General features: G+C 40.9%; 3 protein-coding genes and 1 long non-coding RNA gene across 17 annotated transcripts; 2 read left to right on the forward strand and 2 right to left on the reverse strand.

Annotated features, from left to right (window-relative positions):
* Positions 1-11,576: 11,576 nt before the first annotated feature.
* On the reverse strand, positions 11,577-20,951 carry LOC136290715 (uncharacterized). Its single transcript, XR_010721328.1, has 3 exons — positions 20,850-20,951; positions 16,787-16,870; positions 11,577-11,716 (listed from the first exon to the last, which is right to left on the reverse strand). It is a non-coding gene; the product is annotated as an uncharacterized lncRNA (long non-coding RNA).
* Positions 20,952-21,300: 349 nt separating this feature from the next.
* On the forward strand, positions 21,301-49,984 carry OTUD4 (OTU deubiquitinase 4). 8 transcript variants are annotated; one of them, XM_066186548.1, is made up of 23 exons: positions 21,301-21,455; positions 24,582-25,072; positions 26,630-26,713; positions 29,573-29,623; positions 29,935-29,981; positions 31,756-31,828; positions 32,298-32,379; positions 32,611-32,755; positions 34,665-34,722; positions 35,108-35,225; positions 35,452-35,516; positions 37,211-37,311; positions 38,567-38,691; positions 38,808-38,988; positions 39,555-39,720; positions 40,538-40,655; positions 42,291-42,346; positions 42,894-43,052; positions 43,554-43,692; positions 44,708-44,787; positions 44,863-44,977; positions 45,667-45,707; positions 47,340-49,984. In XM_066186548.1, the coding sequence occupies exons 2-23, from the start codon at positions 24,908-24,910 to the stop codon at positions 48,564-48,566; spliced, it is 3,396 nt and encodes a 1,131-aa protein (XP_066042645.1). In that variant the 5' UTR covers positions 21,301-21,455; positions 24,582-24,907; the 3' UTR covers positions 48,567-49,984. The 8 variants fall into 8 exon arrangements, with proteins under 8 accessions (XP_066042645.1, XP_066042642.1, XP_066042646.1 ...); XM_066186545.1 differs by having other exon boundaries at positions 44,708-44,977; XM_066186549.1 differs by having other exon boundaries at positions 42,894-42,977; positions 44,708-44,977.
* Positions 49,985-51,662: 1,678 nt separating this feature from the next.
* ABCE1 (ATP binding cassette subfamily E member 1) lies at positions 51,663-68,528 on the reverse strand. Its single transcript, XM_066186554.1, has 18 exons — positions 68,358-68,528; positions 62,148-62,315; positions 61,751-61,836; positions 61,168-61,265; positions 60,660-60,777; positions 58,936-59,073; positions 58,719-58,788; positions 57,578-57,674; positions 56,492-56,581; positions 55,778-55,899; positions 54,893-55,114; positions 54,421-54,480; positions 54,278-54,336; positions 53,991-54,101; positions 53,758-53,900; positions 53,539-53,661; positions 52,452-52,563; positions 51,663-52,193 (listed from the first exon to the last, which is right to left on the reverse strand). The coding sequence occupies exons 2-18, from the start codon at positions 62,248-62,250 to the stop codon at positions 52,146-52,148; spliced, it is 1,800 nt and encodes a 599-aa protein (XP_066042651.1). The 5' UTR covers positions 62,251-62,315; positions 68,358-68,528; the 3' UTR covers positions 51,663-52,145.
* On the forward strand, positions 68,163-101,282 carry ANAPC10 (anaphase promoting complex subunit 10). 7 transcript variants are annotated; one of them, XM_066186556.1, is made up of 5 exons: positions 68,163-68,280; positions 74,965-75,081; positions 76,378-76,468; positions 77,233-77,353; positions 100,896-101,282. In XM_066186556.1, the coding sequence occupies exons 1-5, from the start codon at positions 68,241-68,243 to the stop codon at positions 101,121-101,123; spliced, it is 597 nt and encodes a 198-aa protein (XP_066042653.1). In that variant the 5' UTR covers positions 68,163-68,240; the 3' UTR covers positions 101,124-101,282. The 7 variants fall into 7 exon arrangements, with proteins under 7 accessions (XP_066042653.1, XP_066042652.1, XP_066042658.1 ...); XM_066186555.1 differs by having other exon boundaries at positions 68,170-68,280; positions 100,893-101,282; XM_066186561.1 differs by lacking the exon at positions 68,163-68,280 and adding an exon at positions 68,603-68,782 and having other exon boundaries at positions 100,893-101,282.
* The last annotated feature ends 42,058 nt before the right edge of the window (positions 101,283-143,340 follow it).

Genomic DNA, 143,340 nt, shown 5'->3' on the forward strand with positions numbered 1-143,340 from the left:
GACTGCAAACTCCTTATTCAGTCTCTGTTTAATCTTCCACAACACTTTTTGTTTAAATTTGTGGGTGACTCATAGCAGTGGCTTCAGCCAAGCTTAGCACAGACAGACTTTGTGCGTGCCCACACAAATACTGATGAGTCTGTTCCCACTGTTGGCTTGTAGGATTCCCACTATCACTGTCTTGAGCTTTTTGGAGGAGAGATTATTCTTTGCATAGGCCTCTGCCGACGTGTCTCATATTCTGGCGTTGGAAGTAGTTGGAGACAAAAGTCTCTATATGTTCATTTTCATTTATGACCTAATATTGCAGATGACTTTTTACATTAACTCAGTTGAAACATTTGTCCTGTGAATTATGCTTTTACAGGCCTCTGCATAATATTCTTTTATTTACAGTGCCTTTTAAAATAAATTTATGTTGCAACAACATTCTCAAAATAACAATCTATTCACATGCTGTTGCTCATTGTTCCACACAGTTAGGGGACTTTTGTGACTTCCCTCCTTATCAGAGTTGTGCTCCAGAACTCCCCAGCCCCACTGCCCTTCTCTGGGCTCCTCCAGCACCTCAGTGACTTTCTTTAGTGAGGGGCCCAGAACGGGACACAGCCCTCAGGTGTGGCCTCCCCAGGGCCCAGCACAGGGGGACAATCCCTGCCCTGCTCCTGCTGCCACGCTATTGCTGACCCAGGCCAGGATGGCACTGGCCTTCTTGGCCACCTGGGCACTGCTGGCTCGTGGTCAGGGGCTGTTGAGAACCCCCAGGCCCTTTTTTGCCAGGAAGATTTCCAGCCTGTATCTTAAAAAGCCCGTTTGACCATTATATGATACAGAAAGGATTCTACTCCAGCTCAATTTTTTTTGTGATGGATCCTTCTCTTCCAGTGAAACAGTTTTAAGCCACATCCATTGAGTCATCTGGCCTGTTTCCTGGCTGCTCTAATGCCTATGTCAAGCCTGAGGGAGGCTGTGGAAATGCACAGTTTGGGGCAGAGTAGAATCTTTCCTTTTGGCACCATCCCTGAGGTTAGGTTAGTGCTAGTGATCCCGGCAGCACACTTGAGGATTCTGGTGGCCTATTATTAAGTGCACCAGCAGTAGTGAAGTGTAACAGGGTTTAGCTGTGCTTGAAGTTTCACAGCAGTTCAGCAGAGTGCTCTGAAACACTCTTGTATATTTAAAGGTCTAAGAGCCGACCAGTTCTTAATCCTGCCTTTTGAGTCTTTAAATATGCAAGACTATGTCATATACTAAGGTACCATGGGAAAGCATATACAGTTTAGGATTGGGATAGGGTTGAATTAACGAAATTTGACATCAAAATTGAGATGGGGAGTTGGCTATATTGGAATACCATCCTAAGAACTTTTGCATTAATTTTGATGCAAACCCTGTGCATTTTTACTGGCTTTCTATTGCATTGAGCTTCATCTGATAACAGGATACTTCTAGCTCAAGATCTGCCTCAGTGAAAAGCAGACTTGTTGAGCTTGTGTTCAGGGAATGAATTGAAGTCAGGTGTTTTCCTGAAGAAACTTGGTGGTGACAGCTCTGATGTCAAGTTACACATTTCAGGACTTTTTCTTGGCATTTATACAAGCAGACTAGGGCTTTCCTTGTCTGTAAGGAGACTACTATTACCTGTAGTGGACTTGGAGAGCTGAAGATTTTCCTCTGTTTAGATGCGAGATCTAAGGTAGATAAATTCTGAATTGGTAAACCTTTATTTCTGATCCTCACTTAACTTTTTTTTAAAAAGAAGGCATTTGTTTCTCAGACTTCACATAAGACTACTACAATTATCTCTGTATTTACAAAGTCTCATTTTTTAAATCCAAGTCATTCTAGTTAACCTTTAGTTAAAACTCTTCCTTAAAAATCCTACCCTTTGATTTCATAACCAAATCAGGCTGATGTAATCCTTTTTTTTTTTTTTTTTGTGCACAGCTGAAGACTCCTCTACCAAGAGATGCATTTTACAATTGACCAGCTAATTAAGATCTTTGACTGTACGGTGTCAACAGGTCAGCCTAGACCTCAGGGCAGCAAATATGACTCATTTCTCTTCTGATTATATCATACTTTTTCCTGTTTTCAGATCTATTTCTACAACAATCTCACTGACAAATTGATTAAAATTTGGGGGAACTCGGTATTACGTAAGTAAGTTTAAATACTACATAATGTACCATATTTTACAGGCAGTGACAGTCAGAGAAGTATCTGGAAAATCTGCTTAGTTCCTCCCATTTATTGTAATCTATAACACAGAGCCAACTTGTAAAATGAGAGGTGGAAGATACTGCTGCCCAGGGATGGAGATATTTCTTCTGTTCCTATTCTGCTTTAACCCATCAAACACCAGGATAATACTACAATTTAGATGCCTTTCACTGCCAGCTATGTTCACTGTTAGTAACCAAAGTGGTTAATAATTATCCAGTTATTTTCCTAGATATTTTTGAAATATATTATCTTACAGATACTTCAATGTATCCATTTATCTAAACTTCTGATGAAATTTGGCAGCTTCCAAGTTCAAGCATCCTTTAAGCTTCTGAGAAGGCTGGAAGAAGTTCACAATACTGTTTGCTGCTAATGCTGTAACATGAAATAAGTTCTGGGCTTCACATCAGCCGTGATGTCTCATCACAACAATGGGGCCTAGTGAAAGAAGAAAGAAGTCGTTTCAAATAATATTTGGGTTCACATGATCCGAATGGCTACCAGATGGGGCTCTGAGCTGCCTGGGGATCTGCCTGGGGGGGGTGGGAGTTGCCCATGCACGCTGCAGAGGGATGAATGGGCTCTCTGTGTCCCCACTGCCCCGAGTGGGAAATCCGGCTGATCACATCTGGTGAGAGCCCCGAGCTGCGCCACTGGAGTAGACATCAATAGGGAACCCATGGGCAGAGGGGCTGACAGCGCTTCCTAAGCTGTCAAGTTATTCCTTAACTGTCCCTTTTGCATGATTTATTAATTCTCTGACATTAGGCAGCAAGCTTTGCAGCTGGAGAGAGGAGAACATTTTCAGTAGCTGCATGGATTTTGGTGCTGTTGTCTTCAAAAATCCTTTCTCAGTCAGAAGTAGAGTTACAACAAAGGGAAACATGAAATGAAAGAAATGACTGGAATCTACATATTTAAGTTTCCAATTATCAGAATATATCATATTAATAGAAAAGCACACCAGATTACTTATCTGTAATACAGGGAATTTTAACAGTACCTACAATATTTGTATTTTTGGTGTATCTGGTTTAGCTGTGTATCATACAGCTAAAATTACAGCTAATTTTCTGATATTTGAAACATTTGTTCTCAAAGATGGCAAATGGATGTTTACCAGTAGTGAACTTAAGAATCAACCACAAATTTATTACATTAGGCTAAATAAAAATCTATAAAACATTCTCTCTACAATTCATACATTAGTCATGAATCTCAAAGAACTGGAAAAAGTAGAACTCAAAGATAATATGCACTCACAGCTTTAATGTGTGTGAAACTAGATGTTCTAATAAGCTACTTCAGTTGGAAATTAAATCCACTTCTGTATTATTGCACAATTTGAAAAAAAATTGAAATTGGAAATGTGATCATTTCTAGCTTGTAGAACAGTATGCAGTGGGTTGTTTGGTTGTTGTGAAATATCTCATTAGGTGCTTGCTATTTTGCTTCTTAGAACGTATCTTCTTGTATTTTCATAATAGTGGCATTGGGTCAAGAAGTCCATATTGGACAGAGAAAACATGGTGGGATGATTTGCAATGGTCCTTAGGTGCCCTAAAGAGGTGGTTGAGAAAACTGTGTTTCTCTTTCTGATGAGTTTTAATTTTCTTATGGTGAATACCACTGCATGATTGAACTGGACACTGTATCCCTTGTGTCCTGGCCCAGTGGACTCCATGTGCGTAAGCAGGATACAGCTGGTTCCCTATCAGGAAAAGAGACATCTTGTAGCACTCTGTGACTGAAATGGAAGATGAATAGGGAAAACCTGCCTGGGTAACTGTATTCCACTGAGCTGAACCTCATTTCTCTCCCAGCTGTCCCACAGTTTTGCTCTGCACTGATAACAAGTAACCATGATTAAGCCCAGAAGTAGCAGCCTTTTAACATTAACTGTGAAGACACTTCACGTGTAAATACTGATTTATCCTGAGTACGGTGTTCACTGAAACATGAACACAAAAGTGTCTGACTCTTGTGGTCTGTTGAACCCAAATGAAACAAGAAAGCACTTAAGTCATGCAAGATGCTGAGGTTTCCAATCTGATTTTCAAATGAAACCATTTAGATTTACTTCAGAAACTAATTTAATCTGGATTCTTACAGGGAAAAAAAAAAAAAAAAAAGCTGACCTGATTTTTATGCTTGAAAGAACTTCTCCTCTTTGTATAGCACCAGAATTCCAACAACTTATCTTCTTTTTTGGACTGTCTTTTACTATATTGCATAAGAGGCAGTAAGCAGTCTCCTGAACAGACAAATAACTCCAGGTTGCATGGCAGATACTGCAGTGTCAGATACTCCTAAGGAAGCACATTCTCATCACATAGTTCTTGCAAGTCATTCACCAGTTTATTAAGCATTGACTCAAAAATTTCAAACCAAGGAGAAAAAAAAATCCCTTTCAAGGATTGCTGCAGACAATTCAGCTTTGAGAGAGGAAATGAGGCATGGCAGTGAATACTGCAGCAGGAGTGAAGGGTACAAAGGCAGCCTGACCGGTGTCTCTGAACACTCTACTTCTACCCCTTTACTGTTTTCTTTACAGTAAAAAGTTTTATTTCTATTTTGTATTCAGTTCACCCTTCTTGGGCCTGATTTTTTTAGTGAAACTAAAAAAAAATCTACGAAACAAGTGCTTTTTGTAAAAGATGTGGAAACATCATCCCTTTTCAACAAAGAGGTTTTATGTGTTTTCCTTACCTGCTGCACTACGGGGAAACAAACTTCCATTCACTTTGTCAAAATTGTAATCATCTGTACTCTTGTTTTACTGTGCCCATTGCTGCAATTATAGAAATTTCACATTCCCTGCGTATATTGTAGTCAAAAAATGCATATATATACCTCTGAATATTTTGCAGGCTGAGAGAGAGGAAAAATTACTCAGTGGCTTGTCAGTGTAGGAGCTGATATTTTCACTTGGTGTTGCACTGCATAGAATAAAACTGACTTGTTCTAGAATTTATAGAAATATGTCTAAACAGGCAAAGACTAGACAAAAACACTGAGAAAAAAACCACTTGGACAACTGGAATTAATAGGAGGAACCAAATATATTTTCTCTCATTCCATCTCATACTATGGAGTGGAAATGTTTATTTTGTTGGCTGATGTTTATCCACTAAAAATAGCAACAGACAGAAATTTTATAAGATGTGATATCTTTGTATGAAGGTTGAGAGTGAGCTGAATAAATCAATGACTAATATAGTGATGAGGGACATAATGGCTTATTTCTACCCATACTTGACATCATGCATTAATTTTGTAGAATTATTCAGGTCTTGAAATAGGGCAGAGGAACAATCTCGATGCCTCTCAAAGGAAATGGTGAGGAGACAGCTAGGAGAAAGAGAGCTAATAGAAACAGAACATAAAAAATGTTTATGAAATGTGTCAAGGCAAGCATTGTGGGCTGCAATTAGTAAATCTAGAAGGAACATCCATATCCCAAAAGTTAAAGTTTAAAATGTTCTGTGATGGAAGTGATAGAAGAAAGACATCCAGTTAAGCATAAGAGAGGAAGACAAAATGTCTTTTGCAATGAGTGCAGTTCAAATTTTAGTAAGTGTTGGGGGTTGGGTTTGTTCCTTCTTTCTCTGGGGAATTTTTTCCCCACGGGTTGCCAAGGGGACCGGGTGTTGGATACTTGAGAGTGCTTGGCTGAAACAAAGAGGTGGACAAAAGGTGGAAGGGGGAGATAACGCAGGTAAAAGACACAGCTTGAGGCAGCTGCGTGCTTTTCTGCTTCCGGCGTTCGGGAGACGCGTGTCGGCCGCTCCTCGAGGATCTCAGCCGCCGCAAAGCACGCCGAGGAGAAGCTGGGCGCTTTCTGCCTCGCCTTCGAGCTTCTTCGGCGCTGCTCCTCTTGCTGCAGCGTGACCCTGCACCCCCTGCGCTGCCGGGACATCCTGCCCCTGCCTGCCGGGACACCCTGCCATCCCAGCTACCAGCCCGGGACTTTTCCACTGTTCCAGCTTGGTGCTCTGAGGATCCTGCAGGGACACCGAAACCAAACTGCCCTGGGTTTTGTGAAACAAAGCCCTCAAGGTTCTTGGTACTGTTGTCGTTTGTCATTAATGCTGTAGTTGTTTGGTGGGGGGGAAGTTTTTTTTTTTTTTGTGTTTGTTTGCTTTGTATTACATACTAGTAAAGAACTGCTATTCCTATTTCCCAAATCTTTGCCAAAGAGCCTCTGATTGTAATTTTACCTAGCAGATACCTGTCTTCCTAAACCAAGACAGTAAGCAAATGAGAATTTCTACACATAGGATTATAGGATGATGCTGGAAAAGGCCTCTAAGATCATTGAGTCCCACTGTTAAGCCAGCACTGCCAAGCTCCACCACTAAACCATGACCCTAAGTGGCACAGCCATATGTTTCTTGAACACTTCCAGGGACACTTCCCTCAGCAGCCTGTTCCACTGCCTGGAACCACTGCCACTACCCTTCTGGGGAAGAAATTTTTCCCAATGTCCAATCTCAGCCTCCTCTGGCACAACCTAAGGCTGTCTTGTCGCTTGTTACTTGGGAGAAGAGGCCAACTCCTACCCGGCTCCAAACTCCTCTCAGGCACTTGTGATGTAATGAAAAAGTCATCCCTGAGCCTCCTTTTCTCCAGGCTAAACATCCTCAGCTCCCTCAGCTGCTCCTCATCAGACCTGTGCTCCAGACCCTTCACCAGCTCTCCTGCCCTTCTCTGGACTCCCTCCAGCCCCTCAGTGTCTTTCTCACAGTCAGTGGCCCAGCCTCCACTAATGCCACTGGTTGGTGCTTCATTCCCAGAGATACCCACAGGGACAGATGGCAGGCAATCCTCCAGGAGCTAGGGTACCTCCTAGGCTGAATCCAAACTGGGAATTTTCTGTTAGCACAGCCCAGCTGGGCAAGGCCTGAGGCTGGTGCAGACCTCAGCACAGATATGACAAGCTGCTGCAGCTTCCAGCAGGAGCCACCTGGGAAGAACTCTCCACAGAGCCGCATATGTGGCCCACAGATCAGGCCAGCAACTCCCCCAGTTCACCTGCACACACAGGGACAGCCCAGGCTGTCCTGCAAGGGGACACCGGGAACCTGAGTGCCACGGAGGAGTCGAGGTGGGCTGAGAGCCGGGTGAGCTGTTGTGAGAATGGGGACATCAGTGACAGGATGGGGGAGCCTGAGGGGCCATCACTACCCCTGGAGCTAAATGAGTCGAATCTGAGGTGTAACTACTGCTTACACAAGGGGTTGCCTGTGTACACGGGGGCACACACACATAAGTCTAGTTTGGGATTTGTGATGACAGGTGGCTTGGCTAAGGGGGAAGATCCCAGTGTTAGGACCATATTTGGAAGAGGAATGGTTTTCAAGTTTCCTTTGCAATCCTTGATATATTTTTAGTTCAAAAATTTTTATGAAAATTGACTTCTCTAACTGATGTTATGAGTACAGAGCCAAAACACTGAAATGAGAAAACTTAATTTCTACTTAAATGAGAAATTTATAGTTATCCATAGAAACACTGCTCCCACAGACACACACACTGCCACCACAAAAAGGGAATCTGGTCTGTTATGTTCTGCTCCTAGTACTGCACTCAGCAAAACACATAGAAACACGTGTCATTTTAAGCACATGCTTAACCCATTCCTGAATCGGAGCCTAAAATGTTCCCAGTATTCCACCCAGCCCAGTACAATGACTGGATTAGGTGCATGAGGAGAACAGCATAAGGGAATGTGCCTGTTCTATGGGACACACTATTTATTTTAGACTTTCTACACACACTGGATTCTTCCTTGTCCATTCCTGCTTCATTAATATTAATAAAGGCCTGTGTATTCAAGACATTTGTAATACTGAATTACATTACTCAGTGGTTCTAATGATGTTATTTCTTGAGTTCCAAATTGACTCCCAGCTGTACTTAAATTACCAGGTATAAATAAGAATATGATTCATCATTTACAGAAAGCACATTACATAAGTCAGTTACACAGTTGCACAACTGAGCACACAGACTGTCTGCACTGAAGGTACAAATAGGAATAGGAATGGAAACAGAAGATTTTCTATCCTTAGTTTGAAATCAAACTTAGACTACTATACCAATCATGTGAGCTCTGGCTGAAATAAGAAGAGAAAACATTCATCACATGTTTTAGATGTTTCAAACTAATAATAGTCTGGGACTGGTTTTCAAAGAAAGACGTAGCTGTGCTTAGGAAGTGTGTGAATCCCAAGTACAACTGCTGCGAAGAAAAGCTTTGTTTCTTTGATTCTGTCGGATTCCTCATGAGAAAAATTTCCTCCATCTGTAGTCCATATAATGGTTTTGCAATTCTAATGAAAAGTGTTAGCTACAGGGAAATCATACAGCATCCAAACTCTGCTACATTCAGCAGTGTGCTGTGGCCTACAGATGTGCTCCAATAATAGTAAGTGAGCTCATCCTTAGTGTGGAAGATTATTCATTAGGGAGAGAATAATGTAAGTGATATGATCATTACATCACCTTTTCCTGTACATTATTCTCAGTACGGCTGACAGGGACTACATTTCTCAGTCTAAAGTTACATTATTTTCAAATTTTGCAGAGTCTAGATAGAAGTGATGTTTGAAAGTATATGGAAAGATTTATTGGATAGTAAAGAAGGGCTAGTGCTGCAGGGCTGGATTGCTTGTTCATTATTTCTCTTTTCTTCATATAAAATAGTTATTCCATAGTGTTGCATCCCATATCTATCAACAGTAGCTATTGTAATTTGTAAAGTATTTTTAGAAAATTTTTAGGAAAAAGGTTTTTAAATCTATATAATCACAGAATCAGGGCTTTTAGTTGAAATAAAGGGCCAATCTGATCAGTGTGTAAATGAGGACTTAATTTTAAACTCAAAAGTGCCAGAAATTACAGTCTCAAGGAAAATTATGTTCAGATTACAGCAATATCATATTTTGATGAGGATGGAGTCAGTGAAGAAATATGAAGAGATTTTTCAGCTTTTTCTGTGCTTTTGATAAAAACAGTTTATATAGCTATAGTCAAGGATGAGGAGAGAACCACATTCATTATGACTGAGATGAAATTTATCATGCTAGTGTGTTTACTGATACCACTGCGTAAAGAAGGGTAATAAGGTAAACCAAGAGCAGAAGCCTTCCTAGTTCTCAAATTATGCATACTTTGGTCTTATTTTTCTAAAACGGACTGTTGTTCCACAAAGTTCTCCGCAGCTGCCATCAGAATGAGAATTACTATCAAAAGTTTGTGAAAAGCTTAGCCTAGCCTATATTAGTACTGACATGCACATTTGTGTGTCATGGCCTGGTTTTTCAAGTTTCCACTAAATAAGGACATTGAGAGGACTTAGAATGCTCCTGTGCAAATCTTAGCGAGCATTTCTAGAACTGAACTGATGTAGCAAAACCCCACCAGTTTCAAAATGCAAACAGTCATCCTATTTGTGCAGCAGACATTCTTCAGACAACTAATAAAGTTTTTAAGAGGAACCCATTCTCTCCATTTAGTGTATTTGATTGAACATTGAGGTGAGAAACAGGAACAGATTTTTCATTCAGTTCCGCTGCTTTCCCTGGTGAGGACCTCTTTGCATAACCACTTGCCACTGTCAGCGTTCACAGAACAGAAATATTGTTGGCCCAAACACAGGAGAGTGCAACTGGTCCAAGTATCTTGTGTAAGGAAAACAGCACAAAATATTTACCCTGGTTTTGGCTTCTTTGCCATGGTATCTACCTCGTGCACTTGTTGCACTCACAAGGATTTCCTGCTGTTGTGTGCATCAAGCTGGTTTACTGCAGGTGTTTCTGCTTCTCTACTAGATTGTTTTTCCTGCCCAAACAGTTACCAAGCAATGCAGTTACCACCACACAGTGTAAGTGCTACAACACCAAGAGACGAGTCTCCCAAATGCAATTAAATTAAATTCTGGAAACCTGCTCACAGAGAGAAAACACCTTTTTTTTTTTTTTTTTTTTTTTTTTTTTTTTTTTTTTTTTTTTTTTTTTTTTTTTTTCTCATTCCTCTCATTCCCTGATGTGAATGGAATAGAAAATGTTTTCTCTTTTTTAAAACTTGGGTATTTAATACTTGGTAACTATGATTTATAAATTGTCTTTAAATGGAAGATTTTCCTGATAGAAAGCATTTAAAGTTTATTACAGTGTACAATCAGTAACAAACAGTCTGACTGCAAAGGGCTCACTTCCATAGAAAAATGGAACAAAATAGCAGTAGGTGTTGCCTATATAACCAGAAGGCTTTGCCATCACCTCTCAGAAAACCTGTTAGATATGCACTCCCATATAAAGAATGACTGTTTAAAAATTGTTTGCTGTGAGCAGGAGCAGCAGCTCCTGGATGCCACAGCTGCTGTGTCATGAGCAGCGTGGTTGGTGGCTGAGGGCTGCTGTGGTATGGGAAGAGCACCCAGAGCAAGGGTTATGTTTTGCCAGCTTACAAACTTGTGGCAACTTTGCTTGGAAAACGTTGTGGTGTGGATGAGGCCTGAGGAGATGAGGCTCTCCGGTTCCAAGGCCACTTCTCACACGGGCAGAGCTAAGTGCTTCCAGCCCCTTTCCTCATCCCTGATCACTTCCACGCCTGTGCCCACGCCCTGTTTGTTCTATTGCCATTGTCTGTGGAGCTGAATAATAAACCAGGGCAGAGAGCTGATCCAACACTAAAAGCTATCCTCCTCCCCTCCCCTTTTTTTTCTATTTTTGAGGACATACTGTTGAGAGAAACATCCACAGAATCAAGAGCTGCAAAGCTAGGAACCAGATCCTTATAACATCACTAAGAAGGCCAAAGGAAATTAGATACCTAATTAAATCTGTGAATCTGACCTTATATGACCTCTTTAGAATTGTGAGAATCCAGCTCTTCAGATTCTGGCAGGTTCTTCAGATTCTTCCCTGGCACCCTAAAACTCAGTTAATCTTCTTTTTCATTTAGTTCATAAATGGTATTTTAATCTGTTGTTTTCTAGATGCTGAAGTTACATTTCATAAATGCTTCACTAATTTAATTTCAGTGGCTGCTGAAAAATGTACTAAAATATTGACTTAAGTCCTAGCTGAGGGATATGCAAATGCAACTGTATTCCAAAGATATTTGCATTAAAGATCTAATTGAATTAACTGTTCACACAGCTTCTACAGTCAGCTTGTCACGGCCTCCTTTCAAGGTTGACTACATCCATTTTTGATAGAGAGATTGGAAAGGTTTTCTCCCTTCTCTTGGGATTAAAGATAGGGATGAGCACTAATTAGCCACCTGCACCCACAGCACAGTGCTACAGCTTGTTTACCTTACAGAATCTGCTGCACCCCTGGGGAAAAAATCGGCGTGGTGGGTTTTTTCTTCTCAACATTTCAAGTTCAGTTTTTTCAAGAGACGTTTCACAGTTTGCACAATGTTGGCACAATTACTAGGAGGAGCAAGAGTCCCCGTTTCTCACACTGCTACTCGGATTCTGTAGAAGAAATAAGAAATACTGGGGTTATTTCTTATCTTTTTAATTTTGTTGTCCATCAAGTGAGTCACACGTTTGCTGTTAGCTGCAGCACTTTGCTCTCCTTAACACATAAAATGAGACTTTGAAAATAAAAGTAACATTTAGCAATCACAAGAGACTTACTCATGTTGGCATGATGTAGAGTCCACTAAATAGGCAAATAAAGTATAAGAAAAAACCAAAATAGAAATAAATAAAACTTCTTCCCAAATCCTTTAATGTAGTGATGCTTAAGTAGCTTTTTTATTTTATTTTTTTTAATTGAATGAAGCACTCTTTAAGACTAGCAGCTGAAAGAGTTGCAATTTAAACCACAGTCTGATTATTTTTTACTATTTTTTCTTACCTTGGTATTTTCTGGCTAGGAATGGTAAAAAAAAAGTGTTCTGCTTTGTTTGTCTTTTATAAGTTCTGACTTAGTAGCAGGCAAGTACTACTTATGGGCCTGATGTAAAAGCCCAGTGAAGTCAACTGGAATGTTTCCAATGACTTAATTAGAGTTTGGATTGGGTCTGAACTGCAGCAATTTACTCAACTCTGGAGCATAAATTACAGACATAAAAAACAAATTATTTGTGTGTTGCAGGATTACTGACAGCAAAATGTATGATGTCAGAAAAATAATAGGCAGAGATAGCCTGCACAAGTTGGAAAAGCTTAAAATACAGCCAAAGATAGGGGAATACTCTTTGGCAGGAATAGAGACAGTCTCAGTTCCAGTGCCAGTGGAGGAAAGTTGAGTAATTTGACAGACAATTATGTGATTAATCTAGCAGGAGAAGACACTATCTGTCTCCTTCAGTCACCACTCTGCTGCCTGAGCACTGGACTAACATCTGGGTGAGATGATGGTCTGCTGGTCAGCAGGAAGGGCTCTGAGTCTGTAACCCCTGGAAACCCCTTTGGAAATGTTAAAGATTCCAGTGGCCAAGACTCAGAGCAGAAGTGAACAGTACCAGCCAAACCCATCAGCTGAGTTTGTTGCTAGAGTAAATAAGGTAATGTTGAAGAGAATGGAATGTGAACGTTACTGAACAAGAAGTCAAGCAGTCTCCCCCTGAAACAGAACATTTTGTTGTACAGAAATATCTCCCAGTTATTGTACTTCTGAAATTCCATACTGCATGTCTTGGTGAGTTAGGAATGATACAATGAGCTAGGCAGGGACCTGTTTCAGTCAAAACTTACATAATTTCCCCTTGTTTGAAAACCTTGGGATGCCAACATCTTGCCTGAGCTGCCCCAGAAAAACTAACTAAAATATTTGTTACAAGGGGGTTATTTGGTTGAACCACCTTTTCTCAGGTAAGTGTTTTATTTCAGCACACAAGAACCTAATCAGTGAAGAGTAATTCTACTTTGGAAAAAGATTTATTATTTTGGAGTAAACTGATTTTTTGTTCTGGAAAAGCCGATCCAAGTGGGAATTGTTATCCTGGAATAGCTGATTATGCAACAGCTATGTCAATCCATCTTGGAGGATAGATCTTTGTCTTCCCTTTATTAGCAAATCAGGAAAGATTTTTATTTAGAGAAGCATTTACATAAAACAAGTTATATTTTAAGAAAGTGAAAAGAAATATGAAGAAATACGGGCAAAATACCTTTACATCAGTAGCTAATACTACATTGCAAGCCACATGAGTGAAAGACACATAATTTGTTTTAAAAGTTGGTGTGCAAAATAAAATGTTTTTTTTTCAAAAGACACAAAGATGCAAGCTCAACTTTAAACTGAGGTATACTTTTTCAGTTTATGGGTTTTGTCTTACATAAATTTATATGCAAAATTTATTTGTGCAGTAGCATTTTCTCTCTTGCTTTTAAGTAATGTTTTGCTTTTAGAAGTCATCTCCCTCTCCCAAATGCAAACACACACCCGCCCCCCCCACCCCGTGAATAAGTAAGAAAAAAGTTTTAGCATTCTCTTTCTATTCAACTTTCTCCATATTTTGTCTCCATTTGTTTTCAGAGTTGAAAATAGAGGATGGACAGAGAGAAAAAACAGATAAATTGGACAGCCAAAACAAAAATAAAAGTCAAGTTTTTTTTTTTTTTTTTTGTTATTACACCAGGTGACATGGTAACAAACACAGATAAGGTACTGAACAAACAAATCTTTCCTCAGATCACACCTGTGCCTTAAAGGATGGTCATTTTCTACCACTCTATCTGCCTAATAATAGATTCTCCTCACAAACCCTTCCTCACTTACTGCCTCAAATTGTCCTGGTCATCATAACACTTTCCAAACTGGAACAGAAAGAATGAGAAAGGGAAAAGCATAGAGAGAAGAAAGCCTTTGAATAATAGTTGGAAAGAAAAATTTTGAGTAACTGGAAATATTTGTCTTTTTAAATCACTATACAAGAAAAAGATGCTTTTCTGAGAGAATTCTTCCCCTTTGTTTTTATACTGGCAGAAACTTTTCTTGAACAGCATCTGTTTTCTGCTGGGCTGATCAATACAGCATCACCTCACACACTCCTGCTTTGGTCCAGCAAAACGTGCTCAGCTTTTCCTATGTATACTCTGTGTGAATTACTGTCAACAGATAATAAATTATTTGACGCAAAGAGTTTGTTTAGCATTATTAAAACAATCTTGGTAGCATTCCCAGGCAGGACTTTTATCCTAATTTTCCCACATAAGAATGGCAATTAGACAGTATGAAAAGTGACTTCCAGTTCCCAAAGTTTCGTTTCATTTGGGAGCCAATATGATTTAGTGGCTAGACGAGTTTAAAAGACGAGGAGCCAGATGAGTTTGACATTTTCAGGGAGGTTGATCAGTTCACTGAATCACCTTGGGCTACTCACTTAACTGTTATGTTCTTTAGTGAAACCATGTGTAACACGGGGTGAAAACACCCCCACATCCCCCCCAAAGTACCCCACCTCATTGAGAAACAGATGCTTACATCTGGTTCTGTTCTCTAAAGCAAATAAATTACAAAAACAACAAAAAAAAGAGCAAGACAAATATGGCACGAGAACGAGATATTCCTTTAGCAACCTTACAAGTCAAACTGAGACAGAGCTGCAGTGAAAGCCTTCTCAACTGCAGTGCTGCATATCCTTGAGTTAAAAGCCAGCACAAAATACACTCTTGATGTCTGCTTGATTATTAAATGCTTACTTTGAAACTAGAAGGCAAATTTCAGACTTCACTTATATAGCTGCAGCCTCACTAACTTCGGAAAAAACAGTGGAAAGTCCATGGAGTAGCATCCTGTGAAGTCTGAGCTCTGTGATCACAAAGGAAACTTTTAAATCAAGGAACGGCATTGCATTCTTTGTTGACACATGTGCTTGCCTGAAAGCACTGTGCATTTCTATGGAACTTTATCAAAGAGAAAACAGTTCTCATGGCCATTGTTCAAATCTGGACACCAGCTCAGACTGTCTTGTGAAAAACAGCAACACCACTGTTACCATATAAAGCTGTAGAGCAAATGGAAAAATTAATGTGGCAGTGAAGGCAAAAGAATAGAGATCAGGAACCCACCCAGGCTTCATTTCCAGATGTATCAGACACTTCCTGCATGATCATGTACATATCATCAAATTTTGTTGTTCCAGTTTCCTCATCTACAAAATGGATAGGGGAAGCTCTTGTTCAAGAAGGTCTGTGCTTTGAGACTGAGATGAAAAAGGCTTAAAAAAGTCTGCAGTTGAAGAAGAATTGCACATTGTTAACTATGGCAGCTTTACTTACTTGTTTTCCCTTTCAGTTAATGCATTATTCAGTTAATTTGGCTTATCACTGAAAGCATTCTGCAGTCAAGGCATACACAGTTCAAATACTCCAAAGTGTCATAATCAGCTGAATTAACACTAACTCTTACACAAAATGCACGTGAATGTTGCATGAAAACATGCAGAAGGCCTGCATCCCACTGAAATGCAACACAGCATGTGGGAAATCCATACTTCCAAAGAGCATTACTTGCAGTCACCGAGAAAACCTAGGAACACGGTGGTATTTTCAGCAAAGTAGTGTGCTATCAGTGGCTCTCCTTTGCATAATCTTAACCACAAGCAGATACTGCAATTCTGTCCCCGCACAAATCAACAGTAGGACTTGACCTTGTCACAGCGCAGGGAGCCACTAATGCATACAAAGAGCTTCTCGTGGCATCAAGCCAACGAAACAGTGCATTTCTGTGCCTGTACTCAGCTGGCAGAGGCAGAATAAACGGGAGAACAACCCGATAATCCCCTGCTGCTTTATTCACACCTCAGAGTTGTTGCAGTACAATGCCTGGGGACAGACTGAGCTCAGAGAAATGGACGTGATTTAGCCCTGTGTTCTGGAGCCGGGCTGCAGCCTTCATTTTCAGTCAAAAATCTCTTCTTCTGTTGTGGTGTGGTTTGGGTTTGTTTTGTCGGGTTTTTTGGGGGCGGGGAGGAAGATTGTGTTTGGAGGTTTTTTGTTGGAGTCGGACAGCATGCATGGAGCGCACTGCCCGTGTTCCTCTACGGAAACACCAGTCCCAAGTCCCGGCTGTGCTCTCACCTCGCACTTGGACACGTCAGAAAACCCAGCGCTCAGTATGCCCGGGGAGCTACCGGCATCTAACGACCAAAAGCCGAACTACAACCTCATCGGCCAGAGGAAAACCACTGCCCCCAAACGCCACGGATGTGCGCTTCTTCTGGGGCTCAGAACAGCACAGGCAACAGAAGGCTAGAGCTGGAATGCCAAAATACAGAAAAACCTCTTATTTCTCAGCAAGATTGGCTCCTACAAAGTCCATCTCTTTTTATTTTTTCTATTTACCACTAGAACGCTATTAGTAACACGACCTGTCCTGACTTCACTAATGACTATAATTTCATGTGCTTGCACTTACTTTAAACAAAGTTGATGGTGCTACGAATTGCTGCTCCTTCCAACACACTTTAAAGAATAAATATTCTGCAGCAATATCAGAGATTTATATATCTGAAAGGTATTTTTTCCTGCCTTGTTAAAAGACAGGCTCCTCCAATCACAAACAGCCTCTTTACACACGAAGAAAAGTACCTGGTTTCTGGAAGATTCCGATTTTGTGCCTGATTTAAATGTAAGGCAAAAAAAAGGTTCTTCCCTGGTAGCTTCCCTGGGTCTCTAAAATAAAATAATAAAAATAAAATCAATCAGTTAAATCAATCAATGAAATTAAAATCTAATTTCAAACATGTTTGCTTTGCAAAGCAAAATAATAATATTAATTCTACAGAAGTAGCATCATTAAGCAGTATGGACTTTTTGTTCAAGCGGCTGAAGGATTAATCTTGGTTTGCTGAAGTGTGGAACCAGTTTCTGACAAGGGTCTTTTTCTGCAAACGAGGTGGCAGTATTTCCTTCATTTCTGCTTATTCTACCAGCTCATTTAAACGGGTTACCTCAGCTGATTTTTTATTTCATTATTTCCATTTCCATCCATTTTTATTTCCAAATAAAAAAGAGGTGGAGATTACAGGATGATCTCTACTAGTTCTACACACTAGAATGAGACTGAGTGGTCAAACCAGTCACATTCTCTCCCTGCAAGCATACTTCCATTGTTTCAATAAAACTTTCTTCAATGCAAAACATATTTAGAAAATCTCCTTAAGAAAAAGGATCAAATACATATACAGTAATCTTATTCAACTAAAAGCAGCTATAAAGAGGGTTTTTGTTCCTCATTATTTTTTTTTTTTCAATTCCCGTATTTATCCACTAGGAGTTTGGCATGAACCACAAGTAAAAGTGTAATAACCACCTAGGGGGAAAAAAAAAAAGGAAGAAAGAAATTAAACAGTCCTCATCTTCTCAACTAATGAAATGTACGTACAAATTAAGATGTTATGTTAAAGTCTGAAATGTCTCAGATGTATGCAACTGTACCACATCCTCTTTGCTAGCAAAAAGAAATGGTAAATTATGCATGAAGACCATAATCAGCACATTTTAATGGTTACCAAACAGTGAAAAATCAGTCTTTAAGACACAATACAACTGTAATTTAATATAAATAATCATTTAAATCAAACTTTTCTGTTCACTGGCTTAAGACCAATTTTCATTGGTTTTCATTAGACTGATTTAAAGCACTCCTCCACAGTGTTACTGTTTACTCATTCCAAGCTCCAGGAAATATTTTTTCTGCAAACACTGCTGCCAGACTCCTGGCTTTTTCTAGCTGCAGTCACACAGTTACTTCTGTAAACAGGATTATGGCCCTGGTTCCCTTGGACGTGTGGGAAGCTCCTGGCAGCCTCTCGCAGGAGCCACCCCTGTGGGCCTCCTCTGCCAAAACCTTGCCACACGAACCCTACACAAAGCTCAGGCAGCATAAAGAAACTGTGAAAAGAGTATTTTTTTTAGTACAATGTAACTACCCGTTCACACTACCTGAAGTGATAGCCCCCAATCCACAGCCAATTACTCATGTTTTATCTTTATGCCGCTAAACCCTTAGGTCTTTTAAATGGATATGGTTCTGCCATCTTCCTTCTGTGCTTGGAGTACAACCATTCACGAGTTCTGAAAGCTTTTAAAGGCCTCCATTTACCGCAAATACCTTCCTGCCTCAACTCTCAGCAGTTCTTGACTTTACAAATCTTCAGACCAACACCTTCAAGACAGTTTATGAAGCGTTCCTCAAAGGTGGAAGCGACAGCTTCTACCACAACATGCTTTGTCATTTGTGTTATACCGAATGGGAACCATTTGTCTTAAAAAACTATCCGACCACGGAAAATATTCTTCCCCAAATTAGAGGCTGCAATGGGATTTCCTGCCCAAGTTCTGAAGATACACCTTCCACAGCAGCATAAAAAATACTTCTGATAAAACTAAGTGTGACCATCGTGTCACCCTTTCATCCTGTCTTTTTCATTCTATGTGGGACAGTGTTAATCAGTTGCTCCCACAGGAATTCATTCCACAAACTCAAACCAGCCCTTCTTTTGCTTGCTCTGTTGTGCTGAGGTATTAATCTGCTGCCTGTGCCATCAGCCCACCATTTTTCAGGTGCTGCCCACCTGGATGTTGAACACTTTGAGTCCAATGTGGCATTAAATCTTTTAAAATTCTAGCCTTGACCAAAGCTCTCCAGAAGGCAAAATATTACATGATTACTAAATTTTTGAGGAATAATTATTTCAAAGTCAAGCAGAGTGCGTTTTTGTAGTTCCCTGAGCGGTACTGAAGGAATGCAGACCCTGGGAGTGCACAATCTTTGGCTGATGCATAAAGCACAAAGATGCAGTCAGCTATAAATAGCATGCAGGAATAATGCAACCATTACTATAGCCTGCTATAACTGCACCTCTGTTCTGTATGAGGGACATGAAATCCAGGCCTAGTCCTCATCAGCAGAATTAAACCCAGGTCTGTCCACACACAGACATCCATAAATAAAATGGTATCATGGAGGAATTAAAGGCTGTTGAGATTCAGTTCAGAAGGGGTTGGGAAAACTCAAACTTTAGCATTCTTTGTCTTTCAGGCTGGGATTTGACAGAACACAAATCTCATCATGGACTGCTAAGCAAACAGGCAACTTAAAATATTTTTCTCTAACCAGATCACCCTCTTTATTTTTTTTTTAACTGTGTTCCCTTAAGCATCAGGCTTTATCACCACTATTAATATTCATGCTAGCTAGCTTGAAGGATTTATTTATTTATGCCCCCTAAACTCTTTGGCTTGATCACGTGTTTGAGCGCTGATCAGAGAATCACAGAATCGTGGAATGGTTTGGGTTGAAAGTGACCTTGAAGAATCCACCTAGTTCCAACACCTCTGCCATGAGGTCCTGGTTTTGGCTGGGAGAGAGTTCATTTTTTTCTTTTTAAGTAGTTGGTACAGTGCTCTGTTTTGGATACAGTATGAGAGAAGTACTGTGATGTTTTGGTTGTTGCTAAGTACTGCTTACCCTTAGTCAAGGACTTTTCAGTGTCTCATGCTCTGCCAGTGAGGAAGTGCACAAAAAGTTGGGAGGGAGCATGGCCAGGACAGCTGACTCAGAGAATGGTTTGGGTTGGAAAGGGTTCTAGTTCCAACACCTCTGGCACAGGCAGGGTCACCTTCCACTAGATCAGCTTGCTCAGAGTCCCATCAAACATGACCTTGAACAATTCCAGGGATGGGGCATCCACAACTTCTCTGGGGAACTTGTGCCAGTGCCTCATCACCCTCGGAGTAAAGAATTTCTTCCTAGTGTCTAATATAAACCTACCCTCTTTCAGTTTAAATTCATGTCCTCTTGTTCTACTACTACAGGCCCTTGTAAAAAAAATCCCTCAGTGGCTCTCTTACAGCCCCTTTTAGGTACTGAATGGCTGCAGTAAGGTCTCCCCAGAACCTTCTCCAGGCTGAAAAAAGCCAATCCTCTCAGCCTGTCTTCATGGGAAAGGTGCTCCAAGCCGCTGAGCGTGTCCATGGCCCTACTCTGGACCCCCTCCAACAGCTCCACACCCTTTTAACGTTGGGGACCCCAGAGGTGGATGCAGCACTGCAGGTGGGTTCTCACCAGAGCAGAGCAGAAGGGCAGAACTCCCTCCCTTGCCCTGCCGGCCACGCTGCTTTTGAGTTCCCAGCCTGAGCAAGCTTTTTAGTCAGGGGAAAAAAAAAATCAAATTTGAATTTGCTACACACTTGCTTACTCCTCTCACAACCTTCCCACTACTGCTTTACAAACATTTCACGTACTTCTTCATGTCTGCTAGAGCTTGAAGAGCAATGGAATATGAGAGTACACTCTTTGTATATGGTTATATTTCAGAAATACACTTAATTACTGCGGCTGCACGCACATACCGAGGGCACAGTCCAGCAGCTTCTCCTTCCGGCAGCACAACTTGCTGTGGGATGTCCCCTAAAACCTGTGTGGCTGTGGGGTGTCCCCCCCAATGTGTGTGGCTGTGGGGTGATCCCCCCAACCTGTGTGGCCGTGGGGTGTCCCTTAAAACCTGTGTGGCTGTGGGATGTCCCCTCCAGCTTGCGTGGCTGTGGGGTGTCCCTTCCAACCTGTGCGGCTGTGGCGTGATCCCTGCGGCCAGCGTGACGCGGGGTGTCCCCTGTCCTATCCCACACCTGTTCCCCGGGCTGTTACCTCGCTAGGAAAAAAATGACCCGTCAGGAAAACGCTTAGAAACGTTTCGCGTTGCACCCCACCGGCGGAGCGGGGCGTTGCGGCCACCGCACAGCTGAGAGAAGCGCTGGCACATGGCACTTCCCGCCCCTCGCTGGGACCTGCTGGGTGAGGGGAAGGAGAGGTTCCCCGGCTGTACCACTGCGGGCCTTGCGGGTGAGGACGACATGAGGCGGCTACCGCTCGCCTCAGCGCCATCCGGCTTCTGCGAGCCGACCGGGGCCGGATCCCAGCGCAGCATCCCAGGGCTACATCCCGCTCGCTGCCCCGGCGCCCGGGCGCTCTCCCCGCCCGTCTCTCCCCCCCCTCGGCGCCCCCCCCGCGCGGCGAATGGTGCGAGCCGCAGGTGTGGCCGGCGGGACAAACCAACAGCGGGCGGGGGGGGATCGGCGCGGCGGGAGGGCGGGACGGGACGGGGCTGGCAGCGGGCGCATCACCGGGAGCGACGCGGGCGGAGCGGCCGCCGCGGGAGATTGAAGTGCCGGGGCCGCGGCGGGGCGAGGTGCGTGAGGCGCTGCCGCCGCTGCCAGCGTCGCCCGTGGGCAGCAGAACAGGAGGAGGGGGCTGGTAAGTGCCACGGGCCGGCGGCAGCGGGAGCGCGGCCCCGGCGGCGGCGGTGCCGGGTGCCGGAGGGGCGGCCGGGCGGGCAGGGCAGGCAGAGCAGGGCAGGGCGGCGCGGCGGCCGCGGCTCCGGGAGGCCGGGGGGCCGCCCCGGCCCGGTGCCTGTCCCCGGCCCGGTGCCTGTCCCCGGCCCGGTGCCTGTCCCCGGCCCGGTGCCTGTCCCCGGCCCGGTGCCTGTCCCCGGCCCGGTGCCTGTCCCCGGCCCGGTGCCTGTCCCCGGCCCGGTGCCTGTCCCCGGCCCGGTGCCTGTCCCCGGCCCGCCCCGCCGAGCCCGAGCCGCGGGTGGGAGGAGGCGCGTGGCGAACCGGGAAAGGGCGCGCGCGAGGCCGGGGAGCGCCGGGCTGCTCTCCCCGGGGTTGCTGGCCCAGCTGTTGGGACAGGCAGGCCGTGACCTGGATCGCAAAACCAATCTTGGTTTAAAGATAAAGTGATTTTTTTTTTTTCCCCCTGGATTTTTTTTTTTTTTTTTTCAGCTTGAGTCAGCTTCCTGGGCTGATTCAGGGTACGGGCAGTGAGAGGAGAAACTCGTGGCTGGGGCTGGTGCACGTGGTACAAGTGCTGGTTGAAAGTGTTAATGAAGATATGGCTAATTAGAACATCTGTATTAACTCTAATTAGAGCATCTGTAGGAATTCTATTTAGAACATCTGTAATAACTCTGTGAGCTGTAATTCGGTCGTTCTTATCTTGATGGAGCATTTTTTTTAATGCTGAGGTGTTTCAGGTGCCTTTGGGTGGGTGCAAGGTTTCTCCTTGAGCCTTAGCCAGTATGCGTACGGAGTAGTTTCCTTTATTGAGAACGAAACCTCTTTAGAAATGGATTGATTCTTGTGTAGCAGCACTTGCAAAAAACTCTTTGGGTCATCATCACTTGATCAGCTTCAGGGGCTGATTGCAGGAAGAGTAGGATTTTAGAACACTGACAAGTAGACGACTTTAATGCTCTAATTTTCTGTGTATTCACTTATCAGAACCACATTTACATCCTGTCTCATACTGAATGGCTTGGTGTGCGTAGGCATTCTTGAGTCTAACAGATGTGATGAAAGGCATTTGCCCTTCCCCTCACCAGCCTTTAGAATCACAACGACAAAAGGCTGAAATATATGAGAAGACAGATTTGTTAAATATTAGAGCATAGTTCTGCCTCTAAACATGACAAATAGAGTGAGGAAAAAAATCGGATATTCCTAAGTAACTCTGTAACTGGACACCAGTTTGATAGGTCTCAAAAGCATCTTTCCAAATCACTTTTATCTACAGAAGAAGCAGCTCTCACATGTAGGACTCTGCTGCCCTGAGTTCCGTGAGTGAGTGTGGTAGCTGAGCGAGTGGCAGCAACTGTTGATAGTTCAGTCTTGTTAGATGACCTTTCTCATCTTCTGGGGAGAAGTTGGAGCTTTCCCTCCAGCCCATTGCTTGTATTTTTATCCCCTTCCTTGTCTAAAACATCCATCCCCGTGCTGCTTCACTGACTCACTGTGTCTTGGAGGTTTGGCTGTGGGCAGAGCTTTGCTTTCACTTCTTTCACTTTCTGTTCTCCTTGTCTACAGAGATCCCGGGAACTGGCATTTGTTCCTTGTTCCTTTCTGGCAAACCTGAACTTCTGTTAGGAAAGATGGTGTGATGTTGCTTGTAAGGAGCTGGTGGAGCACTAGACTTGGGCTGGCTTGCAACTTGTGTTTATTAAATTAGTTACTTATTATTATTATTATTATTACCTAAGGATCTCAAGTCACCACCCTCCCTAGGCTTATTGTCAGCTGAAAGTAAAAGTCAGAGTTTCCATTCAAGTTGCCTTACAAGTTTGAGGAGCATCCTTTCTTGTCACATTTCGTGCATCAAAACCTTCTAAATCCTGTTTACAGTGCCAAGCAAAATTTAATTGTGCAATTGTGATACAAATGTTCGGCCTTCTTACAACTAAGAGTGGCATACAAGAGAAGTAGTACACTAGAAGTATTGAATGGCTATGGCTTTTTAAAATCCATTTTTAATTAAGCCCTCTTTTACTATCTCTTTTATTTTCATCTTCTTTCCTGCAAGTGGATGTAGTTAAAAAGTAATCTTAGAATCTCATCTGTTGGGGGGGAAACCCCGAACCAAACAAAGCCTAACTAAACACACAAACCCCACATCCTGTGGATTAGGTTTCAGACAAAATCATAGACTGCGTAGGGGTTGGAATGGACCTTAAAGATCATCTAGTGCCAACTCCACTTCCCTGTGCAGGGACACCTCCCACTAGACCAGACTGCCCAAGGCCTTATCCAGCCTGGCCTTGAACACTTCCAGGGATGGGGCATCCACAACCTCCCTGGGAAACCTGCTCCAGTGTCCCACCACTCTCACAGTGGAGAGCTTCTTCCTAATAGCTAACCTAAACTTCCACCCTGTGAGTTTGAACCTGTTACTTCTTGTCCCAGCACCACAGTTCCGAGTCCCTCGTCCGCTTCCTTTTAGGTCTCCTTCGGATACTGAAGGTTTGTTGTAAGATTTCCATGCAGCCTTCCCTTCTCCAGGCTGAACAGCCCAAACTTTCTCAGCCTGTCTTTGTAGGGCAGGTGCCCCGGTCCCATTATCAATCTCGTGGCCTCCTCTGGAGTTGCTCCAACAGTTCCATGTCCTCCTTGTGCTGCGAGCAGCAGAGCTGGACACAGTATTCCAGGTGGGGTCTGAGCGGAGGGGAGTGGAGGGGGAGAGAATCCCCCTGGCCCTGCTGCCCACGCTGCTTTGGATGCAGCCCAGGACACATCTGGCTTTGTGGGCTGCGAGCGCACACTGCCGGCTTAATGTTGAGTTTTTCACCAACCACCTCCCCCGTGTTGATTCTAAAACTAAGAAGCGGTGAAATGATCCTGACCGGGAGCACGGCTGACAGCCCGGCCCCGGGCGCTGTGTCCGCCTCCTCCTGCTTCCTCCTCCTCCGGGACTACGGCTCCCAGCAGCGCCCGGGCTGAAAGTGAAAATAAGCGCCAGGTTACGCTCCTGTTTGCGCCCTCCCCTCCCTCTCTCCCTCCCTCCCGGCGGGCCGCACGTGTCCTTCCTTTCCCTTTTGTTTTCCGCCCGCAGGCCGGCTGCGCTCCCGGGACGCGCCCGCTCCCCCCGGCACCGGGAGCCGCCGGAGCCGGCCCCGGCCCTCCGCAGCAGCCGGGCAGCCGCGGCGGTGACGGAGCTGCGAGTCCGGGCTGCGCAGGAAACTTTGCCGCTCCTCTCCGCGCTCCCCACATGCGAGTGGACGACGTGAAGCCGGCTGCTGCTCTTCCTGCCGCTCCCGTTCCTGCTCCTGCGGAACCCCCCCGCTCCGGCTGCTGCACCTGTGCCCGGCCCCGGGGCTGCGCCGCGCCTTCCCCTCGCCATGTGGGACTAGGAGGGGTGCGGCGTTCTCCTCGGTGAACATGGATGCGGCGGGCAGGGCCGGCGGAGGGGAGCAGAGCCATCCCGGCAGCGGCGGGGACGCCCCCGGGGACACGTCCATGGACCGCTACCTGCGATCTCAGGGCTTGTACAGGAAGAAAGTAGCCAAGGATGGGTCCTGCCTTTTCAGGGCTGTGGCCGAGCAGGTAACTGGTTACATAAACGAAGCTCCTTCTCACGAAAGCATGGGAAGTGGATCTCGTTAGTGGGTGGTAATTAGCGTTAAAGCGCAGACAGGTATAGGTTAAGGTTATGCAGTCATGTCCCAGTGAAAACCGTGACTTTATTGAAATAATTTCCACCTTGCGAGGTGAGACAAGTTATGTGTGTACAGCTGCCTCCTGCCACCAAGAAATCCTTATCTGTTTTGACCTTCCACCGCCTCCTCAGAGCTTTTTTCAGTGTAAGATCCCAAGATAGGAGTACAGCTGCTGGGTATGAGATTGTCTAGGGAAAGGAGTTTAGTGGAAAGAGCTGAAAAGCCACGTTCTTAGTTTTGTTAATTAGTTGACTCTAAAATTAGAGAAAGTGTGTAATTTATTTTCTGTTCTTCCTGTTGAATTCCCCTCCCCCATTTCAGCGTTAGTGTTAAAGGAAAAAAGCGACAGCGTCATCTTGTCTTAAGTGCAAGCAAACAGCAGTGGGAGCTCTGGTGCTTCTGATTGTGGGAACCCAGATTCCTGTGCTAATTATACACAGATCACTTAAAAAAAAAAATTCCTTTCCCCACTGAATTGATAAGTTCAGGCAAGCAAGCACTATTGTTTGGAGAATTTTTTCTTTAATCTCAAAGATATATATATATATATATATATATATATATATATATATATGTAATATATATAGCTATTCTGACTTTTAAATGAAATACATAGAAAGTTTCTCTTACACTCCAGTGCGAATAGAACTTTTTTCAGCTGTTACATTTTAAACGTCCTATTCTTATTATGGAATAATTTAGGTTGGAAATGACCTTTAAGAAAGTAAGTTTTTCAATTCAGAGCTATTTAGTGTTTGTCTGCAAATTTGGTTTAATTCTTTTTTCATCATTTGGAAAAACTGAATTTGGAAGTGATTTATTTTGAGGGCAGTGTGTAAGGACTGCAAGAGACACTGCAACTTAAATAGTCTCGTGCTTCCCTACGTTGCACTGAGATAACTTGGAACCTGTGGTGAAGTAATAGTTTTCCAGTAGAGATTTGAACGGGATTTAGAATGCAGGTGTCATATTGGGAACTGAATTCCTGGTTTCCAAAAAAGTGTGTGGGCAACAGGCCTCTTGACGAGAAGGTAAACGTGCACTGTGAGACTTGGTTGGATTTTGTTTGAGTGAATGCATCTTGGTAGGTGACTTCCTCATCCATTCCTGCTGTAACTTCCTTCAGTTACTGAAGTCCTTTACAAAGGAGGCAGTTAAAGATTAACAATAAATGCTATTCATTTGCTTTGTAAATCCTCATAAAATTGAAAGTTTGAATTTGGCAAACCTGTGAATTCTGCAGTTACTTAATTTTTTATTAAGTAATTGAGATTTGACTTGCCTGAAGATGTTGCTGCTGAATGAGTATGCATATTAAATATTCTTAAAAATAAAACTAGAGTATTTCCAAGCCTGTATTTAGGCAGCAGTCATTAATTATTTGTGGCCTGTCATCAAAACTCCTGAGATCCAATATCACCTTGTTCTCTTTCTCCCTTTGTAGGTGTTGCACTCTCAGTCTCGGCACATCGATGTCAGGATGGCTTGTGTAGACTATCTGCGGAATAATAGGGAAAAATTTGAAGCAGTAAGTATTTTTGTTTTCTTAGTCAGTGTTTTAGAGAAGTTGCTTTATTCCTTCCACTTTGGCATGTTCTGCACCTCCCTATGTTTGTGGCAATATTCATCATCGCTAAATACCAGTTGGTGGTGTTTTAATTAATTTGCACATACGTGGTAGTAACTCACTTTCATAAGCCGGAAGAGACTGGTGTGGTCCTTGGACTGGAGGGATGTGGTGTGGGGGAGGTTTTTAAGGCTCATGAAGAAAGAAAAGCAAACTTAATCTTTAGTAGTCTATACTGTAGCTACTATAATCTAGATTTTAGTTTCGTATAATGCCTACTTTTATTAAAGTCATAAAATGTTCTTGTTGTGCTAGTTAATTACATTTCTAATATATAAGGGATTTGACTGACATTAGTGAAATTTTTTTCAGGGTCTGCAGTTTATTATGCCTTGGCACTTTTTTTCCCCCCCTAAACATCTGTAACTAAGCTTTTTATCAACTATGGATGTAAAATATTTTGATATTCATTATACTTGGTCAATGCTGTCAGTGTTAACATTAGAAAATTCTTTTTTTCTTCCTTTTAAAAGAGCATTATTAATCGATAATGGTGCTCCTGTTTGTGTTTGTATGGGTTCTAGTGTATATACTGTTACCTGATTTCCAGGACAGACAAAAGGGGAGTGAGCGTGTGTAAGGATTTGCTACTAGAAGATCGTTACTCTCTTTTTCTGTTCTAACTTTACCCAGACCCAAAATACAAAGGCTGTTTTAGGTATGCGCTGGCATAGGGAGGAGAAGGAAAGCAGGAATGGAATAAGGGTGTGTCTTTGTGCTGTAATTTCTGACCTAGTACCCTCAGCTCAAATATGAGTGATCACATAAATGTGGAAGTTATCAGGAATTAATGACATAAAATACAGCAGATCTCCCTGGGACAATGCAGCTCTGACTTGACTCCTTCCAGTTGTTTCTAACTCTTGGGTGTTTCTCTTCTTCATTTTTTTCACTGCTGACTTTTTAATGCCTTTCTTTCCAGAATTACCCCGCTCACTGCAGTATCTATTTCTCTGCCTCTGTTCCCTCATTCCACTGTGTAGTGTTTTGAAATTCCATGCCCTTTTGGACTCCTAAGTGTACGTTGTTTCCCATCCCTGCTTTGTTAGCCCTGGCTGGTTTTAGTATTGTTTTGGTCTCTCTCATCCAAACTCCTGGTCCCAGTGCTCTTTTTTTTCCCCCTCAGACATTATCCCAAGGTGTGACCTCTCCTCTGTCCATCTTTGCTGTCCTTCTGAAATGTCTCTTTTTTAAAAAGTTTCTCGAGAGAGTGGGTGTTTCATACTTGTTTTCACTTCCCAGTGTTCTTCCTCCCTCGGGTACCTCGCTTCAGCTCTGCTGATTTCCTTTGCTGCCTCTGTTTCTCACTCTGCTTTGTGTTTTCTGTCTGGAATACACACCACTGTTATCTCTTTAAAACACCCAAACAATAAATGCCTCTCTCCCTGATCTCCTGGTTCAGCCATGCACTTGGTGCCTCCTCAGTAGTTATACTCTCTTGACATGGTGGTGCTTCCTGAAGTCCCTCTTCTCTCTGTTTATTGTAGTGATTTCAGCTTGAATTTGTGTCTTTCTTTTCACTGATACTGTTATAACCAAGATTTCAGGGGTGTAGCCACCATCTTCATTTCCATCCTCAGCCTTTCTTGAAGTGTTATCTTGAATTGCTGCTGTGTTACATTCATTCTCTAACTCTTCAGTTTCCTATGGGAACTTCCTGGTGTCCTTCCTTTCTTCCTCTGTGCGTTATCTTCAGGTCATTTAATTCTGACGCAAAAAGTAACTGCTGTCTGTGATCATGTTTGGCAGATCCACCTTTTTTTAACTTCACACCCAATTGCTTCTGTCCAAATTAAAAATTTGGGCCAGGCTTGTTAGTTTTTCTCACTTCCAAGTGGATAAAGCAGAACTTTCAATGTCACTACTCTACGCAGTTCTCCTTATTATCTTGTCTCTTAATCAATGGTAAAGAGGCCATCCAGCTTGTAGCTCAAGTTCATAAAGGGATTTCCCTCTTAGTTTGCACCTCTGTGGATCTTTATTTCAAGTAGATCAAGCAGGTTGTGACCAAAGAGCAATTTTTAAAAGCTGCCTCCCTGTGGCCAGTGTGGCTGAAACGCTTTGAAGTGAAGATGTCTCAACTACTGCAGCATGTTTCTCTTCTCTTGGCAGATGTGAATTTGGCCTCCTCATATGTGTTAGGGAGTGCAGTGGAAGGATCACCTCCTTGGGCTGGCACTTGACGTGTAGCCTGATTGTTTGCATCCTTTGCTGAAAGTAAAAGCAGTTTGAGGTGATACAGAACAGGGGAAAAAGTGCTGTATGATTTGGCTGCACTAGATCTGACCACTGCTTCCATACTATGGAAATGTGACTCCTGTTTCTGGTGTCCATTGCTGTTTATTTAACGAGATATTTGAATTCAAGTCAATTCCTCTCTTCAGTGATGCTCTGCATGCCTGTGGTGGATTGCCAGAAACACCTACATGACATCAACTTTGCTTTCTTTCAGATTCCCCATTTGGCTGCTGAGTGTCTTTTTGGGGGTTTTTGTTTGGTTTATTTTGACTTGTGTGATGATTTTGAAAGCTGTTTACGTGGTTATTTTCTGCAAGGCAAACCTGTGTGTTTGGCTGTTCATTCCTTCATCTTGTCATCCTTTTATATTTAGGCTGTAAGCTTTTTGAGGGCAGGGGAGACTTCCATTTTCAGTGGTACATTCCCATTGGTACAGTGGGTCACAGGCTGGGGATTCCATATGCTGCACTATTAAAAATTACTAATTACTGCTGGTTGTTTTTTTTTTTTTTTTAAATACAGTTCATAGAGGGGCCATTTGAAGATTATTTAAAAAGTTTGGAAAATCCACAGGTATGTTAAACTTGACTTATTATAGAAAGCAAATACTTTTGTTGAAGTGGATGGCTAATTGGATTTTTTTTTCCTCTGAAGTGTTTTTGATTGAGCTCAGGAGGTCTTTGAATTATGTGAATATATAGTTTTATGTATGTACTCTCTACTGTAAAATGGTTTGGGGAATGTTCTTTTATGTCTTGCTGAACTCCAGATTTGGTGTTCATATATTTATTTTCAACAATGGTTTCTTACATCTCTTGATCTGCTTACGAGGAGGTATAATTGTGTATTTGTTTGAACTTCATTTTCTTTTGTTTTCAACACAGGAATGGGTTGGACAAGTAGAAATAAGTGCCCTTTCTCTTATGTACAAGTAAGAAAACCTTTCAGTATGTTTTACTGAGATAATTTCTGTTGTTTTGTTAGTAAATGAGTTAGAACATTAAAGATAGAATTATGTTTTACCGTGCCATACCATAGTCCTGTGTAAAATTAAAAATATATTTGAAAATTGCAGCTGTCGAGGGATTAATAAAAATAGAAAAGTGAGTTTAGATAATGCCATTTAGTCTGGTATGTGAATACAGGTTTGCAATAATGCCATGTATCTCACCTGCACAGCCAGTTGTGGGTAAGCTCATACAGCTTTTGTTAATTTTAATATCCTAGTTTTTTTGTTAAAATTGCTTTTCTTCCTGTTTCTCACCAAGGCTTTAGTACTAACCCTATTGCTCATGTGTGAGCTGCGCCCATTTCCTATGTATTAAATCTTTCTTCACAAGGTAGTGAGAACCAGTGTGCTGAATATTTATAACTCCATTCTGATTGTTGTGCAAGGGAGTGAGTAATTCACAGCATCTTCACTGTCTGCTGTTTATAAACCCATTAAAAATTCAGAATTTCAAAATGTTTACTGTAAATTAATGGCTTTGTCTATGGATGAGACAGCTGGTAAGAGGAAAGAATCAAACCAGTTAAACATTACCTTTGGGCACTTGGAGTGCTGTGTGTGGGCGGTTGTGTGGAACTCCACCTTTGCGTTTCGTGGGGTGAATGGGCCAGCTCAGAGTTGTGTGTCCTGCATGGATGGGGGAGGACTGAGCTGAAAGTCAGAGCAAAGCTTGGCTCAAGAGGCTTAGTGAGAAGGTCTGATGGTCACTCTGAGCCAGGTTGTACAGGGATAGAAGTCAATTTAAGTCGGAAGAATTGGATGCTTAATCCCATCAGAAACTGGATGGACATGATCTCTTGTATTTCTGGCCAGGAGGAATGTATTCTCATAAAATAGGAGTAGTTTATTTTGCAGTCATGCCACACTAGTATCCAGGGCCACGGCTGATAAATGAATAGAGACAAATCCTGGTTGATAATAGTGAGGTTTTTAAATCTCCATTGAAGGCATCAGGAGGGTTTTGTGGCACAGATGCAAATCTTATGTAGTATTTCACTGCACAGGTGAGCATACAGGAGTAGTTATAGCTGTGCTTGTTTTGGGAAGACAGGCTTCTATTGAGAAGGCAATTTAGAGTCTCAGGGAAAGTAGGAATAGTGGTGGAGGTACGGGGAAAGAGTGGCTCCCTTTCCTGCTTGCTGGGAGACCTAAGGGAAGTAAGAATTTCCTGTTCTGTTCCAATATGTGACTTTGAGACTTTTCAGCCACCGGATAGAAATTCAGTACAGATAGGTTTGATTTCACTTTCACTCCTCAGACCTCTCACAAATATAAGTTGGTTATCTAGTAAATTTTTCTTTGCTCCCTGAAGTGGTTGGGTTTTCTTTTCCTCTCAGAATTGCTTTTTCTGAGTAGGTGTAAAAAGGTAAAGAGTGTTGGTTTGTCTTTTTTTTTAATCCAGAAACTGTGAATACGCTCAGTTATTTTGCGAGACTGATAACACTTTTGCCTATGTGAGAAAGAAGTTGAAGAAGGTGACAGGTTGTTAAGCAAAGAACTCTAAGCGAACATTATGGATGAAAGGGAGAGAGAGAAAATATTTAAGTTTAAAATCATGACAGAGATTGATTATAGCAGAGAAGCCACTAGGTGTTTTCTGTGGTTATGTATCTTCCTTGAATTTGACTTCAGTGCTCAAATTTTTATTGATACTACTTTTAAAATAAATTCTTAACTGCTACTTTATTTTTTCCAGGAAAGATTTCATAATATACCAGGAGCCAAATGCTTCTCCTTCACGTGTAACTGAAAATGGCTTTTCTGATAAGGTATATTTAAAAAATATGGCTATTGTGACAGGCTGAAGTGAGACTGCTTTATGAACAGCAAGTGGTTGCGTGTGGCTTTTAGTATTCAACACAATGAAATGTTCTGAGAATTCAATTTTAGCAGTTTATTTTGTACATGTTTAAGCCAGCTGTACTGTTAATAGATGTAACACTTCTTTTTAAGTAGATGGGATGTATTTAGGATGTGGCATGTCTTCCTACTAATATAAGATTCTGTAAAAATCTATTTTCAGGCACTGACCTCTGTCTTAAATTTTTTTTTTGCTTTTGTTCAAATTCTGTTTGGTTTAAAGTGCATTCACTAAACATTTTGGCTGTTTTATTGATACATTGAGGTCTTGAGAGAAAACAAAGCACATGGGTACCTTAAATTGAATTTAAAGGTAGTGCTTATGAACAATCAAGCGAGATGCAAAGCCTAAAATACCTGTGTGATTTTTTTTAATAGGTATTGCTGTGCTTCTCAAATGGAAACCACTATGATATTGTGTATCCCATAGAGTATGCAGAGAAGGCTGCTCTGTGCCAGTGTAAGTATTAAGCCGTTAGTTAAAAACATATTTTTACCAAAACCCTGAAAGTTGTTGGTGTTAGGTTTCAGGACAAAGCTCTGTATGGAAGTTTATTATAGTCATTTTCAGTGGCTTGGTTTTCAGGTTGAGTTGTCAGTGCCTGTGTGATTACCATCCGAAATGGTGGAATAAAAACTGATTTAGCTGGTAATTGATTTTGCTCTTCCACTTTCTCTTCCTCTTACCCAGCTCTGCTGTACGAGTTGCTCTATGAGAAAGTGTTTGATGTGGACGTAAAGAAAATCATGGCAGAGCTCAGTGCTGTTGGGGTGGCAGAGGAAAGTAATGGGAGCAGTGAAGTGTCTGCTTCGGATTCTGAAGATGACAACTACAGGTAAATGAAATTGAAAAGTTGCCTGTGAACACAGGGTAAATGAGTTTTCTGAATTTCTGGTGGGTAGTGGAATCCAACAGTCAGGGTTGAAAACATTTAAAAGTTACTAAGAAGCACAAAGAGATAGGGTTAGAAGTGTGAAAGAGTGCAGTGTGTAATCTTCACTTACCTGAGGACAGGCTTCTGGCCTTCCTCTGTTCTTCCTGCAGTCTAGCTTTGAGTCTCTTTACATAATGGATTGTTGCCATTGCAACATGTGCTTCTTCCTGTTTAGAGTAGCAGAATTCCCTGGGAGAGCTGTCAGTGTGCCAGTCTGGCATGGTAGACTCTGTGAGAATGACTTGGCTTACTCTGCAGCTGAGTAGAGTTACAGGAATCTGATCCAACTTGTGTGGCTTCCACATCTGGGGGCTGGAATACCTGCCTGAGGTCAAGCTAATGGAGACGTTCAGATGTCACTTGCTCCATTTTGTTCTTGATCATAAGGAAGTGGATTAATACTCATTTTGCTGGATACTCTAGCAAGCTTTGAGATTTTGACCTGACTCCTTTTGCACAGTCAGTCATTCACAGTGCCGTTTTTGCTCTTAGGTATTGGCAGGTTTTCTTCTGTTTAATGGGGTTCTTAACTCTGGCTGGTGTGAAATTCCACTGAAACTGTGGAGGTGATGCTGCATCAGTGGATCATGTCCCCTCTTCCCACTGATTGTTACAGTCCTCCCCTAGGGCTCTCTCTGTGGCATGTGGCAGAAGTTCTGTGAGCTGTTGCGAGCTGGTTTGTCCCACAGGTTGAAAACAGCAGAAAGGAAGATCAAGAAGATGATCACAGGAAAAAAAAAATAGTTCTGGGAAAGGGATTAGCTTATTTTTGTGTTTGGAAAAAAAATACTAGGGAATGTTGCCAATTAAAATACAAAGTATTTCTGCATCAGGAAACAGTTATAGCTAAATGTCAGCTAATGGAAATCTTCTTTATTCCTTTCTGTTCTTGGAACTTTCCTGGGATTCAAATGCAGTAGCCTTCCCCTGTATCTTTGGGATTCCTAAGAAAATATCCTGCTAACCTCCTTAGCACCTTTGGAAATAAGGTCATATGCTCACTGGAGACTGTGGAGCTCAATGTTTTTGATTCAAACCATATGTCCTGTAAGGCAGGGGGCTGGCGTGTGTGTATGTGACTCTTGACCCAGTTAACGCAAATTACAGACACTTTACTGAGTTTATGAAGTCCTAAATCTTTTGCTTGTCTTAAAGTTGATTTCAGCTTGTTTCATCAGCTAATTTTCCAGAAGATTCTTTTCATTTTACAAATATAAACTTTTCAATTTCGTTGTTATAAAGTGCAGTGGTTTTGGGAGAAGTTAATGCAGAGAGTTGTGTACAACTGTTGTAGGAAAAATACTTGGGACTTTCTCTGTGGAAAGTATTTTCCCAGTGATGTTGTGTGTAGAAAATAAGAGTAAATTAGAGTGCCTCGTGCAAGTTAACTAATGGAGTAGGTTTTGGTTTTGACCTTTTTTTAATGTCTACTTTTGCAATGCTTTCCTCATGTAGTTGCAAAACTTTTAAGAGGACTTTCGTTTCTCTGGTCTTCCATCCCTTGCTTCCCCGCCCCCCCCCCCAAGTAACAACAAAAAAGAACACATAAGATGGACTTCCTAAAACTCGTACTTGAACCCCAAATCTTATTTCTTTATCAAAGTAAGTTAAAAATACAGTTTTTATTTTAGACAGCTTTTTCACTTCAAGAGATGAAGATATTCTGTGATATGCTTACTGTAAGGAAAATATATAGAGAATGGTAGTGTCGCTATTTTTATTCCCTTTTAGATATGTCTTACCTGGTTTTCAGGCCTTAGTAATGCTGTAATTCATTATGAAAACATGACTTGCCTCTGTCCTATTACAGAAGTAAAACTACAACAGTTAGTGATACGAATGGAATGAAGTCTCTTTCTGGCAACAAGGTATTTATCCATTAAGATTTATTTTCTAATAATTTGTACTCGGCTATATCTTTTAGTGTTGAATGTTCATGAGAGACTCTTGAGTTAATAGCTTTCCTAACTTGTAATATCCTAAAATCTACCTGTCTCTTTGAAAAGTAATGTATATTTTTGACGTGCTCAGAGGTGGATAATGTCCTTTTTCATGCTGCTTAGTTCTTAGATTTGTTCTGGCATGGTTAAAGGAATGCCATTTAATTGTTTTTGTCAAAGCTCTGTATGCTCTGTGTATTTTCAGCATTTCTGTGTTTCAGTACAAGGCTTGAGCCCTGTGATTGAAAAATGCACAGCTGGACGGACAGGTCTGTGTAGTTGACCATTTAGCACTTTGTTCTGTTCCATGCAGCACCTTGAGAGCAATGGGAATCCCGACTCGTTGGTGTTGCCTAAAAAGGTTCTGAAATCGCTGGATCCCTTGGTTTACAGAAACGTTGAATACGATGTTTGGCTCCGATCCAAATGGGGTGAGTAACAGAATACTTCAAAGCTGCAGCTTTTGCAGGCTGTGTGAGGTGAAGCCCTCCTGAAGAACTGATGCAGGTGGCAGTTTGGGTTTAGTTTGGTTTTCCTCACATGGGTCAGAGGGCAGATTTAGGGCCTAAACATGTCGTTTGCATTTTTACTGCATCAAGAAAGTAATCCTTTTGATATATTTAAACTAACAGTGTATTACTGCCTCTGTATTTACAGATCAGCAAAAACAAGATTTCTCTATTGCTGCTGGCATGCAATACTCCATTGGAGATAAATGTCAAGTAAGTAATACTGAATGGTAGTTTACAGACGCATTAACAGTTTGCTCAAGATGTCCATTTTCCCTCTATGTTAACTATTTTGATATTGCTCCTTTCCAAGTACTCTTGGTTTGTGTCCTTTGCTGAGGGTATACTCGTTCTTCAGTTGTTGGCAGTGTTCATGACTTACAGCATACATACGGCTATCAGTGCAATTTTGCATACGGCTATCAGTGCAATTTTGCACCATTAAAAAACCACAAGGTGAACTCCAATGTAATAAGATGACTAGGAGCCTCAACGTTAAGCATGGGACTGTAGATCCATGTATTTATGTTTGACACTGGAGACAGCGATTACTCTTCGTATATTGGCTTTGATAAAATCTCAGCACTTTGAAGTAACAAGGTACAGCTTGCTTGAGGTACTGCAGATCCTGAAGTCTTGGGCAATACTTCTTCTCCTGGTGTTGCAAGTGTGTTCTTCTATTGGTTTTCAAATTCTATTAAGATTTGTATTAAGTGTTGCTGCTTAAGAAGAAGCAAGGTTTGCCATTAAATTCTCAGTTTGTAGGTTAGTCTCCTTAAGTGTGTTAATTAAGCTGGTGGTACTCAGCTAAACGTGTTTCTTTCTAGGACATTTGACCATCTATTGAAGTTATTAATGTTATTAAAGTTATTACATCTATTAATGACAAAATGTTCAGTTTGATCATTAATATTAATGATGAAATAATCATGCAGCACAGGGGCTCTTTCAGTTTGTACTTTTTTATTTGTGTAATGGAATCAAGCATAGTGACTAAACTGCAGGGAAAACACATCTCTAAACCTAAAACCCACCCCAACCACAAAATACCCCACAAAGCCACAAGCCCTCAACTCCCCAGCCCCCAAACCAAACCAACCTAATGCCAAGTTGATTATTTATTGCTTAATAGTACCAGCTTAAAATTTGCATTTAAGACCCTCAGGCTGTCACGTGTAGTATTTATTGAAGAGTACAGATATTATTAGGAGAAAACACTCTGGTAATTAATGTATTCTCTCTGTCAAATTTTATATGTATGTGGCAGGACAGTAAATATATAGTATACAAACATGGGAAGAAAACATGAAGTGAATAATGAAAATTAGAGTTGACTAAATACAACTGTAAAGCCAAATACTGTAGTGAAACATGAAGAAATTTATTTTTTATTCAACAGAAGTATTTTAAGAACATAGAATGTCAGTCAGACAAGTAATGCTATGATCGTGTCTAAAGAACTTCTTTTGGTTGTTCTTAAAAAAAACCTTCTGAAGAATAACTCCCGAAGTAATTGGTGTTTATTATGTTCCTAATTAGACTACATTTCACTGAAGTGAAGTGGATTTTAATAGGGAAAAGCTTTGAGTTTTATTGTGAGAGAGAGTGTTTTCAGTAAAGCCGAAAAGCCTGGCTGCACTGATTGCTTTTAACTTTCTCATGTGGTTTTGAAAAGCATATTTCATTAAGTAGTGTTCCCCAGCAAGCTGTTTCTTTGTGGGCTGTTTGTTTAGTGTTGTGTGTGTGTTTGTTTTAATAGTATTTTTATTTCTTTTTGAAGAAGCAATAGGGATTGAAGGTTGGATTTAGTTCTGTTTCTAACACTGTTGATATTTTACAGAGTTACCTCCTCTCACAGTCATCTTTGGAGCTAATCCAGTTTTTTTCCTTACTCTTGTTCTTTACAGGTGCGCTTAGACCATAATGGGAAATTTTATAACGCCCATATTCAAGAAGTTTTTTCAGAGAATGGGCCAGTTGTTGTATTTGTAGAAGAGCTTGGAGCTAAGTGAGTGCCTAATCTCTTTTGGAAGGGAGCACAAACTGAGCAAAGCATTACTTTGGTTCAGAGTTCACTTCAGCCCCTGAAACGTATCTGTTTCTTTACTTGGAGCAGTTCTGCCACAAATTTGTTAAGAAAACAGCATACTATTGAAAAAAAGGAAAAATTGATTATCACTTCATAGTAGTCTGGGTATTACTTGCAGAGTAGAACAGTAACTACATTAATAGCATTTTAAATTTATTTTTTGTGCACAAGATTCAATCCTAAACAGACTGACACCATTCTAATAAGGTGTTGCTTGCACTTAATAATTAGGTGCTAGATTTGTGACAAGCTTTTTATATTGAAAGGTCCATTAAACCACTGAGCTCCTTTGGCAGCTCTGTTTGATTTCATACAGAGTGCTAAGTTGCTGTTTAGATCAGCATCATCTTTGCCCTACCTTGGGGCACAAAAAAGTGTTAAAGGTTGTTGTGGATTTGATGTTTTTGGTTGTGTGGGTTGGGGTTTTTTGTTTGTTGGGGGGTTTTGGTGGGGAGAGGGCAGGGAGAGAGCAGTTTGAGACATCCCGAGCTCTGCTCTAAGTCCTGTGACTTCTGGGTCAAAGAAACACACATTGGTTGTAGTTTGGGAAGAGGAAACACTTTCAATTGAGGTAAATGAGGAAGATGCCCATTAATCTCATTTGATCTCCATTGAAAAAAACTATTGCAAGATATGAAGATTATCTTGCAGTTTGAACCCTTTTTAAATTGGAGTTTAACTTGTTTGAATGTCTGCCTTTCAAACAATGTAAACAGTTGCTTGGACATTCTCCTTGCTACAGCATCCTCACTTAACAAGGCAGTAATTGTTCTGGGGACATAGACCATCAATGTAACATCTTTCAATCTTGTCCCCTATTGCAGTTGGTAATAAATTTGTCTAAGTATGTTGCTTTTATCTAAGCACATTGCTTTTTGTGAGCATTCCCTTTTTCTGTCTTCCCTGAAGACATTACAAGGGGCACTTCACAAATGGCTGATCATTCTTTACTGGATAAGTTTGTGTCAACTTACCAGTTTTATGTAAAAAGGAAAAAAAAAAATGTTTTTGCTGTTCTACACATTGCTTGAATCATTAAACCAAAGGACTTTGAATGCAGTGTTCTCAAAAATGGAAAGATCTGTCAATATAAGTGAACATGTGGTATTAATTTATGCAAGTCCCACTCTGGTCTTTTAAGATGCTATTCCCTCCATAATTCCTTGTTTTGTAGGCATGCTGTCTCACTGAAGAGCCTTAAACCTCTTCCACAGACCTCTCCTATGGAGGGCTGGAACACTGTGCCAGGGAAGAAGATAAAGAAGTTTTACCCAACGTGGGGGCAGAATGCTCAGCCTGGTAGGACTGTACCTGTCTTTGTATGGCAGAATCTTCTTTGTCAGCTGTTTCGTCCCAAAGAGCTTAAAAAAATGATTAAAACAAAAGTCTTACGTGTTTTGATGCTGATATCACAGATGCAGAGTGCAGAGGGCCAAAGAATCAGAGCAAGTCAATCAAACCCCAGTCAGCACTACCTCCTCGACTGCAGCATACTGTGGGAACCAGACAGCACCAGTTCTTGTGTTCTGGGCCCCAACCTCATCAGACCTCAACTGAGCAAAAAGCTCCGGGCAGGAATCCTTCCCAGTCTGCAAGGTAAAACTGCAAGCAGCATCTTCCCTGGCTTTTGAACTCTTGACTGAGCTGCTGGAAGCCCAGGTGCCGGCTTCAGATGCTTCCAGCGTACTCTTTTGAAATACATTGCCATTGAATTTTCAGGAAGTGTCCCAAGTCCTTAAGAATACACACAAGCATGGGAGTTGTTTTTTTTTCTTTTGCATGACAGAAACCACCTACAAATCCACGTTTTTGTCTTGAAAAGCGGTTGTTAGTGTGGATTTTGTTCTAGTTGTTTTTCTTTTTGGTTGGGGCTGAAATAATGTTGCAAGTGCTTCTTTGGCATGGCCAATATCTTCCTTCAGGTTGTGCTGAACCTGTCATAGGGGATTGCTTTGTGTTCTGACTTAGCCCTTGAAGGGAGCATGAGAAGAGCATTTTGCCTGCATTTGTTGGTAGTGGCTTTTTGATTCCTTGGGCTGCTGCTGCCGCGGAGTTTCTGTTTCCATCATTGCATCTTCTTTCCTCCTCCTAACCCACGAGTCTGTAGTGTGTTTGGTGGGGAATTTCCCAGCCCAAGCCACGCTGTTTGGTTTTTCCCGTAGGAAGGCGGAGCGCGAGCGAGCTGAGGAGCTGAGCCACGGCGGCCGGGACTGTCACTACTTCGGGCTGTCTCCGGAGGAGCGCAGGGAGAAGCAGGCCATAGAGGAGTCTCGTTCCCTTTACGAGATCCAGCAGCGGGATGAACAGGCTTTTCCTGCTCTTTGCAATGTACGCTGTGCTCCTTGTAATTAACAGTGCACTGTCCCTACTTGTCTGTCAACCTTTCATTAGCCGTCAGTTTGCTGTCCTTGAATCACACTGCAGTTCAGAAATTAGGGGTATTTATTTTGCATTCACTTTGTAATTGGAAATGCAGGTATCTACAGCATGTTCGAGATAAGAAAATACACGTAGTAGTTTATGCTGGGAATAAATGAACATCCACCACGCAGTGCTTTAGGCTTGTAAATATGGGAGACACGTGAGCATCTGTAGCTGTAAGATTTTGGAGAGATCATTCTGTTGATACAATTTTAATGAAAATTGGTGGGTGTCTCAGTACATCCAGGGAAGTGAGCAGATCCTGTGGGTAAAGAGCTACTCTCCACATAGGTTTGTCCTAGAGGTGTGTGGGGTTTTTTGGGTTTAAATCCTAGGGCAGACAGAAACAAGGCTGGGAAGAATGACTAGGTGAAAGATGGAAGCCTAAGGGACAGAGGTTGGTCTCTCCCCCTGAGCAGTAACAGTTTGCTGTATTTGCTCACCTGCAGGAGGATGTGATTTATTGTCTGAGTGAAACAGGTTTTGTCACATCAGCTAGTGACATGAATGCTCTTAAAGGGCACTTTGCAAACTGTAGCAATGAATGAGAAAGAGTGGATGAATCTGCAGGATACTGAGCCAGACTCCCCCCTTCCCTTTTCTGCCTGTCATAGGCATAAATATTGTCTGTCATGAAGGCGTAATAGTGTCAGAGCAGGTGACGGTAAAGTGTCACTGGACTGATTACACAAAGTGATATTTCTGCTTTTGTCAACTTCTTCAGAACCAGTCAGTCTGTCAGGCTGCTACACAGACTGTGGATAATGTAAACCAGAAAAAGTTCCCTAATAGTGAAAGAGGAAACAGCAAGTGGACGGCAGAGGTGGAGGAGCAGGAGAAAGGTAAAACTAAATGGATTTAGATAATGGCTTTTGTTTGTTTGTTTGTTTATTTGCTTGGTTTTGTTACTAGCCTCAGAATTTATTCAAGATGGGGCATCTGTTTAGGCAGTGAGGGAAAAGTTATCCTAAGTAGCAGTACCACATTGGGCTGGAGGTGTAGCAAGGGTGTGCTTTGGGAATGTGGCTGAGAGAGTAGACTCCTGGCTGGGATATTTGTAGTAAATGGGAAGAGAAATGAGAGAAACTAAAAGACTCATCAGAGCTCCCTAAATCAGATCCTTTGGAAATTCTAGAGTGTGTGGCAGAAAGTGCCAGCGGGAGGAGCCTTAAGAGTTATGAGAAAAGCGGGGTAAAGTATTCACTGTAGCATGGTTAAGAGTTAGCATCCCGTGGTACAGGAAGGGGAGAAGATGGTGCACAGAAGGGCTGGAAAAACAAACCTGTTTACAGCAGAAGGTGCTGTCACATGGTCAAAATTTTGTTTGCGTTTTCTCCCTCCCCCCAGTCAGTTACAACCTTCTAGTTGCTCTTCGTGGACTTTAGGCTTTCCTCTTCTGTGAGGAAGTGGAACATGGCAGTAGTAGATGAAAGCTGTAGGTGCCAGGAGGAGGTAGTTAGTAAATCTCTGCTAATTGCAAAGGAATTTTTTAAGGAACGTTCATGTTTTTTAAGGAATGTTCACATAGAGAAAGCTGGAGAGAAAGTAAAAACTCCAGTGTCCTGATGGATTTGGCTGAAGGGCATGGCATGTCCAGCTTTCTCTGCTTTTTGTGACGCTCTGGATTGTGTTGCCTCTTGTGAAACTAGGTTAACAATCCTATGGGAATCAAGTATTCTTCCTTCTGAGTGTTTAGGGATTCCTATTGCTGCTCGGGGATTTGGCAGTTATTCCCAAAATCAATACCGTTTCCATTTATACTGCTGTCTAGTTGTGACAGAGTATATAAAAAGCTTTTAAAAAGTCTATATCTATTATTGATAATCTGGGCATGAGTTTGATTGACAAGCAATGCTAGCCAGGTCTGAACAAAGCCAGAATGTGAAAAACTTGTTCAGATCTTATTATGTCATGACTGTTTTTTAACGCTGTCTTCCCCACCTAAGTGCTAGTGCTTGAGAAATGAAACTTCGTGCAGCAGTCTGAAATCTTTTAATCCACTGCAACATTCTAAAGTGTTTTTACTCAGTCAAAAGTAGACAAGAATTTGAGCTTCTTTTGTCTTAAAACACTTGAATATGAAAATGTCACCCAGAGCACTTTCACTTTAAGCAAAGTACAAACTTCTGTTTCATGAGGAGGAGTTTAGGATTAATATATTTAAAGGGACAGCTGCATTTCATTCCTGCTTTCCCCAAGCATCACTGAAATGGTTTCCAAACATCAGTAAAGAACTCCTGCAGAGCTTGGAGAACCCAGGTTGATGTAGTTGCTCTGTTACTGCCCGAACAACTGTTTGTTTTAGGATGCTTTGATCTTTGGTAAAGATAGAAATTTAAGTTTTCTGAAGTAATATATACTAAGGTATAGGTTTGGTTTTGAAAGTTTAATTTTGGAAAGACAAACTAACTGGCTTAAGTTGTGATAGCCATAAGTGGTGTAATGGTTCATTTACTAGGTTATGTTTGGTGTTGCAGAGTCAAATTCCAGGCAGATCCACTTAAGTCAGAAGCTTGAGCCAAATTCATCTGAGGTAATCTTAAAGAAAAGACCAAATTTTTTTTTAATGTTATTGCTTCTCTGATACATGATTAGCAGAGCAATAGCTGCCTTTAGAGCTGTGATTGCTGCTGCTGCTTTACAGCTTTTAGTGAAATACTCCTAAGGCTGGAGGCTTGTATTTCTGTCAGCTTTCCTCAGCCCTGTAACCTATACTTAGTCTTTCTCTGCAATCGGAGTCCTCAAACCTGGGCTATGGGAGAGCACTTATGAATCTGGATTTGTAATTGCTTAGTACAGTCTGTACTTTCAGTATAATGGGATCACAGAAGATTTGATGTTTGCTAATAGTTACTGTGCTAACAGACCGTGAACTCTGAGGTTCAGTGAAGATTCATGGCCTCTTGTTGGCTTTTAACCTTTGCTGTCCTTTCAATGAGCAAAATGTCATACTAGTATAATATGTGATGGGTGCTTAGCCCACTTTGTATGGAGTGTGGTTTACTGTTTGCGAATAACTCTTTGTAAAGTTGATCTTACTATTAGACTAGCTGTGTATGTTGTCTCTAACTTTGCTTTAGAAGAATAGTCAAGATGAGAGTTACCCAAAAGCTTCATCTCCTTTGGAACAAGTTAAAACAGATTCTCCGATTCTTGCTGAGCAAGTAAGAAATGTTTGTTTGATTTCAAAGTTTTCCAGTCAGGAGACTTCAGACAAAGGGGAGCTTCATCACAGCCACGTATGTATTACAATACTGGCTTTTAATTACACAGTCATTGCTATGGTGATAATGCTAAAATAACATATTTACAGTTAGGAATTTGTTATGTCTAGCACAAAGATTGTCAAAGGACAACCCTTGGTAGAAAAGTAAAAGTATGTCTATTCTTTTCTGAGAGATGGGTTATTATTTCCTATCTTTCTACCAAGGTAACTGTGCTTTTCCCTTTAAATTCTTCAGCTTTTCCTTTTCAGGTTTCTCTGAGGTTATTGGTAATTTCTTTTGGGTGGGAGATATTTAAATGTAAGGCTTGAGGAGGTGGTTCCAGCACCGATGGCTCTGTGGTACAGGCATGGCTGGACAGAGCTCAGAGCAGAGCTCTCCACACAGTGATGCAGCTCAGGTCTCCTGGGGTATGTTCCTAGTTAGTACTTGCCTGTGGGGATGGTGGTAGTGGGGTAACACTGAGTCATCGGGGTCACCAGCCATGATGGGATTTAGATTTGTTTGTTTTCACAGAACCTGACCGAGTGCTTGCCCAGCGTCACTCCGACACCCTCTCCAGTGTTCTCTGAGGTGCATTTACCTCCAGCAGTGCCTTCTGTACCAGCCATTGTGCCAGCTTGGCCAAGTGAGCCAGCAACATATGGACCAGCAGGTTTGCAGAAATATTAACATTAATCAGAAATCACTAAGCCTGGAAAATACTTAAACTCTCTTACTAAGTTGAAGATACCCCCAGGAGACACTGTCTCGTATAATTTCACATTCCAAAGGCAGGCGTTCATAGGAATGTAGTTTCTCACTGCTGAAAGCTAGTGAGAGTTCTAACAGATCTTTGATTGCCTGCATGTACAGTTTGCTTGACTCCCAGCCTGAATGTATAAGAGGGTTGTGTAGTTAATTGGCCATTTTTCCTCTTGAGTGGGATAGCACTGAGTTTTGAGGATCTGCTTAATGTAGAACATATTGTCAGCATGTTGAAACCTGGTAAGTGTTTGTGCTGTGTGTCCCATGGAGTAATGGGCTCCTTGGTTGACAAGGACTCAGCTTGGGGCTTGTATGTCTGGAACTAATGAGATCCATTTGGACCTGAGCTGCAGAGCCAGTGTAATGGGTTTCTGTGTGCTGTGCATATCTTGTGGTCTGTGGAGTTAGCTTAGAATCAGTAGTGCTCAGTAGATGAGGTGCTGCATTTTCTCTGACACTGCTGTTTCTGTACAAGAACCAGCTTTCAGATCCGCCTGCTTTGTTCACATGAGACGGTCACAATCCTGTTTCACTTCACTGTGTCTTGTGACAGAAGGCGTGGAGTTGAGCTGATCTAAGCTCAGAGTCAGAGTTGACTCTAAATGACTAGTCAGAATAAGAACTTCAGGGATTCACATAAAAGTTACAGTTCCTCCATTTTTTTTCTCCTTCTTATTTCCTTCTGGCATTCATAATTTTACAAAGAAACACGGGATCAGTTTAGCTATTTCTGGAAAGCTTCACTTACTGGTTTCATTCTTTCTGAAGACTATTCCCTGCATTTTGAATCCTGCTTTTCTGATGTCTTTGGTTTGTGATTATTTATCTGTATATACCTATATATATATAGATATGCATTGCTACCTGTTCTACTTTTATATATATATATATGTATGTATGTATGTTGGGTTTTCTCCCTCTAGGTATTCCAACCCAAATACCTGCTTCTTCACTGATGCCAGGACCAGCAACGGGACCTGACTCTATTGTATCACAGGCTCAGGTAACATCTGCTTCAGGTGCTGGAGTTCCTGTGTGGCTACAAGCAGTTAACCAGCCTTTAATGCCTTTGCCTCAGACTCTGAATCCCTACCAGGATCCATTATACCCCGGATTCCCTTTTAATGAAAAGGGAGAAAGAGCCGTTGCACCTCCTTACTCCCTGTGCAGTACTGGGGAAGACTTACCTAAAGGTGAGAAGTCTGAATTTGACACCATTTTTCCTAATAGATTTTCTTCTCTTAAAATGTAGATAGACACAACTTTTTTTTTGGTCCTCTGGTCATTCTTTGTCAGAAGATCCGATAGTTGTCATTCTGTGATTTAAGATGTAGGAGGGAACATTGAATAGAGTTGTAACTCTTCAGTTTGCATTGTCAACATTGTGACTGTTTCAGGTGGTCACACCTAGAAATCTGGTAGGATCATTTCGTGGTTCTTAGCTTGCCCCACCATAACTTGAGCTTTTGTGCATGTAAGGAATTATCTTTGGAGAACTGCTCCTGTCACAGTAACAGGTGTGCTCATGTCATTTAAAAGCTTGGAAACTGTTGAGCATTTCCTTACTGATCTGGGAAAATACAGGTTTTGGTATATGTACAGGTATGCCCATAAAGAACGTCTCATGTCTGACTGCCCAGTCGTATTTGTTTAGTGAACTGTTTCTTTTAAAAACTAGAAGTTCACAGACTGTTTAAACTGAAATTTACACTGCTGTTGTGTTCTGGATATCTTACTGTAGCAAAAGAAACCCCAATTAATCAATTGAAGACATGCCAGCAATAATTTAATACCAGTGTTCTCTACTGAAATGGAATTTTATGCAGTTTTTGTATCAGATGAAATATTTTAGGTCTTTATAAATATTTTTGTTCTTTTTTAGATAAGAATATTCTTAGATTTTTCTTCAATCTTGGTGTGAAGGTAAGTCTTCAAACTTACTTATGTTTTCATGTTTGTTACAAAAAATCACTTGTAAACAACTGTTGGAACTTGGAGTGCAGAAGTTTTGTTGCTGCAGTTGTACACTTCAAGTCCATCTTTCAGTTTGAGGTACTTTGTTGTTTTGAGTTCTGTTAACTGGGATTCCAGCAATTGTCCACAGTGCTGTTCAAGTCAGCAGAAATTAAAATCATGTCAACAGCATAGTGAGAATTATTGGCTTCCAACTGTGGCTGCACAGCCATGGAATTGTGCTTTACAAAGTCCCAGATAAATTGTGAGTGTGAAGATGCTTATTTTGGATGACATGCATAGGGAATGAGAAAATACCCTCACACTGCAGCCCTGGCTCTGTATTGACAAAGCCACTGCACTACAGATCCCAAAATCTTTTCCCTGGGGACACTCCCCTAAGTAACCTGCATGTCTGTCCTTTCTGCTCAGGTTAGTGATAACAGTATTTTCACTTTTCAGTAATTACAGTAGCGTGGATGTGTAAATCTGGTGCAGATCTCTGTGTGCGGTTGGGGAAGAGGCTCAGCCAAATCCCAACATTTTCCATTGCTTGGCAAGGACTAGTTGTTTGCTTTATTTCTCCCTTCTGCACATAAAGATGCTCTTTTTTTACCTTCTTACTCCTTGTGTCAGGCAAACGACTTGGGGCAAGGTGCTGAGAGCTCTTGGGCTTACTTCATCAAACTTTGGGCATAGAAATATTCTTTTATGTCTGGCCATGGAAAGAGGGAATATTCAGCACAATTTCCAGTGTGAATTTGATACCTGTGCCAAATACAACTCTCTGTGCTTAATAGGAAATCTGTCAGTCATTAATTACCAAGTGTCACCACAATGCATTTAAACAGCATGAGTTTCCAAAGCTCACATTCTTGGAACTCCTTTACTGCTACTGTGGATCATTTAGGATCTAGCCTGTCCTTCTGGTGCTTCAGCACCATCTGCTGGTCCCAGCCCACGTTCTAGTGGCTGTGCTGCTCAGCTGGTGTCACAGGGTACAGCAGGCCTGGGAAATACCTTGTCTGCTGCTCTAGACCCTGCCCTGCTGGTGCCCACACCCTTCCACTGCACATTGAGAGGGAAGGGGCTCCTGCAAAGGACGTCTGCCTAGGCTCTTCAGGATGGTTTGATCCAGGGACTGTTTCTACAGAGTCCAGTTCATTAAAGTGGAGGTAGAGAAGAGGGAAAGGTCACCACCTGAGGTGGACAACTTCAGTGTTGAGGCTTTTGCACAGTGATGTCTAGTAGAAGAGATGGCAATTAAGTGTGAATCTGGAAAATGAGTTTGAAGTGTTTCTCTTCAAACACATAGCTAGAGCTTGACTTACTAAGTCAAACTTGGTCTTTAACCATATAGAAATTGTTAATAAGTTTTCTTAGTGGTCATAACTGTTGCCCATTTCAGCTGCATTTGGAAGGAAAGTAAACAATAGCATTGTAGGATTTAGAATTGAGGGTAGTTACTGTAAAGAAAATGAACTTTTATCTCCTGTAATTAACTGTTTCAAAATGGGAAATGACTGGTGTGCTTTTGTGTCTCTGAACATTCAAAAGACCAAATAACTGATTTTTAACTTTTTTTTCCCTGCTGTCTTGCAGGCATACAGTTGTCCCATGTGGGCACCCCATTCTTACCTGTACCCCCTGCACCAGGCCTATTTAGCTGCTTGTAGAATGTACCCCAACGTGTCCCTTCCTGTGTATCCGCACAACCCCTGGTTCCAGGAGGCTGCTCCCGCTCAGAACGAGAACGAAACTGCACGACCAAACAGGCACTTTGCTGTCCAGACTGAGGCCAGGTCCAACGGTCAGATTCCACAGGTTGACAGATCTCAATCACTGCCTCTGATCATACCTTCAGCTCAGGTGACCGAAAGTCAAGGACAGGTCTGTGTGGAACCGGAGAATCCAGCGCAAGCTCTTCACACCAACTACGAGGAGTCCCTGAGGGGGAAAAGTATGTTCCCGCAGCCGCCCTTTGGACACAATCACTTCCTAGGAGCTGTTCCCATTGCACCTCCTTTCTTTCCTCACTTCTGGTATGGGTACCCAGTTCAGGGTTTCATTGAGAATTCCGTAGCGAGACCTAATGTTGTCTTGTCACCTGAAGACAAAGAGGCAGCAGCAGGCACCTCTGCCAGCATGTACGTGGGCAAAGAATGCAGCCCTCCAGTTCCTGGAGTGAACTGTGCAGAGCAGCTCCAGAAGACCAACAGTGGCAGCGGCTCCAACACTGTCCCATTCCCAGTGGCTGCTACAGGGACCCCAAAAGACACTTCAGCCAGGGCGCCTCCGCTGGAGCAAACCTGTCCTTCGGCCGCTCCCAAGCAGAAAGCAGCCGGGCAGCAGCATCGCCCTCCACAGACACAGGGCCCAGAGAGGCCGACGGCAGGGCCCAGCACACAGCCACTGCTGGCAGAACCTCCCAAAAACGAACTGAAACCCAGCACTCCCGGCAGGAAGGAGAAGCCTGCTAAAGGGAGAGAGTCCAAGGGCGCTGGGAGCGTGCAGACGGAAAGCAGGGCCCAGAGAACGAGGGAAGAGAGCTCTGAAGATGACACCGAGGTTTCCGACATGCTGAGGAGTGGCAGGTCCAAGCAGTTCTATAACCAGACTTACGGAGGAGGCAGAAGGCCCAGACCTGACAGGGGTTATTCCAGCAGGGGAGGATACCAGTTCCAAAGAAACGAGGAGGCCTGGAAAGGACCACCCAGCAGAAGCAGAGATGACGGCTACCAGTATCAGAGAAACTTTAGAGGACAGCCATATAGGAATGACAGGAGAAGGGCAGCACTGGGAGATAATCAGAGGGGGCAGCAAGCATAAAATGAGTGGATAATTGGGAAATTCAAGAAGCAAAAAGTAATTTGAAGTAGCAGTTTAAAATCTTAAATTTCTTTTTAGTGAAGTTCAATGATATGTTTAATTTTTGGCTAATTTTTGACAAGTGAAAACTAGGATATCAAGTCCTACCATAGGGTTTTTGGGGGGATTCTAGAGTTTGTTTGGCTTAGCAGTTTTTCTTCAATGTCAAATTAGAAAAAAAAAAAAAATTTAGGTTTAGTGTTTGATAATTTTTTTCCCCAAAAGGTTTGCGTTTGTGATAGAAGATGGGTATGTGTGTTTTTACTAGAGTGACAAACGACAGCATTTGATGTGATCTAGGTTCTAAAATTGACAGTAACATTGCACCAAATATAAATGTATATTTTATCATACAATGCCTTAGTTCTGAACTGAGCTAAAGGAATTCTCAGCCTACTGCACTGTTGTCTCTGATATGCTTCCAACCCAAAGGCCTTTCATCTCAAAAAGAAAAAATATCTGTCAAACTTGAATGTTTCTCTTGTGTGTTACACGTACGGCAGCCAGCTAACCCTGTGTCTTAGGTATGTTGTATATAGTTCTTTTCATAATCATAGGGTATATTTTTGAATTTTAAAAAGCATTTATTTGTTGAAATCAAAATCTAGACAAGCAGTCAAGAATACCTGTGTGTGAACTGATAAGAATGGCTGTTTCCACCACGAGTTCTTCTTAATGCTGGTGTGACTAGAATGGTGCCTATGCCAACTGAATAATTACAAAGACAATAAAAAATGTAGATGCTATGCATTTCCAAGATAATTCTGCATCTGTTATAATAGCAGAAGTTTTTTTAATGCCACTTTAACACTAATGCACTGACAAATCCTAGATATTTTGTGAGGAGATGCATAAAGTACGTGTTACGTTTTTTTAAGTTTGTACGATTGAGCTACTGTTCAGTATTCTTTTGTTGTTGCACTGTTGATGTTTTGCATGTACAACTCCTTGCTGGAACTACTTTTCAAAGCAAGAATGGAGAGTCTCAGTGTGCTCTGCTCTTCCCTCCAATTCAGAAGAAAGTGGCTTCTGCCTTATATTTTTACACTGTGTCAGAGTTCTGATGCTGTTTCTTCTGAGCCCGGTTACGATCTCCGCAGTGTTCCTGTTGCCTTTGCAGTCTGGATGTTCAGCTGTCCAGGCTCGGAGAGTGCAGTGTGCACAGTATTCACTCAGCTCTGTTGCTCTGTAAAATTGAACTGTTGTGTATATTTTTCTATCTCTGTATACAGTAGTGTAGGTGATGGTACCCATTCATTGTGTCTGAGATTGCACACCCTTGGTGCGGAAACCAGAGTGATAGTTACATGATAAAGAGTTTGTTTTCAGATGCATGCTATGTATAAAACCCTAATTAAAATAAATGTTTTGTCTTTTCACTTGCTTTCTAAATTACATTTATGTATTTAAACCTGTTGCAATGGCATTAAATGAAGTGTTGTAGTGAGCAGCAGAATGATGAACAAGATGTTGCAAGCAGCGAACAAAAAGAAGCCATAAACTGAATTTGGAGGTTTTGTTCATAGGGGTGGGGGTCATGCTGGAGGCTTTTTGGTTTTTCTTTTCCTAATCTTAATTCTTTTTCATTCAGAAATGTATTCAGGCTTTCAAATGAGGCACTCTTCACTTTTTCAGGTTGAGAACGAAGCAAGCACTGAGAGATTTAACTGTTGTTACTATTGTGATTCTCTTACTTCAACTTCTTTCAAAAATGTAAAGAGGGCTGCTTGTTGAGTTTACTGGTGAGTTTTAAACTCCCAACTCCAGCTGTACCCCAAATCTGTGCAGCAGTCACTGAACTGATCATTCTGTCCTAGAGCAGGTAGTGCATCACAAGCTTTGTTGCAAGAATGAAGGCAGTAACACTTCCTACAGAAATTTGTTGGGAAACACTGGGGAAGAGACATGGCAGTAACTGGGCGGGATGTGCTTTTAGAATTTCCTTTCTTTCAGCTGGGCCTACACTGCCTTGCTACTCTAGGACAGTGAAGGACTGGGGTGTAGATACATTTTCTCCAATGCTGATCAAGTAAGTCTGGTTTTGTCTCTTGCTGAAAGATTAGTAGACTGAGTGGCCCAACCTCTGGCCTGGGGCAAGATGTTTTAGATTGCAGGATCCTCCTGTCAATAAATGTAATATTCAGCATATAATGAGCTGTGACACAGCCGAACAACCTCTTTACCTCATCCTTATTACAACTGATTAAGAGAAGACAGCACAACTCCAGTCCAAAGGGAGTTAAGCTGTGCAGAGCAGAACAAGTTCAGTCAGCCTTGGGAATGTTTGACTGACCCAGGGTGGTTGTGTAAGGATGTATTCGATACCTGCACTTCTTTAGGGAGTCCCTCTGCTGGTGTAGTACAGGTGCACTGCTGCTACACGACACAGGGAGGGAGTGTGTGTATAATGCTCAGTAGTGCCAAGGTTATGAAATAACCACGTCACTAACGCAGAATGGCAAAAAACACCCAAAAAACCCCAACTCCTTTCTGTAGCTTCTGAGGCAAAAAAGTAAACAAGGAACAAAGCCACGTTTTCTCATGATGTTTGTTACATCCCAATGAAGGCAGAGAACTGTTGAATGGACAATGCCCTTCCCTGCTTTTAAGATACATAGCTGAAAGTTGTTTTTACATGTCTGCTTAAGCAAGCAGGAACCTTTCAATTTTCCTTCTGGTTCCCTGAAGGACCTTAATGTATATGGAAGTCAGTTTTTCACGAGGTTTTTAAAATTTACTTTCTTTTTTGTCATAGTAAGGGTCAAGGCTTTTACTTTAGGGTAGAGTAATTCCTGCATCTTAGCCTTATAAAAACTTCATGGAAGAGTGAGTTGGCTGGAGGGAAAGGATGTTTCTTTAAGATATTTCACTGATTATTTTCATCTCACTAGGTCTGAGAACATTCACAGGGACAGATTATTTAAAAAGGGTGTAGCTACCTTCTTTTAGATTCTTTGTACTGCATCTTCTGTGAGTGCTACAGTGTGAGAAAAAGGTGTGTGACATTATATACACGCTTCTGAATTAGTAATTGAAGAAATTCTGCAGTGTCAAGAGTTGTAAGTTAGGTGGATATTTTATTTTTGAAACCCTCAGCCAGAGAGATTCAACCTTTTTAGAAGAGGAGTCGCTCCTGTAGCGTGACACTCTTAGTAAACTTCCCTCTTATACAGAAAACAGCTTCAAAGATTTATTTTAAAATGAGGAGTTCAGTCAGTACTTGGTACATGAGTAGGATATATTGAATTGAAAACCTCCCTTAAATTTTGAAAAATCAGGAGACCCATTTGCACAATTTCAAGGTGGTCTATTTTGAAATTATTACACTGAAAACAGGGCTGTGTCACCAAAATATAGAAAGTGGCAGTTTTACTCAGACTAGGATGTTTACTGCTACTGTCTCAGATGTTAAATGCAGCAAGAGATTTTAAGCTCCAAAAGATTAATTGTTCTAAAACCTGATTTGAGCCATCTCATCAGCTGTTTAGATTCCAATATGCATGTCTAGATGCCAGTTAAAAAGATGCTGGGATTCAATATTTAGTCATCCAGGAAGAAGTAGTTTCCACTCTTCTTTTGTTCCACATCCTTGGGAAGAGAAAAAAGGTCACCATTACTTGAAGCAGTCTATGGCAGACTTGAACATAGCTGAAATAAAAGACACTTATCTAAACTCCTTTCTGCTTCCCTTATTACTCTTTCTAGTTTCACATGCACATACTCTTACATGTTTTTCCAGCACAGCAGAACTACCCTGTCAATCTTCATTTTGTTCCATATTTTAAAATCTGGCTTACATATTAAACAGTGATGGCTCCTATACTGGAAAGGTGCTCCTTCTCTTACCTTGATGGAATTGAGTTTGTTTATTCTTGGTCTGTAATTGTTGGGGTCTCTTCTAAAAGTGATTTCAAGCTGAGATAAAAACTTATTCATTCCAGCCAGAAGAGTCTGTGGACTGTTGAGAGAGAAGAATATTTTAGCTCAATTTTCAAAAGTTTTATATCATACGATTAGAGGCAACTTTGATTGTTGGCTCACTCATTGTTGGAAATGCAAATGTGAGCTGTTTTTGAGAGACCATGATGTGCTACATTTTTAGTCAAACCCTGTCTCAGATGCTGCTGAAAGGTAAGAATAGTATCTCGTGGCTTCCAGCTGTGACCTTTACTTTCTCTTTATTTTGTATCTGCATGTGTGTGCTGGCATACTTACTTACATTCAAGGGAAAAATACCCCAACACTTGCACCATAAACAAAATCTAACAAAGATCATAACATAACTTAATCAATATCAGTGAATGATTGTGATTTTTGAATTCCAACATGTGTGTTCTTGGAAGGAATACCACCAAAGCCAGGGTAGCAGGGGATTTCAGACACATGGGAGACCCACGTGTTTACTTCATCTGGTTTGTGCCAAGTACTCACTGTTCTAAAAGCCTGGTTTCTGATGAGGCTGCTCATCAAAAAGTCCCTGTAATCTACATAAAATTATTTACAGGAACAAAAGCAGACATCAAAAGGGACAGCCCTGAAGGAGTAAAACAAAGCACACTGCATGTTGGTGTCACGACTTGCCCGTCACTACATCTGCATACAGGTACCATTAGTACACTGCTTTCTTTTAATACCTCTGGAAGTTATTTTCAGAAGGGCAGTTTACAGTTGATACACTTTTTATTCCTTGGTCTCTTCTGATTGTAATTTAGCCATCATGCAGCTGCTTAAGGCTGGTCTAGTTCTTGAGGGTTTTGTTATGTTCCCCAACCCTGGTTTAAGCAACATACAACCCTGCAAGTGAGGATCAATCCCATTTTCTGTTCCATGATTCAAAACGAAAGTCAGATCCCTTGGCACAGCCTTGGATGCAGCTGAAATTTCTATAGGCAGGGATGACAACCTTGCTTAGTAATCCCAATGAATCTCTTACCTGTTTGCCAGTGTGTTCTTGGAAGGAATGCCATCAAAAACAATCACACGATCAGCGAGATATGTAGCCATGATAAAATCATGTTCTACCACAAAAGCTGTTTTTTTAGCATGGAGAATGAAACTGAAACGAGGGGAAAGAAGAAAAGAGAGAGTAATGTGAACTCACTGTCGTACTACTGCCACTTTCAGTTCCTTGGCCACCACCACGTGTACTCACCGTTTAATGACCCTGGCAGCCATCAGACGCTGTTCAGAGTCCAGATATGCTGAGGGCTCATCAATCAGATAAACATCTGCAGGTTTGCCCAGACAAAGAGCTAATGCCACACGCTGCAGCTCACCACCAGACAGCGTCTGAACCTGGTGGTGTGGGGGGAAACAAGGCCATGCTTAGTTCAGCTACAGGTTGAGAGTTAAGACAACGAGGATGCTGATTCAAGCAGTTAATACCTCCTGGTCAATGATGTTTTCTATCTGAAGAGGTTTCATCACGTCAGTGACAAACTGGGGGTGTGTATAGGCATCTCTGATCTTCTCGTGCAGCAGCTGACGGACGCTTCCCTAGCAAAAGGGAAATGCTGCTACTCAGTTTTATGCACCACAAGAAAACAAGCAGAACGAGAATAATAAAAAAAAATCCATCTAAAATAGATACGGATATAAAATAGGCATCAAAGAATTTCTATCTGTGCATTTGGTACCAAACATGATAATAAATAAATAAGGCTGAAACGTACCGTAGATTTAGGGCTGATTTTCTGTGGTTTGTAGCTGACATTTAGAACTGGAACCTCACCTATAAAAAGACAAAATTAATCATGTAAACAAGAGAACTGCCAGTATCCTTAAAACAGGTTTCAGCTCGGGTATAACACATTACCTCCTTCATCAGGTGTAAGTCTTCCTGCAAGCATTCGGATAAACGTTGTTTTGCCAGTTCCTAAAATAAAATACAAGTTACACAATAATCACTTTTTAGTAATTTAGACCTCTAACAAGGCACTGATACAACAAAGACTATTTAATAAAGAATGCGTTTTAAAATTAAACTGCTTAAAAAATTCCTCTATTAACTTCCAGCACTTGCTTTTCCAAATGGAAGAGACATCTTAAAACTGCCACCTAAGCTTTTAAAAGGGGGCAACATACAAACACGGTGGCACTGTTAACACTCATAGTAACTTCATATTCACCCTAGTCAGGGGACTCAGGCTGTGATATCCTCACCAGGAAACAAGCAGCTCAACCTGACTCAAACCCAGTAATTTTGAAGCCTGGCTCCCAAAGTGAAGAAGGGCTTTAGGAGCATATTCAGGGCTGGAGAAGCAGTTTTCAACACAAATTGCACTTACCATTTTCCCCTAACATCACCATAATTTCAGAATCGGTGAATTCTCCAGCTACTATGGATAGTTCAAATTCTCCCATCTTTTTTTTCATTCCTGGGTATTTGTACATGCACATCTTTTTAACCTCTTCTTCGTTAGCTGTCTCAGCTACTTTAAATACCAGAGATGCATCTCGAAACCTTAGATTTTCTGTTGGAACATAGCCGTCTAGGAAAATATTTATGCCTATGATGAGAGGAAAAAAGGTCATTAAAAGAGGTCTGTAACAAAGTAAAACAAGATCAATTTCAATTCCTGGCTGTAAATTCCACTCAGGTAATGAGAATGCTGGATTTTAAACGCTATGTTAAAAGAAGCAGTAAGACCTCCTCTTCAAAGTGTGCACATTATGCAAATTGAATGAAGAAAAGCTTTACTCAAGTACAGAATGGCTGGAGCGGCTCTTCCTGAAAACCCACTGCTGGTGATGTGTATGGGGTTTAAAGGAACTCCTGCTGTTGGGCCCATTCTTGCAAAGCCGGTTTTTACTGAATCTCAGTACTACAAGTGGGGTCAATTCAGTTGAACACTACGTACCTCTGCACTGTGCAACCTCTCTCCTGCCCTTTCTCTACTACTTATACAGTCTTTTGTGTAACTCCACTGTTTACAAAACACCTGCAAGTACCAAAATGATGTCCACAGCAAGAGAAAAAGGGCATTTCATAATGAAGGCTTTTGGCTTGAGTTACACGTTTAGCATCATGTAACACAGAAATTCTTCAAGAAATCAAACAGTTCTTTCATTGCTGAACTGTAACAGGAAGAGGACGTGTTTATATAAGAGACAACAGGCATTTTGCTGGCTGTTTTGGGTATGTTTAAAAAGAGAAATATGGCAAGAATTACCTTCTCTTACGCTGAAAGGCATGGTTACAACACCATAAGCACTTGGCACACCATACAGGCAGCAGATAAAGTCAGAGAGATAATCTAACACACTTAGATCATGCTCTACAACAATAATGTACCTGAAAAACAGAGCCAGAGAGATGCTTTTTTACTTCAATGCAAAACATTTTTCTTCCTTGTTTTCTTACTCTAGTCTTGCATAAACAAGAGCTATCAACATGATTTTTAATTAATATGGTCTCTTCACTTTATAGTAAAAAAGGAGAGAGTTCAAATCTCTCACAATCATTTCTTAAACTGTCCAAGAAGCTCGTGAATGATAAATTGAAAGTCCATCTTCAGTGTAAACTGGCAGCTTCTTTATGTACAGTAAGTGGCAGGACGCTGATTGATTTGAGTGAAAAATACTTAGCACATTTTAAGAAAAAAATCTTTGTAAAAAGGGCTGAAACAGCAATATTCAGGTGAAAAGTAATCACCAATATCTTCCCATTCTTGTTACAAAGTTTTGAAACAGGACAAGAAACTACAGGAAATAAGTTTCCAAAATGCAAAAGAATAGAACATTACTGACTTGGAATATTTGAAACATCTGTTAGTGTACCATGCTGAGAAGTGAGCACTTCTGAGGGGATGGACCGGATGTTTCTTCCCTCTATAAGCACTCACGCATTATTACAGCCTGGCAAAACATCTGAAGCTCGTATTTACCTGTCAGGGTTTATTAGGGACCGAATGGTAATGGCAGCCTTCAAGCGCTGCTTGACATCCAAGTAGCTGGAAGGTTCATCAAACATGAAGCTAATCCCAAAAGGAAGAGTGAAGTCTTAGTGAATGCAAGCTTTCTCCTTATCCAAACATAATATTAACATTTCAGCCATTAAATACATGGAAATAAAAAAGTTATCATTACCATTAAATACATGGAAATTAAAAATTATTATTATTTATACTGAGAAAGGGAGACAAAAAATTAGAATTGTGCACACCTGCCTTCATTCTCTGTAGACTGTCAGGTGCAAGTGAGTTAAGTGTTGCTTTGCCAAAAGTTCTGACAAAGTTACCAAAAGTTACAAGAATCAGCAGTTAGGATTCCCATGCACTCACCCTGAATTACCTTAAACTTAACATGAACTGAAAAGTGCAAAAATACTGTAGAAGACTGGAAGAAGGACATCTTCCAAAAAGAGAAAACTGAACAAGGAAGCCCACTTGAAATTCACACCAACCAACCAAAAAACAGCCTAAGCAGAACAAGACCAACCAACCAAAAATTCATGACAGCAAAAAAACCCCAAACCCTGTAACTCTTCTGATCTTGCTTTCTTGGTTGCAAGGAGTCAGGAAACAACAAAGATTAGACAGTAACGTCCTGCTTCCAAGACAGGAGAGGAGGGACTCAAGTTCCAAGAGGCAGGGAAGCAGCTGTACCTTTCTCATTCAGAGAGGCTAAGGGAGGGGTGCTATCCAATATGATACATTTAAATGGGATTAAGGAGAGGTTATGAGGTTGTGGTGCTGAAATCTAACACCGGCTTCTGAAATCAGTTATTTCCACTCAGATAAATAAAAGTATACAGAATCCAGAGATGACACATGAAGTAAATATGGCTTTCAGCTGATGAGTGGGCAAAAAGTTGCTTTTAAAAATTATTTTTAAGCATAATTAAATAATTATTAAATATTTTTCAATATTTCAAACAGAAGTATTATTGTTAAGAGTAAGTGTAAATTCGAGGACCGTATTCCAAGACAGATTACTAGAAGCAATGTGTAAAAGAAGTAAATTAAACATACATATCGGCCTTCTGAATGCAAACAACTGCACAAGCAAATCTCTGAAGTTCTCCTCCTGAAAGGTCCTCAACATTCCTTTCTTTCAGGTGTGTTAAGTCTGCAAATAAGTGTTCAATTTTAGGTATGTTATAACCAACACAACAATCCATATTTTTATTACCTACAGAAACGTGTATATACATAGCAAACGTTCTACAGAGAGGAAAAGAAACAGAAGGAGAATAAGCATCCACTTTATACAGCATCAGTATCATACTACTAACACTAAGTCACAGCAAGCTATGGCTTCTCTGCAGCATTAATTGCATGGTTGCTTCTTATCATGCAGAAAGATTACATTTCTATTTCTCCTTCCGCCATATATTTGGTAAAGATTTCTGGCCCTAAAAAGAAACTCTACCAGTTCTGAAAGTGTTTCTTGTCAGCCTTGGCTGAAGAGTTCTGATTTTCAGGGAAATCAAGTCCCTCAAACCTTATAGCAGGTGGGTGAAGCAGGGATTTTCGAAGCAGTTTAATGAACACCACATTTCAAGAATAGAATGTGTCACCAATAAATTAAGTGGGGCTCAAAGCCCACGTTCTTGGTGGCACAAAGGCAGCCCCACCTCCAGCACCGAGTTCCACCAAAGAGAATCCCATTGTGAATTTAGCAACCGCTAAATACTAGGGCTGGACTAGGCAGATGTTCTTATTGCATTAATCTCAGCAGTCAGTGTTACTCCCACTAAGATCAGATATATATAAGCTCTGGGGGGAGTGTGGGATATTAAAGTAACATTTTTTACATGCAGTAGCTCTCCCAAGGGGGATGCCAAGGTTTTGCCACATTTGTGAGCAAGCAAGAGCAGCAGCTACTAAGTGGAATTTTTCCAGGTTTAAAAATAAGCACTTTCTACTAGGAAACAGGAACTGCATTAGATTCTGTTAACTAGCATCCATCAACCAGTTTGCCACCAGAAAGTATTATTTGTGTTATTTATATTACAGCACGCCCTGGGCTTTACACTAAAGCACGTTTACTTTTTCTCTTTTTTTTGAGTTGGTATAATTTACATGTTCTATCACGTTATGGTAACTTGATTGTTTCAGTAAATATGAACTTCTCACATGCTTTAAAATTTGACTGTACAAATTTACTTACCAAGCTGCTGACATACAACAGTTTGTGTTTTAGTTTCATCCTTCCTGTCCAGAATTGATCCCACTGTTCCCTGAATGATAAATAATAAAAAAAAACCCCAACCAACATTAAAAATTTCAGACAGCTCTGAATTATGCTGCTAAATACAACCTTGAAACACATGAGAAGTGCTACAGAAGAAGCTCTCAGCTTCCTATTAACTCATGAAATGTCTCACCTTTGCAGCTTTAGGGATCTGGTCCACGTATTGAGGTTTAATGATAGCTTTAAGGTCATCTTCCAGGATCTTGGTAAAGTAATTTTGCAATTCAGATCCTCGGAAGTAAGTCAAAATTTCTTGCCAGTCAGGTGGATCCTGTGACACAATTAAACCCTAGGTTTACTTATACCATTTAAAAAACATATAAGAAACCCTAATTTTAAATTCCAATCAATAAGGCAAAGAGAATATGCCTGTAAGATTACACACACACACAAAAAAATCCCCAAAAACATTCTAAAAACAAAGTTTAGAGACCTTTTTTTTTCCAGGTGGCACTAGCCTTCAAAAAAAAATTAAATTCGCACAGTTAAGAAGCTACTGAACTGAAACAACTTCATGGGGAAAATGACAGCATGGATTAGTGTAACCACACTTATTAACTATCTGATACAGCTAATCCAAAGGAAAAGGACTGGAATGATAAAAGCACAAACTTGCACAGAAGATGCAACAAATCTGATAATTTTCTCTGCTTCTAGCAAACATCTCCAAGGAAACAGAAGGAGAAAACAAAGGAAAAATGACAAATTGAAAATAAAAGGAACCATTCAGAGCAACCACCCAGGAAAAAGTCCCCCCTTGCACACTGCACTACTCTGAGCGGTGCTGAGTTAACTGCTTTGATGATAAACAGTATGGAATCAGACTGACACAGTCATATTTCCAAACTAAGCAAATACACAGAGGAAATGCTTCATCAGTTTTAGAGCAGAAGCAACATGGAAGATTCAGTTCATACCACGTGTTTCTGTGGTCATACTGATATGGCTCCTTCACAGCAAAGTCTGATTTTGGAAGCATGGTAATTCAATTAAGTACACATTCAGAAAGTCAAAAGTTTTGCTATTTCTGCAATACTACCACCTGAAACAAGAAGTCCACAAAATAATATAAACCAAATTTGAAAGAGACTGTAAAATGTAGCTGGGAAACGATTATTTCTTTGCAGGTTTAGGTAGCAGCCACGAAATGAACAGTTTATCAAAACATTATTCTTTTGATATTCCCATGAATATCAGCAGATTACAGCAGATCAGCAGATTGTTTTCAGTCTGGTTCTCAAAAAGTCTTATTTCCTAGTAAGTAGCAACATGAAGAAACTAAGGATTTTTCAGAGCTCAGTATTCAAGTGTATAGTGGGAAATACCTTCAAACACAACTTACAGTAACAACACACTTTATGAGAAATCTTCCTCAAAAGAATTAAAGATAAAAATGCCTAAGAGATCCCAAGGATACGTGGTAAGTGTTCATAGACACTCGAGCTGTTCAGATAAAAACACAGGTAACTTAGAAGAAACTCCAATACTTCGGCTATGGAAATCCCTGATGGGAACAGGTAAATTATGCAGAGAGAAAAACTTGACATTTTAAAAAAGACTGGTATTAAAAAACCCCCAAGCCCTTAAGTGCGACTTCAAGACAGAAACCTACCTCTGATTGTTATCTTTTGTGAGTTAAAATCACAATTAGTACCCTTATCTTTCTTGAGAGATATACACACAGTTTGAAGAAAGCCTTTGTTAGCAAAAACCTTCTACTATTGGTCCTGTGTGGAGTCAACAGACAAAGTGCCAACATCCCCACAAATCTATCACAATCACAGGTACAAATGTTCAGTCCAAAAATATAAACAGAGCTATCTAAAATGCTAACTCTATCTTACTGCTGATACATACATCATATTTTCCAAGATTTGGCTTCTGTTTTCCTGCTAAAATTTTCAAGGCAGTTGATTTTCCAATACCATTGGTTCCAACCAATCCCAGTACTTCACCTGGACGAGGGATAGGCAACCTGTACAAAGCATTGATCAAAGCTTGTGTTATATTTATGCCATCACACACACACCAACATTTAGTTGCCAATGTTGCAACCCGTTTTCAGACTTTCTGATTATTACAGCCTTTGTTAGCTTGCAAATATCTAACCCAAATCACATCAAATTCCTTAAAAATAGAAGAGCATAAGAAATATTTAAGGGCAGTCTGATTTTAAATAGGGGCTCTGTAAAATAATCTCTAACACTAATTTATTTCATTATAATACTTTTTAATAAGGAAAATGTAATTAACAATCTAAAAGGAAGTTACTGGGGTAAGAACCAAGAACACTTTGATGTACACTGTGTTTACACTACCAAAACCCTGGATTTTTTGTCTCTTTGATATTTGAAAACTAAAATACCTGTGAAGCTTGAAGGCATTGGCACAGTATCTATGTGTTGTTTCTTTCTCCAGGTTGCTAGGTAAGTTAACAATTGACAAGGCTCCAAAAGGACATTTCTGGAATTGAAATAAATTATAGATTATTAGAGCACACAATTTATTAACAAAAGCCTATGTTTTGTACTGCATCCAGCTGTGCATTTACATTTTTAAATGGACTTCTACCAAATTCCTTTACATGGTCAACCTGCCAAGGAAGTTTTATATCACATTTTTCAAATTAACAGTCTGCAATTTAGACTGTCGGTCTAAAATACAAGTAAGGCACACTCCAGATATTCTTCACCTTTCACAAAAAACATCTTTCACCTGCCAGGTGTCTACAGACACAAAACACCAAAAAACCCAAAGCAAGCTCACACCTTACAACCCAATCAGTTCAGTCAAGTGACACAGTTCTTCACTTTCTACAAACAGCAAGTGAACTTGGTCTGATCAGTCTGGGAAAGAAAACTGCTTTTTGAAGTTACAGGATGCATTACTAAATATAATAGCCAAATAAGGAAAGTGAAGCACTTTAAATAAAGCAGTTTAATTTTTACCTTGATGCAAATACCACAACCAATACAAAGCGTTTCTGAAATCCATGCTATTTTGCTCTGTGATGTGACTTCTATGCAAAGTTTTCCTGGTGAAAAAAATTAAGACAAGGTCAGTAAAGTTTCTGATGAATCAGAATTCCTGCCGACTAAATTCCACAAAGGAACATGGAACTGATGAACATTCACTGAAGCTTCAGATTATCCAAAGGCTTGAAAAGTGTCATTGTTACTAAGGATTGTTCATGCTTTTAGAGATATTTTTAAAGGCTTTATGGGAAAAAAAAAAGCTTGAATAACACACAAAAATCTATCAGTTATGAAAAGCTCATTCCTTCTAGTAGAAGTAATTTAAGATGTCTCCACTTGCTCCAATGCTTTGTTCCACTGTATCTCTTACCCATTCGAACCACAGGACAACTCTTCTTGCATTCCTGACGACATTTCTTTGGCTTACACTTGTCATGGTTGACTATAGCAATCCTCGTCAATTTGTCTGCCATAATGCACAATCTAGGGTTCAACAGCCGCACCAATTATAAGGAGGGGTAGTGGGAGTCTTCCAGACCTTAAAGAAAAAAAAAACAAAAACAAAAAACCAAACCATTAGAGACCATGTTACTGACAGCACAGAGAACAGACACATCACAAGTTATTGCTGGGGGAGTGCAGAGATGGAAAATGCAAAATTACTTGATTTTTTTCCTCCTTTAAGCAACACGGCAAACAGAGTGAAGTCAGAGCTACAAATAACAAGGGGACTGATGTGTAGATAACTGCACCAATTTTTAACATCAACTCTCCATCCCATTACTATTTTTCCAGTGTAAAAATAAAATTGTGCTTATATCTGAAAATGGATTTGTTTCCAACAAAAGCACGTTGTACTAGAACATAAGAATCCACACAGCTCCAAATTTTAGTTTTACAAGTTGCCTTGTATAAAGCACCTTCGTTCACACTGTCAAATTGTGACTACAACTATTAGTCCAAGGATATGATTAGAATACACATTTACAAACCGTAGGCCAATATTCTCTATTAAAGGATTAAAACAGTGTAAAATGTAAACCAGTTTTCCAAGTGAAAATCTGCACTTGCACATAAAAAGCAAACCAGGCAACGTAAGCAGACATCCATGACGATGTTTAATTCTTTCATGTTGAGTTTCACTGGTATTTGAATAACTACAGTTACATTCTGCATTCCCTAATACGGTATCAATGCCTACAACAGATTTCATTAAAAACCAGTAAAATTCTTTATCCAAGCTGGATCCACAAGCCTGAGGATCAGTAAGGCCAAGTGCTTTGTCCTGCCCATGGGTCACAACCACCCCAGGCAGTTCAAGAAAAATTACCTGGTGGAAAAGGACCTGGGGGTGCTGGTGACAGTGACTGACCATGAGCCAGCAGTGCCCAGGTGGCCAAGAAGGCCAGTGCCATCCTGGCCTGGATCAGCAATAGCGTGGCAGCAGGAGCAGGGCAGGGATTGTCCCCCTGTGCTGGGCCCTGGGGAGGCCACACCTGAGGGCTGTGTCCCCTTCAGAAGCCACTGAGGTGCTGGAGGAGCCCAGAGAAGGGCAGTGGGGCTGGGGAGGTCTGGAGCACAGGAACAGCTGAGGGAGCTGGGGGGGTCTAGTCCAGAAAGGCAGGCTCAGGAGAGCCCTCATCACTCTCTACAAGGGTCTGAAAACGGTATAGCAGGGTGAGGGATCGGGCTCTACTCCAAAATAACAAGAGAGGACAAGAGGAAAGAGCCTCAGATTCCACCAGGGGAGGTTCAGATTGGATGTCAGGAAAACTATCTTTGCTGAAAGGTGGACAAGCCTTGCAACAGGCAGCCCAGGGAAGTGGTGAAGTCACCATCCCTGGAGGGATTTTGGAGACATGTAGATGTGGCCTGAGGGACACAGCTTAGGGGCCAGTGCTGTGTTAATGGCTGGACTCAATAATCGCTGTGTTAATGGCTGGACTCAATAATCTCAGAGGTCTTTTCCAACCTAAAAAATTCTGTAGTTCTGTGGAGAACCAGATGATTAAATATTCCTGAAATCACAAACGTAAAGAAGTGAAATTTTGACTTGTATTCCTCTCTCTAAGCCCCTCTTTTCCTGCGTAGCTCGTTGTGATGCACATTGAGAAGTACTGGTTTGGAGAGGAACTTTGTGCAGCTGCAGCAAATGGAGGGAAGGGCAGAGAAACTGAAACTTAAGTCTTGATAGATAAAAAAGGTGGAATGTGTTTTAAAGTGCATTTTTATTTCCTTTACTATATTCACTCACAATACTGCAAATAAAAATAATAATGACTTTTATCTTCCTATGAACAAGGCACACCTAAGGACACGCCCTCCAGCTCCAGAACAATAAAGACAACTGAATTATGAGGCTCTTGGAAGATTTTAAGATATTACAGATGACACACCTTTTTTTTTTTTTTTTTTTTTTTTTTTTTTTTTTTTTTTTTTTAGTAAAAATAATAAATGCCATGAAGTACAAAGCATTTCCATCTCACTAAATAAAGGGATGGCAGCCCTATAGATGATGCATGTTCAAAATCATTTCAGTGCAGTATCACTAGTTCAATGATATAACTGGGAAAGAGTCTGGAAATACTTCAGGTTTCCAAAGGTGTAGCTGCATCCAAAGGATTCCAACATTTGTAATTAAAGGAAGTTTTTTCTGTTGGATGTCCAGCTCACCTTTGCTTCACCAAATCAAAGCATCCTGCAGTGGTTTACAGACTATATTTACTACAAACGGCAACTGGATGAAGAAAGGTTGTGACTCGCAAACTCCTGAAGGAAGCAAGAATAAAATGGGTGTATGGCACATTTATCATATTAAACTCTACCCTTCCATAAACTTCAGCTGGGAGGAAACCTCCAGGTACTACTGCAATAGCTGGAAGATGGATATCCAACAGCAGAGGTCAGAAAAGCAGATGTTGCTGTATCCTGAAGTCCATTACTTCCATAGGTAAAAATATTTTAAGTGGTTCCTTTTGAAAGTGGTAGTCTTATTCCTTTATTCAGTTTCCAAATTATTTTTAAACTAATGTCAAAAGATATTCATCACCTATTAATGAATGTAACTGTCAGTCACACTGCCAACCTTATCGAGGCAGTTTCTACTTACATCTCATTTTAATTTTTTTTTCTTTACTATTTTAAATTTCCTAAGCCAGAAAGTCCTATTAAAAATAAAATTACAAGTGGTTCAACAGTTCTGTATTGTCAGACCAGACTGACAAAGTAGGGCTGAACATTGAAATCACATCTGCAGACCAGGCCAACAGATATGGAATAAGGAGTCTGCAGCTCTCACTTTAATACATCAGAAAACAACAAACTGAAAGCATTTTTGAAGACTATAAAGGTGCTTGAGTCAGGGTAATTTTCTTGGGGACAGGTACTGGATGCTAAAGATCCATTCTTTGGGAAGACATCTCAGTGCTTTTCACTGAAATCCTGCAGTTTACAGTGCCAGGAGCATTTGGGGGTGAATCACTTCCTCTCTGTTTTCCCAAGGGAAGTGCCCAATGTGGGTCAGCCCTTTGTGCAAGGCCTGAGCAGACAGAGCATGTGGCTCTTCCCCCTGAGCTGCAGGCAGCAGGGAACCAGTTCTGTGGGTGGCACAGGGGAGCCCCAGAACCCAAACCCGCCCTGCCTAGCCCCCAAACCTGCCCCAAGCTCCTGCTCCAAGCAGCCCTGACATCTCCCCTCAGGCAACCACCTCCCAGCTGGGTTCAGCCTAAAGCTCCAAGGCAGGAGAGTGGCAGGCACTGCTCTCAAACACCAAGGCAAATATGGCCTGAAACAAGCAATTCTTGCCAATTTCCTCACCATCTTTCCACGCCTTGGCAGGATAATCACACTGAAGTTTACACTCACCGCTGGGTCAGACTGTGGCTGGTAAGCAATGAAACAGCCCCGGGTTGGTTTTTTACCTAATACTAGCTTGCATGTGAAAATGCCCATCTGTGGTGAATAGTTTCGAAGGGGTCAGAGAATAAAGTATGACCACTAAGCCTTTATTAAAGTATGTGCTGGGGGAATCAGAAGCAATGAAGCAGCATGAGGACACACACTCCTCCCACTCTGCTCCCACCCAAGTGACAGAAGGGACAGTTTATTCAAAATTCTCCAGTGGTCTTCACCATTTTCATTTAAAAAAAAATAATCGTGACTTTTTGTAACTTCTGCAATATTTCTAGGACCGTGCTCACGTCTACAACGACAAATGTCCACAAAAGAAAACAATAATATCTACTTAGAACTCAGAAACAAATCAACAAACTGTCCAAAAGCAGACTGAACTCAAGTTACATATTTACATCCAGTTAGCTGAGCGGCATTTAAATGAACACATGGAATAGGATGGTTGATGATTCCAAGGAACAGATGCAGAACTCTCAGGACACTGAACACAGATCAGCAATGTTACACTACAACACAGTGCAGTCAGCACTTCAGGGGCAGGAGAAACTGGTCCTCACAAGCATTTGACTTCATGACTGTGCTCCTCCTTTCCATAGCAAGGAGAACAGAATAAGAAAAAACAGAGTATAAAAATATTAATTTGCTACTAACTGCTAGGGTAAAGAGCTGTTTTGAATTAGTGAATGATGATGGTGTGGCAGCAGAAAATCTTCCCAGAATGGACTGGCCACATAGGTGAAGAAGGAAGGAGAGAACGACTAAAAACTGCTGGCGAGAGAAAAAAAGAAAATGTCCTAAACCCCTGCCAGTATCATTTACTGAAGCCAAAAGCTGCCCATTATCTTCAGTTATGTCATTTCTTACAAAAAAACTGGAACATGTCTAAAAATAAGACACAAAACACGTTATCACAAGCATTCTAAGTCAGCATTCTCAGGCTGACACAGCTGCTGCACACCCTGACACACCAGATTACAAAAAATAAAAAAGAAAAAAAAGCAGCCCACATGCAGACCTTGCTATCTGTCACAGAAGGCAACAGCAAGGTACAATCTGTAGAACAAGTGCAATGTGCCCACATTAATAATATTTATTTCTTCCACAGGCATTAGAGCTAAATTCTAATTCCTGAAGTCAAGGCAACCACGACTGAGAAGGATTTGTAATGGCAATGAATTATTCAGACTTAAACAAAGAAAAATTAAAACATTAAAAGTAAAACGAAGACCGAACCAGAAGCAGAGACTATTCAGTGAAAGATGCGAAGGCAAGGTCTGGGCTCAGAATTGTGCCATGCTTGAGTTACTTTGCACAAAACCAGTGAACATTTTATAAAATTACCCTGCAGCAGACCTCAGAGAGAAAATGCTGTGGGAAGAAGTGAGGATGAGCAGCACTTCCAGCTGCCAGTGAAAACAAGCTCAAGAACTGCCTCTCAATTCCATTGCTGATGGGCTACACACAGTCACACCATAACAAGAAAGCCAAGAACCAGAACACGCAAAGAAAATTGCAATGAAAGGTAAAACAGATTTTCAGACTGCATACGGGAGATCACTACACTTGTAAATATCAAAGCAGAAACAACAGTAAATGATACAAGAACTAGTCTGTGCTTAAGGTTTTCACACTTCTTTTAGAAACTGAGGCAATGTAAAAAGAAGTTTAGACATGCCCCAGATTTCCCTATTGTATTAAATCATTATGTTACTCATAAGACACGGCATGAATAAGAAAATATGTTAACATGAAAGCATATGGTCAAATATACTGACGCTGCACAACGAGTGGGTGTGTTTAGCTTCTACTGAGCAATATTAATTACCACTCAATCTTCAACATTGCCCCTTAACATGAAGTGAAATGCCTGAGAACGAACCCATAAATTAGCAGTCTAATGAAACTGATGAAAGTATTTCACGAGCACTGGTTTAGGACTGCAGTTTACGGAAGGAACCACAGCAGGGAAACTTAAATTAGGGCGTGAAGAGTGTCACGGGAACTCGCAGGTGGAAGTATTCAAGTGCATTCCAGGCAGGAACCCAGGAAAATCCAGGAAACACCATGACGGTCCTTGAGAAAAGCCTTGCCGACTTCTTCTTCTGTTTTTACATATACTCGCAGAAAATCGCCTTACCCCGTTATCTTATCGCACCCGCAAGGAGCCTTCATCTCCTCACCGCCCCACGAACACCCACGTGGATATCAGCTCCCCCCAAAGAAGGCAAAATACGGCTTTCCCCCCCACCCCTAGGAGGAAGTTCCCCGTTTTCCCCGGAGCAAAATGCCGGCGTTCCCTTTCCCAGAGCCAGGCCAGCGCCAGCAGACGAGGATCCGGCGCTGCATCCCCAGGGAAGCCATTCCCGCGGCCGGGAGCAGCGGCAGGGCCGGCGCTCTCCGACCCCGGCTGGCACAGGACGCGAGGCGCGGGGATGACGTACCGCGTGTGCGGGCAGCGCCGGCCGGGCCGTGCCCACGCCGGCAGCGAGCCCCGAGCCCCGGAGCCTCCGCCGGGCGGGGCGCGGTCGAGCCGAGCCTTGACCCGCGGTGGATGGAGCGAGGCCGCGGCCCGGGCCGAGCCCAGCAGCACGGTACGAGGAGGGGGGCCCGTTCCCTAGAGCCTCCATTCCCGTGCGGGAAGGGGGGAATTCCCCCCGGCGTCACTTACCGGGAGCTGCGCGGGGGGCGCGGCGGGGCCGGGGGTGGGTTGGAGGGGGGGCGGGAGCGCGCGCGGCGCCCTCGCGCCGCGGCGGGGGAACGGCGTCCGGTGATCCCGCGCGCGCAACGTGCTCGCGCCGCCGCCGCCACCCGGCCAAGATGGCCGTCGGGCCCGGGGGGCGGGGCCTCGGCCCGCGCCACGGAGAGGACAGCAGGGGAGGAGAGGGGAGGGAGGAAGGGAGAAAGGGCGGCCCTCAGCAGGGACGGCCGGGGAGGGAAGGTCGGCCCTCCTCACCATGGAGACCTAGAGCGCGGCCGGCGGAAGGAACGCAGCCTCCCGGGCTGCGAGCGGCGGCCCCGCCCCGAGCGGAGCCCGCGGGTCGGCACGGCGCGTTCCCAGGACAGAAAGGTCTCGCTGGCCTCCGCCTCCGCTGGGTAGGTGGTGACGGGCAGCAGCAACAGTTCGACCGGGTGCTTCTCTTCTCAAGGAAAGGTGTTGCCATTCCCTTTCCCGACCGCGGCTTCGGCATTAGGAACCGAACTCCAGTGTCGGGTACGCCCGGGGATTGATACAACGCGAAAGGTACCAAGATAAAATGGTCTTGCTAAGCCTTTACTCGCCCCGGGCAGCGCGTCACCTGCATCTGAAACACTGCGACTACGCGCTTTCCTTCCCGTGGGGAAGCATCTCCATGAGCCTACCTCGGGGACTCGGGTTCCAGCCCCGAGCACGTCCCGGGCTCTCTCCCACACGGGCGGGGCCGGGAGGCGGCGCTCCCGCCGGCCCCGCCCGCCCATGGCGCCGTGTGTGCGGGGCGGCCCCGGCGCCCCAGGGGGAGCGGGCGGGGCGGGGCGGCGCACGCGCACTGCGGCCCCTCCGCGGCGGCGGCGGCGGCGGCTGTTCCCGGCGGGATCAGGTGGGAAAGGTGCGAGCTGCGGTTCCGCCGGAGCCGTGAGGGGAGGAGGAGGAGAAGGAGGAAGGTCCAGCCCGGGCAGAAGCTCGGCTGGCTGAGGCGACCTGTTGGCGCCGGGTGTGAGCGCTGCCCGGCCGGGTTCCCCCCGCCGTGAGTGCGGGGCGCTGGCATCGCCCCCGCGGCCCGAGGGCGCAGCCCGCGCTGGGGATCCGCGGGGCCCGAGCCGTCAGTAGGTGCTGCTGCTTTGTTTCCCGTACTGAAGCCGTCTGTGGGCCTGGAGGACACGGCTGCGATATAGCGTTGTAAACTTGGGTAATTTTCGTCATATTTGATTGTTACAGTTATAATTAATATAGTTAATATTGGTTGAAAGCTCGACAAGCAAGTCGTGGGGGGACGGCTACCGGTTGGTTTTTCAAGGCGGCTTCATCCTCTGGTTGCTCTTGGTTTTCACCACAGCTTCCACCTAATATTTACACTGTACATCTCCTTGTAAAGGTGTGCTCGCCTCCTTTAAGGCACAGCTTGTAGCCTTACCAGGTAACTTTGTGAAAGCTGGGCTTTCGCAAAAAAAATATTTTTTAAAAAGTACTTTTAGATTGATTGGGAATATGTGTATCAAATTGCTCAATTAATTCTCTTAATTCTCTTTATTTTTAATGAAATACATTTTTGACGGTGAAAGGCTAGTAATTTTCACAAATAGGTTTAAAGCAATGCACTGGAGGCAGGGTCAAAATAATAAGTTAATTCGAGTCATATTGAGAGAGCAATCTGAGGGATCAAATGTACAGGTAAGCTAGTTGAAATAGGGTGCTGCTGAATGCTTACTATCATTATTAAATATTAATTAATGATTAGCAATTTTAATGTTCAACGTTTATTCTTCCTGGTCTGATTAAAGAAAATAGGAAGCATAGCAAGAGGCTGGTTTTTGAATGTATCTTGAGATCTTTAAAGGCCTTAGATGAGCAAGGCTCCAGCCAAAGAAAATGAGAGCAGGGACAAGAGCTTGTAAATGAGTAATAAAATGAGTAGTGCTGCTAAGAAAATCAGGGAATCTTAGGTATGAAAGTCCCTTCTGTTAAGAAAAGGAAAAACAGTCTTACAGATGTTGCAAAAATGGTGAAGTTGTCAGTGCAGCCTTTGTTCAGTTTTCCTGGAAAGGCTGCAGTCAGATATTTGCTAAAAGTGAATAAAATTATATTATCGGAATGCAATCAGAGTAATACTTCTTAAAAAAATAAAAAAAAAAGAGAGAAAATCCAGATGATCTCTGATCCCCTAAAGGATTCTGAGGAGGTGGTTTGGGAAGGGAATTTGTCAGTAAGTAGAGGACAATTAAAATCAGTGTGCACACAGGAAGTATTCTAGTGTGATTTGTTGAGAGTAGTCTGGATCAAACTTTTTTTTACAGTAGCCAATGCAGTTAATAAGGCGGAAATATGGGGAGTCTGTCTTGAGTTTTACAGGATTTCTGCCATTGTTCAAGCTACTGCAGTGTGGTCTAAAAGATCTTTTTTGAGAGCTTTTGGATCTGACTTGTGAATAACTCACTTTTAAACAGGGGTGTCATGAAACATGCTCCTGGAGGGTTCAGTTGTGTCTTTTCACTGTTTCCTATAATGTGGAACACGAAATTGAAAGAATTGCAAGCCCTGTACAGCTGAGGGCTGGAATTAAAAACTTTCTTGAGAAGCTTGGTGGCAGGTTGGAAACCAGCATAACTAAGCTCAGTTAACAGGAAATGAAGGAGGAAGAGAACACAGGAATAAAAAAATCAAAGGCCTGTTTAGTGGAAAGGGTGTCAGTGAACAGCAAACAGTGTTCCAAAATATACTGGGCATTTATACTGCGTTTCAGCACTGCAATGCATAATAAACCAAATGTTAATTGAGAATTATGTTCTTTCAACTACCCAGGTGTTGCTTTGTCATATTAACAAGTGTGAGGAAATACAAAGACAGGGAAAGTGATTGCTGAAAAAGGAAGGCCCTTAGCTAAAATAGTCTGGTTATTTTTTTGAACAACAGTGCTGAGCACCTAGGCTCTGCAAGAATATTAGGTTAATTAAACTTTGTGAGGGGAGTTTGAAATGCATGGATGCTCTAAAAAAGAAGAAACTAAGTGCAGATTTGATGAGTGCCCTCACATCAATAGGAAGGTTTGGGAAGTAAAGGCCAGTGATTAACAAGTCTCTGAGTGCTCTGTAGGTCAAGAGATGCTTGTTTTAAGAAGGTGATACCAGATTTGGATGCTGAAGGGAAATATTCAGCTTTTAGGGTTAGGAAACCTGAAGCTGGGTGTCCACAAATCTCCTTCTGGAGAAGTAAATGTCTGGCCAGACATCTCTCAGGCACAGTCAGCTCTGTCAGGGGTCCTGACAGGTGTGTGTTTAAACAGTTCTGTGCACACAACGTGCTGGAATGGCAAGTTTTAATAGGGGAAACTGCTTTGGGATCTGCAGGTTTCCTCGAGGCTGGATTTTTGTGGAGCTTTAGTAGGAAAAGCCCATGATGTATCCTTCAGTGTCTCCTCTGGGGTGTGTTGTGTGCTTGCACAAGGGTTTCCTTCCAGCTGTGCACCTCTCAAAGGTGTCTCCCTCAGAACAACCTGGCTGCTTTGGCTGGGGAAGGCAGACTGCCCAACGATTTAAATCCATTTCACTCTCTTCATAAACTGTGCTGGCTAAAACCTCTTCAACTGGCTGTTACTTCACAGGGCTGGGATGTTTTCTGGAAAAGAGGCAACTTCTCTGAGGAAGATGAGGAGGGATAAAAAGTTCAAGGAAGGGGGAGAAAGCTGCTGTTTTATCTTGATCAAAGGATGTGCAAACAACAGAGTGGAAAATGGCAAAATGAAAGTGTGGCCTTGATCATGTCATGAAGACAGTCACACATTCACACTGTTAATAAGGAAACAGCAGCCTGTTAATGATCTTTTGGAATGCTGAAATTGGAAACTGAAAAGTTCCAAGCTGAATTGGAAAATCAGAGATGTTTCCAGGCAATGCTTATAAAGATACAGTGTGCCTTTCCATTTTTCAGCACGTGTCAAGGAGAAGGCCTTCTTAAAAAATACTTGTTTTTACACATCCTGGAAAAGCAAAGAAAGATTTTTATTAGGTGACTTAAATTCCTTTTAGAGCTAAGTATTGATGTCTCATTTAAAATGAGGTGCTTTTACTTCTGCTAGTAAAATGTCCAGAAGTGTTACTTGAGTGAGCTGGCCTGTTGCTGCATTATTTTTCCTTAGTACTTGTATCAGCTTTCAGATTTTAAAGTTCTGACCAGTACTGGGGAGCTTCAGCAAAGCTATTCAGAATGTATTGTTCTTGAGCAGGAGTTCTGTCATGAAAATCTGTCCCATGTAGTTCAACCACTGAAAATTTTCAGTCTTGCTCATCACTAGTACACAATATGTGGCTGATTTATTTGCCAGCTGTGGTTTGGAGTTGAAATGTTGGGGTTTGAGAAGCTTTTCCTGTTAGATAGAAAGAAATGAGCTCAGTTTAAAGGGTGGTAGGAAACTTGAATGGTGTTTCTTGCTGTATGTTTCAGATCCCCCAGTGCAATCCAAGTCTTGCATTATTAAGTTATTTAGAACTTTGTGCTGTGCTGAAGCTGTTAAGAAATCTCAACATTGTTATCTTAGGGGATTTTGCATACTTTGAAAATTCCAATAATTTTTTTTGAAAAGGATGTGTGATCAACTTTGTGACTTAATCTGAGTGAACCATGTCATTTCTGTGATTTGCTTTATTTTGGTGGGTTTTGATGGGATGTTTGCATAGCCCTTGTGTCTTGAGGGTGGGATTTGGAGTTTTTCATTTATTTTCTCTTGAAGTCAAAAGAGTGTAAAGACTTGCTGGTGATAATATTGGAAAGGTGTTCTCTATGATGTTTTTGAGATGTGATCACTTGCATTACAAGTGAACAATTTAGAGTTTTTAGAGGTTGGACGAACAGTATTTTTGATGTCTGTAAATCTGAAAATGAAAATGCATGCAACTCAACCTCTCTTAGTTCACTGTCACAAAAGTAAAAAAAAAAAAAAAATTGCACAGAGTTTGGATTAGAAAGTCATTTGAGCTTTAAAATTCACAAGTCCGGGATAATAGTCTCCCCATTGCTTAATAAACATAGTTTGAATTGTGGTGCAGCATGGGGGTTGGACTAAATGATGTCTGAAGGTCCCTCCCACTGCTCCAAACCATTCTGTGATTCTGTGAAAGATGTTTGTTTTTCAAGTAGCTCTGAACTAAATGTTTTGAAATTTTTTCCAAGGTTTTTTTTTTTTTTATTTAGATGGCATTAGGATTAATATGCCTGTGAATATGTATATATATATGAGACATCTGTAGGATTAGCTGTGTAGTGTCCAACTTCTCTTCTGGGAGGGAGGTGTTTGAACAAGGATTTTGTCTGAAGCCTTCTGTGACACTTGCTGTTGTCAGTATTTCGATTTTTCCACACATGCAATTATTTCTTCAGACTTTGTTTATGGTAGTTAGGACTGCAATGTTATATATGGGAAAGCAGCTAAAATATCTGTGTCGTGTCTTATGTTTGCAAAATGAAAAGAAAATACTTGAGGGCCTATGGAAAGTGTTTGGTGCACTACAGAATTCGGGTTTCCTGTGTCCCACAAAGGATTTTTAGCTGCGGAGTCGTTGGTACACGGGAAATGTTGTCCCTGCCTGGTGTCAAATCCTGTGGGCTGCAGCCTAACCCAGTCCCTTATTTGCTGCCTAGGACAGGCGCTGCAAGACTTTTCCTGAGATGAGCAGAGCATGACTTGATGTCGTGCATGTAAGCAAAGGAAGAGAGGTCAGCTCTAATTCCCTGACTCTTCAGTGCTCTGTGTTCAATTTTAACCTTTAATGTAGTTCTTTTTGTGGAACTTAAGTTTTTCTTTGGAATTTTTTTTTAAAAAATATATTTTTAGCCACTTTACTAGGAAATAGTGAAGTGCTGTGTACTACACAAAGCCCAATTTAATTGAGTTGTTGTATGTGTGGTGATAGTCTGGCTGTTGAGACTGAGTGGGATTATTGAACAATGCAAATCACAAGTTAATGATTCCAGATGAAGTTGTTAAGGAAATGGTCTGTGAATAACTGTGGCTATAACAAATTGCTACAAATGATACAATTTGTTTAAACTCCCTTTCCCTATTTCAGGGGAGAGGTATCTCTTGCTCTAGTTTCTGAATTTGTAGATTAAGAGATTATTTAAGTGTATCTCTGGGAGAGGATGAAGTTGTACTGCTAGCCTCTAAATCAACATTGAAAATTTTAATTTCTTCAAAAGCAGAACTTGAAAAACCAAATTCTGAAACCCTGACTCTGCATGCATAAATTAGAATGATACAAGCAAAATATGTCTTATAAACGTTCCAAGTATGCATTGAATTCTTAAGGACACAAAATGTACATATGTGCTGAAACTTCTTAGATATATTACACATATATATTCTATATATTAATACATATTACTTTATATATATATATATATATAAATAAAATGTTCTACAGACATGCAAAAAAGTATGTGTGTATATGTATAAACCACGTATTCTGTAGGCTATTATAAAATAGTGAGGCCAAAGAATTAAACTGACTATGTGAACAAACAAAACCCTTTCATTTTCCCATCCAGCTAAAAATATGTCAAAACTAACTCACTTATTTTCTGTCCCTAGAAATGACTACCCCAAACAAGACCCCACCTGGTGCTGACCCCAAGCAGTTAGAGAGGACTGGTACTGTGAGAGAAATCGGCTCACAAGCTGTTTGGTCCCTTTCATCCTGTAAGCCAGGTAAATCACAACCACGATGCAAAAAGTTGAATGTACATTTCTGTTTTTTGGGAGGAAGACATCCACCTCAGTGAAACTGCTGCAGTGTAGGCTGTGGTCTCTACAAATAATGTTGGCCTTCTCTATGTGGGATACAATATGAAAGTTAGAACTGTGTCAGAAATCCTGCTAGGAGGAGCTATCTCATATCAACTAAACAGGACTCCTACATATATTAACTTTAATTTTTTTTTTTTTATTTTCAAAGTGAACAAACTAAGCCACGTGAGCAGAATCATCCCCAGCACAGTGAAATTGTTGCTGTGCTTGGGCATTTTGCCTGGGTGTCTTTAAGTAAGGATGACCATGCAGCTGGGTGACCCAAATGTACTGCCTTTGTAACTTTGTGTCTGTGGGTGGCCCTGAAACCCTGCAAGTAAAATGAACCTGTGCTCCTGAGCTGAAGTTAGTGATTCCTACTCAAAATACCTGAAAATCTGTATTTATTCCCTTTGAGTTGGTTGAGTTGCTATTTCAGTAATATCTGTTGGGAATTGACCAGCTGTCTTGCTGCAGCCTAGGGTCGGTGATCCCTTTATGTCACAATATTGTGCTCAGGCTGAATGACTTTGTTCTGAAATCCTGGAATATTGGAGGAAAATGTCCCATGGTTTTGTTGCTTAAACAGGCTGAAGGAAATTTTTTATTGCAGATTAAACTTCAGCTGCTGTGTTAGAACTGCAGCTGGTGTGGACAGTCAATGAAAGGATGTGCTTAGTAAAAGGACAGATAATGAGGGAATAGAAAATACAAAGCTGGAGGTGCTTCTTCAAATGTGATGGCACTAACCTTTAGGAATACTGGTTTTGCCACCTAATGCCTGTTCTAGCTAGTACTTGAAAAAGCAAAAGTATTTCAGGACACGACTTGAAAAGAAAACATTACGTTTGGCTAAAATTTTATAATGAATGGTCTCTGCTAATGATTTTTCTTTAGTTCAGCAGTTAAGTTACAGAGGAGGTGGAAAAGTCTAACTGCTTATTGCTGTGGCAACCAATAGGAATTACTACTTAACCACTTGAAATTCCAGGACATGTTGACATGGATTTGCACCCCACAGACCTCAGCAGTATTGAACTTCTGCAGGTTCTTCTATTTCAGCTTTGTGTCGGGAAAGCATAGGTGCCCCTTGGGTATCTAGAAATGTTTCCTAATATGTTATAACTTGGGTGACATTATTTTGTAACAGTTGAAGAAGAGCTACATTTGCATCACAGAAATGGGATGTTCAAGATTATCACATTTTCTTTTTCTTAGGGTTTGGAGTGGATCAGTTACGAGATGATAATCTAGAAACTTACTGGCAGTCAGATGGATCACAGCCTCATTTGGTCAACATCCAATTTAGGTATTAAAATATACTCCCTGTGGATTAGGGTGCTTTGTGTAACTTCATATCCATTACCCTTCACTGAGACAGGAATTCTCGAAGTGCAAGAACTCCTGGCTTAGTTCTGTTATCCAACTGGTAAGAAGTCAGATAGCATTTCTAAAAATGAGATTTTCAAATATTATGATCACTAAATGCTTAAATAAGCAACAAAAAGGAATGTTGTAACGGTATGTCAGTTGTGACGGCATCACATTTGCTCATGTAAGGTGACTTGTGTCCTGGTTTTTGTGTCTTTGAGTGTCCTCTGGAGAGCAGATGATTCCTATGTAGCCTAACAGATGAGTTTGAGAAACCTTTTTATTATTATTATTATTTTTCCATCCTGTGTAGGAAGGATGATTTCAATACTTTTTCTTTAACCAGTCTTGAGATGAGATGTTTGTCCCCCTTTTTTATTTACTTTCTTGAGAAGGCCTTGGTCTAATAAGGGAGCCCACATTTGAAAAGTCTGTCTTAAACTTCATTATGTACAAATGCTTATTTGGCATCTGTTTCTTGGTGTACTGACATTTCTGAAGGCAGGCAAAGGAGAGTGGTGAAAATCAACTGTGTGCATAATGTAACCTGGAAAATCACCTAGTTCCTCAACAGCATGTTTCTTATGAATCACCATATTCATTTGCAGAACATTTAAATCTTTAGTTATTGCAAGCTAGCAACAAACTCATCCTGAATATTTTTCTTTATGATGCTTACATAGCTTGTGTTGATTCTTGCAGAAGAAAAACAACAGTGAAGACCTTATGTATTTATGCAGACTACAAATCTGATGAAAGTTACACTCCAAGCAAAATCTCTGTCAGAGTAGGAAATAATTTTCATAATCTCCAGGAAATCCGGGTAGGTCAATGGTGCTTTGCATTCTGTCTTAAAACAGTTCTCTCTTGTTAGGACATCTGATGCAATAAAGTGTTTTTTGGAGGTAAAATATGGCATTGTGCTTGAAAGGGGGAAAGTGGCTGGGTTTATTTTGATGTTTGCTTTTAGTTTTTACCTAGAAAATTTAGTAGACTGGTTGCTGTGATTTTTTTTTTAGTCAGACTCTTTTACCAAACATCATTATAATTGAAAATGTTCATAAGTTAAGTTTTACTTTTAAATATTATTTCTACTCTTTTTCTTTTTAATACCAAACAGTCACTGAGATATAAAAATTTTGGATGAGATGCAGTTTTTTATCAATCGAATTTTCAGTTCTTCAGATCGGCTAAAGATTTTGAATGAGACAGAGCTCTAGTGTTTTGTCAGTGTTTTTATTTATAAAATGATCAAAGCCAGTATTTTTTTATGGTGATGTTTCTAGTCAGAACTGTGGTAAGATTTGAGTGGCTTTAAGTGCTCGGTTTTGCTCACCTTTTAGTTAACAGTAAAAGCAGATTTGAAATAATCCCTGATCTTGGTAGAAGTCCACCTTGGAAACTAATGGGGTTCCTCGTAGGGAGGTATCTTTGCTCATTCTGAGTCAGGGTAGCCTCATGTTTCAAATTCCTCTTCTCTGGAGCTCAGCAGTAACTGGCTGGTATTTTGGGAAGGTTTAACTTACCAGCCTTATATGGCAGGTGTTACAATAACAGAAGGATTGGGATGGTGGGAAAAGGGTTGTGCTAAATGGTGGCTTGAATGTGTTTTACTTCTGGGATTTTTTTTATTTTTTTTTTCACTTTGGTTTTCAGCTTTGAATAACAATTCAAAGTCCCAAGAGCAAGTTGTAAGTAGAAGGTTGTCGATGCAGTGGGAGAAAAAAAAAGTGCAGTAGAGTTAAAAAAGGAGGGAGTGAAAAAAAAAAAGAGTTGGGAGGGAGTAAAAAAAGAGTGTAGTCTGTTAGCATTATCTAAGTCTATTAGTATTGTCTATCTCCAATCTATCTACATCCCATCGGTGACATGTGATGTTCTCTCAAGTTCTGACCTATACTTTTATCTTAAATCTTAAACGGAAGTCTCTTGACGTGCTTTATTTTTACTTCATTTAATGGATTAAATATTCTTTGGGAAGAAATGAATCCCCACGTTATTTTGACTTTGATCAGCTGCAAATTGTGCCTTTCCATCTCCCTGATTGTACCGTAGCAGTGTGGGAGCTGCGCAGTGTCCGAAGAGCGGCAGCTGGATCCTTTCCCGTTCGGCTGCGGGTCAGTTTCCCCAGTGTCCACTAGATGTCACCGTTGTCCTTAATGATCACTTTGATTTTTGCACTCTTATCTGTCCTTTCGGTAACGAAATGATTATTGTCCTTTCTGTAGTCATGCTTAGTACTGCACTATACATCTCACTGCCTAAGTTTCTCATATGGTGATAAACTCCCACTCTTGAGGGTATGTGTGTTATTAACATATTAAAGATCTATAAAGCAATAAAATGCATAACAAGTGTGTTAGTTTTCTCCAGTGTCTCAGGCAATTTTTCTTTAGCTCTTTTCTTGCCAAACACGGGATTTTATGCATAATGTATGTAGTTAAAAATGGTACTTGTATATGAAACAAGTTACTAGCATTTTTATGGTATATGAATGTGACTATAATGTGATGCATGACAGAGTAATCCTTATGCATACCACATGCTCATGTGCTTTTTTTACTTCCAAATTGAGGAGAAAATATGGTCATGCTTCTTATTAATGAGATACAATACACTGATGCTGTAAAATTCTTGTGACTGTCATCACCATGATGTTACATGTTGCTATCAATTTTCATATTTCCTAAACTGCTTTATACTGTTTCTTAAATTTTCCTTCAGTCCTGAAACTTTCTTCAGCTTCCCTGACACATGAGGAGGTTATTAAAGCAGTGTGAACTGTTATGAGCTCTTTACAGAAATCTGCTTAATTATACAATGATTCCATTGGCTTCAGTACTGATTAACTGGGTGGAAAATCAGGCTAAAGCATTTTATATTTTTCCATGGATGCTTGCCCAACTCATAGTGTCTAATGAATGTGTTTTCTTTCCTAATGGTCTAATTTTCAACACAATGCAATATGCTGTTAGGCTAAACCTTGTCACAAATGTAAGATTGGCTTTAGTTGGCATTTTGGTATGTGGGCATATCTTTTTTGGAACCTTAGATGAATTTATTTTCTGAATAAAAGGTTTTTTCTCCCTCGTAAAAATGGTATGGGTGAGAACAGCCCTTGCAATGTGGCAGGATTATTCCCTTGCTCACTGCAGTTAAGGTGTGTGCATTCAGCCTTCTCCTGTGACTGAAGTGCCATTGTGTCACAGCTGTCAAGCTTGGAGAGCAAATACCTTCTCATTTCCAGTCATGGGGCTTTCCCACGTGATGGTACGGACAGTCTGGAGGGACAAGATCATCTGTAGAGGCATTTTTGGACCAGCATCCAGACTCCTCAGGATATGATTTAAGTTACTACACTTTTTCATTATATAAAAATAACCCACTGCAGAGAATATGAGTGAAATGCTGTCTGTGAGAGATCTCTGGTCTCTTCAAGTGATGCTTACCTGCTTATTGCATTTGTACCCCTCTGAGACATTTAGGTGTTCAGCAGTTTGTGTTGTTGTAAGAAGACTAAGTGTTTTGATGCTAAGTGCAGGTAGTGTTTCAGGGTGTATTCTCTATCCATATATCATATCTATGTCTATACACACCTTGTAGTTGTGTGGTTTCTGCTGTCAGCCGGTAATGTAGGGTCTGTACACGGACTCAGGTGAAAGCCCTCTAATGTTAATACACCTTTGATGACAATAGTGTGTGGTCTTTGTTTTAGGTTTTTGTTGGAGATTTTTGTTTGTTTGCTTTTCCTTTGGACTGCTGTTTGGTTTGTTTTCTATCCCTTTTGGTCTTGCCTGGAGTGTTTGTAAGCAGGTGCCAGCACAGCATCCTCCCTGGTGGCATGGGGTTGTGGCTGAGCACCACGGACAGGGCTCCTTCCTCCCTGTTTGGGGAGATTCTGCACTAGAGAGGGGAGTTATCAGCTGGGGGAATGCCCAAGCTGGGAGGCTTTTCCAAGAGGTAGTTAAGGCAGTGTGACCCTACTGTAATGCCTTTACTCCTGCAGTGTCCAGGGACTGTCGTGAAGAGGTTGGGCTTAGCCAGCCATTTTCTGAAATCCATCAGTGAGCAATCATCTCCTGTTTTCTGTATGTGGAGTATCCCGATGAATGAGGACGTGGTAGCTTGTCCCAGGGCTGTTGCAAGGTCATCAATCAAGAAGATGCTTTCTTGTGAGCCTCTAATCAAACATCTCTAAGGTGCATTTTAAACTGCTTTCCACTGAAGGTGGAGTACTGAGTTGTTACTCCTTTACATTCCTGACTAGGCTTCAGGTACTTTGGTTGGAAACCATTCCCCTGTGTTCTTTCTCCCATTCAAGAAAAGGGGCTTTTCTGACCACTAGTTATTCCTTGGGTTCAGAATGTCAATTAAAAATAGTCTGCCTTCTGGAAGCTACTCTTCATGCTAAGAAAAGACTGAGTAAACTTTAGTTTTATAGAATTTCAATCTCTACTGTTTCTTGTTGCTCTCTAGGATGCTCCATAGACACAATCATCACACCAGTTGTTCATTTTGGTTGTTGTCTTGCTGTTACTGCTGGCTGAGCATGGATTTCTTTCATCAGATGCACACAGGACCTGTTCCTTTCATCAAAATTAACTGATGCTGGAAATCTGCAAAGCAGGGGAGCAGAATGCTCTACTGGTATTGGTTAGTTATTAAGCCTTGTGATTGATGTCAAGGGTAGGAATCAAATTTCAGAAGCAGGGTTATTTCCATTTGTACTCCGTACAAATTTCCACCTTTCAGCGGAGGATATTTTATGAATCCCCAGCTGGGATGTTCACATGAACTCATCTTTACAAAAAGAAGGCAAAATTAAGTGATGTAACATCACTGTTCCCTGCCAGTATCATCATCACTGTAGGTGATACGACCTTTTCATCATTTGTGTGCTTATGGAAATAGCTAATATATGCTTCAAACTGTGGAAATTAGGAACAGGATTACAATTTTCCTGCCCTTTGATACTGTGGAATGGTAAGACATCAGGGCAGAGCTTGCTGTAACTGTATTTTTCATGACTATGAAAAATACAGTTATTGAAATAGCCTGTTATGCATATGAGGTGTGTGTATACAAATAGAGAGGTCCACATTAGAGCTAGTAGAATAGTGGAAAATTATTTTTGCTCACACTATAAAATCGTTAAGCCTTTTAGTCTTACCTTGCTATGAAATAATATTTTAATAGAAATAAGCATCTCTTCTGTAGAGAAAAACTAAACATGGGTTTTATGCCGTGGTACATGTTGCACGTACAAGATATTTCTTCTTTTGTATCTGAGCATTCAAGAACAAATCTATGAAGGAACCTTTTCTTGCCACAGAAGGGCTCAATTAAGCAAGGGTACCTTAAAGAGGCCCAGTATTTTTAATTCTGTCAGTCTGACTTGACTTTCTGCAGCAGAGGAAAAGCCATGTGAAACAATGTGGCAACAGCTCTGTGGAAGGCAGCAAGTTGATGAAGTACAGAGCTTTCCTCCAGGGAACTCCAATACAGAGAGCCTAGGAACCTAGGAACACATCGAAGCACTGAGTGTTCCATATGTGTGAAAGCCTCTCCTGCACCTACAGCCTTTTTCATCATTATTCATTCAAGTTCCACGGTGGAAAAGAAATTGAAAAATCAGCACCCTCACAGTAAAGCATTTCCTGCTAATATCTAATCTAAACCTTAGTTTAAGGCCGTTCCCCCTTGTCCTGTCATGCCCTTGTAAAATGTCTCTGTTCCTCTTTTTTGTAGGTTCCCTTAGGTACCGGAAGGCCATGATTAGGTCACACTGCCACCTTCTTCTTCCTGTAGCAAGTGTTTGATTACCTTGTTTTATCTCTTCTCTGTGCATGAAGTTCTAGTAGGAGGATTTGAAAAGATTTCCCCCAAATCTTTGTTAAATATTTTACTTCTGTAAAAGTCTTTCTGGTACTAGTGGCTTAAAAATTCAGATTTTTAAAACTGTGTGTTTTCTGTGCAGGTAAACTATCCTCCAGCCTGATGGGGGAATTTTTCAGTGGCTTTAATGCAAACTTTCACTATTGTATTATAATTACAATACTTTAAACAAATTCTCTGATGGACATGAGCAGGTTGCACATAGTGCAGCTATGTGTGTGAGAGGAAGGAGCTAGATGCTTGAACTTTTTATATTGAAAACCAACTGCAAATTTCGGTGAGCATATTCTGTAGCACTCTTTTGAAGTATGTAGGATAATATCCCTGTTATAGAATAGTAATCATATTAGTTTGTGGAAAAACTGCTGATTTTCCTTGGTAGTTTCTTACCTTCTCTCTACCCCTGAAAGATTCATTCAGGGAAGACTTCAGTAATGGAGATCAGTGTACCAATAGACCAGCTCCTTTACCATTCCTAATTAGTATAAATGAAGGAAGAAGATATTGTTATGAAGGGAGTGGAGTACCTGTATGGTGCTCCATGTGTGTTAATATGTATGTGTTAATAAAAGCTCTGTGAGAGTAGGGTCCATCATTGTTCCTCTTTGCACATTTTGCCAGCGGCATGGCCGTGCTGCTTATGTACAAAAATTCTAGCTAGAACAGTGGAATAGTCCTTTTTTTTCCCCTTAATTTTATTTTTAACTCTACCAACTTCTGCAGCCGATTTACGTACACACAGACATGCACACATTGCGCTTCTGGCTTTTGTGGAAGCATTTTATGTGGCCTTTAGCCCTTAGTGCTACATATAGCTTTGTTTCTTTTACACCATGGCTTTTTCTTTTTAATGCCTGAATAGAGCTGAGATGCTGACCTGTCTCCCTTTGATAAGTCTCCCAAATTTTTAGAGTGATCAGTCAAATTTCTGTGTTCTTTAACTCCTAGGAATTGGTCCAAATATGTGTATTGATGTACAGTAGATCATATCTATTTAAAACAGTAGCCCCCATGCCCTTCACTCCCTGAAATTTCCAAGTTGTAATCAAACTTATGTGCTATCCGGCTGAGGGAAGAAAAGCATGTTTTTCTTTTACATGCTCAAAATGTAGTGCAAATCCCAGTGGACAGTCGTGTTTACAAGGGTGGCTGTCTGCATTCAATTGTGGGTTATAAAAGTGCTTGCTTGAATAAATACACAGAGCTATCAGACAGAACAACCAATCCTTCCTTGGACTAATTGACCTTGTCAGTAGAATAGAAACACTTGCAAATAAAATTCCCATTGCCAGCAAAGTTGCAACTGAAAACCCCTGAAGAAACTGTGTATATCCTCTAACTATCTTGGAATGCAATGATTCAGGCAGCAGACATGTGCGGTGGGAGGGGGCAGGAGGGGGGAATCATTAACCAACAGAATTGTATGTACCAGCAGTTTTCAGTGGGCTCCTTTTGCAGCGTGAGGTTGTATGCATGCCTCAAATCACTAAGCAGTTCACTTTCCATATTCAGAGTTATGTTTTCTACTGGTTGTTACTACTTTTGCCATCCCCTGGGTCCCCCTGTATGATTTGTTTTGCTGGTCTGCTTTTATTATAGTGTAGCCTTTTCAGAAAAGGCAAAGGTGTTTGGCTGGTAACCACAGCATGTTGTAATGAGGGTGGAGCGTGTTTGTCATTCTGCAGCAATGGCTGACTTCTATGAATGCCAGTGTCTATAACCACACAGGCTGTGGCAGTTTATCTTTTTGAATATATTCAGATTGCATAACAGTGGAAAAGAATTGCAGTAAATATCAGAATAGCTGGTCTTCCAATCAAAAGCACGATGGAACCGTTTTTTTACTTTACCCAGTGATGAGTCATGTATCTTCCCATTAAAAAAAGGAAAATATTTCACTCCAGAAATAAGTCTTCATAAGTGAATTAGTCATATATCAGACATTTCCTTTTAAAAGTTTGGATAATATCACACAGGTGGAAGTAGTATTATGAAAAAAAGCAACAGTGAAAGACACAACAGGCTTCACTGTGTACTATAAAAACATGATTTTATTTTGGTTAGAAAACAAAACAGGAAAAATGGCATTTGGAAAATAAAGTCTGAAAAACGGTCTAGTTAGCTGCTAAATAAACTTCAGAGATGAAGGTTAAAAAAAAAACAAAACCCAAGATTTGTAAAAGGAGGCGGGAGGGGAATAGTGTATTTCACCTTAAGTAAGGGACAATGTGTAATAAGGGATTTTGTGGTTTTACAGCTCGGTGCATGTGTTTGAAAGCTGTTCTCTCAGCAACGTGGGTGGCAGGTTATGCTACCATATAATGTATTGTAGTTGGCTCTCCACACTTGTCAGGGTTAGCGTTCAACCATTCGGAAAATTTTCCCATTGTTCTATCATGTGAACCAAGGCTAGTGTTGAATTCCCAATAACCTTCTGCAGGAAAAAGAGGTTTAATTAGAAAGTTTGAAATTTGATTACTTCTGTTATTGTCTTAATGCACTTCTCTCTAATTTAGGTGCTTATCTGCAAATGCAATCGATTTTTGCTCAGAAAGATGAAAAACAAACTTAACTCTGCACTGCAGTTGCTTCCACACTTTAAAAAGAAAACTTGTATATTCAATTCTGTCTTTCTTCAGCATTAACACTCTATTTCCATCTTAAACATGTTTGCTTTAGATGGATCATAGCTTTTGGCAGCTACTGCATTTTTAGCAAATAATACTGTTTCTAGTAAGAGTTGCAAAAAAAAAAAACTTTGTGTGAGGTCCTTGTAAACTGAACCTTGGGAACGTTATGTTATTTCTGTATTTTCCCTTCTTTTGTGCTTCTTCCCTATTTGTGTCATGGTTATAAATTACATCGTTTGAACTAGAGAATTAAAAACATTTCATTTTGTGATTCCTGTAATTTTAAAAAAGAGAATGTTTGTTTTATGTGTATTTTTTTTCTTTTTACCTGTTATTTCAGAGGCTGGCACACAGAGAAATAAGCAGTTATGGTATTGAAATTCCATTGTGCCAGCACCTCCAGGGCATAATCCAAAAAACCCAGCAAAATCGCCTGCTGGGTTGTATGCAGTAAGCTTGTGTGAACATCAGTGTCTGCTGTTCACACATCATTTTTTACTGGAAGTTCCTGTTGGAATAAAGGTTCTGTGTTTGGAGAGTGTACTGGGATACTTGTTGGTCAATGGTTTTTCTAAGTCTGTAGGGATTTCTAATTACACTTTACCAGTGTAGGCTCACTGGATGATACTTGCTGATAATCATTAATGTTCCAGAAGTAGGAGAAGCAAGCAGGGATTTGGCAACGTAAAAACCGTGACAAGAAAGATCTCGGTGCACTTCCTTTAAGCATTCTCTCCAAGACTGAACATGGGAATGAGGAATAAGGTGGGTGGATGGAGGGGGAGGTGACAGCATCACAGAACTCACTTGTTTAGTTTCCCTACTTCAATATTTAACCCCTTCCCTTCCTTCCCTCTCCTTTTTTAATGCAAGTGTAGTGTCTAGTTGACATTTTAAAACATCCAAGTGCCTCCAGCATTACAGCTTATGGTGGGTGTCAGTGTGATGCTCATCTAGAACATCTTCGTGGTGCTCAGTCAGGTGAACCCTCTCAGTTGATCAGAATTCATTTGAACTGTGGTTTACAAAACATGTGATACTGTGCGCTTGCAAACTGGAGCATGTAGCAACATCTGCTTTATCTCTTGTGTTGGATCTCTCTGCACGTAGACAGAAGGTTGGAGACCCTGGTAGACAAACCGTTTAGTACAGCTTTTTCCTTGGGTGTTTGAAGGAGTTCCCGGTCACATAAGGCTTCAAGGTTTGAACTAGGGAAAATGAAAATGTTTGTTGGTTGGCTGTATCATTTATTGGCTTTTGGGGAAGTGGACTCTAGACAGCCAACCTTGCAGTTATTTAGCAAGGAGGTAGGTGCCATTGAAGAAACTGTCTGGAACAAGGGACACTTCTTTGATCTCAAGAAGTCAGCATATTAGGAAGGAGATCTTGGAAAAGTGCAGCAGACCTGTATTTGAAAGGGAAATTATATTTTTCTGTAGTAAAGGGCCCTGCATACTGCATGGAAATCGTTAAATAAAGAGCTACTTCTCTATCTCATTTTTCTTCCTCTTCTAGCCTACCACATTCTATAGTCATGTTCTTTCCCATTCTGTAAGTTCCCTAGGCCTGAATAATCCAAAATTATCTCCTCTGGTTTTGGATCCAAATGTGAAAACACTGTGGGAGTCACGCCACCGTCTTTTGCTTGAAGGTTGTAAACCAGTTGTGTCAAAGCTGACAGTAAGATGCTGCTCACTCACTCCTGCTTTCCTCTTTCTGGAGAGGTTGCTCACGATTTGGAACCTTCTTGCCTATAAGCTACTTCTTTCTACACTGTGAAATAGGATTGGGAGGATAAAGTCAGTGAGTTATAAACAATCGTCTTTGATTTACCTGATTGCCTTCATAGACTTAACTGTGGAAGTAATCCTTGGAGGGAGCACTAAATATTTTCAGACTTTAAGAACTGCTAAATACATGCAGCAAGGGCAAATCCAAGACTGGTTCTGATCCCTCTGGATGTTGCTACTAGCATAGTATTAAAATCCTCCACAGAGTAAAGCCAGCAGTCAACATTTAATTTGGTTCAAGCATAAGAAAAGATATGAAAGGAATGGGAATTTTCTTGGATACCTAAGAAACCTTTATGCTGTCATCTCAACTGGTGCTGGTCAGCTGGCACAGCATACCTCATTTTCTGTTTCACTTGAACAACTTGTTAGCACCAGGAGCTGGAAACCTCCTGTGACTGTGTTCACCACCCTTTGCCAAACCAACAGTGTGGCAGTGGGTGGAGAGAGGAAGTAGCCCCAATTTAGAAGGATTTAGGAGCCAATCTGCCCACCACTTATTATTCTCTGTATGTGTGGCTTCCATGTTATAATACCTTCGCTTGCATCCGCACAGATGCAGTCACGCTTGGCTATTTGTAGTATATACTGCCTTGTGGCAAAGTTATCAGCTGTTGCTATTAATTAGGATTAAAAAGACCCCAAAACAAATCCATTAAATACACTGGATGTGCCATGCTTTTTCAAGTCAGCACCAAAAAAGAGCAACCCAAAATTTCCATGAATTCAGGTAGAAATAAAGGAACAAGTGTATTTCGTGTAGGTATGTGGGGGGATTTTATAATTATCATCAGCCTTTTTTTTTTCTTTTTATCTCTGAAGCATAACATTCTAGTGGAAAACTGAGATTATTCACAGTGTCACTGGGAAAGTAGTTCTGGAAAGGAATTCTGTTGATATGGTAAATTACAGCAATCCTCAGTGTTCAGAAGAAAATGCTGCCTGGCAGGTGGTAGTGATCTAGAACAAATCCAGGGTTCTGGAGCAAGAGACTCAGTTGCTTCAGAGCTACCACCATGGCAGTTCTTTCCAGAGGGAGGTCTTGTTCCCATGCTTACTGAAATGTTCTGTTGGTCAGGGATCCCGTGTCTGCGTCTGGCTTTGATGAGAACACTGCTACCCAGGCTCTAAATTCAATTCTTTGCTAAGTTTTATTGGGTGGGAAGGGATTGAATGTGGTGTTATCCCGTTCCTTATCTCAAGTAATGCATGGAAATGTTTCTATAGATATGAAGTATAAATTTTTTCTTTCTGAGGGCTGTTCTCTGTCTTAATCTGTCATAAGATAACCGAGATCATGTGTTGGAGTCGGAAAAACCTTTCCCAGGCTTTTTCCATTTTCTGTGCGAGCACACAGGAGAGGGTGGAGTGAGAATAGTAATGTAACATATGTGTCTGGCTTGAGGGCCTGTGCTCTCTAGCTGCCTTCATCCAATTCCTAAAGCAGGTTTATCTAACAGTCCGATTTTATTTCAGAATGAACTCTGGAGTGTTTTATGTATCACATTAAAGGAATGTTAACAAAAACAGTTTTTACTGAAGCTTTTTATGAATTCTGTTCTCAGTCACAATTTTTGAGTGGATCATGTGGTGAATCCCCTAATACTTCTTTCTTAATTATTGGTTTCCCCCCCGTTCTGTGTCTGTCAGAGATCAAATTCAGCTGTGGGTATGAAGGACTTTTTGGATTATTTCTACTAGCAAATGCAGAAAACCCTTATTTGTTTCTCTTAGTTGAGATTAATTTGTTACTTTTCAGTAAGATGGACATAATTAGTAAGATGGAACATAATTAGTAAGGTAAACATCAAATCACGTTTTGTTTTTTCGTTCTTTCAAAAAGAGTTATAATTCAGTATCAGGAGAAATGTGGTAGTAAAATTTTGCAGTAGGCTTCCCTCTCCTTGACCAGGTCTGTGTTGTGATTTTGATGGTCACCATGTGTAACAGAGGTTTTCATAAATCAGCTTCTGGTAAATCTGGCACTGCTGGGGTAGGAACTTCTGTTGTGGAATTACTGGACTTTCTTCTATTTCTTTATACTGTCACGAGGAGTTAAAGATTTACTTGCATAGCAGAAATAAATTAAGCAGAGGAACATATGTAGCCACAGGACTTGTAGATATACAGTAAGTCACATAGATTTGCAATCCAATTCCATCTGCTTGTTGTTGACTGCACTTTACTAAGCAGTAAGAGGACACCCCACAGTAGCTCTTGACTTAGTAAATAGCAGGCCTGCTGGTAAACAAGTTTTTAATTATCTCATTCTCATGCTTTGTTTTCCACTGCCCCCTCATTTTGCAGGAGCATACTTAGGATGTAGTTTTATTTTGATTCTTGTGCAGTTCATGGTGAAGAGCTCATGTTCTTGGCCTGTAGGATGCAGCACTAAGGCTATTCCAGATGCTGTTTGTAGCAGAAATGCTGTTGCAGCGAGGGAGTTATCAGCCCAAGTGTATAGCACCATGGATTACCTTTTTAAACTGTACATTTTTTTGAGTGAATGGTGACTTGAGGGACCTTTGAGTCCCAGAAAGAAGTCAAGAAATAAAATGTATCTAGATTGAAAGAAGCAGAGTCTAGAGTCTGATCTCCACATAAAACAACAGAAAAAAGCCTTGTGGGGTTTTTTTTGGATGCTCTTTCTTATTGATTTGTAAGAAAACACAAGCAAAAGGTAAAAACTCTACTGCGTTTGTTCCAGTACATTAAAGAAATTCTGTTTGGATGTAAAATTAAATGCTTCCATTGGGCAACAGTTCTGATTCCAGCTTTGCAAATTTATGGAAGTGTATTCTGGCTCACATGAAAGTATCCAGCTCAGCCTTTGACAGATATATTTCTTCTCTTTTAAAGTTCGTTCATATGAAAATATATCTCCAGTGAGACATGTTTATGAATTTGGGATCTTTCTGAGATGAGACTCTGCGTTGCATTTTAAATTTGCACACATAGTTTTCACAACAGTCTTTTGCATTTGTTTCCAGTGAGTAAATATTCCTTGAACTGAGCATTTATTACACTCTGGATCCTGTGAAATGCTGCTCTGCATTTGTTTATTGTGTGCTACAACACACTTGCGTAATCTTGAAGTTTATCAGGTTTTGCCCCACTTGCCTTTACTAAGCGTCCACGGTCTCCTTATCCAGACACAGAAATGTTTGCATACTGTACTTCTGCAGGATTTGGGGATTATTTACAGAGGTTTAGGGTCTTTAAATTCCTTGATATTCGGGAGAGGCAGCTCTCTGTAATTCTCAGAAGCAAACCACTCCTGTGAAACCAGGAGAAATGCTTTCCTTTAACCCCAGTGCTTTTCATGTCTTAAAGCAACAACTTGTCCTCTTGCTGGTAAAGAATGAGTAGGGTTTTTTAAATTTGGTACTACTCAGGTGTAATTTGTTCCTGACAAATAAAGTCACTCAGGAACTCATCTTGTGTAACAGGTTAAAAGTTAGAGCCATGCAGTTTTGTGGGCCTGTCTTCTGGTAGGAGATCAGACAACTAGTTCTCTTAGATGTAATAGCCCTTCTCAGTGAGGGGAATGAGGTTTTTTTTTTAGTTTTAATGTACTTTATTCCCCTCACCTACAGGAGTGCTTGAGAGGTAGCAGCTGGCTGCTACTACTCCTATGGACTATTTTTTAAATATCATGATATTCCCTTTCTTTTTACATTTGTTCATTTCCCATATTAATTTTCTGCATTCTCTGGGATGCAAAGTGCATGGCATGAAATGTGGTCACTAGGTTATTGCCGCTAAGTTATTTGAGATGGCTTGATAGAGAATTAACTCAGTGTGGCCAGTTTTGAGACTCTTAGATCTTTAATATTCCTTGCATAATTTTTTTTTTTTCAAATTCTTCCTTTGTATAATTTAACTGTAGCTGTGTCTAGACATATTTCCTGGATATGGCTAAACAATTTTGAAGGTAAATTATGACCTGGGGTTTTTTTCACTTTCACACAAACATAGTATCATTCCATTATGTATGTTAGGAGAAATGGGAACTGCAGACATCTGCAATACTGTTTTCACCGACTTTGCAAACTTCTGCCCCTTTGTAAAATTAGTTATTTCCCAGAAATGTTTTCCAGCCTTAACTTCCATTTGCAATCAATTTGTGCAGCGCACCCATAGAATAATACATTTATGTTGTTCCTGCTTGTACCCAGAAGCTCTAGTTTGAAAAAAATTCATAGGGCTTCTCCCTTGATGCTTTGCTATCTTCCAGGTTTAATGTGCTCATTCTATTTGCCTTAAAGTCCTTTGTATAAGGCCATTGTTCAAAGCACTTGTTTCTTGCTCATAGAAAATTCTGTCTATACTCCCTTTCTTGGAAGATTCTGTGGTGTTAACCATAGAATCGTTTAAGTTGGGAAAGACCTCTAAGATCAGCAAGTTCAGCCTGTTCTGTTACCTTTCATGAAAGGCAGCTGCTTTGTCCCATTCTTCAGTCAGCAGTTCCACTTGTAATGCAAATTCACCTGAGCTTCGGAATGGTTTTTTAAATATACGTTCAGACTTCTTTGAAGTAGAATGTTCCACTACCCCACTTCAATCTGTTTCTGTTCTCTTTGTGTAGCTATCTGCTCTTTCGTTACTGGTTTCCCCTGCCTCTCTCCAGTAGATGGTTACAGTGCTACTCTCTTACCAGAGAGCAGCCTGACTCACCTGGAAGTTGTGGGAGATGTCTTTGCTTTGGGTGGGTGCTGCTCTAAAGGGAAGGACTAAGATTTTGATATCTCAGTACAGGGAAATCTTAGGGCTTTTCAGTGCTTGGGGTGAGAATTCAAATTTATGACTAAGATCCAAACTTAAATAAAGGTGCTAGTAATGTATTGTCTTCAGTAATTTTTAAGAAATCTGTGCCCTGTTTCCGTTGTTACGAAAACCTTAGTCAGCATGCTTCACCAGATGGGAGGTTTTTGATACTTCCGTGACTATTTTGTATTTTGTGTTATGACTAAAAACTTTGAATGCAGGTGGTACTATTTGTTTTGAGTGAACGTGGGATGTTGTCGTGGCTTTTGTTATGTTTGACAGTTGGTTTTGTTTTTTTCCAAGCTTCTGATCAGTTAGAAGTTACTGAGGGTTTTCAAAAGCACTGCAAAAGGTACTTGTATTGGTTGGTCATCATCTGCCAGATCCCAACTTAGGAGTGTTCCTACACAGTTACCTTGTGCACATGGGGCCTCCTCCTTAGTTACTTACTTGTAAAATGAAGAAACATTGCAGTGAGGTAAAATTCGATTTGGAGTGCTTCCCTAAAGGTATGAAACATTTGTTTTCACTAAATGAGATTTGCACTTCTTTCTAAATGGGCAGTGTGCAGTGCTGGCTATATATTTTATAGTAATTTTTTGTTGCTTCTTGGTTTTTTGAATGTGCTGTTTCTTTTGTCACATCTGCCTCTGTAATACTCAAAGCTACTGATAATTTAAGTTGTAAAGTACCGTGGTTTAAAAAAAATTTGAAAAGTCCCTCATTCTTCTTTCAGAATGCTGGAATTTTGAAAAGACTTATAGCAAATCATGGATTTTCTACCATTCATTTTTAATGAACATTTCAGACTGTCCAGATGCAGTCTGTTCCAGTATGTCTGCAACTAAAACTTGACCCACCTTAGGTACCAGAAATAGGCAAAGTGAGGCTGAAAGCTTGTTTCGGGCTGCATTACCTGGTTTTTGACACTGTCAGCCAAAGCTCAAATATTTTTTTGTAGCTTTTTCATCTTCAGTGTGCTGTCTGCCAAGCTCAGGGGAAGTAACAGGTTCACACTGGAGCCAAGTCCCTGTAGGTGTGAAGGATTTCCCCTGATACCAGGAAAGTTCTCAGAGTTGAAGTGCCCTTACAAAGGTATGGCATTCCTGTGGATTGTGCCAGCTGTGGAGTGAGATCAGGTCCCTGCAGGAGAATACTACTGCACTAGGGTGTATTTGCCTTCCCTTCCTCCACTCTTGACTGCTTCTTAATGACTTATGACGCTCATTTTTCTTTAAATCAGAGGTCTGAAATTTCACAACTGTTACAGCTGATTTCAGTTGGAGACAGTATTCCTTCTGGAGCAACAGATTCCTGTTATGGTGAAATCTCTTTTAGCTGATACCAAGCTAAACTTAGAGAGCTTCCTGCTGTGGGTAGAAGGTTTGCTTTGGAGTTTTAGGCCTTAATTCCATACTTGCATGTATGAAACTCCATTCTAGACTGCATTGTTGTTCTGTGTTTGCTGGTTGGATCTTCCTGGTTTTCAAAGGGACAGAGAGAAGGTTTTTTATTGTTTATGAAGTTCCAGTGGCTAGGATGGTTGCCACTTAAAGCATACACAGCATAGCATTCCTTCTCTAACGAGTTTTAGTTTATGAATGTGTCCAGTGTAAATTATTATGTGATGGTTCAAATGACCTCTCTTAACAATAGGACTTCAAAAATGTGGGACTGAAAAGCAAACTGTCCAAGACTGTTCAACATTGTTATCCTTCTCTGAAGCAATATATATTTCTTGAGGTATGTATTTTTGTAATAAATGTAGAGCTGCCTATCTCTTGTTCTTCATGGAACATACTAAAAAAAAAATAAATACTGGATATGGCACAGCAAATGGGAAAACTGTATTTCTTTCTTCCAGAGAGACTTTCCTAGTAAACAGTCTGTGACAAATTCCTGATGGTTTCTGCAGGTAAATTTTCTAGAATGAAGAGCTGTTTTCAGCCACATTCTAGAGAATGAAGTATTCAAAGACTCTTGTCAGTTTTTTTTTCCTTTCCTTTTGCTTTTTTTTTCCTGCCACCCAGAGTTAAGCAGACAATATTTTCTGAAATTGCCATTGAGTCAGACAGTTCTGGCTGACAATTTCAGAGGTTGAGCATTTGGCAGGTTATTTATTTTGTCTGTCAGGCTGGCTGTACCTGACTGTGCAAGTGCTGTGGGCAGATGCAGAGGTGGGAGTGTGATGGGCAGGGTGGTGGTTGTTTAAGTACCACGGACAGGGGCCCCTCCACACATGTCCAGATCATCCATGACTTCATCTGTCAGGAGTTTTCCATGTGGGCAGTTCAGCACAGCCTTGACCCTTTTGCAGGCATCTTTATGTGGAATTCTTCATCATTTGGTGCTTTTGAAAGAGCTGTTTCTCCTGTGAATCCATGCCCTAAAGCTCTTGGTGTTCCACAGTGTGTGCCACTGTACCCCATTTCCTCCATTTGAGAGTCGGCTTATGTGCACACTCACTCACCAGAGGCTCCCCATCATGTCTAAGACTTAACTGTTGTCCTCTTAGGTGTTCTTCATCTTGCTTCAGCAGATTTCAAAGACAGACTGTGAGGGGATTCATAAAGCTGACTTTTCCTGTTTACCAGTCCATGGATTAATTTTCAACTCTTCCTAACTTTATTCCTGAAATTCTGCCTGAATTAACTATGTACATCTTAGAAGATATTGCATTGGTTTCTCAGCAGAATCAAATAAAAGGGATTCTTTTTAACTGTACGGGAAAATGATAATCTGGACACCCAATTCTAAAGAATATCAAAATGGACCAGTCACTGAGACCATTGCACGAGTTGGCTGGCGAGTCATTCTGCCAAGTGAAATTCAGGTTGCACCATACATGGCTCAACTGGCATCATCTGCTCCCTTCAGAAAGCAGCAATGGGACACAACCCGCTGACGCTGTCCAACGTATTTGTGCTGCTCAAGTAAACCAAACAGGAAATTTGTAAAGGCAGTAGAAGGATCTGTATTTGAGCATTGTGAATACTAATCCTTGACCCAAGGATTTGCTTTTCTTCCTTTTCTACATATTCTTTATAGCTTGCTTTGAGTGTTTAGTTGTCTTTATTTTAATTGCATACAACCTTCGAACACACCTGGGCATCGATTAATTTCTAGTGTTTTCATCTGGAGCAGAATATTCTGAAGGTGGTTCTATAAAACTTCTTGCAAGGATCTTTTGGACCTTTTTTTCAACCTTCCAGTCTTCCCAAAGGTTATTTCTTTCACTTTATGTGAACAAAGAGCTTATAGGATACTAAGAGAGAGGAACTTTTAGTGTTTGCAGGTTTCACTGGTCTCCTGTCGACCCAAATCCACATCTGACTCTTCTTGAGGGATGGACTGTGCTCTTTTAGACTCTTCAGGAACCGCTGTTTAAAAGAATGGAAAACTTCTCTTGCCTAATGGACTGAAATGAGATTTCTTGACCGTTTAAGGAGGTGGCTGATTAAGACCACAGAGGCACCTCCTTAGGTGGTCGTTGCTCCATCCCAGCACACAAGTGTGCTATTCACAGTGGGTCCTTTGAGCCTGTTGCTGTGTTCCCTGTTAAGTTGCTAATGTGGTGTCCCTCCTTTGGCTCACTTGGAACTCGCCAAGTTTCTTTTGGACATGCTTCATTTTTTCTGCTGGAACTGGTGCATCACTGCTATTAACTGGTTCTCTTCCTTCCTAAGTGAAGTGATGGCTGAAGCCCAAGCTCTGCTACTTCATGTGTTGACAGTTCCAATACTTGGAATTATGCAGAGGCACACAGATTCTCAGTCCTGGTAACTAAATGGTAGGACATGGCAGTTATGGAAGCAGAATTTTGGAAGCTGAGCCAGCCTTCTTTCTCCTTGCCAGTTGTGAAAACATATTTGGATAGATGTAAAAAACAATGGCTAAACAGGAAAAAGCCTTCTCCTACATGGGAAAGTTTGTGTATTGATAAATATTTAATTTCTGAACATAGCATTTCTTTTCCCTGAAACTTAGTTTTATAATCTTCTTCTTGGAAGAATACATTATTTATTGAGAACACCTGCTTTGAAAAGCTTAGGTTTTTATAAAAACTGTATTGTAAGAACTGGCTAAGCACATAGAGAGACAAAATTATATGTGTGAAGAAGAGTCTAGCCACTACTTTTAATTTCATAGTTGGCTGAGTCACTAAAACAAAAAGCAGCTTTAACATTTTTTATGCAAAAAGTAGAAGAAGTAAAATCAAATGCTGTTTGATTTCACAGCCATTTGAATCTAGTAGTAAAGTTGATGAAACAGAAATTTGATGAGGTACAAACATCTCAGAATCATGTTTCATGCCGAAGCTGTGATGGCAACAAGAATTCTTGGCTTTCTGTCAGTACGTAGGTCCTCTTCTGCACATGCTTCCCAGAGGAAAAAAATGAGCTGCTTTTTCTTCCTATATATATTCATTCCCCTTTCTAACATACATCTGGGATGTGTTTGTAATTACACTGAATGTGAAACTACTTACAGTGAGTTTTTTCTTCTCTGTATCTTCACAAAAGATACCTTTAAAGGGCAGGAAAAATCATGTCTTATTTCAAGGATGCTAGCCTACTGTAAATATAGCCAAAAACTTGGGTTGCATTTGTAACCCTAGTAGAAGCAGCAGTTAGAGTTATATGCCATTTGGAGATGGCACAGAATGTAGACAAAATATCACTGAGTTTGGAAAAGAGGTCAGTATTCAATTCAGGGTGGGTTAATACACCAGAAAAGTATTCTTTGGGTAAATAACTTCCTAGCTTGTAAAGAGGCTAGTGATTGTAGAAGCAGCTCCCTCCTAAAAACTCTGGTCTTGTGTTCAGTCATCTCTCTGAAGTTGAAGTATCCTCAAGTTGCCTTGGTCTTTTTTTATTTTTTTTTTAATTTGTATTTTGTTGTGTGGTTTGCATCTTCTATGGTAGGACACACATTAGTTGCAGTGCTAGCCTTGCCAAATATGTATGGAATTCTGTAGAACCTCTGGACTGTACAATAAAGTGAAGAAAAAGGGCTGTTAAATAGGCTGGGGAGGAGAATTCCATTGAGAACATTAATTTTCCTTTGGTTTTCCAAATAATGTGAATTCATGGAGTTAGAAGTATATGTCCATAGGTAAAGCTGTAGCACGCAGAGGACAGGAAAAATAAGAAAGCAACGGAAAGAAAGCAGGAGAAGAACTAGAGTATAACAGCAGCAAGGACAAGTGAGTGATTTTTCCATTTCCATTTCTATCCCTTTGTTCTTTTATTTTGACTTTCATGATCTTCTTGTTTTCCAATTGTCACAAAATTTATAGTATTAGAAGCAAATATAAAAAAAGCCACAAACCCTGGGCTTTTAGTATATTGTTCAGTAAGATTAGTCTAGAGCTGCAGGAACTGTCCTGAGTTACCAAAACTGAACTTGCACTGGTTCATTCTTATGTTTTCCTTTTTTATAAAAAAGAAAATTCAAAAAACCCCCACATATCAGAAAGAAATTTTGAATTTTTAATTTCACGCGGGTGATTAGTAATAAAGCTGATTTTTAAAAATCTCTAGAAAGACAGTTAATTATGACTGAGTCTTAATGATCTACATAAGATTAAAAATACAGGAGGAAACTTAATCTGGTATTTGCTCATAGAGGACTGGTACTATAGAGTTGAGGTGATAAATATATCTGTGTGTGTGTGTCTATATGTATATACAGTGGTCTGTGCTTTTGAAGAACAAGCTTGACTTTGAGCAAAGTCAACTGAAATGGATTTCAACTATAGTATTTATTATGGGTGGAGCTGCCAGTGCCACCTGTACTTAAAGTTGTGTGACCCTTTCCATTTTAAGGCTTAACTCTTGGTTACTTTGACTTTTGCCAAAGTTCAGGTTTCAGACAGATTTTTCCATGCCACATATCTGCTTTGAGTTGAATTTTTTGAAAGTTTCAGCCAAAGCAGTTCTGTTCCAAGAATTAGGCTAGTGAAAAGTATGCTGTTTTGCTTGTGTGAGAATATTCTGGTGTCCTTCTTTGATGCTCCAGTGCCCCCAAGCTCTAAAGCAAGGATTTGAAATTTGGCAATAGTTCAGCCTTTGTGTTGAGGATGTGCCTTTTGCCACCCTGTAAAAATCCACCCAAATTTCCAGACCAGTTTACAAGGCTTTGAAAGATTGCCATTTGCATGGGCTTAATAGGAATTTCTTAAAACTTCACAGTAAGCTTCCTTTAGATTCTGTTCACACTGGGAATGCTCCAGGCAGAGTAGAGCTGCATATTTCATCCCACTTCTGCTAGGACTTGTGGTGGCTGGGTCTGGGCGCTGACATTGAGCTAGGAGTGGGCAGCATTGTGTCTTGTATCTCCCCTGCCTATTCCCATGTCCTGTTCCTTCTCCCTGGTGAGGGACCTGGGCCCTCTGGAAAAAGCAGCTGTTCCACACATCTGAAAGAGCATGACAGATGTGGAGGAGAAGAAGTTGGGAGAATGTGTGTGTCTGGTTTATACCATTCCTTTGGTCACAGAAAATGTGTGTATCATAGTGGCAAAACAATACTTCCTTTTCTACTGAATGTTCAGTTTGGTTTTGTTGCATTTAAACCTCAGTAGCCGAGTCTATATCAAGGTTTTCATGAACTATGTGGGCATCAATTTAAAAAAAAAAATGTTAGACTCAAATGTCAGTAGAGGAATGTTATTAAGAGGGCAGAAGTCAAGAGCTCACTTCTTTCAGACATCCAAGTCTGACATTTGCATTTAGGACACTGTAGCCTCCAACTTCATCACAAGTGTTGTGTGTTTTGTTCAAGAGGCAACTGTTTGACTGGATTGGGGAAAGGGGCCTATTCTGAGGATGTGCCCAGGATTTGTACAAGTAAAGTCTGTGCATTCATCTGTTAGGGAAGTTGAAAAATGTGGAGTGAGGGAATCTGAGATTTGGGGAAATAAAAAAACCTTTCTGGCTAAGACAGCTCAGTGGTGCTTGATGGATTGTGTGCTGTCTGCTCAGTCGTGGTGTTCCTAGGAGAGGCACTCAAGTGACTGCTCCTAGATGGTTGCTCAGGCTCTGTGTTGTGGCTGGCTTGAGAACTTGTATCCATTTGCAGAACTGCAAGTGAGCTCAGTGGGAGCTAAACCTCCTTTAAAATCCTGTATTTCGCTTAAGACAGTAAAAACCGGCTCAGAGTATGTGAAGTTGGACACCTGGAGCCAGGGAACCTTTTAGTCTAATTAGCCTAATGCTTCAGTTGCCAGTTATACAGGTGAAGGAATGATTTGTCCCATCTCTGTAGAAAGACTCGGGGAGAAACTCTTTGGTTTTTTGTTGTCTTTGTAGCAGGACTGGAAAATAACATGTTGTAAATAGAGCATATAACCACCTCCCTTGAACAGGGATGAAACAAAGCATTGAAAAAGATGCCATACTTTTATCTTTCATACCTTTTTCTTTTTTTTACTAAAACTTACTGTTAACTAATCTATTTCATACTAAAAATCTCAGTACCTTAGCTCTAAACATAAAAATCTCAGTATCTTAGCTCTTGAACTCAAATTTTCCTCTTTGAATTAGCAGTCAAAATTTGTGAACACTGAGAATAATCTTAAAATGCAAGTTTAATTAGCAATAGACTTGTAATTGTCTTCAAAATCACAGTCACTTGACCTTAGTAGTAGTTGAATAAAGTGTTAGGAGGATCCACCTCCTCTGTTTACTATGAAGATGGAAAGCATCCTTGCTCAAGCTGTTTACTGTCACCTCACCATGATGAGTTTGCCCTCTGTAAAGCTGCTTCAACAAGACATCTTTTTTTTCATCCCTTTGTGAAGTCAGCCATTACCTGAAGTTTCCCATGCAAAAAAAAAAAAAAAAAAAAAAAAAAAAAAAAAAAATTTAATGTTTTTTTGAAAGGGACAGTGCTACAACAAATGAGTGACTGTGTGTTTGTGGAAATGTCTAGCTCCCAGAGTGAAATGATTTGCTGCTAAGGTTTAGTGAATGTAATGCTTTGGAAATAATTTGTTGGAGAGTCTGCAGCAGTGGAGAGTTTTGGGTTGTGGTTATTTGTTGGGTTTTTTTTTCTTGTTCTTTCTTTTAAGGTGGAGGTGTAAAAGATTTTTTTTGTTTGCTACTTTAAGCTGAAGTAGTCATCAAACTGTCTTACTTGTTTCTTGGGTTGTTTTCTCAGGGTGTCTGCTGCCTCTGAACCAGTAGCTCTCAGATGGGTCTTTTGAAACCTTCAGCATAAACAAGGCATTTGCCAGGATGTGCCAGGCAGTGTTTTCAGGAGAAAGATGGGAATTCTGAGCTGCTCAAAGCACATTCAGCTTCCTTAGGGGAACTCAGCTGCTAAGAACAGCACTCTTATTTGCTTAGCTGTGTGAATCCACTTGCTAGTGGACAATTGTTTTGTGTTTTGTTTTCTTTCCCCCCCAAGACTTCTATTTACTTGTGTGCTCTTCCATGTGTGTTTTGAGCTGTGCTTTGAAGTTGGGCAGCTAGCTTTAAACAAAAGCTGTTACCATGTTCTGCGTAGCATCCAGCTTGATTTCAGCAATCTGTTGTGTCAGTGATGTGGTTTAGAGTTAACAAAAGTTCTTTGCTTGCCTCGACATTGGTTTGTGTAGGATTAAAACTGAAAAAAAAAAACTTATCACACTGAGTATGTTGTATAAAAGGCAAGTCAAATGGGATTAGAATGTCATTTAATGGCTGTGCAGCAATTATGAATTGGCCAGGCATCTGTCTTGATACATGAGATGAAATTTGAGGTATCCTTTCTTTTTTCCTCTGTCACCTTCCTTTTCCTCTTCTCCAGTCCCCTTAATAATCTAAGGAGTTTCTGAAAACCCAGAACTTTGTGTGCATTTAGTTTCATATGTAATTCACTCTAGTATATTGTACTGCAGGGTGCCAAGGTAAAACAATTTGAAATGTATATTTTGTCATCTTTGAGCAGTGATCTTCAGTAAGAAGGTCCAAATGCTACACTTTTACTTTCTTGAATTTATACTGAAGTCTGTATTCTTTTATATTGATTTTTATTTTAAGATTAGGGCAAAAAATGAGGAGTAGATTCTGAAAGGCAAAAGCGAACACAGCTCTACACAACCAAATTAATTTGTATACATTTACACGAGCAGTAAATTAGCTATGACTATTCAATTCTGTTATTTCAAATTAATTTGAAAAAGTAATTAAAATCTGATTAACAAGACTGCTTTATTAAATGGGCTTAATATGTGATCATTTATATGAAGTGTGGAAACTGTTTCTGAATGTTTTGCTCTTCTGTGTTGTTTTTGGCAGCAGCTGGAATTAGTGGAACCCAGTGGCTGGATCCATGTTCCTCTCACAGATGCTCACAAGAAGCCCATTCGCACCTTTATGATCCAGATTGCTGTTCTAGCCAATCACCAGAATGGGAGAGACACTCACATGAGGCAAATCAAAGTGTACACCCCTGTGGAAGAGAGCTCCATTGGCAAATTCCCCAGATGTACAACGATTGATTTCATGATGTATCGCTCCATCAGATAAAATTTCCTCATGAGGAATAATAATAAAGGTATTTTTTCATGACTGTATCATTGCTAAAGTATTCAGATAATTAAAGAGCAGGGTTTACTTCAGTGTAATTATATCTTTATGTTTATACTTTGTACAATTTTGAAATAAAGGTAATTTTGTGTTACAGTATGTTGTAGTCTGTAATTTTGTTTCTTTTTCTAGGAGTCTGAGTGCTCTGTGCTCTCTGAGAGAGGAAAAAACAACCCAGGCACTCTTAAAAGAATGTATTTGACTGGGTGGGAATCAATAATTAATTTGATATAAAAAGGTGTTTTGGGGGATGATTTTTTCCCCTAATGATCATGCATGGAAACAGTTCATTCCTCTACATAAAATTGCTCTGTAAAAAGTTTCTCCTCTTCTTGAACAGACATGATCTAAAGATACTACCAGTAGTATTTTCCCATTATTGCTTATGCTAATCTGTTGTACCTTTTCTCTGGAGGGTTGTTTCTCTTCAGTGGCCGTGTGCATGGATTTAGCCTTCTTTGTAACTGCAAAGTAAATCATAGAATTACAGCATATCTCCACTTGGAAGGGACATGGAAAGATCATCAAGTCCAATCTGCTGCTTCTTGCAGGACTACCTGAAACTAATCCATGTGACTAAATGTTGTCCAGATGCTACTTGAACTGTAACAGGCTTGGCGCCATAATCATTTTCCTGGAGAGCCTGTTCTAGTGACTGATAATGCAGTGAAGATGACAATGACATGAAGAAAACCAAACCTTTCCAAATTATTCAACACAGTATATACGTTAATATAGATACACTGAGTGTAGGCCATGAAGAACATGATAGCTGTTGAAAACAGGCAATTTAAGAATGCTCTGGCATCCTACAGCAATGTAGGAATGAATATGGTGGTCCAGTGCACCTTCTAAAGTACTGGGAAGTCAAGTTCCCTTGAACACAAGTAATCTCGTGTTCAGAGCACAGAATTCTTTTAATGTGTGTTTTAAAGTAAAGGGCATTGCAAGGAAAATGTGTGCTCTGTCTGCTTGCTGCGAGTACTCTACTAATGTCTCATAATCTAATCACTAGTTACTTAATCTTTTAAAAAATTGAGTGGATTTTAGAGAGAGAAATTGTTGAAGTACAAAGGCTTCTTTTAAAATGTTCAGTACTGATCAAACCCATTCTTCCTCATAGCACCATGAAAGTTGATGGTCAATCCGGACTAATCTCAGCCAAGGAAAACTTTTGTCACTCCTCCTAACTGTGAGCAAGGAAAGGCTAATAATAGTGGAGGCTCATCAAACAATTATACATCATCCTGCAGAGGAGAAAGGAGGTAAAATAGTGGATAATGGGAAGGTTGTCAAAGAAGGAGGAAGACTGAACTGTTGAAATTTGTTTTCTATACTTGATAAAGTTGTTGTTTACTGTGAAGTTTTATCTGTGGCTGAATTCCACGGTATTCAGGAGGGTCATTAAACAGGGCATTTCCTGATAAAGAACCTTGTAGAGAAGTGCATGATTAGTTTAGGGTTTCTATTTAAATGTGGATCCAGTCATTTAAGGATGACCTTAATGGTACTTTACGTTTCCTTGTAGAGGGTGGATCAAGTGCAGAATTCCTGTTTAGCAGAAACTGGCTGAACTTGTGCCTTTCATCAAGTCTGTTACTTCTGTGGATTTTCTTGTATAGCGTTAGGGAGTTGTACATTCCCATTCACTTAATTGAAGCAAATTCTGTACTTTTGATGTCCACTTCATATTCTTCTATTTTAAGAAACAACAATAAACCTCTCCTGGATTTATCTAGTTACTTGTGGTAAGTTATGGATTGTTTTTAAGAAAGGGGATTATTAGAATTAAGGAATTTACCTGTTTTTCTCCCAGATGTTAAGATGGTATTTATCCATCCTACCTTTGCATTGTCAGGCCACTGTTTCCTACTGAAAGATTCTACCACAGATAATTCTGTGATAATTTTGTGCTTTGGTCAGTAACATGTCACTCTGCAAGTGATATCTGAACTAATACTGCTCTGTGCCAAATATTATCCAGTAAACTAGGAACAAGCCTGTCAGCAGTCTCGTCCTTATTTCTGTCCTGCCATCAGTAGGCATAATTTCTGGATCTTTAGAGAGCTGTTCTAACTTTTATTGATTTTTTTTCAGGACATCGATGCTCATACAGGATAGGGGACAGCATTTGTGTCAAAAATTTGGAATTGTTATTTCTGGCACTGTCATTGAATAAGCTGAAATGTAGCTTGACTACTTATCCTGCTCTTCTGAAATTACAGATTGTGTTCAAGTGGTTTTAAGAACCCATGGTAAACTGCATTATGTCAAGCTTTACTGTTGGGGAAGGAATCTATACTTGAAAACAAGTGCAGTGGCCATTCTAAATCCGAATGAAATCTTTTCTGTGTTGTTTTGTAACAATTGCAGATGCATTGCATTGGTATTTAAGATCTGTGGAAAGTACATTTGCTTTTTAACATTTTTGGCACTTGGTCACATAAGCCTGCTGATTTTTAAGTGATGAGATCCTAGATGAGTGTGTCTGAAAAATAAAGCAAGTTGCTGCCTTTGTCTATGAATATAGTACTTAGTATTTGAATTGGAATAAACAAACTGGGCTGCCAAGTCATTCAGGAAGTTACTTACACGTATGTTGTGTTTAGCTGCTGCTTCTTTTCCTTGCTCATTGTTTTCAGGCATGCAGTTGCCTGGAATCTTATCACTTTCTCTTTTTTTTTTTTTTTTTTGTATAAGAAGCACCTGATAAATAACGAGTCATACAAGTAATATTGGAATAAATGACAGACAAAATAGAAGATGTATTTGTCCTGAAAAATCATGACTTGGCAGTGATCTGACTCATCACTTCAAATAGTAGTAATTTAGGGGGTTTAAAATCTTTTCTTGGAAGGTCACTAGGCCTTTCTGCCTCACAGAACAGAAATTTGATTCCCCGTGTAAGCATAAAAACCTGCCTTTTAATTAAACTTTAGCTTATTTCCTCTGCAGACACTAAGGAGAGGGAGGTAACTGAGTTACCAGGATCTTGAGGAACTCCTGTTGAATTGAAGGGCAGTACCTGTGTTTTGACTAAGCCATGTCTGTGTGTCTTCTTAGCACCACAGTGTAAATAAAAAAGGCAGATGGCAGGAGAGGGAGAAAAAAGGTATTTGCTGCTCCTGGTTTCTAAAATGGAGAACAGCAAAACATTTATGTTTTGTTTAAATTCACAAAGGAAATCTCTGGCAGAGCTGGAAGTTGAAGCCATATCATTCCTGTCTATCTTCTCTTCACTGTGAAGCTGATTTCCAGATAATGATCCTGTTTCAAAGACAAAATATTCAGTAAGGCAATTTCTGTATGCAATTCCATTTTAAAAGTTGAAACTGTATTTTGAGTTTTGCTGTTCTGGTTTAGTCTGTTGGGGAGATGCTTTTGCCAGCATTCTGACTATAGATGTGCCACTGAAACACTTAAGCTGAGCCTTGGTGCTTGTTCTTACCTCCCCGGAGTGTTACTTTTGGTACTTCTTTTTCTTCACCTGTGTTGAAACAGTTTAAGGGAAGTAACTGAAACATTATTTAGGCTTGAAATCTGTTTATATGTTAGAGAGAGACACATACTGAGATTGCCAGTACTGATTAGCAAAATCTCATGAACTTGGCACAATGAATGAAGTGATGGAAGAGAGTGAAGGACCATGGAGAGCTACTGGGTATTGGGAAGGCAGATTGTTGCCTCACCTAATAGGGCAAGCCACAACTGTAGGCATTAGGTCATTGCTTGAAAAATGCCCACCGTTCACCCAGCAGCAGCCAGCTATAATTGTAATTGCCTGGACTCAAGAACTGCAAGTGAAACAGGTGCTTAGGCAATTCCTGTCACCTGAAGTGAGTCAGGGTGATAAGACTGGGCCTAGTAATTAGAGCTGAATTGTACTACACCCTGTAAAGAAAGAAGGAGAGTCAGAAGTTACTCAAGTAAACTTCTCAGGAAATCCCAAAGACTTTAGCCATTTGTCAACCATAAATCTGTGTCTGTGCTTCAAGATGGTGAGTGGGTTTTTCTATAACCTGTATGTTCAGCATGGGTCTGCTTAGTAATATACAAAAGAAGACTTCACTGCTCTGCCAGGCCTGAATGAAAGAATAAATGGTCATTATAGTGTTGCTGGGTTTTGCTGTTTAAATGAATTATGGAGATAATTTTTAGTGGATATTTTTCTTGAATTTACCAGTAAGCTCTGCAGCTTTAGGAGACTGTACCTGAATTCTTTGGGATCACTGGATGACCCAGACTGACCCCAGCATGTGCTTGCCTGCATGGAGGAAGTAGAGGTTTGGGGCTCTGGAGAGCCTGTGGTTATGAGAAGCAGTACAGTGCTGTGCTTTCAGAGCCTGATTAGTTTAATGCCAGGTAACCTTTGCGCTCTTATTCCTAAATTTTGTCATTCTGTCTTAATGGTTAATTAACACTGATGCATTGATTACAAGAGTGCTTTACATTCCTTTGCGTGTATACACAAAAATAGCTGCTTATTTAATGGCCACATTACTTCTTTAATTAAGTGCGATAGTTTTTTGCTGGAGCATGAGATAATAATCTAAATGCAATTAAAGTGTTCATAGTATTAAGAGTATGTCCCTCTAAAGATGGGATTGCTGAGGCTTCCAGGCAAAGGTATTGGGTGGTCTGCTGTTGGTTTGGAATACTTAAGTGTTCTGGTTTAGATCAGAAAGGTGTTAAGGTGCTTTTATAAAGCTGCATAAAGCATCATTAAACATTGTTCATGGAAGCAAATTGAAAGTCATCCTTCACGTGACATATTTGCTGTAACTCCAGGCTGACATTTCAACGAGCTGTTTTACGTCAGCCTAACAATTGCCTGTGACAGTTCCTCCATTTGCACCAAAGAATAAACCTCTCTTGCAGCAGTCAAAAGTATTAGCATGCTTTAGTTTAATGGAAGAATGGAAAAAAAAAAAGGCCCCAACCCTAAAGCCCAGGTAATGGAAATTATGCTAATACTTGATGCTGTTAGAAGATATAATCCAGACATAATTATATATGAAGTGAGAAAGTAAGTTTGGGATGGCTGGAAACATTAAATACCTGAACTCTGATCCCACTGAAGTGAATTACTGCTGTTAATTATAAATAACTATATTATTATAATAATAATGATAAATAACTGTAGAGGAGCAGTTTAGCCAATATTTAATACTCTAATTTAAGGAAATTAAATAGAATCAGTGACTTCCCAGTTATGTAGATAAAAAGAGGCAAACCTGGAGCAGTTTTGGAAGTTTCTTTCTCAAATGCTTCTTTCAGTATACAAAATTAAAGAGTAAATTCCATACACATGCAATGTAGTATGAACCAGTAATTCGTTGAAATTTTCTGCACTTAGAAGGTAAAAATTTCTTGTATAAGATGAAAGCATCAGAGCTCTGCAGCACTTCACTTTTTGAATATTTAATATTCTTGAGTATATGACTGATATTATGTAGGTGACAATGTCTAGCTTGTAGAATGATCTAAACAAAATTCCTAATGGCTGTTTCATTGCAATATTTACCATATTTTTGTACTGACATACAATCTGTAAAGTGAAGCAGCCAAGAGGAAGGCTTCTATAAACAGTCTCCTTCGCCCTAGAAAAACACTACCATGACAAGCAGATAATTTATGACAAAGTAATGTCTGGGCATTTTAATTAGAAAACACCTCAGGAAAGGAATTGTCTTGTTCTCTGCATTTGTTCATTTTCTTTAAAAATGTTTCCCTCTTTGCTTAAACTGATTAGAAATTACAAGTAAAAGGTGAGCTTCCTGCTATTTTGCAAGGGTTTTAGCTACACAACTGCTTCAGGTTGCTCTCCTGTCATTGAAAATGGGTTTAAGATAAAGAGGTGTTCATTCTAGTGCTTCAGAGTAGAAGCTTTAATCTGGGGCACGCCTCTCTAAAGAGAATTTCTATTAAGAATAAATAAACCCATATACTCTAATCTTTCTATTGTATTGAATTTAATCCTCATGCTTTGTTTGGTGTGATTTTTGATTTTTTTCCAACGTTTTTATCTTTGCAGTGTGATTTTTGATATAAGACTCATTGCTAGGTCAGAATCCTGTGACCTCATGTATTCAGTAATAAAGCTTATTCTACTTTGAGTTGAGACTAGTCTTAAATATTTCTTATGCTATGCTTCTTTATCAGTTCGATCTGGTACCATTTCCCATTACTTGGCAGTTGGCGGGGAGAATTGCAGCACTTTCTAAAGGTACATTTTTCCATTGGAAAATCAGTGGGAATACTAGTGAGGCAAAGGTTTAAACCAAAATCTTACTGAAGCTTCCAGGCTATTGTTAATCTTCTAGCAGAGATGGCTCATCTCTCAGTACAAGTTATGTATATCTTCATTCTCTTTGATTTTCTGTCATTAATTTCTTGAAAAATCAGGAGTCTTTATATTCTGTCACTTCTCAACTAAGTCTCAAGTTATTCTAAACCTTCCTAGTGAGTAGAGATGTAAATCTCAATGGAAGCGCATGTGCTCAGATGTTGCTGTATCCCACATTTCCAGTCCTGCTGTATTTCCATGCTCTGATTATTCAGTATAGTTTTTTAAGGTCTCACAATAAACTAGTGAGGAAGGTAATATAAAAATATTTTTTTTTCTGTTTTGTTTTTTTTTTAATTCTTCCTTAACCTCATTTTTCTACCTGTGGTAACAATTTTCTTTTAATTCTTCCTTGTTTTTGACAGGGTTGTTTTGGGGTTTTTTTTGTCTGTCTCCTTCATTTTCATATTTTATGAAGGCTTTTTATCAAGTAGTTGTACTTCTAAAAGGAGATAAGTTCATCTGGTATACCTGAAAAAAACCAGGAGATTATTTGTCTATGATATTTACCAACAAAATGTTTGTGTCATCCCTGGATCTCTCAGAAATATTTTTTGAGTGTAAAGTGGCTGTTGAGACTACTTTCCTCCAGATACTGCAGTTTGCATTTCTTCCAGACAAAAGAATTAACTCTGTTCTCATATAACATAAAGCAAAGGCAACCTCATTAAACCAGTGGACCAGTGCAAACCAGGAGAGAGTCAGTTCTTGCATATTAAATGGAAAAAAATTGATATATTTGTCTTGGGAAATCTGCAATGACAGGCTTATCTATCTGTGTTGTCAAAAATCAGGATTATCTAAATAGTTTGTACAATCTTCCTGTTCCCATAATTTATGCTGCCTTTTGTATATGACTATGTGTTCTTTTTTCCCCACCTTATTTTAAGAGTGAATCAAAATAACATGGCAAAAGGAGGCTAATACTTCTGGCTCTCCTGGAAATTTGAAAAGTATGGAGTGAGTGAGGTGAAGTCTTGCAGAAAGGGAGGACATGGTTTTTTGATTAAGACAGATTGCTGTTTGGAAAGTTGGACTCCATTTTTATTTTCCCACACAATGGCTCTAGCGAAGTCACTTGAATATTTTCATAGGTGATCACTCATTGTTTCTTGGAGGATTTACTCGGAAAGCTCTGGTTCGCATTTTCTGCAGTATTAGGGAAAGGTCACCCGGTGTTGTCAGATGTTGGTGAAGGCAGAGGCTTGCTTGCATCATTCATTCTATTCAGCTCAAGAGACAACCTTAAAAAAACCACCCTAAAACCCCCCAAAACCCGCTTTCCATTAAAAACTATGTAATTCACTTACTGGGGACAAAAGTTTGCATTTAATTAGTTGATTTCTCTGGCATCTGATGGCAGCCCTAATTTTTTTTTCTCTAGAAGTCATGTCTGGACCCTGCGTTGCTCATTTGTAGTGCTTCCTCCCCAATCTTCAAACTGGCCCCAGTCTCATCTCCAAGTCTGAGCACTTTTCCACCCTAGGCTTTAGTTTTCCCCTCACCCCCATTTTCCTTCCCCAGAACTCTCTGTCCCTTTCCCAGTCACTGTGGCAGCATTTTGTATCCTGTTTAGTCATACATTTTCTCACCCACTACTCATTTTTTCAATATCCCCCCCGAATCCCCTAATTTTCCATTTTCCCTCCACTAATCCTGAAGATTTTCCTTTCTTTCCCAGCTAGTCCCAACTAATACCACATGCTTCCTCCCCACATTGCATAATGCATATTCTGCCTGTCAGCTCTCTTCCCATCCACTGAAGTCGCAGATGATGAGATTATTGAGAGCACAGGGGAGAGATTTTTCTGCTTTTGGTTATGATCCTCAACCTGGCCCAAGGATACAATATCTGAAAGCAGCTATTACAGCAAAAGGTTGACTTTGCCCTGTAGCTTCACACCAGATCATGTTCAGGATTGTTCTGTGGACTGTGCATTTTTAGGCTTGGCCAAAACTGGGCAGACTTTCATAAATGGTTCTATGGGTCTCCTACTCTCTCTCTCTCTCTCTCTCTGTTCCCATCTAATTTCAGAAACTCTAAAGCTTTCGAGTGCTAAAAGTTTCCAAATAAAAGATTGTGAGAGTATTTCTCTGAAATGGCTGAATAGTTTTGGCTGGAGTTTTCAAAAATAAATTCAGCCTGAGGCAGACAGCTGGTATGGGAAATTTCAGCTAACAGAGTTGCAATTTGGCTAAGTTTTGAGAAACTCGGAAGAGATCTGTGAGAGGGAATGAACCCTGGGTAATGTTTCACATTTCACCAAATAGTATCTTCTGGGCAATGTGCTTTGTCACTTCATGTGGACCTTCCCATTTGGTGTAAAATTCATTCTCTACAGAAACTAGCTAAGCTTCAGTACATTAGAATAGCTACTTTTATTTGGGGTTTATAGACTCAGAGTTTTTAAAATCACTTATTTGCTTCCCCAGTCTACTTGAAGTATCTTTCTATATACGTACAGCCTACCAAGGGTATTTGTACTGAAAATATCTCTGTTCTTTTATGCTTTTTTTATAGCTACCAGGGGGGATTTGTGCTGGAGTAGCAGTGTCCTAGGGTGAGCTCTGAGAGGGTTTTAACGTAGCACTGTCTGCAGCACCCTGCTGTGAATCTGCTTCCGCAGCGTGCAGTCTGTATGGTAATAAAAGGAGCAGAGTAACTCCTCCTGCCCCATTCTCCTGAGCTGCTCCTGTGAGCCAGGCTTAGTCGCACTCTTGTTTTTCAAGCTCTGTCATTATTAAACGTTTCTTTCTTATTTCTTGCCCCCTTCCCTTTAGATTGGTACTGGGTTTCAACCCGGGCATACCTTCATTACTGCAGGCTTTTTTGGGGGCCATTTGTTGGTTCTTGAATCGTGGTGTAAGGCTGTAACATGCCCAAGCTATTAAAACGTGTTAAAAAGCCAGTTTTTTCTGTCATGCAGAGTTCTCTTTGCTTTATTTAGACCTTTCAACCATCTTGACTGGCTGAAAGTATGAATATCTGTGTGGCCTTCAAATACCAGGGCACATCTGGGCTATCAGGAGCTGCTAAACTCAACCTCCTAAATGCAAAAGCTCTGCTGAAGGCAAGAAAGTACTTGACAAAGACAATTTGGATCATCTGGAGCCTTTTTGTGCTCTGGTGGTCCTGAAGCACTCAAGCCAAAATAAGAGCAGCCAAAGGAAAAAACAACCCAAGCCAGTCTGTTCATCCTGGTAGATAATTAAGGCACAGAAAGTCTCTCCCCACCTAATTCATGGTAGCTTTTATTATCATGGGGGTGGGTAAATTGGGTTAGAAAGGAGCACTACCTCCAGACAAATCCCTTCTCTGAATGTAATTCCTTGTTTCACGCACCTGTTCAAAAGCAGCCTGCTAAAAACTGAGTACTGCCAAATGAACTGATTAAAATCATGAATACTGTGGAGTGAGTAGGGACTGATTTGATTCCCCCTCTCTATGTCTTTTCAGTACAAAAAATGAGAGCATATCAGGTTATGTCAGCAGAAGTTCAAAATAAAGGTATATTGTTCTTGAAGGTGTGTAGCTTAAACCTGGCTGAAGCAGGTTAAAGGCATTTTAAGCTTCTGCCTAGTTTCTGGACAGGACTGAACAAATTCTTGGAAGAAAAATCCTTTGAAGAATATGAAATCCAAAAGAAAGGCCATAAATTGTTGGAGATTTCTGGAGTACTGTGTGAAATGCCATGCCTGTCCTCTTACTCTGTTCCCTTGGGAATTGCTTGCTGGCATTGGTCTATGGCAGTGCCTTTCTAGGATGCTGTCAAGCCCTAACGAGACCCAATAACTTTTGCTTGGAAGAGGATAAAGGAAACAGGAATTAGGAGAAACAAAGTGACTACAGGGGACAACAAATGTGGGAAAAGGAATGTGTGTGTGTGTTAGGTTCAAAGGTGAAGATTTTTCTCTGCTGTTCAGAGCACCTTGCAATGCACTAGAAAGTGCTTGAAAATATCATAGAACCCAGTGGATACTTCCCTGGGCTCCTGTCAGGGCAGGTTGCTGAACTAAATGGACCTTATGGATTTATTTCTTGCTGCCATTTGTACATTTTTCCGTGATTGAGTTCTTCAGCGTTTTGCTGTTGGCAAAACTTGTGTAGAATGTGAAGCCAACTGAGAGTAGAAACATTATGATTTGATAATTAAATATTGCATTTCAGTAACACCAAAAGGCAAAATTTTGAGAAGGAGTATGTTTAAGAAAGGAGGAGGGGAAAAGACCCTAACTGTTTTCTCATCACAGTACACTGAGAAAATATTTAGACTGATACATAACCTTGGTAGTGTTATGTTCTATAAAATTGGCAAGAGCTTAATTCTTAGTCTGAATGCTATGCTTGTTTTGAAATTTAAATAATAAACAATTTATATATGTATATATTTTAGCTTAAAATCACATCTTGTCGGATTTGGCTGTTAATAAAAGCTTATGGTGGAATCAGCACTCTGTCCATCCAGTGAAAATATGAACAGGACCACACAAAATGCTTCCACTGTGTCATTCCTTTTACTGCTGTTCCATTAAAATAAACTCCTTGCCACAGAACTTACTTGTCATTTCCCGCTTCTCAAAAATATCACAAGTAATGTAGTTCCTAAAGCTTTTCCACTTCTACCTCTGGTATCTACCTGATTGTGTTTGCAGAAGGTCTCTGTGTTCCTCCTTGCCATTTCTTTTCAAACACATGCAGCACTGGATCTTAGATATAGTCTATTAAACGCACTTTCTGGCCAGCATTGCTTACAGCTAAACCTAGGCCAGTCAGATAGTGTTGTATTCATCTTGGTTTCTGTCATCACAGATTCCAAAAAGAAAGTGCTTTAGGTCTTAATATACGTGTTCTTCTGCCCTTGTCTAGTTTAGCATTTATTGAGATAAATTCTTTTTGAATTGGTATCTGCTTCTCATTAGAGCATGCTTTTGTTTTTCTCCTGGATTTCATAGCTTACTGAAATAAGAAGAAAAGGAACTTATGGGCATTTGTTGGACTGGATATTTAGCTCATCTTGCTTGTATGTTTGTGCTATCACCTGTAATGTTGTCCTGTGTCATTTTTGAGTCTTCTGGGCTTTCTTAGATCAGAAGAACCACGTCCATTCTTCTTCAGCTTCACTGATTCAGAACTATTTTTGTCTCATCTGAGAAAGGGATTTTCCTCTTTTTTTTACAAAGCATGATAATAATTCTTTAATGTGTGTTTTCACTTCCTGAACTTTTTCTAATTTACTTTTTCTGAAGGCACGTGCATAACTAGGATTTGTTTAAAAATCAGAGGAACCTGTTTACCAGAGAGATATTTTGGTGTTTCCTCTTCATAGGTTCAGATGAAAATTCACAAAATTTCTTTGAACGTCATCTTAAAACTCCAGTCGTAGGCAGTGATACCTTCAAATCACTAATGCCCAGCTAGCAGTGAACTGGGACTCTGGAGATTTGAGATGAGTTGTTGTCATACAAATTTATTATTCAGGACCACCAGCTTTGCTATTTCCTTTGGCATTGTATCACCTGAAATACTCTATTACCACACATAATTATTAAGGTGCTCTCCTTAAGACTCAACTACAGTGTTGTGATCCAGTCGTGTTCTCATAAATGATAAGAACACATTAGATTGGTGTCCTAATAGGGCTATGATTCTGTTCTGGTAACAAAACACAGTAAAACATTACAGGTGCTGTAAACATCCTTAGCAGGTTTTAAGTATGGTAGTGCATTTTAGTTTGCAAATCGACTTCACCTCTTAAAATCCTGGGCTCAAATAACAGCACTCACTTGCGCATACAATTGATGAATCCTTACAACATTTTGCTGTGTTTTTCTGGGCAGTTAGTTTCCAACACCTTCTCTTAGTTTACAGGGGTTTGAATAATAATCTGCATTTGCATGCACTGGCAGCAGTGTTCCCAGGCTGGCAGGCAGGGAATGCTAACTCACAGGGCTGTGCTTGAATGCATCACTTCTGCTGTGCTCTTCCCCTCCCCTGTGCCAGCAGCTGAGAGAGCTGTGAGTTTTCCCTACACTCAACATCTTTCTGGCTCATTGTCAGTCAAGCCATGCCAACTGCACCAGCCAGTAAAAGCATATAGGAAAAATAAATTTGTCATAGGAAAAGTACAGCAAAATGATTATTTTCATGCAAGACTACAGTAAAGGCACTGTTAGGCTATACTCTGCTAAGGAGAAAAAAAACAGCTTTCAAAATCAGAGAGTTTTGTCAATGACAGCCTGCTTGAGGACACTTCCACTCAAAGGGATAGGACCGAAACTTGATTTTTTAAAAACTGCACAACATTAACATTTTATTAACTCTAGGGGTGGATGAGGCTGTGTGATACCATTGTGCTCTATCATTCTCGAAAAATTCTGTGTGAATAATACTGAAGGGATATGCTGGCTGGTACACAGGAAGTTACAAGAGATGCGTGTAGTGAAAATTATGTTTGATGATGAACAGCACTTTCTACAGTGGTTTATTTATTAAACCTCCAAACACATTGGTTTTTTAGGTTACTTATAATGTAATATAATACAATAGGAATAGTTGTTGAAATGCCTTTGTCACTGGTTAAGAAACTCAGCAGACTTTTAGTTTTTAATCTTCCCTAAACACACACTTCCATTTCCTCTTATTTTAGGGAGGCAAAAATCAAACGGACTCCTGTTTTTGTAGCAATTTGCTTCTAATCACAAAAAACAACTTCAGGATTGTTGTGATTGTTTTGTGTCTAATTCTTCCAAAGAACTTTGCAGGACCATGCAGAAAGCATTGTGATACCGAATGCTTTAGCTTATGCTTAAAACGTCTTAGTCTTGGCACACTAATCTAAATAATGACAGTTTGCAGTTTTTGTTACTCATACATATTTAGCAGAATCAACCTCCTAAAAGTCAGTAGTACAACTAAAATTAACATTAAATAATACACACATTATTTGTCGGAGCTGTCTTGAAGGACTGTTGCAAGTGCATCAATTATTTAACTTGAAGACTAGGATCAAGCTCATTAATCTCTACTTAATATATTGTATTGACATATCAGAGACCTAATTTTGCTCAAGGCTTATTCCATGCATTAGAAGTGGCTTTTGAGTAGAAAATTCTTTTTATTGCTCTGGAAATAACTATTACATGTCATAAAATGGTGTCAGATTTTCTGAACTCAAAGGATTCAGTGAGTATAAAACATGCAGAATATTACAGGTGCTTAGTTTTGACATTTATGGACAGTCAAAACTTCAAGAAACAAATCTGTACCAAAACCAAAGACTGTATTTTCCATCCTGCTGAGGAGTATTTCAGTACCAAGAACACTGAGGAGGAGGAATTTTCACAGGGAAAAATATTCCCTGTGTGGCAGAAAGCTAACAAACTGTACCTTCTCTTATACCTGCTATCTCCCAGATCCTGATACAAAGTGAGGCAGGGACTATGATGGCTAACTCCAAGGGATTGGTTCTGGCAAATTGCACCAAATCATCTCCTCTCCTCACATGAAATGCAGAATCTCTTTCAATCTAATGACAGAAAAGGAGTGAATCACCTATTGTTCTGTTAGTTGGATGTGCACAGCACATATGAGGCCTTATATAACTTAAAGAAAGTTATTTATGGGAAATAAGGATTCAAGAGAAAAATAAAATTTCTGCAATACAAAAATATAATTAGTGATAAAAGCATTATTGACATATTTAATGTGAGATACTCTGAGGCCAGGCTATGGTGAGTCTAGTTTATGACAGTTTGTCTTGAAGTGAGGGGACAATGCTCTTTTGCCTCCAGAAGACAGGAAAAAGCTGAGTTTCTATTAATGTCACATTGATTTTCTTCAATTGATCAGAGATTCTTTTTTAGGGGTACTTGTGCGTGGGAGGTGGACCTAAGAACACCAGAAAAATACTGTGTTTTTTAGATTTTTGATGGTCCTTCAGGCACTTCAGTTAAAGCTTTCCCTTCCCCTGTGATAATTTAGAACTTGGCAGAAATATTGTATGAAGTGGATGTAACAACAGGGATAAATTTCTCCATCTTTTGGAATGGAGTTTAGCTGTGCAAAATTCCAAGAGATAGCTGTACTAGAAAACCTGCAGTGGTCTTTCCCTGGGCTCTCTGAGCCCTGCAAAACCCCAGGAATTGAATGTCTTCCTGTATCTATGTGAGCTCTGGCCTAGGTCACAAAGTCAGTTTTTAAATGCTTAAATAAGAGCCATCCTTTGTTTCTTAATACAGTTTTTAAATCTCCAAATGCCCACTCTGTTATCTCACTATGCCAGAAAACCATAGGAGCTGTATTTTCACTGGTTCATTTCCTCTGGCTATCTATGGAATCACCCACATCTGATTTTAATTAGCAGTTATGAGTCACTGGTGTGTGTGTGTGTTTATGAACGAGCAGAGGAAAATACTCTAGTCTGGTTGTTTGGGCACGTCTCTAGGAATTAAGAAAAATTGTATTCTCTTCCCTCTGCTGGCCTGATGAATGTTTCCTTCAAGTGGGTCAGCTTAACATGAAAAATCAATAAACTGTTTTCCTCCCTTCACTTTCCTCGTTCTTGCATCCTTTCTGACCCAATAGATGTGGGTTGAAATCGCTGGATCAGAACGGCTGGTGAGCTCTGGCCCTGCACGTGGGTGGTGGGTGGGTGAGGGAGAGGGAATTCCACTTTCCTCCATAGTGCAGAGGGAGGTGTTTAGGAGCACATCTGCACCACCATCTCGGACTGTGCTGGCTGTGTCTGCACCCCAGTCCTGCCGTATCCCTGCTGGAAACCACAGCACATCCACTGCTGGCATAGGTTTACTGGCTGGAATTCTGTCTGTGTTGTGTTAACGTATTCTAGTTTCAGGAGTAAAGCAAATCCATCTCCAAGGCATTTGCTGCAGACGAGTCTTAGCTCCGTGCTCAACTTGTTCCCTTTGAGGACTTCTTCCTGAAGTCTCTCACCAGACACTGCCAAGGGAACGGAGATAGCCAGCCTGGAACTCTGGTTTCCACTGGCTGGCAAAACAACAGATCTTTGGGAGCTGTTTTAGGGAATACCTTCTGTGATATAGCTCTGATTCTCTGTGACAACATCTTTATGTTTATTGAGACTCAGGCTCAATGTTGTTGTCTTGCAAGCTCTGGGAAAGGGAGAACAAATTTGAATTTTTGGACCCTTTCTTCATTGAGAGCCTTGATGTTACTGAAGTGACAAGTGAGTTGCCATCTATAAATGAGCAGAAGCCTAAGCACAGAAAAGCCTTCTCAAGGGTGGATCTTGGGGATGGTCCCCACAGCTCCACTTGTAGGAGAAAGAAATGTTCATAGGGAAGAAGGAAAGCCCCATTGTAATGTGGCTCTGTACAAAATTGTGCTGTGGAGTGGTAATTCCTGGGCTGTGCTACTGAAATGTGTTTGAATAGAGTTCATATATTTCTGGGATTACGGTAAGTATGGCTGCTTCTCCTGAAAAGTAAACAAATGCATTCCTCAACATGAAATCCCACACAAATGGTCTAAACACAGATTGTGACTTTCACTTAAACTCCCTGTTTTTGGAAAGAATTCTAATTTTTCTTTTGAATTGGCGTAAACTGTTCTTGAGTAACTAGCTTCTTTTCAGCTTACTCCACCCTCTTTTCCTGGATTTCTCATGCTTCTAAAGGGCAATGGGAATACAGTTAGCCATTTCATTCCCCAACTAAGAGTTTTTAAGTCCCTTGCTAGAAGAGTTTTTTGTGCAGATGGGTTTTTCTTGGACCAAATGGGCTAAATAAGCCTGTACTTACCAACTTATCATCTTTCCCGTATCTTTTATGTACAAATAGAGCAAGTCTCTCAGTAATTTAAAAATCCCACTTTCTTCCTGCAGGAGACCAGGCTGACTGAGATTATAGGGCTGGAGTCAGTGGGGATTTAGCCACATCACTCACACAGAATTTGGTGTGTCGATGCTACTTAGTCTAATTGACAGGAATGAAGAAGTCAGAACGTGGACTTACATTTTCTTTATTTATGACTGTATCTAATATCAATGAAATTTGAAGCATAATTTTTCCTTGGATAAGCTTCTGTGGTTGTAGACTTTTCTCATGTCCACTTTGGAGACAATTGTTCCAAATCTTTAGTCAGGCCTCCTCTGATAGAGGAGTAGTATTACGAATAGCTGGAGAATTTCCAGGTGTTGCTTTCCTTACACACTCAGCAGGCACTAGGCCTGTCCATAAGCTGCCTGGCACTACTGTGGTATATTTACGCAGCCATAAAAGCCAGATAGAAGTTAGTTCCTCCTGTGTGTGTACCAGAGTGGCCCCTGCCTCACCTCTGCTGGAATTCCAGTAAGATTTGTGAAAACTGAGATGGTGTGGGCACACGGGCACAGCAGCCACCAGCTGCTGAAACAGCTCCAGTTACTGCTGGGACATGGCGTGAGACTGAAGACTTTGTATTTAAAAGTGAATTTTCCTCTCTCCCTCGGTTGGGTGACGTGCTGTTCTCTGGCAGGTCAGAATTCAGGGTCTGGATTAACTGGAGTAATGAGCAGTTGTTGAAAGTGTAAGACTTAGCTGGTGATGCCTCCAGAACTCATTTTCTCCCAAGAAGGCACGTCCTCTGACACACACTGTCATTAAGTCAAGAATTTCTAATGTTTCTATTGCGTGGAGAACTAAAGAAGAAAGAGATTAAAAAAAAAATCCAACAAACTACTTTAGTAGAAATATCTAATATTTTAAAGTGTTTTTTCAAGCTGTAAAATTTAATAGACTAGTATATTATTCTATGGGATACTTACTTTCCTTCCATACTCTGTGGAGGAATATCAGTCTCCATATAATTCCAAAAATATTTTGGTGACATAATTCCAATTGTCTGGTTCTCAAACAATCTGACAGACCAAAAATTTGAATTAATAATTCAATTTGTTGCTATTTTTCATCAATACTGCTGATTCACAAAGGAACCAAAATTGTTACATTTCATTTGACAATCAGAGTCATAGAAACTTTTTTTTTTTTTTTTTTTTTGAGGGAAATGATAGATGCAGGATTGAGGACACTTTTTAAGTCATCAACTCCAGTCCTCACTTCCTTTATATATGCCTATAGCAGTATATTAATTTTATATGTACTTTTATATGGATAATTTAGTTATCAATTCATACACAGTTGAAGGAATATTAAACTAGACTGAACTTCTCATTGTTGATACTAGATTTACACTGTTATATCAATTGAAGAGGCTTCATTGACTGACCCAGAATTGCTGTAATTTGCAGCAGCCAAGGACATCAGGTAGTTGTGCTGCTCAAGACTGGTTACTGAGAACAGTGATTTATTTCCTCCAAGAATACTCTAAAATAGCCTTTAAACTACATTGTGTGATTTCTACACTTAGCAAAATACAGTCTTGTAAATGGCATTTGCTTTAACAGTAAGAGACTGTTATTTGTGCTTGGATTCTCTCTGTTCTTGAGTGCACAATAAAAACCATGGCTGACCAATTTTCTATATGTAGCTTGTGTTATTTAGTTTGAAAGAAATCTACAGCTAGTCTGTGCTCTGTATTTAGGAGTTGTGTAGTTTTAGTAAGGTGCAAAATCGCTCTCTTAATGGAGATTAAGTTTCTTAGAGAAAAGTGGCCTTTCGTTGAATATCTAGGTATTTGTTTTTATTGGTGATGTCACTTTACTTCTCAGGGTTGGGGTTTTTTTCATTCTGGCAGCTCCACTTATTTCATGATTAACAAATGCTATTTATACATTTTTCAATGCTGTGCTACTGTGAAACTTTGGACTGTGCATTGCTCTAAGATGCCACTCTTTGATATTCTGTTCTAGAAAAACCAATGCAGTTTTTATTGATAAATATTTGTTAATCATATTTTAGAGGGTACTCAAATATCAAATGACTTGTACATTTGCACTCTTGGGCAAATGTTAAGTTAGAGTTTGTTTCTACATCGGAAAAATATAGAAATGATTCTGTCAGAGAAACTTTACTAAAGATGCCATTTTACTTACTTGGGATATGAACAGCTTACTGAGCTTGCACTGAAAGTTTAAAAAAGTCGCCTTTCCAACAGAAAGTGAAGTCAATGAGCAATTAACTTCACTTTCATGAAATACGAGCTTATGTGTTGATAAGAAACACACCGTGATTGTTGTCTTTTAGGAATGTTAGCAAGTCTTTGAGATAACTTGAGCATAGGTTACTGTAGAATTGATTGAGCTGTAATAATTGTGTTGTGCATCAGCTACCCTAACCTTTAGAGCCTGGGCTGTCTCACACTGAAGCTAACACACGTTTTGGCTGACAGCAGGTTCTAAATTAAGTTGTTGTGGGTTGAAAGTTTGGAACTATGCTTCTCTTTTTTTAAAAACTTCATTTAAATTGGAATATCCTTCCTTTGTGGGGCCATCATAAATTCATCATCTCTGCTGAATTCAGAGGATGAAGGATAACATGAATAGCCCAGAAACACTCTTAAGTCACACATGGCTAGATGTGGAACAATGTGTCTGGGAACTATCAGTTATGCTTGCCTGTTTCTTATTTTTCTTTTCCCATAATCATTCATTATGACTACTTTCAGGTACTGAGCTAGAGAATGTGCATCTGTATATATCTATGTATTTAAAGTTTTCAGTACAAAAAATTACATGAACCCTAGAATGCATCTGATTCGTCACTGGCATTCCAGATCTTTTCATGTCAGCAAAGGTAATTTAAAGCTTTTGTTCTGTACACATAGCCTTCCTTTTGGACAAAAGCCTAATTTGGAACTGCTGGACTGCTGAGGGACAGTCATAAAATACTGACACAAAGCACTCTCTTAGCAGCCATACCAAGAGATGGTTAGGAGAGATAGCAACAGTAGTGCTGAGCTTTTGTAGTCCCAAACCAGCACAGTGGTTCTTTGAATGCCCTTATAAACTATGACTAGTCCTGAACTATTTTAAGTTCGTGTGGAAACCATGCTGGCAGTGATCTGCCTTAAAGGATTAAGCAGAGATAACACATTCCCTACAGAGTCCAGCTAGGCTAGCTCCCAAAACTGTAAGACCAGGAGCTTATTTTATGAGGTCTTATACTGTAATTTTGAAGTGCATGTTGATCTTTCAAAACCACTGGAGGAGAATTTGAGCTCTCCCAATCACAGACATTGAAAAGTCTTCTGTCAGAAGCCCAAAAGTAGGTTTGGTGAATGCTTCTCCTGCTTAAACACTTGTTGCACCCACCACTCCCTGGTGTCATGGAGACATTATATCCCTAATATCCCCTATAGATTGCTCTTCCCAAAGCCAGGTGGGTTCTGTGCTTCACTGAACAGCTTTCCATTACACGGTATGGGACTGCACTATTTGGGATTTAAGAGGAAGAGTCTCATAGGAGAGCTAAGCTGGTTTCATGAGATAAGCTGATAGAGCTGAAACTCTTTTCAAGGTCTCTCTCAAAAATATTAAAATGTTCAAAACTTCTCTAATTCATGATCACAACATGATTTTATTTTATTTTATTTTAAACAAGAGACACTGTGTAAATTTACCCTTTAATACATTATTCAATTAATATATGGGAGAGATGTAGGTAAGTTATTTAGAGTTTAGATGACTTCAGCTGCTTTTTTTAAAATATGTTTTATCTCATGATAGCTCTGAAAAATGTTTTTAAAAGTGGGAAGAGATTGTTGTGTGTGAGTTGTTCTTTAGGAACAATTTAGCAGCCTAGAAATCATGATTATGGGTAGAATTTTTTTCCCACTCATCCATCCCGTTCTCTTTATCCTGTGCTGGAATATTCTTACAAATGACATGCTTCTACCAGAGGAAGACGAAGCATATAATGCTATTTAGAGTGGTTTTACTGCTAACAGTTTGGGTTATAGGTGCTGTTGATCTGCACCTTTACATGTAAAAATGGGATTTTTAAGTTAGGAAATAAAAGCAGAAAAGAATCGAGTTAGCAACAAAGTGGATGGAAGTTTTCAGTATTCTAAGATAATATCTGTTCACATAAACCACCAGGCTACAAAGGATTTCAGCATTGTACAAAGCTTCTGCTCAGCTTCCAGCTGGCAAAAACAGTGCTATTTTCAATAGTAGGAAAGGTGGTGGTTATGCTGTTTTGCATTGCAGAGTGTTCTTATCCCATGTTGTGTCATGTCTCAGAGTAGGTCAGTACAAAATCAAGAATGAAAGAAATGAAACTTTGAAGATATTTGTTTTTTCCAGCTCAGTAACTTAATATTTCATCAAGGGTCTTCTGGGAGCTGATCTGAATTTGTTGCAGTGAAGAGAGCAGCCAGGGAGGAACTCTAATGAGAACTCAGTATACATTCCTGACTGCCTTCAAACAACTTGGCGGCCATAATCTTTTAAAACATTCCAAGCACTCATCTCTCATTGTCTTTTGTGGTTTGGACGGAGTATTGTTGATTGTTGGACTGGTTTTGAGGTAGTCCCCGGAGTGAAATTGTGGATCCTACCTCACACATTATCATCTGCATTTGCATATAATTGAGACATAAGCTCTCTGGCAATCTGCAAAAGGAATGCTGTAGAGCTCTTGTTAAATTTTCTAAGAACAAACACAATAGGAATGCCAGCCTAGGATGTAGGTCAAGAATTTGTCCATGGAATATTCTTTATTAAATCCAGTGAAATCCTCTGGAGGTTGTTAGATATGAGTTAAAGGAAAGACCTGTATCCAAGACCTCCTTAGTATGGGGATTAAGTCGAAATGAGATTTGGATCTCCTTTGCTTCTACACTTGTTTGTTTGAAACTAAAATAATTCCAGATTTTTTCAGTTTTTATTCTCAACCTTTTTTTTTTAAATTTTAATATTTTTGAAAAAAGCACCAAACCACGCTCAAACCCAGGGCGTCCTTTTTGTAAACAGCATCTATGCAGGAGAGTGTTTGAGTGTGTTTTGGGGGTTGGAGTGAGCGAGACAGAGTGAGAAACCACAGAGGTACTTTATACTGAACATTGCTCCTGCAGCAGCTCATAGGGTGAGAGGTGACTTTAGCAATGACTTGCATTACATAATACCTCCCATCTCTCTGCAGATGTGTGAGTTTGTTTAAATGTTTTATGAGGTTTTTATTGCACTGTAATATAGTCCCAACCCCTCTGCAGTTGCCAGTTTGGTCACAAAATATAATAAATTTTAAAATACCTAATGCTTCAGCTATTCAATAATTTTCTGACAGGCCCCCTGATGCAATTATGGTACCACTGTGTCGCTGAACTCCTTTTGTTTGGGATATGTAGAACAGCAGGTTTAGTTCATTTATCCTATTCTACAAAATCCCTGTGTTCAAGCAGATTTGAACGTTCTGTACACTTGTGAAAAATTACTGTTCTCTGTCCTTATCTCCCTTGTGCTGCGATACAACAGCAGGCTGTGGAATGATGACCAGTGCTTTCATCCTCTTTTGGGCTTACCGTGCCTCCTTGATTTGTGGCGAAAGTTTGAAAATGACTGTGGTGTTTTTCAGGGCTCTAAACCGAACTGAATTCTTGGGCAGCATCTCTGCTGTGTGCTGATATGCTACTTCTCACCCATACAATAAAGTTTATATTGGGGGCCACTGAATATCAAACACTAACTCATGAGAGACCTGAGCACAGGCCAGTGAAGTCTTCCCTTTGCATTAAGTCTGTGCTCAAGCAGCCCATTCCTTTAAAAAAATTCTAATTCTTTTTCAAAGGGAGGAAATAAAATTTGTGAAAGAAAAAAGCCTCAACCCTACACTTAAGAATAATCTAAGTGTATAAACAGATGGCAATTTAAAGCTAAGTAACTCAAAGAGAACCAAGGGAAGATATACATGCATAAAGAAAATTATTCCCTCTTTCCAGTTTCCAATTTCCAGTTCAAGCAAGGCAACTTCCTGCCAGCCTCTGAACACTGTATGGAGGGCTCAGATCTTGACTGAGAAAGCCAATTTTCCATTTTGAAATTTCTCTCAGAAGGAAATGGCTCCTGAGATGCAGAAGCAGATGGGCAAATAGAGCGTGAGTGTTTGAGCAGAGTTAGGCTCCTAAGGAACTTGTGCTGTGGAAAGGGAGATAAACATGGAGATAGGATCTTAAAAAAGAACAGTCTTAACTTTTGTGTGAAGTCTCTCATTTTAGGAAGACGGAAAGTGGCTGCATTTACAGAAATTTGAGGAAAATAAAAATTTTGTACAATTTTTTGTGTAATTGCTTCTTTAGGGATGAGAGGTAGGAAAAGAAACCTTTGGTTTCTGGCATTCAGGCCCAAATGGAAGCCCAGAATTCTAAAAAGGGAAAGATGTACGTTTTTTCATAGTTATTTTTCAATGGACTTTCCAGCAGAAATTACCATCCTTCGTACTAAACTAAATCCTTTGTGGTTCCCTGTTAAGACAACTTCTATTAAAAACACACTGCATAGATGCAATTAAAAATTCCTCATTGAAACACATTTAAATTTGAAGTGTCCAATTTTCAAAGACATTGGTCATGTAAAACCAATGGTCTTACTTTGGCCTACAGTTTGCTGAGGGGTCTTTGTAGTTGTAGGATACTCAGAGAAGGGATTTGGGCCTCAATATGTCTCGTCTATATCTTCTATATAAATATCTGTCTGTGGTTTGGAAATGTCAAAGTTGTTTTCCTAACATAGCCCTGTCAATTTTAGAACTTATTTGTAAATTCCTCAGGTCGCCTCAGCAATGGCAAGATCTTACATTTCATTCAGAGGTCACAAAAGGTAGTTTTAAACCAGCAGGGACAACTAGAGGGGTTAGTAGACGTTGCTGATTTCACACAATTAGCCAGTGGCTCAGGAGGGATAAGAACATAAATCCCTACATCAGGCTCTATCTTCTGGGCTGTAAAAAAGTGACAAAATAGCCAGCTATGGTGTCTGTTTTGTGTGTCAGATATCTGAAATTCAACTCAGTAATGTCAGATGGGTTAGCAGGATGGAATGTTCCAAAGAACTGCAAGAGTTCACTTGAAACAATGCAGTGCTGCTTTCTCCTCGGGATAATTGCATAATTAATTGCATGCCTGTGCCCTCCAAGTTATCAGTAAGATATGAAAGCATTGCTCACACATTTCAAATATTTTATAAATATTGTGTGTAAATATCTATGCCAACTGAAATGATAATTTGAATAAGTAAATTATCCTTGTGATAACTTAGGTATAATTTATTTCCATTTTTGTTCTGCTCCTCTGTGAGTTGTTTCTTGTGTGTGCAAATAGTCTTTTTTCCCTTGGTTTGTAGCTAGCAGTGTTGGTTGAATACCTGCACATTTGTACAAAGCTCAGCTTTTGGGGTAAAAGTTGACACATACTTTTTAATGTTAACCCAATTGTGAAACACAATTATCCTTACATGGATAGGAGTCAGTGAGACATTCGGTTCAATGGAGAGCGTAATCAAATATGGAACACTTTGGTAATTTGATGGGGTTTTACCCTCTCTGGAGATGAAATATTAGAAATACCAATATAAACTGTGAAGAAATAATTTTAATTTAATTTTAACCAGATGAAAAAGAGTTTATAAGCAAGGGTGAGGTGGGAGAGATTTTTTCTATACTTACGGCGTGAGTGTCCTACCTACAAGGAAAGGAGTTAGAGCCAACATTTCCCACTTCCAAGGTGTTGGGATCGAAGGTATTGGAAAAAGATTGTGAAGGCACAGCGTGTACATCCAGGGAGGCACTGGTTTGTGGGACGGATATGAACAGAGTGAGATATTCCCGTCCTTAGCTGGAATATAGTTCAGTGGGAGTTAACTGCAATTGACATTGGGGTTCAGAGAAAGCAAGGGCAGAGGTTTTTGGCTGTTGCTTTATTTTCTTCTGTGTAGCTTTGTGAAGAAAGGAGCCTAATTTTGCTAGAAGCTTTCCTCAATTCAGGAGGAGCCAGCCATCTCCTGTGCTGCTTTCCACCATCTGAATAGGAACGGGCAGAGGGCCCAGGAGCCACATTCTCCACCTTAACCCAGTGACGCCTGAAGAAGCCAAGAGTCCTTCCAAGCAGTTGCAGTGGGAAAGGGCCAACAGCTACTTAAGAGTGCCCCTTACTCACATCACAGATACTTTGGGGGCTAGAAGGGAAGTAGTAGAAGGCAGCTGGGAGAGCTGCCAAGTGTCACACTTTTGGCAGCTTTGTCACACATTCCTTCAATTTTGGATTTGGCTCCGCCGCAGGAAGAGTTGCGGGTTTCTGCTTGAAGTTTTCCTTACTCACCGCTTGGGGCCACTGTGGCACTCTTGAGCAGGAAACATGGGGCATCTCCTCCCTGTTGGATCCCCGGCGGCAAGGAGCCCTTGGGAGGTAGAGGTTGCAACACAGAGGCAGGACGTTTCCTGTTGTCTTCACTGCCTTTGCTTCGCTCCAGGTGGCTGAAACAATCTCGAGCATCCCAAAAGCTTTCTATCACTCCTCAACTGAGCAGGTTCCCTGGCGGCCCTGGGCTAGAGCTGATGGATCCCCATCCCAGCTCCCTATTCTTTGGGAGCACCTGCTCCAGGTGCTGGGGTTTTGTAGTTTTTTACGTTGCCCTTACCCTCTTCAGGACAGGGTGTGTTGACAACAGGATTAGGTGTTTGATCATCAAAAACAGCACAAGGGGGCAAGCGGAAGGTGAGATTACAGAGAATTGTTAAACGGTGAAAGCCTGGACGGCAGTGAGAAAAGTCGTATCATCACTGTTGAAGATGCACACAAATTCTGAGGTAGTTAAGTTCTCTGATGGTGGCAGAAACCCTGGAATTTTTAGTTTAAGATATTTTTGCAACACATGTTAACTCTTAACTTTGCTAGGCAAATACTTTGCTGTTGAATCCAATACAGCTGAACTATTGTTTTCCTGACAGCAGCGGTCCTGAAAGAAAATACCTCTTTACTTCTACCATACTACATTACTCTTTCAGTCTGTAGTTAGGACCATAATTTTCTTGTTCACTTGCATCTGAAGTATTGTGGAGTTCAGGCTAAATAACATCCCTTTTTCTACTTGGATGGACTCTGGTTAAGATGGTTATTTAATTTTATATATTTTTAGACTGGCACTGAGTTGGAGTGCTGGGGTGGAGGTTTATTGTGTCATCTGTATATTTCATGCAAGTTATAAAATATTTCGAGTAACTTCACACTGACTCTCACTTTTGTCACAAGCATGAAGTATCTTCTCTCAGAGAGAGCAGACAGTGGATGTCCCTACTCTGTTTGCTGTTCTCTCCCATTCCAGTGATACTGAGTGACCTGCTCAGCCTGGAGCAGCAAATCCCTGGGGCCCAGACACCCCCTGGAAGCAGAGCTGACCACGGTGACCCACCACAGCTCGGCTGCAGGGGTGTGGGTTGGTATTGGTTTTCAATTTAGACAAGATGTTGTGTGAGTCACCCTGCCCCCTGCCCTCCCACCAGTGCTATGAATAATAAACTCAGGCAGAAGCTGGGAGCCAACTGATGTGCTGCCAGGGCACGGTTCCTTCTCCCCGTGCTCCTTTCCCTCTCTGCACTTTGCTGGACCTGCAGGGCCTGTTGTGGGTGGAGGTGAAACACATCTGGAAGGGGCTGATTCAAATGGCACTCGTAAGTGAAGAAGGAGGTTCTAAATCCGACCCACCCTGGGGGAAAGGGGCTGAGGTCATAGGAGGGCAGAATGCGGAGTATTATTATAGTGAAAAAGCGAAAAAAAATTACATCAAATGTTTGCTTAAGGATCAGGAGTCCTGACCCAGCCCGTTTGGTTTGCCAAATATTACATGAAGCTACATAAAAAACCAACTCTAACCTCTTACAGCTCTCCCATTAGGTCACATTAAGCTTTGGCAGGGAGGATGGCCCTACTTGGTGGTTTTTTTGATTTGTGGTTTGCATTTGGCCAACCTGACTTATTTAAATTTATTTTATTTTGTAAATGCTCAATGATAGAGTAAAACTCTAGAGTAAACTTGTTCTGGCCAACATTTATTGTGGAAAAATTCTGTATTATCAAGAGATCTTTGCAGAACAGCTAACAAATTAAAACAAAGCATTTCAAGCACATATTGAAGTCCTTTTTGCAAATGAAGGAAATGTACTGATGGCTCCGAGCCATCACTTTTGGTTGTTATCCACTTTTAGCCCTCTGGGCTTTTATAAGCCTGGTGTCTTTTGACTCTCCCCATGAGGACAGCAGTGCCTTTGGCTGTGGTGCAGCCAGGGGAATGAATCAGAATATGTTCTCCTCCTTATAACTTTGTTAACCTTTAAGAAGTTTGTCTTTCCTGCCTTTATGAATAACTTGGTCAGCCCTTTTGCTCCCATGGAGGCTCAGTTTGACTGTTGCCATTGAACTAGGAAGACCTGATTCCAAGGAGGGACTTTCCTAATCTAAAAGAATATTAAGTACACCCTATGAAAGGTATTTTTTCCCCCACTAAAAACAGAATTTAAAATAATGTGGAGAATGATATACTCTTTTTATATCTTGTGAGTAAAAAAATGTTTTTTCTCTATGCATTTTTTTTCACAGAAAATACCCTAACAAGAAAATTAAAGAAACCCCCAATCAGTTGCATTTTCCTTAGTGAGCCATTTTTGATTTGTTCAAAATAACAGAAATATTTTATTTTGCAATCAGATTGGTAGTTGTCTACTTGTGGTAGAATAAGAGTCCCATTCCTTCTGAGGGCTACAGTCTTGTAACATATATTCTTATCTTTATAGCTTTTTCTAGTGCTGCTGCCAGGCTTTATCATTGAAATATAACCTCATCAGAGATAAAAATTTGTACTGCATAGAACCCAAGTAGCTGGAGCTAGGAAGCTCATGAAGAAGCCCTCAAGTGAACCTACTGCCTTCTAACTTTTGTGAGTTTTATATGTTGAAAATTTCATTTAGATGAAAAACGTGCAAAGAAACCATTTGAAATGTTTGTAATATTTTTCAGAACTTTCCCAGTCTGAGGGGTAAGAATGGCACACTGCTTTTGTCTTTGAAAAGAAGTTTTGCAGCTGTTTTAAAAATAAGTGACAATAACGCAGGGAGAGCAATAGCTTAATTATGATTTTATCTATAAGCTATGTATCAGAAATATGTCTCCTAAATGGTTTTAAAAAGTATGACTACAGGTTTGACTCAGCAATTGCAGTTATGTCCTGCCAAAATTCATTATTTCGTTCTGTGCACGTATCTTGTGTAGACCAGCTTTTCCACCATTTGGCATATGAATTTAGGCTCTTGTGGAGGGTTGGCCCTGGCTGGATGCCAGATGCCCACCCAAGCCACTCCATCAGCAGGACAGGGGTAAGAAAATATAACAAAAGGTTGGTGGGTGGTGATCAGGACAGGGAGAGATTGCTCACCCACTACTGTCACAGGCAAAACAGGCAAGGTTTGGGTTAATTAATTCAATTTATTGCCAAGCAAATCGGAGTAAGATGAGTAAAATAAAATCTTAGAAACACCTTCAACCCAGCCTTCCTTCTGTCTGGGGCTTAACTTTATTCCTGATTCCCAACTTCCTCTCCATCCAGTGCTGCAGAGGCATTGCAGTCTCTTCATCACATGTCTCTGCCACTCCTTCCTGTTCAGGGGTGGACCCCTCAGAGTCTTCCTCTGCTTCAGTGTGGGGTTCCTCCCAAAGGGGACAGTCCTCCATGTACTTGTCCAGCTTGAGTCCTTCCCCCAAGCTGCAGTTCTTCAAGAAATGCTCCAGTGTGGGTCCCCACGGTCACAAGTCCTGCCAGCAAACCTGCTCCAGTGTGGGCTCCTCTCTCCACAGGTCCTGCCAGGAGCCTGCTCCAGTGCAGGCTTCACACAGAGTCACATCCTCCTTCAGGCATCCACCTGCTCCAGTGTGTAGTTCTCCATGGACTGCACCATGGATCTCTGCTCCACCATGGTCCTACATGGGCTGCAGGGCTGCAGCTGCTTCTCTTTGAGCTGCACCACAGGCTGCAGGGGAACCTCCCACCCCTTCTTCACTGCCCTGGGTGTCTGCAGGGCTGCTCCTCTCATGCATTCTCACTCCTCTCTTCTCTGGCTGTAATTTTCTTTGTTCAATTGCTCTTTCCCCTTCTTAAATACATTCTCCCAGAGGCGTTACCACCATGGCTGCCTTGGCCAGAGGCTGGTTCATCCTGAAGCCAGGCTGGCACTGGCTCCATCATGCAGCAGCTCCTCACAGAAGCCACCCCTGTACCAAAGCCTTGCCACACAAACCCAGTTCAGCCCTGCACGCCCCAGACTGTAATCTGGTGTCTGTACAGCACAGGCTCAACACACGTAGCAGTGTTTGTACAATGTTCCCTACATCTGGCACTTAGCTCAGCTAATCACTTGGCTTTTTGGCAGGATAATTAACCAAATACCATGCTCGCTGATACCTCAGCAGAATTGTTTCTCCTCCTGGAGTTAGCTTGTTGAAACAAGTTTAAATGTTCTTATCCTTAAGCTGTAGTGCCGTCAGCAGGGAAGATTTAAAATAAATTATAAAAGTCACATGAAAAAAATACAAGGTCTGGTAGGTTTTTAAATGCCCACGTAGTTTTTGAACTCTTGATGGGCTTTTTCACAGATGCTGGCAACTATAGCAGTAATTCTATTGATATGGTTGACTATCTGATAGTTACTGTTAAATCACCAATCTGTTCTATGGGAGTCACTGTCACACCAGCTAGGGATGGCCTGACTGGAGGTCACACATGATCTGAAGATGACAAATTCCTGTATTGTCTGATACTCTTGAAACTTTTGTTCCTCTTTGTGCTTTTGATAGCAAAACCACCTTTAAATGCCAAAGCCACATTGTCATAGCTGTCACTGACTCTATAATACAGTTGGAGGCAGATTTTACAAAGAGATGTGTTAATGACATTTGTATTGTTGGTGGATATTGATGCTGAATTATTGAAAAATTTCAACACTGAAGATAGTTGAGGGGAAGTTTTCAAATCTGTGTGTATGCTGTACAGATTGGCAGCTATATGACAACATAATTTCCATTTATTTTTAAAGTATCCAGATAAAATTGGCAATGAAAAGACCTGCACAAAATCTCAATAATTTGTTGGCTGGACAGGATCTTTCTTGTTCACTAACAGTAATCTTCTATTATAGTTTATGACTTTGCATTTATGAGTTTACCAATTTTCAGAAGCGAGAGAAGAGGTAAAATATGATGTTTCTTGTTGCAGGGTCAGCTTGTTCCTCAGTTCCTTCAATTTGTGATTAGCAATGCTTATTAGCTTGCCAGAGGTTTGGATTAAATGCTTAATCACTGTTATGCTAAAGCTGAGAAGAGGTCATTACTTCCAGTTGTACAAATGAGTAAAACCATGGCATCTGAAGAGAGGTTGTTTGTGTCAGTACTGGGTCAGTCCTGCTGACTGCTCCCCAAAACTGCTCCCCAAAACAAGTATCTTGTCAATCTGCTCATATTTGATGTGCTTTTGGCATAGAAAGTTGGATACTTAGCTCCCTTGAATATTGAAATATAAATCAACTACAGAATTGCATAGGTTTTCCTCACAAACTACACTATCCATGTGCATTATTATGCTGTATTTTGATTTCTCAACAAGCTTCTATGATAATAGCAGTTACACTCACCTTGGCTATTCTTGTGCACTGGTCAGATTTAGGTACTCTATTTAGGATAGACTAACTGATGTCACAAACAACCAGCAAAGTTTGAATAATGTCAGTATTCTGAATTTAGATTTACTGTCACTACTCATCTGTGGTACTTCTCAGTTATGAAGAGGTGCTATGTCTGTGTCTTGTCCCTTAAAATTCTCAACCTCTGTGTCACAGTTACTTCTGGGTGTATAGGGGCATAAGAAATGTTTTGCAGGGGTAAGTTACAATGCTTGGGCTCCCTTTTCTTATTTGACTCCAGATTGATTAACAATTCTCAAGTTGTATTGATATAAATATGTATTTTGTATGTTTAAGTTCATGGTGCTGAATTCACTATAAATAATTCACTGAAAGGAGCTAACAGAAGACGAAGGAAAGATCATTTCTGTGGGAAAGGATCTGGGAGTCCTGGTAGATGACAAGTTGGCTATGAGCTGGCAGTGTGTCCTTGCAGCCAGGAGGGACAATGGGATCCTGGGGTGCATCAGGAAGAGCATGGCCAGCAGGGTGATCCTTCCCATCTCCTCGGCCCTAGTGAGGTCACACCTGGAGTACTCTGTCCAGCTCTGGGCTCCTCAGCACAAGAAAGGCAAGGGGCTCCTGGAGAGGAGGGTCCAGTGAAGGGCTCAGAGGTGATGAGGGGGCTGGAGCATCTCCCTTACGAGGAGAGACTGCAGGAGCCGGGCCAGTGCGGTCTGGAGAAGACTGAAGGGGATCCCAGCAATGCACATCAGTGTCTCAAAGGCAGGTGCCAGGAGGATGGTGCCTGACACTTCACAGTGGTGCCCAGTGACAGGGTGAAGAGCAGTGGCCACTAACAAACCCAACAAGTTCCACCTAAACCTGAGGAAGAGCGTCTTTACCCTGAGGGTGGCAGAGCACTGGCACAGCTGCCCAGGGAGGTTGTGGAGTCTCTGTCTCTAGAGCCATTCCAGACCCACCTGGGCATGTTCCTTTGTCACCTGCTCCAGGTGCCCCTGCCTTGGCAGAGGTCCCTTTGAACCCTAATTTGAGATTCTGTGAAAGGTCTCCCTAAATTACCATTAATGTGAAAAATACAAGAGGATAGTGATTGGTAGAAGAGGTGAATGTTGGATTTAGGAAGAATGGACTCAAAAAATTCTCAAAAAAAAAATTTAACATACTGCGTATTCATTCCAAATATTGCATTGGCATTAAGACAGGCACAGAAGCATTAAATCCATTGCCGTGATGATAAATATTTGTGACTTGAGGATGATCATAATAGATACTGGTTTGTTTCCCCTGGAACACTTTTTCATGCTTTTTAGCCTCAGGTACATGTTTATTGCAGATCATGGGTGTGCTTTTGAAACAAACCTCACAGTAGTCTCCATTTGCTGCATTTTTGGTTTGTATCACAGTGAAGTCCCAGAGGACAAAAACTGGATTCCTTTCAAGAGAAACTTGTACTCCAGGAGTGCACACTCCAGACTTTACTGGTGTTCTATCCACAACCCCAGACTAAAGCAACTCTGAAACAGAGTCTCAAGAAGTGTATTTGTACATGTAGTAGTTTGAAGGCAAAACAAATGAGAGGCTCCAAGTCAGAGATACAATTTAATAGGAAAAAGAAAAAAAGGAAAGAAAGTAAAATAAAATCAATGCAATAATACAAAAGACCACTGACAGAGTCAGAATACAACCTGAGCAGAGTGATGGAAGCAGTCCAGATGAGGTGGTCTTCTTGAAGCAGTGATCCTGTAGAAAGGTCTGGTAGCTCGGGTCCTCTGGGAATCCAGTGGGTAAGCGCCCCTCTGGTGTTCAGAGTCTCAGCTTATATCCAGGCTGGAATGCTTGGTTTCTCTCTCTGGGCGGAGCATCCCACAATGGGATGGTGAGTCATGTGATAAGGCCTGATGGGCCCATTAACAGGAGGTAGTCCAGGAGGGGGTTATCTGTGAGCTGTGTAGTAAAGGTGCTGATGGCCCATTAACAGAAGATAAGCCAGAGTGGAGGAGGCAGGGAGCACTGCCTCACCTGGTTTCAACAGTTCTTGAAGATGGTGATAGAATATACTTCAACCCAGGACATTATCCACCCCTTATTCTATTACCATCTACATCATCCCAAATCAATACCTTCCTTAAACTACACACACACACATATATATATATAATGAAATCCTACACACAGTTCTCACTTAAAATAAGGTCTCCTTGTGGTACACAGTGGGTGTCTCCATCTTTTTGCATCACCCACCAAGTGTAACTAGGTCCTTGTGCAAAGACAACCCCACGGATGGGTTTGCCTTTGCCCGAGGTGGGATTAATCTAAACAGTCTTTCCTAACATACCTCTCATGTGTACCACAGGGACCCTATCTCCATCCACTGTATGCAAGGATTCAGACTGGGCAGGACCAGCTTGATTGATGGACCCTCGGGTATTGACTATCCAGGTGGCCTTTGCTAAGTTCTGTTCTCAATTTTTGAAGGTCCCTCTACCAAGTGCCTTAAGGGTAGTTTTAAGCAGTCTATTGCAGCGTTCCACCTTCCCGGCAGCTGGTGCATGGTATGGGATATGGTATATCCATTCGATTCCGTGTTCTCTGGCCCAAGTGCTTATGAGGCCATTCTTGAAATGAGTCCCGTTGTCTGACTCAATTCTTTCAGGGGTGCCATGTCTCCACAGGACCTGCTTTTCCAGGCCCAAGATGGTGTTCCGGGCAGTAGCATGAGGCACAGGGTAGGTCTCTAGTCATCCAGTGGTTGCTTCTACCATGGTGAGCACGTAGCGCTTGCCTTGGCGGGTTTGGGGAAGGGTGATGTAGTTAATTTGCCAGGCTTCCCCATACCTATACTTTGACTATCGTCCGCCATACCACAGAGGCTTCACTCGCTTGGCCTGTTTGATCGCAGCACAGGTCTTGCAGTCATGGATAGCCTGGGAGATGCTGTCCATAGTAATGTCCACCCCTCGGTCACGAGCCCATCGATATGTTGCATCTCTCTCTTGATGACCAGAGGCATCATGAGCCCAACGAGCTAGGAATAATTCTCTTTTGTGCTGCCAGTCTAGATCAACTTGAGATACTTTCACCTTGGCAGCTCGATTTACCTGCTCGTTGTTATGATGTTCTTCATTAGCCCGACTCTTGGGTACATGCGCATCCACGTGTCGAACCTTCATGGTCAGCCTTTCTACTCGGGTGGCGATGTCCTGCCAAATCTCAGCAGCCCAGATGGGTTTCCTTCTGCGCTGCCAGTTGGCCTTTCTCCAGCGGTCCAGCCATCCTCACAGAGCATTAGCTACTATCCATGAGTCAGTGTAGAGATAGAGCCTTGGCCACTTCTCTCGTTCAGCAATATCCAAAGCCAGCTGGACAGCTTTAAGCTCTGCGACTTGACTTGATCCACCTTCTCCCTCGGTAGCCTGTGCAACTCGTTGTGTGGGGCTCCATACAGCAGCTTTTCATTTCCGGTTAGCACCTACAATTTGGCAGGAACCGTCGGTGAAAAGGGCATATCGTTTCTCACTCTCTGGTAGCTCGTTATATGGTGGGGCTTCCTCGGCCCGTGTCACTTGCTCCTCTTCTTCTTCAGAGGATAATCTAAAGGTCTCACCTTCAGGCCAGTTTGTTATAATTTCTAGAATCCCAGGGCGATTCAGGTTTCCAATACGGGCGCGCTGCGTGATCAGGGCGATCCATTTGCTCCACGTGGTGTCGGTGGCGTGATGTGTGGTAGGAACCTTTCTCTTGAACATCCACCCCAGCACCGGTAGTCGAGGTGCCAGAAGCAGCTGTGCTTCAGTACCAATCACCTCTGAGGCAGCTTGGACTCCTTCATAGGCGGCTAAGATTTCCTTCTCTGTGGGAGTGTAGTTGGCTTCGGATTCTCTGTAGCTTCGGCTCCAGAATCCCAGTGGTCGTCCCCGAGTCTCACCCGGCACCTTCTGCCAAAGGCTCCATGACAGACCATGGCTCCCGGCTGCAGAGTAAAGCACATTCTTCACCTCTGATCCCGTCCTGACTGGGCCAAGGGCTACCGCATGAGCGATTTCCTGCTTGATCTGGGCGAAAGCTTGCTGCTGTTCTGGGCCCCAGTGGAAATCGTTCTTCTTGCGGGTGACTAGGTAGAGAGGGCTCACAATTTGGCTATACTCGGGAATGTGCATCCTCCAGAAGCCTATGGCACCTAGGAAAGCTTGTGTTTCTTTCTTGTTGGTCGGTGGAGACATTGCAGTGATCTTATTGATGACTTCAGTGGGAATCTGACGCCGTCCATCTTGCCACTTCACTCCCAGGAACTGGATCTCTCGAGCAGGTCCCTTGACTTTGCTCCTCTTGATGGCGAAGCCGGCCTTCAGGAGAATCTGAATGATCTTCTCTCCCTTCTCAAAGACTTCTGTTGCGGTGTTTTTCCACACGATAATGTCGTCAATGTATTGCAGGTGTTCTGGAGCCTCACCTTTTTCCAGTGCAGCCTGGATCAGTCCATGGCAAATGGTGGGACTGTGCTTCCATCCCTGGGGCAGTCGGTTCTAGGTGTACTGCACGCCCCTCCAGGTGAAGGCAAACTGAGGCCTGCATTCTGCTGCCAGAGGAATGGAGAAAAAGGCATTTGCAATATCAATGGTCGCATACCATTTTGCTGCTTTGGATTCCAGCTCATACTGAAGCTCTAACATGTCTGGTACGGCAGCGCTCAGTGGTGGTGTGACTTCATTCAGGCTACGGTAATCCACTGTCAGTTTCCATTCTCTGCTGGACTTACGCACGGGCCATATAGGGCTATTAAAGGGTGAACGAGCCTTGCTTACCACCCCTTGGCTCTCCAGCTCACGAATCATCTTATGGATGGGGACCACAGAGTCTCTGTCGGTGCGATATTGCCGACGGTGCACTGTTGCTCGGGCAATCGGCACCTGTTGTTCTTCAACTTTCAGTAGTCCCACAGCAGAGGGGTCGTCTGAGAGTCCAGGCAAGGTACTCAGTTGTCTGATGCCTTCTGTCTCTAGAGCAGCTATGCCAAAAACCCAGCGGTATCCTCTTGGGTCTTTGAAATACCTATTTCTGAGATAGTCTATGCCCAAAATGCATGGGGCCTCTGGACCAGTCACAATGGGGTGTTTCTGCCATTCTTTCTCAGTTAGACTTACTTCAGCTTCCAGTACAGTCAGCTCCTGGGATCCTCCTGTCACCCCAGAAATGGAAATGGGTTCTGCTCCCACGTACCTTGATGGCATCAGAGTACACTGAGCACCGGTATCAACCAGAGCCGTATATCTTTGTGGGTCAGATGTTCCAGGCCATCGGATCCACACAGTCCAGTAGATTCGATTGTCCCTTTCCTCTACCTGGCTAGAGGCAGGGCCCTCCTATTCCTGGTCATGGCATACATTGCTCTCTTCTTGTAAATATGTTTCTGAGGTTCCTTCAAGAGGATCAGTCATATTGTCATTCTTGTACCGTCTGGAGTTCTGTGCACGAGAGACCGGAGCAACATTGATTCTAGATGGGCTCTTTGTGGTAGGTGTTTCTCTTTTCAGTTCACGTACCTGGGCTGCTAAGGAGGAGGTGGGTTTTCTATCCCACTTCCTCATGTCTTCTCCATGCTCCCGAAGAAAAGACCAGAGGTTACCTCGGGGTGTGTATCTTCTCTCCCTGGCTGGGGAGCGCCTGCTCCTAATGGCAGAGACTCTCATTGGCTCTGGCTGGATATGGTAAATTTCTTCCTTAAGTTCTTTTTTCAGTTTCTGATGGCCTTCTTCAATCAAGTTCCGGACTTGCTCAGCCAGTCTTGTTTCTACAGATGAGACATGGGTATGAACTGGAGCAGTGACAGTGTCTTCGTAAATTTTTAGTTTATTAGCCAAGACACCTACCCTGTCCTCACCTTCTCTCTATTGCAGTGTTGCCAGGTAACGTGAGTACATCTCGGGTCCAAGCCGTGCAAATCTCAACCACATCCGTGATGTGCACTGGACACCATCTGGGTTTTTAGGAAATCTCTCATCTTCTGAAAAAATGATTTCTAACACAGCCAATTCCCTCAGGCATCGGATACCTTGTTCTATTGTGTTCCATTTTCTTTGATGCACTTGGAGGTCTTTTTTACAAAGGTATCTATCCTTCACACTTGTTAGCAGTCGCTGCCAGAGGCTGAGAGGTTCTTGGCTTTTCCCAATCCCCTGGTCAATGACCACATCCCGGGACAACGATCCCAGTTGCCTGGCCTCACTTCCATCCAGAATGGTGTCATTGGCTGCAGCGTCCCAGATGCGGAGCAGCCAGGTCAGGATGGACTCGTTGGTCTGGCGGGTGAATTCTCTTCGCAGGTCACGCAGCTCACCCAGAGATAGAGAGCGAGTGATGATTTCTGGCTCTGTCTCTTCTGCTGATTGTGAAGGTCCTGCCGCACCCTCATCAGTCACTATGCGGACTGATTTGGTCCTTGATTTTTTCTTCTGAACGGGGGCAACTGCTACTGGTTTAGGCTGTTCCGGTTCAGTGATGGTTTGTGTGGAGATGCTGATGGCACCCTTAGTCCCTTTCTCCTCTGTGACAGTCTGCGTAGATGTGGACACTGTTGCCTCACTTTTGGCTTCTTTTTCCTCTGTGAAGGTCTGTGTAGATGAGGACACTGTTGCCTTGCCTTTGGTTCCTTTCACCTCTGTGACACTCTGTGTAGACACTGATATCGTTGCTCTGCTTCTTTTTCCCTCTTCCTCTTCCTTCAGAACACGCTGTATCACACCATGTAGTGTTTTGATTCTAAGCATGGTGCGGGCCGTGCAGAGAAGACAAAGCAGGACTAACAACAACATTATGCTGTCCTTGGCATCCAGAGGGTATTCCATATTTTCAAAAACTGCTGTGTCATGCCTGAAAAGCTGGAAAAAATCATTCTTCACCCCTCCCCACAGGGGCTGGGTGAGATTGTTGAGGCCCCAGATGTAGCATCTTAGACCAGAACAAGAAAACAAAAGTGGGTGTATATTCTGAATAATGTTCATTGCCTCAGAGTTTATCAAGCAATGGACATAATAGACTACTAAAGCAATTTTAGTACCATACCCTGGTCTACGCAGGAGCATTAAGACTGGCAGATAGTACCTCAGTTGTGGAAAAATATAGAGAGATAGATATAAGACACATGTAAGCATGTTGAGCATCATAGCGAACAGGTGTCTTCTTCAATACAAAATTGTAATTCTGACTTTTCTCAGTGCCTTGTGCCCCACGTTGGGCGCCAAAAATGTAGTAGTTTGAAGGCAAAACAAATGAGAGGCTCCAAGTCAGAGATACAATTTAATAGGAAAAAGAAAAAAAGGAAAGAAAGTAAAATAAAATCAATGCAATAATACAAAAGACCACTGACAGAGTCAGAATACAACCTGAGCAGAGTGATGGAAGCAGTCCAGATGAGGTGGTCTTCCTGAAGCAGTGATCCTGTAGAAAGGTCTGGTAGCTCGGGTCCTCTGGGAATCCAGTGGGTAAGCGCCCCTCTGGTGTTCAGAGTCTCAGCTTATATCCAGGCTGGAATGCTTGGTTTCTCCCTCTGGGCGGAGCATCCCACAATGGGATGGTGAGTCATGTGATAAGGCCTGATGGGCCCATTAACAGGAGGTAGTCCAGGAGGGGGTTATCTGTGAGCTGTGTAGTAAAGGTGCTGATGGCCCATTAACAGAAGATAAGCCAGAGTGGAGGAGGCAGGGAGCACTGCCTCACCTGGTTTCAACAGTTCATGAAGATGGTGATAGAATATACTTCAACCTAGGACAGTACAGGGATGTCAGGTTCTCAAGGCTGAGAGTGTAGTAACTGCTCTGTTAGTAGGGGAGTGACTTCAGTAACACTGCTTGCTAATGTAGATGTAGTTATTGTGTCTCTTACCTTTTCCTCATGGTGTATCCACTTTGTTCAGGGTGTGCTCAGTGAGGCAGATAAGGTGACAAATGCACTTTTCCAGGTTAATAGTATTTATTCTATGTCTGCAGTCATTCTCAAGCAACAATGAGATACCAGCACAATGCTAAGAAACAGCTTGAAGCTCGATTGAGAAACATTCTACTCTTACACGAATTTTGTATGGTAGTATTTGCTTTTTCTTTGAATGTCAGAGCTACCACTTTTCCCTTTAAAGACTCCCCTGTGGTGACAGTAAGCATTGCCAGTCACATGGCTGAGATTCAGAGCTGGGAGAACTGCCATAGTAAACTGAATTTGAACTCTGGTCTTCCCATGCCTCCACTGGGATCTATAACTGTCTGAAAGGCAGGTCTGGCCAGAAAAATTTTGTGTTGCAAAATTACTTTTGATGTGCAGCTGGCTATGTAAAATGGTTCTTATTTGTTTGTCCAAATTCCATAGCTGATTTAAACCACACAGTCCAATCAATAGTGCAAGTTTGTTTTTAAAAATAAAAATATTTATATTTTTTATTAGTTGATTGGATGATAATTGAACCCAAGTGGTTTTGAACCCTGGATGCAGCTGAAGCTCTCTTAATTCATTATAGATTGGCCAGCAGGCTGGTGAATCACTGTAAAGCCATGTTGGGGCACTGACAAACCTCAGATAAGTTTGGCTTGTCAGGGTTTTGTATGTAATCCTAAAAAATGCATGTAATTTCTGTATTATTACATGTTAATTTAATTGTAACAGGGTTACTTTGAAAGAACATTACTTTGTGCACAGCATCACCAGACTTGCTGGTCTAATGCTGTGGAGCTTCACTGCATTCAAATATTCATCAATTTCAACCCTGTCCAAGCTCCTTGTTTTCAGAAACTCTGTGTTAGAAACCTGGCAGCACAGCAAGATACAGAAAAGGTCTGTAGGAAAATTTAAATCAGTGACATGTGTACTTGTTTTGATAGTGCATTTGTAGGCCTAATTTAATAATGTATATTCTTGGAGGAAATGTGAAGAAAATCTGTTGTTAAAACAGATAAATCGAATGAGATTAACTGATTTCATTTGGCATGAGGTTTAGTATTCATCTGTAAATTGGTCAGTATGCTGCCATTCAAAAGTTTCCAATAGAGTCTCACAGCTCAAAGAGCTGTAGGATTTGGAGTAGGTGGCATCATTCTTCTACTAGACACGAAAAAAAAGCTATTTGTCAACCCCTTTACCCTCCAATGTCTAGTAAAGCAAACAGAAATTGAAATGCAGCCGGAAGGTATTTGAAATTTATTTTTCTATGCGTGGAGACAGTCATTACTTACTACATTTTTCACTCTATTCACAATTTAACATGTGATTTTTAAAATTTTTTTTTTTAACACTGACTAATTTAAAATCTGTTTGGCAGAAGGAGAGAGATTTGAGGGATACTTCATTCCTCCCGTCCTTGGGGAGACTGGTTACTGCATGGAGACCACCATTAGTGCTCTTGTTGAAGGAACAGCATTTGTTTGAGCTGGATTGTCATTTGTCTTATTTGGGTGAGAAGAAAGTGATGAAGGAAGGAGGGAAACGGGTGTAGGAGAGAGCCAGAGCATAGGAAGAGGGCAGCAGGGACAGGGACACAGAGCTGGGAATGAGCAGGGCTTCATTTGCATCACTGATCACTGAATACGGGAGGATACATCACTGCTGGGGCCTCAGATATGTCTGATGGAGGTAATTTTCGTTTCCCTGCATGGCTCCAGGTGTGTCTTGGATTTGCAATCGAGATTTTAGACTGGTCAGCTCTACGGGAGAAGAGGTATTGGAGGTCAGAGGAAATATGTCTCCCACAGACAACCTTACTGGCTACAGATATTCTGCCAGTAGTTTTGAGCTTTCTGCTTCAGCTATATCTATAAATGAAATATTTGGATTGCACTTTTTTCATTTTTCAACAAAGCCAGGGTCTTCTTTTCCCCTAGTTTTAAATAGAAAAGTCACAACAATATCTAAACTCAAAAGTGTTTCCCTCTCATTTTCTCTTCCTAATTACTTTTTCCTTACTGATTTTGTAGTGCATATGTGAAGAAACAGTACCTTTTCTGGAATGATTTTGTTAGGACTCAAGGATATTGGACAGATTCGGAATTTTATTTTGGCATGCTACAGTGCTGTGGTCTGACTTTTAGGTTTTATTCATATTTTCTTTGAATAATTTCAGGATTTTGTTTTTCATTTATGAGGCCATATTAAAAAATGAACTGTGGAAATTAATATTGTAATTTTAAGGTAACCTAAATTATTTTCTAAATAATTATTTTCTAAATTATGTGGGTCAAATTGATTCTAAATAAAAATAGAAACTTCCCTTATTAGCGGGGCTAATAAAACTCTTTGCCCATGCTCATGCAGCCTCACTTTTTTACCAGGCAACCTCATGACTCACATTTTTTAAAGCTCTTTATTCAGTAATGTATTTTTGCACTTAGCACATAGGAGAAAATTGATGAGTTACCTAAGATAACTAATGAAGTATTACTATGAAGTATTCAAGCATGTCCTGCATATTCCCGTTTTCCTCGTAAGTTTTCGATACAATTCGCTCCCATTTGAATACTGAACAGAATAATTATAAACCTGTCCCTGCTAGCACCCTTGAAAGGTAGCAGCATGACTATTCAGATGGTGTTGGAACCAGGTGCAATTTGATTTAGTATAAAATTTGTCCAAGGAAGGTAAAAAAGAACCAGCCCCCCCAAGCCCTGTAAGTATGTGGTCTTAAGAAATGCACACAGCTGCAGGAAAGAACTGCCAATTAATGTAATTTACAACAGGTTTCAAAATCTTGACTTAGATTGTGAGTTGAATAGTGGGGGGGAAAACAGAAGGGAATGGTGGAGAAGTTCAGGCAAAGGATGCTGTGTGGCAGGGAAAAATTGGGTGAGCAACATCTGGAAACTTCACTTGAAAGAGGAAACAACCAAAGCTGCAATGAGTAAGAGAGAACCCAGACTACAAGAGTTTAGAAAAGAACAGAAGAAGCCGAGAGGAGACCTTTGTGGTAATGTGTCACACAGCAGGAAGCAAACATGGCTGTTCCTTTTGTCTTGGAAAATTCTATCACTTTCACTAAGTATGATACCTGTGTCATTAGTTTGGCATGTTGTGCTGGTTTCAAAGTCTGAGATTAATTAACAGAAATTTGTTTCTAAAAGCAGGAATTGAGTAAAATCCACTTCACAGTTCTGATACCTGTGATTGCCTTGCGGCTGCAAAAGTTCTTTGCTTACATGAGTATTGAGGTGATTTTATAATCACCTCACTAAATTGTGTGTTTAACTACTGTGTGATGTGCCTCTAGAGGAGCATCTTTCCTCATGCACACCTCATATATTGCAAGATAAATACTTTTTGTGGCAGGTTGCTCATAAGTCATGTTATCATCACCTTTGCCAGTCATATGGAGCCAATCACAGCTTTCCCTGTTCATTGCAAAAGAATGCAGAGCAACCCATTCAAAGCAGCCTGTGAACACTTGCTTTAACTGTTACCAGTTGCTTTTCTCATCCCTTGTTAATTCCTGATGGATGCTGTGGTCCAGGCTCACTGCAGTGAAACCCTGTGTCTCACAGCTCAGGCTGGCTGTGGGCATGGACAGTGCTGGACAACACAGGGAACATGTCTATGGGGAAACCATTAGAGATGTGATGACTAATTTGCTTACTCTTTCTCGTTAAAATTGGCTCTTCATTTTAGATTAGATTATTTTTTTTCCCCAGCTGAAACAAACTTGAGGAATCTTTCATTTCTTGTGAGAGAAAATTGAGTTGCACAAAAGTCTGAAATACTGTGGCTCTGCTTATACTTTGTCCAGAACACCAAAAATTCTTACAAGAAGAGGAAATCACCATTTGACAATGTGGGAGCAAAGGAAAAGAATCTTCACTAGACTGGTTAGGTAATTTGCAGCTGCCATGATATTATAGAATAACTTATTAATCTTTGCACCTGCCTAAGGTGAAAGCATTTTACCTTTCCAATCTACCAGCTAGGGTCCTGGCAGCAGAAGCACATGGGCTTTGGGGACAGGATAGGAAAAAAACATACCCACCTGAACTTATTTTTTACAAGAAATGACAAATATAGCCGGTTTTTGTTCCCCAGAACATGCTGTATCTTGGGGTGAGGAGGTGTGTCTTTGTGTCTCACATAGGAAAACCAAGGTATTTTTTCCAGGGGTTTTCTTTTTATTTCAGAGTCTGAAAGCATTCTGTAGCTTTTTGTCCAATTGAATCTTTTAGACTGGATACATGGCAAGAATTCATCTTTGGTTGTTTG

The sequence above is a fragment of the Chamaea fasciata genome, unplaced genomic scaffold, assembly GCF_029207755.1.
Source record: "Chamaea fasciata isolate MVZ Bird 193981 ecotype frontalis unplaced genomic scaffold, bChaFas1.0.hap1 SCAF_6, whole genome shotgun sequence".
Taxonomy (NCBI): Eukaryota; Metazoa; Chordata; class Aves; order Passeriformes; family Sylviidae; genus Chamaea; species Chamaea fasciata.

Coding starts and splice junctions, on each gene's coding strand:
- OTUD4 (XM_066186545.1), top strand. CDS start 24,908: ATGGATGCGGCGGGCAGGGCCGGCGGAGGGGAGCAGAGCCATCCCGGC. Junction 26,714..29,572: donor ATAGGGAAAAATTTGAAGCA/GTAAGTATTTTT, acceptor TTTTAAATACAG/TTCATAGAGGGGCCATTTGA. Junction 35,517..37,210: donor CCATTGGAGATAAATGTCAA/GTAAGTAATACT, acceptor TGTTCTTTACAG/GTGCGCTTAGACCATAATGG.
- ABCE1 (XM_066186554.1), bottom strand. CDS start 62,250: ATGGCAGACAAATTGACGAGGATTGCTATAGTCAACCATGACAAGTGT. Junction 61,266..61,750: donor GTTGTGGTATTTGCATCAAG/GTAAAAATTAAA, acceptor TTTCAATTCCAG/AAATGTCCTTTTGGAGCCTT. Junction 58,789..58,935: donor AGATCCCTAAAGCTGCAAAG/GTGAGACATTTC, acceptor TTTATCATTCAG/GGAACAGTGGGATCAATTCT.
- ANAPC10 (XM_066186555.1), top strand. CDS start 68,241: ATGGAGCGAGGCCGCGGCCCGGGCCGAGCCCAGCAGCACG. Junction 75,082..76,377: donor CCTTTCATCCTGTAAGCCAG/GTAAATCACAAC, acceptor TCTTTTTCTTAG/GGTTTGGAGTGGATCAGTTA. Junction 77,354..100,892: donor ATAATCTCCAGGAAATCCGG/GTAGGTCAATGG, acceptor TGTTTTTGGCAG/CAGCTGGAATTAGTGGAACC.